Source organism: Mytilus californianus, unplaced genomic scaffold, assembly GCF_021869535.1.
Source record: "Mytilus californianus isolate M0D057914Y unplaced genomic scaffold, xbMytCali1.0.p SCAF_2, whole genome shotgun sequence".
NCBI classification, from domain to species: Eukaryota; Metazoa; Mollusca; class Bivalvia; order Mytilida; family Mytilidae; genus Mytilus; species Mytilus californianus.
The window spans coordinates 3759264-3893149 of record NW_026262668.1 but is presented as its reverse complement, the minus strand read 5'-3'; the positions used below and the strand labels follow the sequence as shown (position 1 = coordinate 3893149).

General features: G+C 32.3%; 1 protein-coding gene and 1 long non-coding RNA gene across 3 annotated transcripts; one reads left to right on the top strand and one right to left on the bottom strand.

Annotated features, from left to right (window-relative positions):
* The first annotated feature begins 15820 nt into the window (after nucleotides 1–15820).
* LOC127729103 (uncharacterized) lies at nucleotides 15821–113550 on the top strand. 2 transcript variants are annotated; one of them, XR_007994523.1, is made up of 3 exons: nucleotides 15821–16104; nucleotides 44895–45047; nucleotides 113523–113550. XR_007994523.1 is itself a non-coding variant. In XM_052236757.1 (3 exons), the coding sequence occupies exons 1-3, from the start codon at nucleotides 15900–15902 to the stop codon at nucleotides 48366–48368; spliced, it is 2097 nt and encodes a 698-aa protein (XP_052092717.1). In that variant the 5' UTR covers nucleotides 15821–15899; the 3' UTR covers nucleotides 48369–48447. The 2 variants fall into 2 exon arrangements, 1 of the variants encoding a protein (XP_052092717.1); XM_052236757.1 differs by lacking the exon at nucleotides 113523–113550 and adding an exon at nucleotides 46630–48447.
* Nucleotides 113551–120583: 7033 nt separating this feature from the next.
* Nucleotides 120584–129048, bottom strand: LOC127729101 (uncharacterized). The gene is made up of 2 exons (XR_007994521.1): nucleotides 128759–129048; nucleotides 120584–120790 (listed from the first exon to the last, which is right to left on the bottom strand). It is a non-coding gene; the product is annotated as an uncharacterized LOC127729101 (long non-coding RNA).
* Nucleotides 129049–133886: the final 4838 nt, after the last annotated feature.

The window sequence follows — 133886 nt, the reverse complement described above, 5'->3', positions numbered from 1 at the left end:
ACGTATTTAATGTTTTATTTAACGTTTTTATTAAACTTTTATTCATTGCCTCCCAAGTTTCTTAATATCTCGGTAATTAACACTGAGACTGTCGGGCAAATAATGATAGTTTTTGGTAGATTTGTTTGCCAGTAAATGTCTGTAATTTCTTATTTTGTATTTTCCACGAGTCTTTGCTCTGCAATGAAGAATTGTAGAGTTGACAACATGCAGCAAACAATTCCACCTTACAAGCGTCCGTGCTGAACTGGAAAGATGACGAGCTTCGACTTTATGTTAACAGCATCGCTGTATCTTAGAGGTGAATAGCAGACATAAAGTATTGTTGGTAATATTAAACGACCATATCTCAGTTTTCCATTCCACCTCGAGAGACCAGTTGCACCAATAAGTAAATCATCTCCTGACATCATGCAACACCCGTCTTACGATGGAAATGCAAATGAAGTAGCAATTTTTAAATCCATGAACATGGCAAACCCAATCTACATGTATTATCAGATAGACGGTCATGGATCTACCCATAAACAGGGGAGAACCAGAAGATACGGCACGGAATAATATGAATATGGAATGAAAAAAGACAGTTTCTAACTTTTAACTTCATTTGGTCTCTAGTGGATATGTGTTTTATTGGCAACCATAACTTATCTTTTTTTCTTTTTATATAGGCAATTCTATAGGCCCCAAAACAAACAAGCATCAGAGAACAGTTCACAAACATATTCTAAAAACTAAGAATTGACCAAATAATAATTAGATTGAAATTATATCTTTAACTTTGTTCCATTAGATTTGTTTTGTCGTGATCAGATCTGTCAAAACCTAATATGGGGTCATACTTCGTTGACCTTCTATGCAAATTTTTAATTAGCCAATCATTTCGAGGTACACGCTGTCACTTGTATTACAATGTTTCCCCCGAAAACATAGATTAACGAAGTTAGAACATCATTTCGCCTGTATAATTAATCATTCTTTTGTCAACTTACGATGTTTAAGAAATTATAAATATAACATCGAACATCGAATTTCCAGATTATATTCTAGAATATTATTCATCTTACCTGAAAATATAACGGTTGACCAAAACTTTTAGGTAAGATTTGTTTGGATGCTAAAAGGTCACTGACCATGACTCCTTATAGGGTGTTTGCATATCTTACATGAGCAACAACCAAATGATATGCAGCTAAATGAGGAATCAAATTTTAATCAGATTGGTCCCAAAGGAAACCTTCAGAAAACCGGGTAAGACCTTAAATGGTTCGGAAGAGTAAACAGTTTTTGATCCACTGTTGGCAACCGTCGTGTGACTCATGTTAACATAATTATGTTGAGTCACAACCTGTGATAGTGTAATTTACAAAAAAACTAATTGGTAAAAGTCTTTAAATTTGTTTAACCCTTAAAGATCTACCAAGTTATAAACCGTGGATTCATTGGCAAAGGTCTCAGAAGCTCAAGACACTGAGACATAGCAAGAGTATGTTAAACGCGAGCCGATCAATCTTTGCACTTACTCTTCGTACGCATGCTTAATAGAAGTAGCTTATATCTTTGCCAAGGCCTCGGTTTGAACTACCGGGAACAATGTGTAATTGCAACTTTAAATCTTGCGGTTTGATAGCTTCGGTCGTTCTCCCCATATCTTTCTAGAGTAGTATTTGAGTTAAAAGTATGCAACTATTTGCAAAATAGTAATTATGATCAATTATGGACAATTCTTTGTCATGCAGTTTCACTTTGGAATGAGATATGTAAATGCCATAAAAATGTGCAGCTATTTCTGATTACTCAAACATGTAAATTCCATAAAAATGTGCAGGTATTTCTGATTACTCGAACATGTAATACCATAAAAATGTGCAGGTATTTCTGATTGCTCAAACATTCTAGGTTGACAATATGAAAATTACAAAATTGCGCTTTTGAAGTTGTTTATCAGTGCTAACTTAAAGGGGCACTAGCTACGAGATATATAAAAAATCTAATATTTGTTTTTGTTTTTTTCAATCATTAATGAAAGTGATATAGTGAAATAATTATTCGCTTTTAGCCGCCAGTATGGTTCAATTTTGTCAAAATAAGCTAAGAAACATTGATGATGAATTATTAACTTGCAAGTGAATAATTCGACCCCATTGGATCCGTATTCATGTGAACTTCGATTTAACCCCTTAGCTAGAGATGGATAACACGTGAATTGTATGTGTAAAGTTATTTAAAGGAAAAGAATGTCAACATTGAAAGTGAAACAAAGGTAAATCATTTGATTGACTGATCCGATCCACAAAAAATCATTCTTATACAGGTAAAAACGATGATAAACATATATTTTCAATCTATAATATGAAATTAAACAGACCTAGAAAAATCCAATAGCACGATCGAGTTCGCTTAATCTATTTATATCTTTATTTATGCTTTATAGTTACATCGCTTATATGGTCATGGGATGACTTTGGAGGTCATAATTAGATGGCGTCTAGACTAAAATACACACGAAACGAAGCTACGTGTTATCATGCCCATGTCCTGTTAACTGTTTATTTTAGACTTTTAATAGTTTGGATAAATGTTTTACATTGTTATAAATCAAATATGAGAATTTGACTCAAATCGGTGAACATGAATTTGACAGCTAGTGCCCCTTTAAAGAAAATATGAAAATAGGCAAATAGTTTCGCTAAAGTTTTCTACATTTAACCTACTAGTAACTTTGCTGTGATATATAAGATTTGACGAATTTATCTTACCGACTATATCAACATGTGGAATTTAGACTAGTGGCATATTAAAGGGATCAATTCTCAATATTTAAAATAATCTACTTTCATTGGTTTATACAAAAACAAATACCAACAACAAACTTGTTAGCCTTTAATGTGTTTTTCTTCATTTATTTTCAATCGTTTATCACCAATTTGTTGTCTGGGAGAAACGTTTCAGAGTTTTCTTCAGTTTTTTTAAAGGGACGCACCACTGCTTCTAACCGTATATTACTATAAAACACGTTCACTAACCCAGTATTAAATATACACGGTCTCCACGTGTTCGCTTTTAACCAATGGTATTCCTAGAAATGTATAGGCGTTAAGATATTATATGATACTGTGTGTTTAATGTTTTTAAGATATTTTTCGACTGATGTGTTTTAGCTAAAGGTATTCCGGTGTTATATAATTGTATTAAATTTCGGATCATTGCCATTCTTCCCCAACGGAAAGTTGACAATACGTATACATATAGCCACTTTATCCCAATGCCCATATTACCCCCACAATATGGATTTCACTATTTACACACCGCAAAATTTTACGACCATTATTTCATATATTTTCCGATTTTCTAAAGAAATGATAGATCTCTGGAATGCTAAAATAATCTGTTTTTTCGGCTTGGGTTGCATAGAAGATATGTTAGGTACAAATTATGTTCAGTTTGACTACACGCATGTCACTTAGAATGTCTGGGGTCAGGGGGTGGGATTATGGCCCAGATTTTGTTGCATGGGTGCCGTTTGCATTCGAAAAATATTCCCATTCATATTTTGACTCTGTCCAAAAATCCGACCTATTCGCATTTACATTAAAGGCCAAACACTATTATGCATGGACTTTGTAAAACAAAAATTATGTATGGACTTTGTAAAACAAAAATGCCAATCTCTTAGGAGCGAAACATTTATCCGTTAAAAGGGGTAGATTTTTCACTTAGAAATGGCCCGAGGTAATACCAAATACAGTCTTATGTATCGGTATCGGAGAGATTGTATCTATTCAAGTTCCAAGTTAGAAAATATAGTATTCTCCCCTTTTCGACGAAGAGGTGTTGCAAGTTGAGAACAATATTTTCTATGATACGAACTTGCATACAAAGAATTGAGTCTTCAGGTTAACTAAATACTAATAAACAATAGCATTGTCAAAAATATGTTTGGTTTGTGACTGCAGAATCGGTTGTTTAGACTATAATTCGCTTCACCGGCTTTAATCAAACCACACTCTAATAACCGGTCAACTATATTCGATCTGCACATGTCGGTATGTCAGTCTTTCCGGATTCTCCTTTGGACCTTGATCGCATTATCATGGTTCGTTGATAAGTTGTATGTTTTCGGGGCACGATATTCCATGGAACGCCACATGTAGTGTGAAATCGTCAAATTTTGAAACATCATTATGTAATGTTAAAACCATAAAAAGAATTGGCAAATCATCATTACGAAATAACAAAACCACATCATGTAATGAAACAACTACATTACGTTTAGCCGCATACACATCAAGTAATGTTAAAACCACATTGCCTAATGACACAACCACATTAAATAATTGTGAAACCACATCGGGTAATGACAAAACCATATTAATTAATGACAAAACTATATCACGTCAATAAGAAACCATATCATGTTATATCGAAATATCATTAAGTAATGACTATTCCATATTGAGTAATATCAGAACATCATTACGTAATGTCAAAACCATATTATGTAAAGACAAAATATCATCAAGTAATAATAAAACAACAAAACGTAAAATAAGAGTACCACATAAGACATCTGTGGCGTTCCGTAATATTCTGTCAAATAGTAATTCTGGATGAAAAACAATTTATCAAAGCAATAAAAAAAATGTCAATTCTCAACCTGAATAAAATACAGATTCTGTGTCCAAGTTTTCCTTGTACGCAAAGCTTGGACATAAGATCTGTACTTTAATCAGATTGTTCAATTCTGGATGATTACAACAATAATAGAATGTTCATGACGTCATTGGTACATCAATAAAAGAATTACATGGTTAGAGTAACCAGACTTCATCGTCCTTTTTATTTTACTACTATTTACATATTTTTAAAAGGACTATACTAATAGAACTGATAAAAAGAGATATGAAGTAGTTTTGACATTAAAATAAAAAGAGCGGCGCCTTTATTGCTGTTCTTCATCTAAACGCCACAGTCAGGCAATAATAATAAGGCCACAGCGTTGATCAAATGTTCACTATGCAAGTTAATCAAGAGGACACTAGTTGAGCGGCATTCTTTGCTATATGTCGATACTGGTTGGGCGGAATTATTTGCAATAGGTCGATACTGGTTGAGCGGAATTCTTTGCTATATGTCGATACTGGTTGAGCGGCATTCTTTGCTATATGTCGATACTGGTTGAGCAGCATTCTTTGCTATATTTCGATACTGGTTGAGCGGAATTCTTTGCTATTTGTCGATACTGGTTGAGCGGCATTCTTTGCTATATGTCGATAGTAGTTGAGCGGCATTCTTTGCTATTTGTCGATACTGGTTGAGCGGCATTCTTTGCTATTTGTCGATACTAGTTGAGCGACATTATTTGCTATATGTCGATACTGGTTGAGTGGCATTCTTTGCTATATGTCGATACTGGTTGAGGTTTTATTTGATACATGCACATGTCGATACTGGTTGAGCGGCATTCTTCGATATATATGTCGACACTGGTTGAGCGGCATTCTTTGCTATATAATAGAAAAACAAAGGATATGGGGTATCCATCCATGACACAAAATCAGTAAATGCACAAAAAAAAACATACAAAAAGCAAAGAAACAGCGCTTTTATTGCTGTTCTTCATCTCAAACTCACAGTGAGACATCAACACGGAGCAAAAGAACTCTCACCTCACTGCAAGTTTAAGACGGCCCCAAGCACTGGCTTAAGCGGAATTCTTATATATGTCGATACTGCATCTTTACCGAGATGTGTAAAGTAATCTATTATTTATATAAATATCACAAACACACATTTGATGTTGAAATGCTCCCGAATAAATCCAAACAAATATACATTGATTCAAAATTATCAGACGCTTCCATATATTTTTTCTTCTTCCCAAAATTTGAATGTGAATTGAATTAATTTTAAGGAGAAAAGTGTAGAATATGATAAAGTTTATGTGTTTTGTATGAAATCTGCATTAATCTATGGGAAACTTTGAAAAAAGCTTATGCATTCTGATGCATCATTACGTTTCAACTCTCTTAAACATTTTTGACTTTTTCTACTACGATAGTTTTAATCATTGTATTCCCTTTATTTCTTTATACATTTATTAGTCTTAAAATTTCTAGTTTTACGCATTTATTGGGAAGTTTATTCTGAAAGCATTTTCAAAGATAGACAATTTGGATTTCAATGTTTCAAGTCCCTCGCTAGTTGCATATACACTTCATATTGATTAATAGTATCCGATACTCTAATGAGGGTCTGGATGGGGGGGGTCCTTCATTTGTGTATTCTTTAAGTTTTTAGGCCATTTTTCTCCATTCTTTATACTTTTTGCCCATTATTCTCTATTCTTTATTTTTAGCACCTCATTATTCTCTATTCTATATTTTTTGATCCATTATTTTCTTTTCCTTATAATTTTTGCCCATTATTCTCTATTCTGTAAACCCCCATCCACACCGTCTGTAATATGCACATGAAATAATCTGATTTATTTGAAAGTATTTGGCACAGTCATATTTAATGCCAATACAAAACTTTAAAATAATAAGTGGCATACTAACCTGAATAATTAGATTACTCTTCAATAATTACACAAGAATTAAGATTCGTATATGCTAAACATTCGTAAGAAAAAGAAAATATCGGAAATAAGAAGGACCGTGTGCGTCGACGGGTAAGCGTCTCTTCCTATGCATCAACCGCCATGCAAATTCACGCTTGGTCGGAAATAGGTCACAAAAGGTCACAAAAGGTACAGATCATACCATTAGTATTTACACTGATATTTAAAGCTTCAATGCCCATGTAACTTTAAAATAGCGTAAAATACAATTAACTTTTGAATGATTAAAATCGGTGACGACTCGGAATGATAATAAAAGGCATGAACTATAAAAATAAACAAAATCAACAATAATGAATTTAAATCAGTCTATGAAAAGTGCGAATCGAGAAAACAGTTTCTTATGTAGAGTAGCGATATTTTCTTTTGTATTATGCATTGTGGGAAAATCACAGTCGAATATCACATTTGTAAGAACAAAAGAAGATTTTTCGGTAAATAATTGTTTTTACTTTTTTTTTTAAACAGGGACGTATTAACAGGACAAACGTTTGTATAACTTCCCATGCATTGTGTACATACCGTTTCATGTATGCTTAGGAGCATCGGTGGCCGAGTGGTTTAAGTAGTTAAGAAAAAAAAAGTATTCACTAGTCTGTCAACACTGAGGTTGTGAGTTTGAATTCCGCACGTGGCAGGTACACTCGACTCCCATTTTAAATGACTAGGGTCGTCAGTTTTCCTACCGAAGGTCGGTGGTTCATTCGGCTTTCTCCAACAATAAAACTGACCGCCAAGAAATAGCACAATAATGGTTTAAGTGGCGTTAAACACTAATCAGTCATTCAATCAAAGTATGTTGTATTTGCACGAGAAATAGGCAGATTGGATTAAATGAAACCTATGTGTACGATCTATAATTTTGAAATGTACAAATACTAAGACACTCATAAAGCAAAGACAGTGAATGCAATTCAAATGTGTTCGATTTTATTTTAAGCCATAATCACGTGTTATACTAGTAAATTGATAACGGATTATTTTCTTACACAATTTTTCTAATAGAATAGCAATATTGTTTTATTATGAAAAACTCATTCACGCTTTAAATTTCTCATAGAAATGCGTTATTTTTTCATATGAAAACAATTACGATAATATAGCACAAAGCATTTCAAACAGACAAGAAAGCATTTATTCATGATAGGTTAGATGGAATAGGCAAATTACGATCGCTTACACTGAAATTTCGTACATGAAATAAATAAAATAAAGAGATAGGGTATGAGTGCCAATGAAACAGCAATCCAAGAAAATCCAAACGGACGTTAGTTTCAGCAATTATAGGTCAACGAACGGCCTTTAACAATTAGCAAAAGCCATACCGTATTAGTCATCTATAAAAGGACCTGACATGACAAACTGTTAAACGTTTCAAACAAAAAACCAACGGTCTGATTTAAGACAGTAAAACAGTAAACTTAAGACAGATATAACAATCAACAATTAATGAAATCACTGAATTAAAGGCTCATGACTTAGAACAGGTACATACAGTATGTGGCGGGATTAAACAGGTTTGAGAGCTAGGACAATGGTGTAACAGCAAAATATAAAAAACACCTGTAAAACACAGTTAAAAATGACTTGAATCATTAGATCGGCACAAAGCACAAAAAAGCAAAATTTAACATGAAGCATAAGACATAAACTAACGATCTAAGAGTAATCGCAGATACTGTAAGTTAGTTAAAAAGACAATAATAGCTACTAAATAGATCATATTCTCCCAGACTAAAGTATCAATAAGTACACTTCCAATGGAATAAATGTAAAGACGCCATAAATACTGACAGGATGTAGGACCATACATTTTCATAAATGTAAAGCAATCCATAATTAGTTATGTTTAATTTATCAAAAACAAAATCAATGCTAATACCTATAAAAGCTATATACAAACATCGTTCTACGGTGTCAAAATGATATTAAAGGATCAATAAGTTAACATTGATCGTGTCTAAATTAACGTACTTTATAAACAACGTAATCATAAATATAAGGATCGTAACCATAAGGAAGTGATATCCCGTGTTTGATACGAATTCTACAGGTCCAGCAATACTTCAAAACTAAATCCTTGTATCTATGATAAAATTTAGTGAACGTTTTAAGTAATTTTGGTTGCGTAATTCCTAACTTGAAATAATTTGATACTTCTAACTTTCAAATGTGAATATGTTTTTACACTTCAGTAGCTAGGTTTCATTATATAACACGTCAACATAGAACTTCTTTGAAAAGAAAATCCTATATCTTATCCAGAGCTTCAGAAATGTACTGCTATTGAATTATGGTCTTCCCGTACTCTAATTAACCGACAGCTTTTCCGCATGAAATGACCTTAACATGAAACTTCGGCAACCACACTACGCAAATGTGAGGGAAAACCGTGATAGAAGAAAAGATAAACAAACGTTGAAAGAAGATATTATCAATCGATTCTGAAAGAAACCAGTTAATACACCAAACAATTGAACAACTGTTTTGACAAAGTTATATTTACAAACGGGAACACATGGAAAATATGAATAAAAACAATATTCATCGTTTTATAATCTCACTTATTTTTCACGTGCTCTATGATTATGTGTTTATTGTTTAACAATAGGAAAAGATTCGTAAACTTCGGCACCAAAAACCGAAAGTTAATTAGCAGCCAAAGTTATCGATCAACAATGAAAGAATGAAATATTTTTTGTCGATTATTCGTAATTAATTTGTAAAAATGTTTAAAAAAAACATCCACTGAGGGCGTGGTTTAGTATATACTAGAAAAAACCCGCGCGAACGCGGCGTGAAGACTACTTGATGTTTATTGTGATACACAGCTTGGGATCGTTTTTCTCGAAACTGTTTTTATTCACTGATCAATGCATTATGTTGATAGTTTTTATTAGTTTGTCAGTTCTTCTTCCATAGGAGTTTGAATGTCCAATTAGTAGTTTCTGGCTTGGTGTTACACAGGTGTTCCTAGAACGGAGGAAATAACTCAGTGAAGAAGAAGACAATCTAGAACACTGATAAGTAAAACATTTCAGTCGTGCTAGTTTGTAGTATTTCTTTTTTTTCGAAAGGTGCGAGTCAAGTTCTATCTCTGTGTGATACGTGTGCACCAAGAACGGAGGAAATAACTCAGAGAAGAAGAAGTCAATCTGGAACTCTCTGATGATTTAAAACATTTCTTCAGTGGTGCGAGTTCTGTTTTTTTTTCGAGTGGTGCGAGTTCTGTCTTTGTGTGACTCGGGTGCTCCGAGAAAGGAGTAATTTACTAAGAGAAGAAGAAAACAATCTAATGATTAAAAACATTTCTTCGAGTTTGTTATATTTCCTTTTTTTGAGTGGTGCGAGTTTGATAAAGTGATGTAAGTTGTAATAATTAGTGAGAGTGTTTGAGTGGTGCGAGTTGGCCGAGGGCCGAGTTGTCGGGCAGTATTTCGACTAAGCATGCGCGAAAGCGTATAAGACAAGGATCGATAACAGTCTCCGAATTTGGATATTTCCACCGCTAACCCCTACTTTTCTTTTCATAATTTTATTACATAATAGTTTAAAAAGCCATATTTGAAAATGCTATAAAATCCTTGTTATTTTTTCATAATTTTTTAAAGAAATAGGGTGCCAATGTTAAATGTATGAAAAGTCTAGAGAGAATTAGTTCCCGCCAAATTTTCAATTGCGTATATCTCGAAAACAAGCACACGGACCCTTCATTTTTTTCTGCTTTTTTAGTTCCTTTATTTGTATACTATCAATTTATAACAGTCTTTTAAAAAGCTTGTTATTTTGAAACAGAGTAGCGAACATCCTTAAGACAGTAAAACAGTAAACTAAAAACAGATATAACAACCAACAATTAATGAAACCACTGAATTAAAGGCTCATGACTTAGAACAGGTACATACAGTATGTGGCGGGATTAAACAGGTTTGAGAGCTGGGACAATGGTGTAACAGCAAAATATAAGAAACACCTGTAAAAAACAGTTAAAAATGACTTGAATCATTAGATCGGCACAAAGCACATAAAAGAAACATTTAACATGAAGCATAAGACATAAACTAACGATCTAAGAAAAATCGCAGATACTGTAAGTTAGTTAAAAAGACAATTATAATAGCTACTAAATAAATCATATTCTCCCAGACTAAAGTATCAATAAGTACACTTCCAATGGAATAAATGTAAAGACGCCATAAATACTGACAGGATGTAGGACCATACATTTTCATAAATGTAAAGCAATCCATAATTAGTTATGTTTAATTTATCAAAAACAAAATCAATGCCATTACCGATAAAAGCTTTATTCAAACATCGTTCTACGGTGTTAAAATGATATTCAAAGGATCAATAAGTTAACATTGATCGTGTCTAAATTAACGTACTTTATAAACAACGTAATCATAAATATAAGGGTCGTAACCATAAGGAAGTGATATCCCGTGTTTGATACGAATTCTACAGGTCCAGCCATACTTCAAAACCAAATCTTTGTATCTATGATAATGTTTAGTAAACGTTTTAAGTAATTTATGGTTACGAAATCCCTAACTTGAAATAATTTGATACTTCTAACTTTCAAATGTGAATATGTTTTTACACTTCAGTAGCTAAATTTTATTATATAACACGTGAACATAGAATATCTTTGAAAAATAAATTCTATATCTTATCCAGAGCTTCAGAAATGTACTGCTATTGAGTTATGGTCTTCCCGTACTCTAATTGACCGACAGCTTTTCCGCATGAAATGACCTTAACATGACACTTCGACAACCACGGAAAAACCGTGATAAAAGAAAAGGTAAACAAACGTTGTAAGAAGATATTATCAATCGATTCTGAAAGAAACCAGTTAATATACCAAACAATTGAACAACTGTTTTGACAAAGTTAGATTTACAAACGGGAACGCATGGAAAATATGAATAAAACAATATTCATCGTTTTATCATCTCACTTATTTTTCACGTGCTCCATGATTCTGTTTTTATTGTTTAACAATAGGAAAAAAAATAGTAAACCTCGGCACCAAAACCCGAAAGTGAATAAGCAGCCAAAGTTATTGATCAACAATCAAAGAATGAAATATTTTTTGTCGATTATACGTAATTTATTCGTACAAATTATTTTTGCAAAAAGCCAATGAGGGCGTGGTTTAGTATATACTAGAAAAAACCCTCGCGGGTGCGTCTTAAATAGATATAAGAAGATGTGGTATGAGTGCCAATGAGACAACTCTCCATCTAAGTCAAAATTTATAAAAGTAAACCATTATAGGTCAAAGTACGGTCTTCAACACGGAGCCTTGGCTCACACCAAACAGCAAGCTATAAAGAGCCCCCAAAATTACTAGTGTAAAACCATTTAAACGGGAAAACATATATAAAAAACGAGAAAGACTACTTGATATGTTTATGGTGATACACAGCTTGAGTTCGTGTTTCTCAAACGGTTTTTATGCACTGAAGCATTATGTTGATAGTTTTTATTAGTTTGTCAGTTCTTCTTCCATTGGGGTTTGAATGTCCAATTAGTAGCTTCTGTCTCGGTGCTACACAGGTGCTCATAGAACGGAGGAAATAACTCAGAGAAGAAGACAACCTAGAACACTGATGATTGAAACATTTCTCAGTGGTGCTAGTTTGTAGTATTTTTTTTTTCGAAAGGTGCGAATTGTGTGACACAAGTGCTCCGAGAAAGAAGGAATTTACTAAGAGAAGAAGAAAACAATCTAATGATTAAACACATTTCTTCGAGTTTGTTATATTTCTTCTTTTTTTTCCAGTGGTGCGAGTATGATAAAGTGTTGCAAGTTGTAATAATAAGTGAGAGTGTTTAAGTGGTGCGAGTTGGCGGAGTTGTCGGGCAGTACGTCGACTGAGCATGCGCGACAGCGTATAAGACACGGATCGATAACGGTCTCCGAATTTGGATATTTTCTCAAAAATTGGCGTTTTCTGTGGATAAAAGATTGTTTCAAACACAAATTTAGGAAGTACAAAACACTACATTTATACGTCATATCATGGCACAAATATTTCCGACTTTTTATGGTTTCAGAGGAGTTGCGGCTCAATGAAATCGGTCTATTCCTTTAGTAGTATAAATGCATGCCAGGGTTCAATAATTTCTTAAACATTATAATAACCAGAAACTCGTTTCATATGCCCTTAATAATTTACCAATGATATATAGGTTTCGCTCATCGAAATCTAAAACGTCACCGCAGACAAGAACATAGCAAACGACTTGGGAAATATATTAACCATAAGAAGTGCCCAAGGAACACCACGGTCCAAAAAAGGAAAATCAACAACAGAGAACGCAAAATCTTCTCTATTGGCGTAAATTTTTGTTTAGATTTTTCCGTGTTAAACTAAAATATATCCTAATCTAGAAAAAGGATAATTATTGCTGTTAATATTAGATTTAGCTAAAGGAAATTTACTTTGGTAAATTTTAGCAGCATATTAAGAGAATTCTTGATTATTTTAAAGAAGAAAAAACATCATCAAGGTAACAACGAGACTCATGTTACGGAATTTATCAATTAAATGGAATTTAGACGGATCTTTACTGAGTTTGACTAAGAATCGATCAATTTTAGTTTACCCTATCAAGAATTGCACCGTATTTACCACCTTCAAATCCATAAATCCTATTGTTTTACTGAGTAATTTTAGTTTCAATGGTGGAACGTGCTGCCGGGATTTTGACGTGGATACTGTCACTATTCTTCAAAACTATTCGATTGCATCATATGTCATACTGTAAATAGCCACACAAACAAAGAAATACTATTTCTTAAGAGAAAGAAATATTCAAAGAGACAATAAATCTAATACGGTTTACAACAAATTCTAAAAATGAATTCACATTTGACAAAAAGTATTATTCCAAACAGAGACAAATGTACACTGTGTGTACAATATTTGTTTTACGTTCATTATTTTCTACATAAATTAGGCAGTTAGTTTTCTCGTTTGAATGGTTTTACATTTGTCATTTCGGGACCTTGTCATTTGGTCTCTTGTGGAGAGTTGTCTCATTTCACACCGAATACATTACACAAATTCATGTTTATTTTTTTTCCCTATGGTATTTTCCACCTTTTTCATATTTATATATTTATTACAGAGCATGCCTGGCCCAGTATTTATATAGAGATTAATACATGGCCTTTTCCATATCGGCCCGGGTATCATCCCTCGACCCATATCAGCACCTCGACTACGTCTCGGGCTGATATGGGGGTCTCTGGATGATACCCGGGCCGATATGGAAAAGGCCATGTATTAATCTCTGTATCATATACTTCCGACAATTGTTTAATGTAAGGCAAATAAACAAATGAAATAACTAAAACAGTCAAAAACTTTTTAAAGAAGTAAAATCATGAATCCAAAAAATACAATATGATTGTCCAACAATAGCATCCTGAGGGGGGGGGGGGGGGGGGGGGTGGTCATCACTACCTCCATATATATTATGGAACCATTTCCTATAGAGGCATTTTGAAACATTAAAAATTTGGAAGCTGGAAGCATGGAGGAAGTATTTACAGTTTTATGATCATTATTACTACATGTTGTACAATATGACATGATTCATAATTGTCAATGGCATTTATTAGCAAGTAATAATTGTAAACCAGCATCATTTTGAAAATCTATATCATCGGATTTAGCCATGTTAACATCTTTTTTTTCAATAACAGCTGGTTCTGTACAAACAGATTTACCAATAAACCTTATCGCTATTTGTCCGCCATTACTGGACATCCCAAAAGTTTCCGTAAAATTTTGACGTCATAATAAAAAATATCTGACGCCACAATGGAAAAGTAAACATACGATACCGGAAATACCGGAATTAACTTGCACGAGAGGCACCTTTATGGTTTTTTTTGCACGAGACGCCCCTGATATGGGTTATCAGCCCGGGTGGGAAATTATGGCTTGTGTACTTCCGTTCATTACACATATGCAAAAGCTATCATATTAATGCTAAGTATATGATAAATTTATGTATTGTTCAATAAGTGTATTATTTGTGTAATAGGAGACAGATTTGTAAAAGGAAATTTGCTTGTTTCTGAATCCTTAATATTCATTTCAATTGTATCATATCGTTTTGTGATGATTTATCTCAATAAAATAATATTGTTTAAACTAATCATTTTTTTTTTATATTTACCGTTCACTTGTTCAGGACATAGAAGATATATTTCTACATCCCAGCAAATAGCTTAAAATAATTTTTTACCAACAATGTATAAATAACTTTTATCTAATAGAATTATGTTCGAAGAATAATCGAAAGATGAATTAAAAATTGATTTTGACGTTCAGCAGTAGGCTTAAAGCTGACACCTTACATAAAATAAAATTTGTAGCTTCAATAAAATTAAATAATGCATCTTCATTTAAAAAATACAGCATCTACAATAAAACGAATAGCATGAATTCATTTATTTATACAAGAATAATATAACACTACAAATTTTATACAGACAAAACTTTTTGTTATTATTTTCCTATTGAACATATTTCTGGTTTAAACGATACATCTTTAACGATATGTTGACAGTTGATATATTCATAAATATATATAGCCTTCTTTCTCGTTATATAAATATATATAGCCTTCTTTCTCGTTATATAAATATATTTAGCCTTCTTACTCGTTATATAAATATATATAGCCTTCTTTCTCGTTATATAAATATATATAGCCTTCTTTCTCGTTATATAAATGCACTTGATTTTTTCTTTTCCCTTAAAACTACATTTGAAGGTAGGTAAATTCGATTTCAGACTCAATTAATTTATAGCTGGACATAAAAATCTTTCTTTGTCGCGTGAAGTAATTCCGGACCCAATCTATTGATTTTTTTTTTTTTATATATCAAACACATTTTTCATTGCCGAAAACCATTTTTTTTTCTCATGAGGTGTCTGCATATTTACAATTTCATAACAGAAAATATTGCTCACTTAAAGAAACGCTTTTTTTCTCCTCGTTTCGCACTTTCCATAAACTGAAAATACTAAATCAAAATAGAAATTAACTGTAAATGTAACTTAAAGGGATATATCGTGATAATAAAAATAAAATTATCTTTGTTAGTTTCTGAACTGTGACTATTTGTTAAAAAATGCGGATCTGTCGTGGATTTAAATGTCACTTTCCACTTTTTCGGTAGGAACACGATTCGATACAGTATGCAACACCCTTTAGAATCTTGTCATTTTTAAAGCCACAACTTAATATGCAACAACTTATGCTGTTCCGTGTTAGTGTTCTTGTTTTATTAATTGTTGGATTTATTCTATGTTTCTTGTCTTTGGTACTGCCTTATTGGATAATGTTTAACATGGCTTCCGTCTCTGGTTATCAGGGATTATTCTTTACATGCATCTACAATCATGGCGGTGATGTTCCTTGTAGCAGTATCATGGACTCCAACGTGTACGGTAAGCATGCTCTTTTTTATTTATTAGTGAAAACTGAGCTTTGAACTTCCTTTTGGTAACTGCGAGATCTTAGATCGGTACTTAATGCCTTCCTGTCCGGGGACAGGTTGATTTAGGGTTGAGCACTCATGAACACATTTCACTTCTCCAAATTTTGTATCCTCCTGTCCCAAGTCAGATTTACGTTCATCAGGAACGCTCAATCCTAAACATGTTAAAACTCTGCATGCATACTACCTCAGTACATAATGAGATATATGTCAGATCAAAAGAAACACAAAAAAAAAAGAATAGCCAAATTCACCTAAGGTCATCTTTGCCTGGAGGAGTTTGAACTTTAGTTGTGGAATAACAGCTAAATGTATTAGCTGAAAGTACAAAGTTCGCCTTTCAAATTATGAATAGAATGTGTTTCTTATTCTTTGGAAGATTTTATGATATTTTGTGTACAATGTAAATCTTAAATCAGTGTTTCAAAGTCAAAAAAGATAAACCTTTTTGGTAATTTCCTAAACTATTTTAGAATATCCAAATCATTAAGATCTGATTTGGATTAGTTTTGTGCTGAATTGATTTTTTTACGACTTTTTAGATATTTATTACTTTTTATTGACTAATTTGGAAACGATTTTAATGAGTTTTATATCTAAGTATGTGTCAAAACAGGGGAAATAAACTAGTAGTTTGGAGATCAACTAGACTTCATTTAGATGCGACATGTCCTCAAAATTAATACAGTTGAAAAGCTGTAGGGAAGGCGGAAAAGTTAAACTTTTGTTGTTGTTTACTTTTCACTAGAAGTGTAAGTGCATCTCTAGTCGTTTAATCTGCCTCTGAGCATATTCTTGAGGAAAAGAAAAGAAACTAATGTATACTCAATAACTCTCTCAGTTATGATTTATCTTAAACCGACGAAAAAGTATACCATACGAAACTAAAACTGTAGAAGATATGGATAATACGCCAATAAGACAGCAACCAAACGACAAAAACCACAAAAGGACATCTGAGGACAATATAGTGTGTTCAACAATAGACAAGTGTCCACACAATATGTCAAGTTCTAAATCGTTTATATAGGTTCAAAAGTTCAATCAGAGCTTACGTTGTACTGTTACAAGTATTTATTTAGCCGAATTTAAAGAAAACTTAATTTAGTCGATCGTCACGAATTTATATAAAAATTGTGAATAAATTTAACAGAAACAATCATAGATTTACCATTAAAACACAATTCTCCATATACTGTGACAATTTAGAAGAAAGCATAAATATAAAAAAAAATATAATTTAACAGTACCAAAACTTTTAATACTTAAATACGTATTTTCCCTTTCTTTGCCCTACATGCAATTTTCCTAGAAGCCGTGGATTGAATATCGTCCGAATATTTCCAAAAAAAATCAAGTAAATTGATGGCATAATTTGTTAAAACCGTTATTGACCAATCAAATCGGTATATATTATTTAATCTCCACGGTGGGGTCTACCGAGCCGTGCAGATTAAATTACTTATTTCTTATGCAGCAAAAATACTGCAATCTGATTGGTTAATTACCCCGGTGTAAATAACACCCCACCCTTCTTCACCCCGGGATGAATAAAATTTTGCCAAAAAATAAAAAAATTAAAAAAAATTGCCAAAATAAAGAAAAAAAAAAGTCAAAAAATAAAATAAAACAAAAATAAATAAAATGTCAAAAAAAAACAACATAAAACAAATAAAAATAAAATGTCAAAAAAAAAAATAATATAAAAAATGAAAAATAAATAAATTTGAGGACAAAAATTTGTGAAAAAATTAAAAAAAAATTTTCCCCGAAAATTCAAAAGAACAAATTTTTTTTCTGAATCCCCAAAATAAAGAAAAAAAGTATTTGACAATGCGCAGCAACATCGACGTTGAAGAAATGTAACACTGGAAATTTTTCATTAGTATTTTTCAATTTTACATCCCGGTTTAAAAATGAGTAAAGGAATTGTTCATAAGAAATAAATTCGTTATCTTGGTGTAATCAGGGGTGTACGGAATTTAACACCGTTGTTGAAAATTCATACACCCATTCGGCGGCGCCTCAGGGTGTATGAATTTTTAACAACGATGTAAAATCCTGTACACCCCTGATTACACCAAGATAACTAATATTATACCGACTTCTTCTTCTTCTTTATATACAGAAAAAAATCAACTGGTTGATGATTACTTTCTGGTGCATGCCTGGTTTAACAGTATTGTTAATAATTACAAATTTATTTTTCTATTTCATAATAATTTTTCAATGTTTATATTTATAAGTAATGTTTTTCAATCTTTATTTTTTTATTTTTGGTATAAGATAAAACAAGATACAGATTATGCATGTAGGTATTTGTAAGTGTCAAGGAGAATTTCTCTTGTGAGTTTCTCCTTGAAGCATAAAACTGAATAGGTGTTTTCTTTGTGGTCACTCGGAGTATGTTGCATTTATCAGGATGGAACTGAATTAGCCAGTCTTGTTCCCATGTGATTGCCCCTTCTAGGTCTTCTTGGAGTTTTAGGCAATCTGATGTTGATTTTATCTGTAGGTAAATGATACTGTCGTCAGCAAAGAGCCTGATTTGACTGTGATGTAAATAGTCAGGTAAGTCATTAATGTATATGAAAAATAGTATTGGACCTAATACAGTGCCCTGAGGAACATTGATGTAACTGGTATAATTGTTAGAGGAATGGTTTTCTAGTATAACTGTTTGTCGGGAACTTTATCAAAGGCTTTTGCGAAATCCATGATGATTAGATCGGTTTGTATATTTGTATCGTTATATGATGACAGCTGGTTAATTAGTGAAGTTATCTGGGATTCGCAAGATCTATTTGCCCTGAAACCGTGTTGCAAGTTATAAAGTATGTTGTTTGAATCAAGGTGTTTCATAATGTTGCTTGCAAGTATGTGCTCTAATAATTTGCAGGAAATACATATTAATGAAATTGGTCTATAGTTGCCAGGATGATGTTTGTCTCTATTTTTGAAAACAGGTGTTACGTTTTCGTGATTCCAATAATGAGGTTCTTTTCCTGTTTGTATTGATTTTGTAAAAGATAGAGTGAGTATGTCTGTGCATGTGTTAATGTTTTCTTTTAGCACTATTCCAGTTATGTTATCTGGTCCTGTTGCCTTTTTTGGATTTATATTTTTAATTAATTTATAGATGCCTTCTCTGTTGATGTCTATGTTGTCCATTATTGGATGTGTTGATGGACCTTTGTCAGGAATAACTGTATTAGTCTCAGATGTAAAGTTGATTTAAATTGTTCATTTAAGATATTTGCTTTTTTCAAGGGATCTGTATTTAGTAAACCTTCACTCCTAAGAGGTGCAATACCAGTGTTTTCATTGTTTTTGTCTTTTATGTATGAAGAGTTTTTTTATGTTATTTGTTGAATCTCTGATTTTCAAGTTCTTGTATTTCAATGTCGAACATCATGTTTTCATGACTTGCTTGGTCAATAACTATAACAAAGTGTAACTGAAATTTCAAGCAACTATCGACCAAATGACATGAAGTAACATGTATAAGGAATATTATTGCCCCAATAAGAAAATTTAAAGAGGTTAAAATCGACAGCCTACATCATATCTCTATTTTCCCGTATTTCACCTACCTTCACAATGATAAGTCGTTTTAACACAAGAAAGAGACTATTCGAATCTTTTTGAAACATATTTTAAAGGTATATGGTGGTTTAAATAACGTTTTATGGATTCTTACAAAGCATACGGCAAAGGCAGTTAAATGGCATAGACGAATTTGTTAACAGCCGGACAGCAAATCCCTGATTTGTCCGTTAAACCCCGCGAATTTATTATTCGAGAATCAAGTGGAGATAATTTCTGAGAAAGCCGTTATCAGATGTCGCTGTGCAGAAAAAGAATTTCCAGTGAAAGACTACCCGGTAGGAAGTCATGCATTTGTGAAATGTTAAGAAACCAAACGTATCATGAACGGTATACATAATATTATCAGTTTTAAAATTATTTGAATAAACATAAAAAGTCAACATTTTCGACTTTCATTGACAAATGTTCAGCTTGGAACGATTGACACAGGCCCGATTTACCTAGGAAAATGTTCAGCTCGGAACGGTTGACTCAGGCCTGGTTTACCTAGAAAAATGTTTAGCTCGGAACGATTGACACAGGGCTGGTTTACCTAAGAAAATGTTCAGCTCGGAACGATTGACACAGGGCTGGTTTACCTATGAAAATGTTTAGCTCGGAACGATTGAAACAGGCCTGGTTTACCTAGGAAAATGTTCAGCTCGGAACGATTGACACATGCCTGGTTTACCTAGGAAAAATAAATGTGACTGGGTTATATGGATAAACTGGGACATGAATAACAGATCTAGGATAGTCACGTGACGTTACCCTTCGTTGTTTACTCACGAGCACAATTTCAATACACATCACAAGTCGGTAAGACCAGGCAAAGACTTTTTGTAATTTTTTTCTTAAAACGTCTCTGCTCTTGACCAAAATATCTCATAATTATGACAACTTGTCACATAGGAAAAGACAGTCAACTTGTCATTGAAATAAACAAACCTGTTATCTTTTGTGATATATTACCCCTTTTCATGCCTTAATGGAGTTATTTAGTCCACAAAATTACACAATGTGAACAAAAGTTGTCTACTTTCGCAAAAGTTACACATATTATACATTTAATATCCATATAAGAATATATGTAAAGCTCCCACTCATATCCTTAAATCTGGTCAATCTTTTTGGAAAGTCCAGTTGTATATTATTGTGATCTGTGCAGGTAAGTACCATGTCAGGATTTGTCCTGATGACATGTCTTAAGTGTAAGCATCTTAAGATCTGATATATTATAAATAAAAGACGGAGGAAAACCGTTTTGAACAGAGTCGGTTCTTTATTTTGCAACTTACAGATATAAGAGCAAAATAATGCTGATGATATCACATTCTTATATAATTATTTTGCCGTCAATCTTCTCCAGGCAAGTTGTTCAATCTACTGTAACATCAAGTTTTAATTATCAATAAATCCCTACTTAATGATGAGTCATGCCTTTCTATGTTTGCATTTATTAAGCTCCATGCACGTGCATGCATTTTATGAGGAATTGTTGATTTCGGGTCAACATGGTCAATGTTTTGATTAATAATTCTTCATTATTCCACTTATTTATGTATTAAACCGTCTCTAGTGACACATAATATGTTACCAGAGATAGTTTATATGTCTCTGATGTTACAATTTAGACTTGAAACAGTTTTTTGTACCCATTAAACAAATATTTTCACACCCCATGGCTTTTTTTTTATTTTTTGAAAACTTTTTAATTTGATTACATTTATTTCCACTCAAAGATGCAACATTTCATATTTTAAGTGGAGTGCAATTTTCATGTTTAATTGCTTTATTGCATGTTTTGCAATATTTAGTTAGTTAATATACATGATTGGGATTGGGTTTTAAGTAGAAAGATACTTGGTAGCTGTCACAACACGTATAAATCCTGAAAATCTTGGCATTGACAATAACTGTTTTTGCATATATATCTACACGTACAGGTCTGTAATGTAATTTGTCATTTCTGTTGGAGCCCGAAAGTGCAACAAACTTGTATCATATTATTAAGATTTCAACAATTGGGGGACTGATGGTTTCATTTAACAATATAAAGAGCTGAAGTTGTTATTGGAAATTTTATATATCTTGTTAAATACTGGCATGACAAGGGTATCTTGTGTCAAGGTCTATATATTCCATGTCTATATATCCCAAGCCCTCACAAGTTCAGAATAAGTAAAAACAGAAACTAAAGAATTTTTTTTTATAATTCCTTTTTTCTGAAATGAGACAACAAAACAAATGACATAGTTTGAAATCCCTGTCAGGTCAAAGGTCAAAATAAAATTAGAATGAAAAGCCGTTGCAAAGAAAAATAATAAAGAAAAAAAGAAGAAAAATACAATTCTGGCATTAATTTGTTCAACCTATCATAATCAAGCTTCCTAAAGTGATATGGTAGGAATAAACATAAGGAAAAGATTTTACTTTTTTTTCATTCAGTCTGATTATATTTTTAATTTATTTATAATTATTTATTATTTTTCTACATTTTTATTACCTTGTAATATTGCTACCTACATACACATAGAAATAAGATGTTTGATGACTGGGTAGCCTTCATAGAGAGTACCTTGATATTTCCATTTATAATAATTGGTGTCATAGACAACACATGCCCCTAAAAATGACCAGTGACCAGAAGTTGTAATTAGTCCTCAGATTCATAACCGTTATATATTACATATAATATAACATCCATTTAGCATGTTTAACAAAATAAAAACTTTACCTCACAGATATAACTGACAATTGGTCTTAACTGAAATTCTCTAAAAATATATTTATAGATTAGAATAGAATATATATTACATGTTTACATTTCAAACCTATAATATTTATGAAATATTTTTTCATGTAGATCTATAAAGAAAACATATGCTTATAAATCATTGATTGGTTATTTAATATGAAGTATTTATGTGTATTCAAAGATAATACTTGATTCTTCTACGAAGCTGTATGCCTTTAAATAGTTGTTTCCATGAAAGCATGAGAAAAAATAGGTAAACATGCTATCAGTGAATATATGCTGAAACATTTCCCCTTTTATTGCTAGAAATTTTCATCAAAGCTTAGGACCAGTTTGATGTCCTAATAATCCATTGGTCCAAATCCTTACACTATATATAAATATTGTTTGCCACATGCTTCTTTTTTCTTAGCTATTTGTGTGTAGTATTATAATGCTAAAACACTGTATTTTTTTTAAGAAACTGAAACTGAAACTTAATGTGATAATCTTAATTTCCCTAGCAATATCAATTATTTCTGGATGATGTTAAGATATACTAACACGAACAACACGACGGGTGCCACACGTGGAACAGTATCTGCTTACCCTTCCGGAGCACCTGAGATTATCAACACGACGGGTGCCAAACGTGGAACAGTATCTGCTTACCTATCCGGAGCACCTGAGATTACCTCCAGGTTTTTGTCTGTTTTGTGAACTGTTGTTTGTCTGTTGGTCTTTTTCTTTTTTAGCCATGGCGTTGTCAGTTTATTTTCGATTTATGAGTTTGAATGTCCCTTTGGTATCTTTCGCCTCTCTTTTAAGAAGCATTTGGGAATATTTCAGTGTAATACTGATCTAAAAAAACAAGAAACAAAACAGACCAGCTCGAACAGAAATCCGTTCTGTAATACTTTCTCCTCACTTTTTAGATCCTGAAACTTGACAGGTGCCCTTATGACAATAATTAATTACAATTTACAAGATGTTTTTTTTTTCATATTTACGCATTTTACTACGCATACAGATAAATAATTGGTTATGGCTCAGAGACACTGTTTCCCCTTACTGAAATTGAGCGAAATGCTTATTTTCACTCGTTTCTGATTAGCCGTCCTGTGACCGATTTATCATTCGAGTTATCTCCCTTTGGTCGGTTGCCAGTTTTAGACCTGTTGAACTGATATCGCGAGGTGTCATCCCTCTTGAGGAAAATACGTTACCATTTCGTGTGTCATTTCAATTAACGTTTAATTACCGACAAGTGTCACTGTCGTGGCACATTTTTTCATCTTTACCAAACAAATAATCAAGGAAATTTTATATTATCAGTCTTACAAGAGCAACATAGTGAAAGTTTGAAACCTGCCGTTTTATATATATTTTGTTGAGCATATGCATAATTCTTGGTGTCATTGCCGTTTGCTAAAAAATGTCATTTTTTAACAGAAAATCACGTGACAAGAATAATAAAATCGACGCTATTTTGATATGCGCTGTCCGGCTGTAAGTGTCATGTTATGTCAAATCTGGCTAAGACCATCTATGCTTGGGAGTTGAAAATGGGACATGCAGCCACCAAATAACACAAACAATACAATCTAGTTGCTAACATACTTAAAATTTTATAATGTTTGAATGTAATTCACTTGCATAAATTTCATTTGATTAAAAATACATTAATACCATTTCTTTTCATTGTAGAAGTACTTTATACTTTGAAAACGTTTGATGATATTTATGAAATACTTGAACTGACACATCTAACCTAGTATTGAAATACCACTTAAATTCGGTGAAAATGTCTGATCAATGTTATTCGTTATGCTTAGTTTAATATTGTCAAACTAAATCAACAAACAACGTTAATAACATGAATAATAGATCATGATATTTTGTAGGTGGTTAAGATCACGTACATCTATATTAAACGACAAGCACTATTGTTTATGATAAAACGCAGCCAGCCATAAGAGTGAAATAATCACACATTTATCAAAACAACGTGACTTATAAAAACATATTTTACTTAAGTTTAAATTAAGTGGTTTGATGCTGTCCCCAGAAATCATTTCATCAAGATAAGTCAATAACAATCCATTCCGATCATATAAACTATATGGGCCAAAATAATGATGTTTAGTATTTTGATTAATTCATGCTTTGCTGCAAGATCCAAGTAAATGCATTACCAATTATAATAGGTTGAAAATAAAGAATACTGCTCATGATATGTAATGACAATTATAACAGGAGATCTATTTTGCATTTGCAAAGATGTTGTTATAAAATGTTAAATTATTATAAATACTAATGTTTTTTTTTATAGATTGCCTCAGCCGTATATGGCAAAACTATGCAGATTTGTTTTTGTTTTTAGTGCTCTTCAACTCCGTATTTGAATTGGCCTTCGAACTGTTTTGATTCGAGCGCCACCGATGATTCTTATGTTAACGAAACGCGTGTCTGGCATACCAAATTATAAGCCTGTTATCTTTGAAGTATTTTTCAACGTGTAAAGAACACACGGTCTCTCCCATGATGTAACTTAGATTTAATTACCGTATACTAACCCGTCCTGACTACAGATTATCAAGTGATCTTGTAAAAATCATATAATGAAAATATGTGTCACTGACAAAAACAAAGAAAGTTTTTAAGAATAAAAATTTTAGAAGATAGCGTTTATTGAAACATTTCAGAAGACAAAGGGAATATTTCGTTTCGCTGATTAATTGAATACCATAAAATAATTTGGGGGAAAATGTACTCAATCTCATTAATCAAATTCTTTCATTTTTTTGACAAATCCAACGTTTCTCTAAATGTGTCAATATTGTTTAGACCATGAAATAAAATAATCAATAGAAACAATTGGTTGATTTCACCTCTGGCGTAACAAAATTTCAGCATTCTATAATGCAATTTTTTTCAGACGTATTTTTTTTTTTAATCTTTGAGGATTACCCCATACATGCATGTTACCTTGTTGTTTTTTTTCTGTTGGTCAGATTAATCAAGCAGAATGGTCTTTCTTTTTCAAATCATATGAAAAAAAAAAAATCTGAAATGACATTCGATCTTCAACTCCTTTGAATGGCCTCAAGTCATTAAATTTTAGGAACAAGTAAACATAGACAAATAATATCTGCAATAACCTCCGCATTACTTAAATGAAAAAAAAAAAACAAACAAAACAAAATCAATGTCTATTTGTTTCAGATAAGAAAATGTTAATTGATATCAACAGCGGCATAAGCAGTCTTGATCTTACAACAGAACTTTCAAACGGTGGGGTGGAGTGATTATCCAAATTCTTATGCTAATACGCAAATATTTCTGTAAAAGGAAGTGAGTTAATATCAAAAGTATTTATGAATACATCATTTAAAAAAAATGTAAAATCTGTAAAACCCAATGCAAGTAAATAAACTCATCATAGATAGCAGGATTGAAATTTTGTATTTGCACCAGACGCGCGTTTTGTCTACAAAAGACTCATCAGTGACGCTCGAACCAGAAAAAGTAAAAAAGGTCAAATAAAGTACGAAGTTGAAGAGCATTGAGGACCAAACATTAAAACACTGCTCTGTTTCCTACATCAAATGCATGTCTGCTGGCTTTTCGCCCTTTCTAACTTTAAATTCACATTTTTCAGCAATATTTCTCCTTCAGGGTAATGCATATAAGGATGTGGGTATTTTAACGTATATAAGACTTTACAACAGACCACTGCAAATAAATTCAGTCGATTATAATAGACGTACTAAGACAAACAATAGCAACAAACACATGGTCCAGATGGTCTTATTATTAGACACGGAGTGTTGTTAGGTTGAATCTAGCCTCTAGGCAGCCTTAATTTACTGGTGTCCAAATCTCATTAATCGAGTTAGAAGACATATCAAGGTACAAACACAAACTGCATGAACGTCAAAAAGTCACTGTGCGTTGACAGGGCTTTTATATAAAAAAAAAAAGAAGATGGAGTGTGATTGCCAATGAGACAACTATTCACAAGAGACCAAATGATTCAGAAATTAACAACTATAGGTCACCGTACGGTTAATCCTGTTTTCACACGCCCAAATCTACCCTTTTATCCAAATATAGACCATACACAGTGAAGTGAGAATACTCAATCAAAAACCTGCACAGTCCATGTAATATTGAATGAATACTAACTTGCATATCTCGAGCCTTGTACAGTCCATGTAATATTGAATGAATACTAACTTGCATATCTCGAGCCCTGTACAGTCCATGTAATATTGAATGAATACTAACTTGCATATCTCGAGCCTTGAACAGTCCATGTAATATTGAATGAATACTAACTTGCATATCTCGAGCCCTGTACAGTCCATGTAATATTGAATGAATACTAACTTGCATATCTCGAGCCCTGTACAGTCCATGTAATATTGAATGAAAACTAACTTGCATATCTCGAGCCCTGTACAGTCCATGTAATATTGAATGAATACTAACTTGCAAATCTCGAGCCCTGTACAGTCCATGTAATATTGAATGAATACTAACTTGCATATCTTGAGCCCTGTACAGTCCATGTAATATTGAATGAATACTAACTTGCATATCTCGAGCCCTGTACAGTCCATGTAATATTGAATGAATACTAACTTGCATATCCCGAGCCCTGTACAGTACATGTAATATTGAATGAATACTAACTTGCATATCTCGAGCCCTGTACAGTCCATGTAATATTGAATGAATACTAACTTGCATATCTCGAGCCCTGTACAGTCCATGTAATATTGAATGAATATTAACTTGCATATCTCGAGCCCTGTACAGTCCATGTAATATTGAATGAATATTAATTTGCATATCTCGAGCCCTGTACAATTCTGCAAAGGGAGCGTGCAAAGAATTTACGGAACTGAGAATATGTTGCTATAAAAGTTGGGACTAAAAAAACGTATATAGTATATCTCTGCTATCTATCTCATTATATTTTATGTATAAAAACTGTATGATGAAGTTGATTTCTGATTTTCTTTATCAAAAGTATTTGCCAACAGTATACCACAGAATTTTTTGTTTTGTAATTTATTTTTATTTTATCTGAAAAAATACCAAGCATTGTAATACATAAATACATAGATAATTTATAATACATGTATTAATATTAAATTTTTCAATAACAGTCTAAAGTTAAAAAGTTAGAAATGCTAATTTTATATCATCTATCTGATAATTATCTACTAGATCATACTCATCATTTATCACTGGATTATAGTACATGAATATTTTGATTAGGTTAATGATGGCATCAGCCTTCTCTAACCACATGCATCACTGTCAATACTATGATGTTGAATATGAGAGGTACCAGGAGAGGCCACCAGAGATCATTAACAGATAAGGGTCAGACAGGACATGTTGAACAGAATCACAGAACAAATAACAACAGTAAACGACAACCTAAGTCAAGGGGAGATAATTCAAATACAATCAAGCAAAACCAAGTATATCAAAATATATATATAACAATATCAATAAACATCATAGATAGCACTTTTATGATGCACACAAATCACTGTCCAGTTGTGATGTGCATCAACATATTATTAATTCTACTTGAATTATTATAAAGCCTTAAGTGAGTACAAAAAAGAAAGATCTCTCCTCAAATGTAAACTAAGTTTTTAATCACTTCCCATTTACTATCAAATTTCTCTCTTGCTTTAAAGGATCTGTAAAAGGAGGTAGATAGTTTTTCTATTTGGTAGGGATTTTTAATCATAGCTATCGCCCCTGTAAGAGTCGGCAATGAAGTGTCAAAGCGACATGTATAAATGTAATAATCAGAATAGTGAATAGGTTTAGGGAAACATCCCAAGACTCTGACCCAAGAACAATATTTTCCGCATTAATTATTAAAGTTAGATTATTTTTGACTTGAAAAAGTGCTGCAATTTCTAACCATAAATTTCTAACTTGGGTACATTCCCAGAAAAGGTGACTTATAGTTTCTTTAGTTTCCTTACAGAAACTACATAAGTTAGTTTCTTTTAACCCATATTTCTGTAATAATGCATTTTTAGCGAGAGTTCTATGTAAAATCTTAAACTGGAACATACTAAATTTGTTGTTTTTAGTGCAACAAAAGGATAAACTATAAATGAAATCCCAATTTTCTGTATGAGTGCTTAGTTCTTTACACATTTTGTCTTCTTGTTTTGTAGGACGTTCTGTATACATCGACAAGAATTTTTTATAAAAGAATTGACATGACTTTTTGTTGTTTTTAATTAAACTTAAATTTATCATTAGATATGTGCATAATTTTCTCTGAAGTAGTGATTAGATCTTTTCAGGCTTTTTGGTATCATATGAAGTATAGAATGGTATTCCAAGAAATTAATATTAAGATTATATTTTCTGCAGAATTCCTTTCAAGTAAAAAGTTCACTGTTTTCATCAAGTAAATCACCTACAAAGAAAACTCCTGATTCAACCCACCTCTGGTAAAAGACAGTTTTATTATTTATTGTCAAACTCTTGTTTAGCCATATGGATTGTTTCATGATCCCTTCAGCAGTGTCATTAGTGACAGTGTTTAGGATATTCCAGTTTAGTAAAATACTCTTCCAAAAATTATTAAAATTTGTAGAAATCTTTTGGATACCATCAGGGCTCATCAACCATATTTTGTCTGCTCCACATCTGTTGTATTGATCTATTAACAGTGTTTTCCATGGGGATATATTCAAGGGGTCTGAAAGTTTATTTATCCATGTCATCTTTAGTGAATAACAAAAAGATCTTATATCTGGCATTTTCAACCTCCCTTTTTCATATAACCCTATCATAACTTTTCTTTTAATCTTATCTTGTTTTCCTGACCACAAGAAACTAAAAAAAATATTTTGATTTTCTTTTATTTTATCAACCGGTGGGTTTGGCAAAACTGTAAATGACTGAATTAGAATAGGTAGAGCTAATGATTTAATAATAGTGATCTTTCCCATATATGTTAAATCTCTATATACCCAGGTATTAAGTAAGCTCTGTATTTTTTTTATTTTTTCCACAAAATTTACAAGCGTTATATTTTCACTGAACAGATCAAATTTTATTCCTAAAAGTTTAAATTTCCTCATTAATTTCCAGTTCAAATTTCTTGTAGTTGTTATTTTATCCCTTGAGTGAAACTTTGACCCAATCCATATGCCTTCAGTTTTATCAAAATTCGCCCTTAGTCCAGCACACTCAGAGAATTTTTATAAAATATATAAACATTTTTCTAAAGATTGCTCATTCTCGTCTAATAAAGACATGAGTCATCTGCATACTGGCTTAGTAGATATTCTGAATCATTTATTTTCATACCATTTATCTCCGGGTTATTTTTAAGTGCAGCGCTCATAAGTTCTAAAGATAATATAAAGAGGTAAGGAGATAAAGGATCACCTTGTCTAACACCCCGACCAATATTTAAAAATTGAGAGCAGTGTTCATTGTTTATAATACAGCTCTGAGATTCTGAATACAAGGTCTGGACCCATTTACAAAAAATAGGACCAAATCCTAAAAAAGACAGAGCCAATTCTATAAATGACCATTCAAGAGTATCAAAAGCTTTCTCAAAGTCTAATAAAAGTAAAAGACCTGGAAGATTATCATCTTTTGCCTTTTCCATAATGTCAAAAATAAGCCTGGTACATTCTCCAATATACCTTCCCTTGATGAAACCTAGCTGTGTTTCACTAATTATATCCCCAAGAAAAGGTTTTATTCTATTTGCTAAAGCAGCTGATGCAATTTTTGTATCAACATTTGATAAAGTGATTAGTCTCCAGTTTTTTAATTGAAATTGTGATTTACCCTCTTTTGGAATGCATGTTATAACTCCTTGTTTTTGACTTACTTAAAAAGTTCCAGTTTCTAAGCTATAATTAAAAGATTTTATAATAAATTCATGGAGGTCTATCCAAAAGAATTTATAAAACTCAGTTGTATATCAATCCATCCCTGGATATTTACCATTTTTCATATTTTTCAATGTTTTTAAGCATTCATTAGCATTCAAATTACCCTCTGCCTGTAACCTCTGTTCATCAGAAAGTTTGCAGATAAAAGGATTATTTACATCATAAGTTAGATTTTTATGGTCTTGATGAAGAATAGAATTTGTTGAGGAGTAAAATTTTTCATAAAATGATTTTTGTTCTTCTAAAATTTCACCTTGATTAAAAATTTCCTCTCCATTATCCTTGATTAATTTTGGAATTATTTTCTCATTATAATTTCTTTTTTCTAGATTACAAAATCAGTTAGTACATTTGTCACCTTCTGCTACCCATCTTGCCTTTGCTCTTGCCATAATACCTGTTACTATTATCTCTCTGTGTTGAACAAATTCACCTTCTAAAATTTTAATTTCTGTATTTATTAATTCTGAGGGATCTATTTCATAGTTTTCAAGTAATTTAGCTAATTTAAGTTCTAAATCATTTTCGGTTTTTGTGTTTTTCTTTTTTATATAACTGGCATATGATATTGTTTTCCCTCTTATCATACATTTTAAGAGTACCCAAATCATGTGTGGGTTTACTGATAATTCTATTTCTAGATCATTCCCAGGCAGAGAGTATTGATTTATAGTCCCTAATGCAATTTTTTTACTTCAGTTACATAGACCATATCATGTAGTAGGCTATTATTAAATTTCCATGTGCCTTTACCTTTAATTTGATTGTAAAACTGTAAGGCCAGGTACACTGGAGAATGATCAGACCTATAACTTATATCCATGTCTACATTTTTTACAAATGGTTCAAGATCAGAGGAAATCAAAAAGTAATCCAAACGGCTTTGCTTAAGCCCAGGTCCACGCCATGTAAATCTTTTTGTATCCGGATTTAAGCTCGCCATATATCAACAAGGTCCAGGGACTCTATCATATCTAAAATTTTATCATGTCCTCTTATATTGTATTTAGCACTATAGTTTGAGGTGTCCTTATCAAAGTCTAGCACCACATTCCAGTCTCCAGCCATAATTATGGAGCTATTTTTTTATACCAGATACTAGACTTTTTATATTTTCAAAACAAATTGGAGAGTCCCCATTGGGACAATATATTGCAACAAGAGAAAGTCGATAATCTTGAATGGTCATATCTAGAATGATAAAATTGCCTCCCTGATACTTTTTTCTTGATGAATAATAAATGTAAAACTATTTTTTTATCAAGATTGCTACCCGTCTTGAGTGGCTTCAGCCAGAGAATGCCTTATGCCCCCACTCATGTGCCCACTGATTTTCTTTTATTTTAGTACAATGTGTATCTGTTAATATAATTATATCATATTTTTTCCTATATCTTGAAAAAAAATCTCTTCTCTTCACCTCCTCTGACAGACCCCTACAGTTTAGAGCACCTATTTTCAAACTATTCATTTATCGAAAATGTTCAATAGATGTATTATGTTATTTTATCCAATAGTCAAATGTTTTCAGTATACTATGATGGTTTGTCATTCCTGTGTTTTTAACATACTGACAAATAAATAATATCATACTTTTAGACATCTGTAAAAAATATATAAAGTAAATAAGATCACACTGAGCTTGGTAGCAATTCAGGATTTTCAAAATAATATTTCCCAACCATTTAGAATTCCCTCCCTTTTTTACCCCCCTTTCCCCTACCCTTTCCGGGTCATTCTAAGTAGTAACCAAATTTGCAAGACCGTGAATAAGTTGTTTAAATTTGTTGAGTTATTATGGTCCTGGTATAGTAAGAATTTTTATAACAGATCTGCAAATAAATCATTTTCTCCTCATAAACTGTAGAAAACTCTACCCAAAATTAAATTAATGTATACAAATCCCCATAATCCCAGATATTGTGGGTGTAACATAAAGTCATAGTACAAAATTCTCTTTTTTTGTGAATGTGCAAATTTTACAAGCCACAAAAGGGTATGATTTAATAACTTATAGCTATATAGTGAATTTTAGACAAAACAATAAATGTAAAACATGGATAATGCACACATGTATAATAAACCTTTACTACTTCACATGCATGAGTAAAAAAAAAACCGTATATAGTATATCTCTGCTATCTATCTCATTATTTGATAGACGTAAAGAATGATGTTTGAATAAATCGATGCATTGAACATTTTGCAGCTTTTCGTTTGTATATCTACAATAACAACCACAAAAATGGTTTCCTGTTAAAGAGTTGTTTGTTCTTTATTTTGGATAATTGTAAAAGTACCAGCAGCTAATGAATAGTGAAATATTTTATTCCGAAACAGCCTACAAATTTTACGGAATTCGATCAACTTTTGAGAAATTGCATGCACTTGAGCAAATAATGCAAATACAATTTGGAAAAGACGTGAGGTTAAATAAATTTATATTTTGGGGTGAAAACTGCAGAAAGATGGTTTGTTTGTGTCTTTGTGTTTATAGCAATATTTATCAACCATTACATGGTGGTCAATTTATATTGTTGAAGTATCCAGAGGGAGCCAACGATCATCCCCAAAAAATATTTCAAACCTTGTAAATTATAGAAATATTATAATACAGAAGAATTCTTTTATAGTGAACAAAAAGGTAAAACATGCTACACAGAGGAACAAGTGATCAGTATGCTGGAGTTTCTTATTGACAACATTTTTTTTAATTTGGAGGTAGACTTTTTCAACAATTGTCGGCGTCTCTTCTTGCCGACCTCTTCTTATTTTCACATGAGTCGGAGTTCCTTCAGACACATGTCAAAAACAAGATGATCAAAGAAGCCAGATCATTTAATTCCACATTCAGATATATTGATTATGTTCTTTTCATTAACAATCCAAACTTTTCTGATTGGGTTCCATTGATAAATTATATCCTCCAGAACTAGAAATTAAAGAAACAACAGACACGGCTTCCTCCGCCTCACTTTTAGACTTATATCTCGAATTTAACATAAGCAGTCATCTTAGTACCAGAATCTATGACAAACGAGACGATTTTAATTTTGAATTTATAATTTTCCCCCACCTTAGCAGCAATATACCAACTTCACCTGCATATGGAATATACATTTCCCAACTCATTCGGTATTCAAGATCTTACAGCTGCTACTCAAACTTTATAAAACCATCAGTGTCTGAGCAGAAAGTGGATGAACCAGGGTTAAGTCAAAGAACGTCTCGTCCATTTTTTCTAAAAAAGTTCATTGGAAGTTCCCAAGACCTTGGTGATAAACATTCCGTATCAACTTCACAAATAATGCATGATGGTCTTGAAGTATTGATTCTAGGGACTGACGTGTTATAATGTTCTTTTTATTTTGATTACCAACTTTCAGGCAGGTTTTTTTTTAAGAAACTAGCCTCATTCTTTACCTTTACGTTCCGAAAATAAATATGGTGACCTCTCAATGAACATTAGAAAGTTCGGAGATTATATATATATGTTGGTCGCATTTAATCTATAGACAGCTTTAAGACTAAGGTTTCCTTATTTGTTAAGTTGCTAAAAAGATGTGATATTTTTTTTAGTTTGTTTATTCCTTGTAGTCAGATGACAAAAAAAAAATTGAAATATTCCCTATTCCGACATTACAACTGTTTCTATATGGTTTAATCTGCCCTGTATTGTTACATCATGAAATGCTTTTAGGTTAATTCATGTTCTCCACACGCACAAACCTACAATTTTGCCTAAAGAGATCGTATATTGTAAAAGTAAATATACAGTAAAAAATATTCTGTACTGCTCATTAAATATTATAAAAATGTATGATGCAAATTTTAGTGAAATAGGTGCAAGTTCTTGACATTCGAACAGTTTAAGGACCACATCAATCAGTTAATTTATGAATACTGCAAATCGAAATATATGTGTTCTGCGATGTACAGATATCAACAAACCATTTTAATCAAACTGGTGTGAAGGTTCGATATAATTTGCAGTAAGATATAGTTTTTAATTCCGTATCGAAGGCCTAAATTTAACCTTTAAGTGTTGATCATACGGTTTTGTCAAGTGAGTTTATGGAGTTTGCATCAGGAATTAATACACCATAATCCCTTTTGTCTGTCACATATTTAAATATGATGATTTAATATAACAACTAGTGATTTCAAACAGAAGAAAGCTTTTACAAATATGAATAAAAGCAGACGTAGAATTATAATAACAGAAAATTCAAGCCAACACCATTTTACAAAATGTTAGGAGACATGTTAATGTGTTAATATAAACTGCCAAGTTATAATTTTCCCGTATCTAAAGCGTTGAAGATAAATTTAACAACTTTTTACGATTTACGATCCAAACCTTATTTTCTAAACAAGAAAAAAGACCTCTGGCTCGGGAAAACCATATGATCATTTTCCCCTTTTGTAATCAAGATCGATTGAAAAAGATTTCATACATGATCGTATAATAAATTAACAGAAAATAAGAAATCCTTTTCAAAATCGATCTACAAAAAATCAAAAACCAAACAACAAATACAATCCAAACAAAGATATACTACATAATCTAAGTGCATAAGGTTGAATATATTTAAACCTATATGTTAACAAGGCGTGTTATATGAAAATCTAATGGCTTGTTTTAATTGAAATCGTAGCGATGAGTCTCAAAGGTCGTAATTGTTGCAGTTAGTTTATTTAATGCTTCAATGGTAAATCATATAAAGAAATAAACTAGAAATAGAATTGCCTTACTGAAGATTCAACTTTAACAAAAAAACAGTGTCATACTCAAAATTTGAAATAAACCAAAAGATGCATTCCATTGCATAAAGTTATACAACAACATCGGAAAGATTTAAAATTGATTTCTGTACATATTTCCATTGTGATCATAGGTTAATTGTTTACCAGTCTTGTTTCAAGATCAAATTGGAACTGGTCAATATTTAAAATATAAAACGATGGATTTGTTTAAGCTGTCAAACAATATGAAACATTTTTGTCTTTTGATCTGTAACTTGAAATGGTGTATCGTGTTCCGAATTCTTCTTCATATATCGTCTATTGTTGGCTTCATTCTGTGTTTTCTGTCGATAGTGCTACCTTACTGGGTGATATTTGAGACCTCCTCGATTTCTGGACAAAGAGGGCTATTATTTATGTGCATCTATCAACATGAAGGTGGCATTTCTTGTGGCAGAATTATAGATTCCAACGTTGATGATAAGTTTCTTGAATATCGTGAATTTACATAATTTTTATAACAAAATATTTATCTTAATGGCATATATGTTTTAACAGAAATTTGATAGTATGTATAGTAACTGTACTATTTTTAATATGCTAAATATGCATTGTTAAAGACCGTACGACTCTTACATCCATTTCGTTTGGTCTTTGGTGAATAGTTGTCTCATTGGCAATCATGCCATTTCTCCCAATCACATCCTTAAATCAGTGCATTCTTTTTTGGAAGTCCAGTTGTAAATTATTGTGATCTGTTAGCATGTCACAATTTGTCCTCGATGACTTGACTCCAGTATAACGATCTTTAGATCTGAAATGTCGTAACTAAAAGACAGAGGAAAACCAATTTGCACAGAGTTAGATCTTTACTTTGTAGCTTACAGATGTGATTACAAAAGAATGAAGATGATATCACATCATAATATAATTGTTTGTTCTCATTCTTTGTTCATCTTTTCCGAATCATCCTTTAAATGATGTGCAATACACATCCAGTTTTCCTAAATGAATCCCTATTTATAATGATTTAGTCCTTTTAATTGTTCAGCTGCATGTACATGAATTTAATGAGGAATTATATATCAGTGTTATATTTTTTATTGATAATTCTTCATTATTCCACATATGTATGTGTGTGTTACCAGATATGGTTTAATATGTCTCTGATGGTACAATTTGAACTTTAAAATGTTATTTATAGCCATTATATAATTATTTTGCACACCCCATGGCCATGTTTTATGTTGTGATTTTTTTTATGTGGTTGCATTTATATCCACTGCAAGATACAAGTTGTATGTTTTGCAATATTTAGTTATTATACATACATGATTGGGGATTGGGTTTTAAGTTAATAAATACTTGTAATAGTAGCTGTCACACCCAGAATACATCCTGACACTCTTGGCATTAACAATTTATAACTGTTATTGCATATTACATATTCTCTGTATTAAAGTGCTACTCAGACTTTATAAAACGTCATCAGTGTCTGAGCAGAAAGTTGATGAACCAGGGTTATGTCAAAGAACATCTTGTCCTTTTTTTCTAAAAAAGTTCATCGGAAGATACCAAGGCCTTGTTGATATTACTCCATATCAACTTCACAAATAATACATGATGGTCTTGAAGTATAAATTCTAGGTACTGACGTTTTTTGTCATCTTACTTACGTGTTATAGTGATCTTTTTATTTGTCTTTGTATATTTTTAACCTTTACTGTTTAGTCCATTTTTGATAATATTCTTTGGCGTGACTCGGTATTTATACAACCCGCCATTATGTTATTGTGCTATGGTGATTTTTTTGTATTCTTGTCTTTCATTTTTAGCTTATGTACATTGTCTATAGAGTGCCTATACGCCATTTTGTTTTTCTTTGTTGAAATAGTTATTTGTTTTTATAGTGATTAAGATTATAACACAATGTTGACTGCTGTATCCCAATTTTTGACAATTTTACCTATTATGTCTGTTTGTTTTGCTCACACATTGTTGTCAATATAATGGAATTCTAAGCGACTGTCATGCAAGTGAGAGGTTAAGCTAGCTATAAACCCATGTTTAATCCACCATTTTCTACATAAGGAAATGCATGTACCAAGTCAGGAATATGATAGTTGTTTTCCATTCGTTTGCTATGTTTGAGCTTTCTATTTTGCCATTTAATATTGTGAAAGTACTTTTTTGGGGTACCAATTTTCGTGGTTTTCGTGGATGGCTTCAAACGACCTAAACTGTACTACTTTTAACCTTTTAATTCTCACGAAAATCAGTTTAGATCGATAAAAGTCAGAATTTCCGGTGATGATACCATGCGACGATGACGTGTTCATTTTATCTCATCATAATTCTCTTACGAAAAAATAAATAATTTCATAAGGGGCTTGCTTTTTTATTTCAAAAGAATTTATTCTACAATTCAAAGTACATGTGTAGCTTTTTTATGTAACCGTTTTCTTTAAGTGACATTTTTATTGCAAAATTAACACCTTTGGTGAACGTTAATCTGTTGACCGAACAATCTCGGGTTAATTAGTATCATCACTTCTGTTTACACGTGTGCAAGAATTAAAATATTTACCATGCAATTTCCTTCAATCGAGAACATTTGTAAGAATAGATGAATTGGCTTATTTTAGAAAGCACTTATCTTATTAAAAGTTTGATGAATTTTGTTAGTAATGAAAGACGAACAAGTAAGTGCAAATGAACACCTTATTTTGAAATGTCAAAGAAATTTTATAAAACAACACATGATTATTTTCACTAGTTTTAGTTTTCGATGGCTTCAAATTATTCACCCATTGTGTTTCTTTCCAAAAACTAAAATCCACGAACTTAAGAATCCACGAACATGTAACTTTTGCTCAAACCACGAAAATTGATACCCACGAATAAAAGTACTTTCACAGTAAATGACTTTCCGTTTTGAATTTTCCTTGGAGTTCGGTATTTCTGCTATTTTGCTTTTTTTTCATCACGTCTGAGAATTGGATATTGATTGGTATCAACTCTAGTTATTTAATTCAATACAAAGATAAACTAGCCTTTTCGAAACCGTCTACTCGACTGTTTATCTCTTCCTTAAACAATATAACCTCCGTAGAGGAAAGCAGATTGAAAACTGTGCTCAAGCGATATGATACGATTATGATATATTACAAATGTTCAGGATTTTTTTTAAAGAAGCTAGCTTTATTCTTTACCTTTACGTTCCGAAAATAAATATGGTGACCTCTCAATGAATATTAGAAAGGTCGGAGATTATATATATATATGTTGATCGCATTTAATCTATAGACAGCTTTTAGACTAAGGTTTCCTTATTGTTTAGTTGCTAAATAGATGTGATATTTGTTTTTCATTCAACAACTGACTAGGTACCTTCTCTATTTCTATCGGATTTTTTCAGTTTGTTTATTAAAGTTGTAAGATGCAAATTTTAGTGAAATAGGCGCAAGTTCTTGACATTCTATCAGTTTAGGGGCTACATCAATCAGTTAATTTATGAATACTGCAAATCGAAATATATGTGTTCTGCGATGCACAGATATCAACAAATCATTGTAATCAAACTGGTGTGAAGGTTCGATATAATTTGCAGTAAGATATAGTTTTTAATTCCGTATCGAAGTCCTAACTTTAACCTTTAGGTGTTGATCATACGGATTTGTCAAGTGAGTTTATGGAGTTTGCATCAGGAATTAATACATCATAATCCTTTTTTTCTGTCATATATCTATTTATGATGATTTGATATAACAACTAGTGATTTCAAAACAGAAGAAAGCTTTTACAAATATGAATAAAAGCAGACGTAAAATTATTTTAACAGAAAGCCAACACCATAACACAGAATCTTAGAAGACATGTTAATGTTAATATGAACTGTCAAGTTATAATTGTCCCGTATCTAAAGCGTTGAAGATAAATCAAACAACTTTTATTACGATTTACGATTGAAACCTATTTTCTAAACTAGAAAAAAGACCACTGGCTCGGGAAAAGCATATGATCATTTTCCCCTTTTGTAATCACGATCAGTGGAAAAAAAAGTTTCATACATGATCGTAAAATAAATTAACGGAACATAAGAAATCTTTTTCAAAATCGATATACAAAAAATCAAAAACCAAACAACAAATACAATCCAAACAAAGATATACTACATAATCTAAGTGCATAAGGTTGCATATATTTAAATCTATATGTTAACAAGGCGTGTTATATGTAAATCTAATGACTTGTTTTAATTGAAGTCGTAGCGATGAGTCTAAGGGAATTAAAAATATGACTTCAAAGATCGTAATTATTGCTGTTGGTTTATATAATGCTTCAATGTTAATTCATGTGCAAGAAATAAACTAGAAATAGAATTGCCCTACTGAAAATTCAACTTTAACATAAAACAGTGTCATACTCAAAATTTGAAATAAACCAAAAGATGCATTCCATTGCATAAAGTTATACAACAACATCTGAGAGATTTAAAGTTGATTTCTGTATATATTTCCATTGTGATCATAGGTTAATTGTTTACCAGTCTTGTTTCAAGATGAAATTGAAACTGGTCAATATTTAAAATATAATACGATGGAATTGTTTAAGCTGTCAAACAATATGAAACATTTTTGTCTTTTGATCTGTAACTTGAAATGGTGTATCGTGTTCCGAATTCTTCTTCATATATCGTCTATTGTTGGCTTTATTCTGTGTTTTCTGTCGATAGTGCTACCTTACTGGGTAATATTTGAGACCTCCTCGATTTCTGGACAATACGGGCTATTATTTATGTGCATCTATCAACATGAAGGTGGCATTTCTTGTGGCAGAATTATAGATTCCAACGGTGATGGTAAGTTTCTTGAATATCGTGAATTTACATAATTTTTATAACAAAAAATTTATCTTAATGGCATATATGTTTTTCGATTTTCAAATGTGAACAGAAATTTGACAGTATGTATAGTAATTTTCCTTTTTTTAATATGCTAAATATGCATTGTTAAAGACCGCACGACTCTTACATCCATTTCGTTTGGTCTTTAGTGAATCGTTGTCTCATTGGCAATCATACCATTTCTCCCAATCATATCCGTAAATCAGTGAATTCCAGTTGTAAACTATTGTGATCTGTTAGCATGTCAGAATTTGTTCTGGATGACATGACTCTAGTAGAAACATCTTTAGATCTGAAATGTCGTAACTAAAAGACAGAGATAAACGAATTTGCACAGAGTTAGATCTTTACTTTGTGGCTTACAGATGTAATTACAAAAGAATAAAGATGATATCGCATCATAATATAATTGTGTGTGCTCATTCCTTGTTCATCTTCTTTTAGCAATCCTTCAAATGATGTTCAATCTACACCCAGTTTTCGTAAATGAATCCCTATTTTTGTAATGATTAAGTCCTTTTAATGTTTACATTGGTTTAGCTGCATTCACATGAATTTAATGAGGAATTATATATTAGGTCAACATGGTGTCATATTTTTTATTGATAATTCTTCATTATTTCAAATATGTATGTGTGTGTTACCAGGTATGGTTTGATTTGTCTCTGGTGATACAATTTAGACTTTAAAAAGTTTTAATACCCATTATATAATTATTTTGCATGTTGTGATTTTTTTTAATTTGATTACATTTATATCCATTGAAAGATACAAAATTTCATAACATTAGTGGAAAGAGATTATTTACAGTATATTGGCATTCTACTTTATGATATATGTTGTATGTTTTGCAATATTAAGTTATTTGACATACATGATTGCGGATATGATTTTAAGTTAACAAATACTTGTAATAGTAGTGGTCACACCCAGAATACACCCTGACACTCATGGCATTATCAATCTATAACTGTTATTGCATATGTATGTACACATATTCTCTGAAGTAATTTGACATTTCTGTTGGAGCCTTAAAGTGTGATTTTTTCAACAATTAAGGGACTGGTGGTTTTATTTAATAATAAGAGTTGAAGTTTCTACTTTCTGTTGAAACCTTAAAGATTTAACATATCTTGTTAAAAACAGGCATGACAAGTTAAGGGAAACTGTGAATAATAGATGTCTATCTATAAAGGCAACAGTGGTATACCGCTGTTTAATAGTCATAATTCGATTAAGCAAAAACAAATCCGGATAACAAACTTAAACCGAGGGAAACACTTCAACCATAAGAGGAAAACAACGGAACAACAGAAACACTGAACTACAACAAAAGCAAACGCAAACAAACATAGAAACGAACTGTAGATGTCAGATGTCAAGCTCTGTATCTCCTTTAAGTCCTGACAAATTCTGAATAACTAAACACAGAAATGACAACATTTTGTAAACGTTTTTTTTTTGGGTTAAATTTCCTGAAATGAGACAGCACTTAAGAAAGAAGTGACAGGTTTGCAATCACCGTCGAGCCAAAGGTTAAAATATATTTAGAATGAAAAACCCTCTGCAAAAAAATCTTCAAAGAATTCTGTCATTAATTTCTTTAACCTATCATAGACAAGCTTCCTTTTACAGTAATAAGTAATATGAGAGGAATGACATAAAGAACATATTTTACTTTTCACTCTGTCTTCAAATAATTCATTGATTATATTTTTGATTTATTGTTTATTATTTTTTATCAATTTATATTACCTTGTAATGTTGCTACCTACATACACATATAAATTACATATTTCATGATTGGGAAGTTTTTTTTATAGAGTACCTTAATATTTCCATTTGTAATAAACGATGTCATGGACATCATATGCCAGTGACCAGGAGTTGTTACATTTCAGTGTTCATCATTAGACCTCAGATAAATAATCTTAATTTTACTATTACATATATATATATATATATATATATATAAAATAACAGAAATACCGAACTCCAAGGAAAATTCAAAACGGAATGTGCTTTATCAAATGGCAAAAAATCTCGAACACATCAAACGAATGGAAAATAACTGTCATATTCCTAACTTGGTACAGGCATTTCCATTTAGAGTGCAAACAAATAAGCTCACAGATATATCTGACAATGGGTCTAAATAAAAATTTTCTAACATGTTTACACTAGAATAGAATAGAATTGAATATATAAAACATGTAAATTTCATACCTATAAGCTTTATAGAATATTTTTTTCATATAGATCTACCAAAAAAAATTGTTTCTTACATGTAATCATTGAACGATGAATCAATATGAAGTATTTGTGTATATTCAAGGATAATACTTGATTCTTCTAAGGAAATGTATGCATTGAAACAATTATTTCTATCAGAGTATGACAAAATAGGCTGAAACAATATCCATTATTTCTAAATGATAATAAGAAAACAGTTTGGAATAATTCGACCAAATATGGATTTTACAATACAAGAAACAAGTATTTCATGTTCATATTATCAGGAAGTATCATCCTTCTTAATGAAAATTCGTTACCAATCCGTGTGTCATTTCAATTTCAATTTATGTACTGACAAGTGTCACTGCCGCGGCACGTTTTTCAATCTTACCCAATCAAAATAATCAAAGATATAAGACATTTTCATTCTAAAAAGAATAACGTAGTAAAAGTTTGGAACCTGCCGTATCCAATAATGTTTGGTTGAACATGGCAAATACACAAAATGTCTTTACGCCGTCGATGTCGTGCCGTCATTGTCGTGATAACAAAATGTCATTTTTTGAACTGAAAATCACGTGACCTGAATAATAAAATCGCCACCATTATGAGATTTGCTATCCGGCTGATCGTCTCTTCATTACAAGTCGTCAATGACCTAACTAATAGCCAATGGAAACGTCGTAATATCTTCTCATGATACTGGATAAGCCAATCAAATTTATGCAGTTTTCGTATCACACTCCGTCCAGTTTAATACAAGAAATATTTGTTTCATGCAAGAAATAGCTAACAGGTCACAAACATAAGAGAATAATAGATTATCGATGGTTTTTCAAACGAGGGCGACATCCATGAGATGAGATGCGACCGAAAAACATACCTGAGATCGAAAGACTATCATGGATTGATAATCTGTTTATCGTTATTTTTCCTATGACGTCGTTGATGTTTACATTGACAACGGCACGTGCGCCCTTAGTTTTTAGAGATCATGATATGAAAAATTATCACAAAAAATTATCAAAGGAAAAATACAAAAAAAAATGACGATGATATGCTTTGTTTGTAAAAAGACAATATATTGTTAACACATGGTATAGGCAGAATCTCTTTGTTCTAACTGTGCTATAAACTTGATAATGCGCAGATAAGATGTGCATTACCTACATCAGATATACTACACAGTTCAAATGTACTGTTACCTTTAGGGGCGGATAATTTTTTTTTTTTTTGAAAGGATCGTAATTCCATTAATAGAAGAAATACCACCGGGCGCAGCGGGGCGAAAACAAAATAACGATTTTATGCTAAAAAAAAGTTATATATTCCAATCAAGAACTCTTTACACCCCTTTTAATCCGCCACTTGGCTTGCAATTACGTCATAGTTGATCAATGAACAAGTTTTCTTAAGTTCTCCGTTTCAAAATATGAAATAGAAAGTGTTTCGCATTCCTTAAACTGGGAACATTTCATGATTAAATTGTGTACACTGAAATTCTTAAATCAGTGTTTCAGAATAAAACTAGATAAATTTTTTTTAAAATAATTTCGGCCATAGAACAAAATATTTTTCTAAATATCCAAATAAGCGAAATCGTATTCGAATTAGTTTGGTGCTCAATGGAATTTATTACGACTTTTTAGATATGTATTCCTTTAAAGTGACTATTTTGAGCTCGAATGAAAAAGAGAGGCGAAGGATACCAAAGGGACATTCAAACTCATAAGTCAAAAATTAAACTGACAACGCTATGGCTAAAAAAGACAAACAGACAAACCACAGTACACAAAACATAACATAGAAAACCAAAGACTGAGCAACACGAACCCCACCAAAAATCTGTTACTTTGCACTACAGATTTAGGCACATCTCTCTTCGATTAATTTTCCTCTTATCATATTCTTGTGGGAAAATAATTTATCTATACTCAATAGCCCGTTTAGTTATGATTTGTCATAAACCTATTGAAAAGTACTTCAAACGAACTACCACTGTATGAAATAAAGGAGATAACATAGAAAACGAACATATAATTTTAACACATACAACAAGAAATTGACTAACGGAAGTAAAAGAAAGAAAGAAGTGTATCCTGTTTGCCGTATGCTTAGTGGCAATTTATTAATGTACACAATACAGAATCTTGATAGAAAGTTAAACTATTAAGAATCATTTAATACTGAAAGAGTTGAGCAACATACGTTTGATTTTTCAGTTTGATTGTGATAATCAAAAAGTTATATATTAAGTTACTGTTGAATGCAATGGAAAAAAATAATATTTAATAATAAAAATCAATTCTATAGATCATAATATTATCCCGAAATTAAGAATTACCAGACAAATGATTTACGACTTAAACTATCAAACATAAAGACATTCACAAACTTATGGAACAACAGGAAAATATGTAGTTGATAACAAGACCAGAATGTGTATTCGCTGCTGGAATTACTCCTGTCAATCAGTCCTAACGAATACCTTAACACAAAAGTAGTGATAAAGCTGATTGAATTTAATGAAGAACGTGATCATATTTTTTTATACATTTCAGGGAGTTACAAGATTTCACAAGTGTTTATGGGCCTAGGGTTTTCTTTGTACTTCATTAGTGTTGTCTTAGCCTCTATGACGTTCTTCTGGACACGTGACTTGAAAAAAATAAGAGTGATCAAGTTTGCTGCTGCATCATTTGCCTTTCTAACAGGTAATGGGTAAGGTGTAATACCACCAACACATGGTACTTCACACCCGGTTTCATACCGAAAAGGGTCGAAAAAAAATGTTCCCATCGATTTGACAGTTGTAGGAAATTAACCCTGCATTTCATCGAAAAAAAAAAATTCTGAGTCATAAACATATATCTTGGGTGATTCAAAGCACCATTCTTTTTTTTTTATTTGGTGTTTATATAAAATATTTTGAAAACTTGAGATGACATGGTTACTAACACTTGTAACCAGGAATATAAGGGTGACAATTCGATTGGTTAACTTTCAGTGATGTTCATTATCTTATATGCAATGAAATTTTGACTGTAGTACTGAACAGGAGAAAATAATATTACTCATGTCAAGCATTTCTATATTTGAAACAAAAATAAATTCTGCACAATGTTTTGAAAAATGCAAATTTAACAAAGACTTATAGAGAAAAAAACAATGGTGCTACTACTCCTTAATGTCTTGATTAATGGATATTTTGGCTAAAGCTACCAACTATCCCTAGTTATTTTGTTTAAAAAAAATTATGGTGACGATTTAAGGTTTGTTCATATAGAAAAGGCTCGTATGTTTACTTGTGATAATGAATTTCTTAAACCTTGTATTTATTAACTTATACATTTAAAAGCCACTTTTATATGTTTTTGATCAACATAGTACTAGTACAGTATGAATCACGTTCGACAAGATTGATATTTACGGACAAGATAATCGCAACTTGATTTCAAAAACATCAACTGATTGTTCTCTTCTTTGGAAAGGCAGACAAATAATAAACAAATAAAAATTTGATCCCCAAACAACTAAATGATTGTCATTTACTTAATTTTTCAAGCGATATAACCGTTTCCTTGTTACGTTATCCTGCTAATATCATTGGAGATATTGTGTCCAGTCCCGTTTAATGAAAATGCTGTGGCGAGCGCCGTGATTTGAAATGCTACACCGAGAAAATGTGAATAAGCAGCTATGGTATATAGAGCGCTTTAAGTCAATGGAAATGATGGTTCGAGTGTCGTGAAATGGAGATGTTGTCGCGGGAGCCGTGAAATTGATATGTTGTATTGAGCGCCGTGAATACAAAAAGAAGTTGTTATATCGAGTCCTGTGAATATAAAGAGAAGTTGTGGTATCGAGCGCCGTGAATACAATGAGATGATGTTGTATCGAGTGCCGAGAGTACATACAGATGTTATATGTCGCGCTTTGAATAAATATAGATTTTGTTCCGAGCGCCATGAAATATAATTTTTGATTCGAGCACTTTGAAATTAAAACAATATTTGTCAAATTTGATAATGTTACCATGGAAAAAATTTCAAAAATAGTCATAATAATAAGACAATGAACTTGTAATTGAATTTTAAAATGCTTACCTGGTCTTTTCTCAAATATATAAACATTTAAAAAGACAAAATTTTAAAGTGTATCAGAGTTATTTATTGATTTACCAAAGAATATACATTTATTTTAATATATATGTATATATATATTTGCATATGTGTTTAATTATTGGTTTTTAATTTTCCAGCTATTTTATTACAATAAACATATTTCTGTTTACAGCGATTTGCTTGATTGTCGCTGTTGTTGTATTTAACAACACACGTGACAAAGAAACAGAAACTATAACTACTGGATGGTATATTGCAGTTGTTAGTCTTGGTTTTGTTACTTTCGCCTGCCCATGTTATATTGTTGATGGGTGTCATACGATCAAACAAAAAGACGAAAAAGCTTCAACTGCGAATATAGCTCCTTGTCCTACCGCCCTGACTGTCTATCAAAGACAGCAATTAATAGATGGCTTCAATAATCAAATGTCCAAACAGCAAAGCCAGTTACCAGAACCACTTGGGTTAAAAGGTAAATTTTCCGTCTTATATGTCGGAACAAACATAGAACATCCTCCACCAAAACCGATAATACCTGTAGACAGCGATGACGATACTAATAAATCAATGAAAATGGAACCTTTAAAACAACCCATGGTTATTCCACCGTCTTCTGAGTATACCTTTAAAACGATATATGACGATGATGACAACAAAGACAAATTTGTTCATCCACCTCCAAAAATCGTAAGTTCAGATACTCCTCTTAAAGACATTTTATTCAGAAACTTACAAACTTATTCTGGTTATGATAGTGATGTATCCAGGAAATCTAGTTGCTATAGTTTGGAGAGTGGTCAGATTGATGATAGCGATCTTGAAATTTATTTGCTCACAAAAGGTTCTAGGTCAAATAGGGGAAGTGAGGAAGACCGTCCTCCTAGTCGTGAAGCATTCGGTAAAAAGAAAATTAAGAAAAAACATAAAGTGACTTCACAAATTGTCGATGGAAAAAACGTAACGGAGATCGCACACGAAGGATTACCTACGATAAATATTATTGGTCCAGACAGAGAGTCAAGTGATTATAAAGGATCCATTCCTCTTCATGGGTCATCAAGTACACGACCAAGAGAAGAAGAAATATTATTACCATCTGAAGCTGAAAATGATGATGACACAGATTACAAAGCTAATAACAAAACGACATCTAAACGTTCGAGCAGACGTCATCAACCCGAACATGGCAATGAGGCTTATGCAAAATCAGATGATGAAATTTACACAGCAAAATATGGCGCAAGTTCTCCATATACAGAAAAGAAAGACGTAGACAACGAAAAGGGGGGATATGATGATAAAAGACAAAAACCTCGAAAACCGTCTAGTAAGCGAAAGAAACAAAATCGTAGTGGAACGAAACATATGGAAGGAGACAGTTCAATGTCTCTCAAAGATTTGAATACAACGAAAGGAGAAATACCGAACGAAGCAACCGGACAAGGGGCTGTTGGATATTGTATAGGCGGTGAAGTCTGCACAGGATTGCCGAAAGAAAATACAACTTCTTCTGACCAGGCAGTGGGTAAAGATAATAAAAAACTCTCTAGTAAACGCAAACATAAAAGCAAAAACAAGCATGGCGAAAAATTTGAAGAACTGGCTATTGAAAAAGAAAAGTACGGACAACATGATGATGGAGACAAGACACATAGGTATGATGACGATGAAGAAAAGAAAAACATCGGCAACGAAAAAAACGACAAAAACAGGAGGACACGCCATTCAAGTAAAAAGAAGCATACTAAACCCTATGTTGGTACGAAACTTACATATGACAAGGTTGAAACAGATTTGGACAAAGGGGATTGTGATCCTACAGCTCAAATACAGCAAGATGAAACATCCGCAATTGTTGAACAAATACTGAAAATTCCACTAAATGTGGAAAACGATGACACAAAACTATAAATAATCGCTATATATATATATATATATATATATCAGAAAAAAAATAGATGTTCTTATATTCCAATATTATATTTTATCTATGTACAACACTTTGAATTATAAAAATTTCCATCGTTGATGCATATCGGTTTGTTTAATGTTTTGACCTAAACTTAGAATTGGCAATGAGTTACAACAAAACTTAACGACGAAATTTCCCATTGTGAACTTTTCATATATATATATGGCGCTGGACACGGTGCAGGCGGTGTTGCCACGATGTCACAGACACAAGGGTTCGAATCCCGCTGAGGGAAGAACAAAAATTTGCTAACACAAATTTGAAGATCTAACATTGTTGGGCTAAATTTGAGACGAGTTTTATATATATTATGGTGTTAGTCCTGTATAACCACGTGTTATCCGATGGAGAATGCCTGTCATAAAGTTGTCACATGTTTAGACGTATATATATATATATGGCCTTCCAAATACCGTTTGGATTCCTAACATTACTGAAGAGACATTATTTGTCGAAATCCGGATATGGTGTACAAATATTTGCACCTCATTTTTGCGGTATACCATCTTTTCCGCAAGTTCTATTGTTTTCTGTTTGGTATTAAATTATTTGTTAAGATCCATTTTGTTACATCTGGTGATCCGTTTATTTGGCAATCGCCATGGCAGTCAGCAGGGTTTAAGAACATCCGTTGTTCGACCTGCTAGTCAAATGCGTTTGTTAAAATATACTTTTTCACTTTTTTTGGTCTTTTGGAAATGTTGTTTGTGCTGTATTTAGACCCCTCTACCAAGAAATTTGTTTTGCATGCACACGTATAAAAATTGCGGTTTTTATCCAACGCAATCTTAGGTTTGAACGTTGTTTTCAATTTAGACTTGTTTATATTTTTTTCGTTTCGGCTTGTATTATATTTGCCTTCGGGTTTATATGATCTGTTCATCCTATTTCGACTCTTCAAAATTCAAGAGTCAATCCTAAATTGAGGTAAATTAACTGGCCTTCCAAATACCGTTTCGATTCCTAACATCACTGAAGAGACATTAACTGTCGAAATCCGGATATGGTGTACAAATTTTTGCACCTCATGTTTGCGGTATACCATCTATTCCGCAAGTTTATTGTTTTCTGTTTGGTATTAAATTTATAATTAAGATCCATTTTGTTACATCTGGTGATCCGTTTATTTGGCAATCGCCATGGCAGTCAGCAGGGTTTAAGAACATCCGTTGTTCGACCTGCTAGTCAAATGCATTTGTTAAAATATACTTTTTCACTTTTTTGGTCTTTTGGAAAATGTTGTTTGTGCTGTATTTAGACCCCTCTACCAAGAAATTTGTTTTGCATACACACGTATAAAAATTGCGGTTTTTATCCAACACAATCATAGGTTTGAACGTTGTTTTCAATTTAGACTTAAACTAGTGATCAATTTATTTGGCAATCGCCAATGGCAGTCAGCAGGGTTTAAGAACATCAGTTGTTCGACCTGTTAGTCAAAAGCGTTTTGTTAAAATATACTTTTTCACTTTTTTGGTCTTTTGGAAAATGTTGTTTGTGCTGTATTCAAACTCCTCTACAAAGAAATTTGTTTTATGCACACGTATAAAAATTGCGGTTTTTATCCAACGCAATCATAGGTTTGAACGTTGTTTTCAATTAAGACTTATATATATATATATATATATATATACATCTTTGATGGACAAGGTATAATTTGCAGTTATCACTACACATAGGTAGACATATCGAAATATAAATTCATACTGATTATATGCTTCTTAAAATAGAACAGCATCATATTCTTATACTCTTGAGATGAGTAGATGATCATTCCTGTACACTGAAATATACTTTGTGTGCTGTGATTAATCGTTATTAATTAATACCAACGAGAAGGTAACACTTCCCAAACGAAAGCTGATTTTTATCAGCTTTAGTTAGAGGGGGGATAAGGTGTTCACGCAATGCTAGGCGGTGTTCTTATGTTGTGGTGTGACACCACTGTAAAAGATTAAAAGAAGTGTTTGGTGCCTGAAAACTGGTTTAAAACAGCCACATTCTATATATGTCTGTCCCAAGTTAGGATCTTGTAATTAAGTGGTAGTCATTTGTTGTTGCATATCATATTTGTGCACACATAAATGCACAGTTTTCTTAACTCATGGGTATAAAGAGATGTAACTTATATGGTGGAAATTACTGATATGAAGTCATTAGTGCTAAAAGAGACGCAAAAGATACCAAAGGGACATTCAAACTCATAAGTCAAAAATAAACTGACAACGCCATGGCGAAAAAAGAAAAAGACCAACAGACAAACAACAGTACACAAAACACAACATAGAAAACTAAAGACTGAGCAACACGAACCCCACCAAAAACTGGGGGTGATCTCAGGTGCTCCGGAAGGGTATGTGGATCTTGCTCCATAAATTATGTGGCACCCGTCGTGTTGCTCATGTTAGTACAAACCCGGTAATAAGTCTAATTCGGTAGGTCACATTCGGGGAAAGGAGGACGGGATAGTAGTTACGACAATTTGAACATATCCGTTATCATCTGTGAAACGGATATTCCATAACGGTCAACCAACTCGTGATGGCGTCCGTAAAATTTACGAAGGGATGACTTCAACTTCATCACTTAGAACCCTTGGTTTAATAGCTTCCTTGTGAGCAGCAACCCTCTATCAAGGAAGTATTATAATCCAGTCATTGACAGTTCTACCAAACATGTCTGTTGATATTGATAAGTCAAATTCATAATATTTTCTTTAGTTTTCTGTGAATTTGTTGCAGTTAAAATATGTTCTGCTAGGTTAGTGTGAGAAAGGGTTACAAATGCCTCATATAGAGGGTTTCTTCGAGTTTTCATTAACGATGGCATGCATTAATAAATTTCTGGACTTTCTGAATATATCCCCATGGATTACAATCTTAATTGATTAGTATAGACCAAATATAGCCGATGGCTCTTGGTGGTAACGAAAAGATTATTTCCAAATTTAACAGCTTATGGAAAGACAATTTTATTAATTGGAATATCCTTAAAAATGAAAACAACACTTTATAAATATTTGTGTCCGAGGCGCTTTTCTGTATTTATCTTCATCGGGAACGCATAAAGCCGAATAATAGTATTATGAATAGAATTTAACACAGTTGAAGAGCTATATAACCAAAAAGGACCTAAGAATAATAGCCAAATCCATATTAGGTCAACGTTGCCCGAAGGTTGCTGAAACCTTATTTTCTTGATAACTTATTAATCTATAAACGGACATATTTAGGATGGTATTTTATTAAGCATGTAACTACTAAGCTGGTGATACCATCGGGGATTGATAGTCCACCAGCGGTATCGACCCAATACTATAGAAAATGAAAACACCACTTCATAAATTTGATGCGTTCGAAGCGCTCTTCTGGATTTACCGTCATCAGGAACGATCAAAGCCGAATATTTGAAAGTCAAGGATGTTACAGAATCGAAATAGTTAAAGAGCGATATTTTCAAAAAGGACCTGAAAAAAATAGCCAAATCCATCTACGTTCAACTTTGCCTGAGGGAGTTGAAATTTTAGTTTGTTAATAATTTATCAATGAACAAACGGACGATTTCATAACATTGTTATAACAATAATCCTGCAGGAATCATGTTACAACAATAATCCTGCAGGAATCATGTTACAACAATAATCCTGCAGGAATCATGTTACAACAATAATCCTGCAGGAATCATGTTACAACAATTATCCTGCAGGAATCATGTTACAACAATAATCCTGCAGGAATCATGTTACAACAATAATCCTGCAGGAATCATGTTACAACAATAATCCTGCAGGAATCATGTTACAACAATAATCCTGCAGGAATCATGTTACAACAATAATCCTGCAGGAATCATGTTACAACAATAATCCTGAAGGAATCATGTTACAATCCTTTCTGGCTTGAAAATGGACTGAAAATAAGGACTGAATCACTTTGTTTACCAGAGTTTGTGTGAATCAGGAGTATTTTCATAAATGATTTACTGAAGGTTAGTAGTAACTTTTTAACTTTTTATGAATTCCGAAGAATATTTTATCATAACATTAATTTCCATTCCATACAACATATAATATCACATGCTCGGCAAAATATGATGACTGTCTGAGAGAAAATTACATGTATGATCTTCAACTTTGTATTCAATCTGGGCTTCCAACTGTTTTGGTTCGAGCGCCACTCATGAGTCTTATTCAGACGAAACGCGAGTCTGGCGAACCAAATTATATACCTGGTATCTTTGATGAGGTTTTACATTTGAACAAAACTCCGTCTAAACAAATCTAGATCATATGTCGTAAAAGTAAATTACAATGTATTTGGAAAACAGGAATTACGTTAATACTGTAAAACTGCAGAACTGTCTATCTATTATACATTGTGCTATCATAGAAAAGATAACTTATAGTGTCTTGAGTTTCATCATATATGGATTTCTTATAACATTTTTCATTTGAAGCAACAATTTTATGCATAATTTTTCTTTTTGTTTTTATGACATTCTGAATACCTATAAGTTTTTATAAATACTTGACAAGATTTTTATTATTATCTTTGATAAACTCATTTACATTTTTTTTTTTATTAAAAAAATATTTGTGGTAAAGGGAGGTAACCAAATATATTAATAAATCTATACTACTAAAATAATGAGGTCCAATTTGTTAGCCGGCATGACGTAAAAACGAGTAATCAAAGAATTCAACTTTATATAAAACTATTATAGAACAATGGTGTTGTTAAAAAATTACACCATTCCAGGCCCTTTTGTTTTCCCATAATAAATAATACCAATAACTAACAAGTTCCGGGTCGAATCCGATACCGATACCAATAGTATATGTCACATGAAGTTTCCTGTAACCTTCTATAAATCACTCCTCTGTCAGGAGAACCTGGAATTCTTCCAGTAGTTATTTTATATTTATGTTACACTATAGTACACTATTTAGCAAGTCTGTTTTCTTCCACCCCAAAACCACTATTATTTGGAAAATTAAGTTTAAAGAAAGAAAATAAACAAAACGGCACGGATTCAAACCGACAGATTTTGAAAGCAGAGAAAAACTGTACACCTTCCAATCTGCATGACTTTATAAGATGACAATACGAATACTAAAAATCCAGGTTAAAATAAGGCATAAATACTATAATTCAGTCATGGACCCGGCTAGAATACTAAACATAAGAGCCCTTGGCTGTTATACTAAAAACGTATTAACAAAAAGTGAAGTTTGTCAGTATTTGGCCACAGCTTAATCTTAAACAATGTATAACATATATGTACATGTATTTTAAAATGTCAATCTATGATCTGAGATATATTTCTAAATGTCTGTATTTTTATATAGATGTAACTTATAATATTGCTGCCGAAAATCATGGCAAACCCCTAATAATAACCCCTAGTATAAATATATATTTAACTAATATGTCAGTACTCCGTTAACAAGAGGTTGACTGATGAGCCCTGGTAATCAGAGGCTGTCATAATTGTTCACTGAATATATGAATGTTATATCCAGCGCAGCGAAATTTGCAAAATTCCCCAATAAGATCAGATGGGTAAACAAACTGGATCATTGAAAAACCGCCACTAACACTGATGTGTTGAGTCTGCGCTAAAGCTGAGCCAAATACTATAACTACATAAACTATCTAGAACTAGTATCTTAAGATTCAATATATCTTTACCTCAAAATTGTACCTTATAACAACCAGGAAAAGTTTAATTCATACCTAGGTTATTTACAATCGTTTCTATACCTCCTTGTAGAGTATTCAAGAATATGTTGTTACACAGTGATGTCAAATATACCACATGTTGCATCAAAATGTACCATTAGCTTTTATTTCGGGGTAATGAATGTATCAATCCTCTGATTTGATTAGAAATTATGCTATCGAGGTATTAATTCTAGTCTTCCATCTCTCTATGGCATCATCATTATTTTTGGAGTAGCGCCGGTTTGACCTGGTAATAATTTGTGACAACACGAAAATCGTGTTCAACGTAAATTGACTCATCCAAGTATTGTTAATTTAAGTTTTAGTATTTCCACCCAAATGTCACTTCCTCCTATATGTAAAATTAATAAAGTTGGAGGGTCCTCGTATTTCAGCCTGGTCTTAATTTGTTGTCTCATCTGTTTTATTTTTCCTCCACTTTTTCCTTGCCACCATATATTTAAACCCATGCTCTGCAGCCCCAGGTCCCTCTTGCTTCCGCGAAACCAAGTTTAATAATAGTGGATCCTACAATCCAAACTGTAGCATTCACGTAATTCTTCATAAAGCAATTAATACTTGAATATGTTGATTGCAAGACATGCATAATTAATTTAAAAATACAAATATAATCTAAATGAACAGTTCAGTGTCTGCTATATAAAACAACCATTTCAACCAAGTATCTACTTTACATTAAAAAAAAACAACTGACCCATCATACTTTTTTGAATTCTTATATATATAACGCAAGAAATCCTGTGATTTTCAACGTTTGAGTTCATCAAAAAAATCCTTTAATGCACATATAGTTGCCATACCAATTCAAAATGAATGGGATTTTAAACCGTCATTTTCAATACCAACCACTTACAGAGACCTTTTTAACAATGCTGAAAACTGGTATCTAGTAAGGGGAATCCATCAAAAAAACAAAACAAAGTTTCTCGTTAATAAGGTGGACGAACTTTAATAGAATTTGGTATTAGTTGTACTGGACATACTTTTTTATTTTGCTGACTAGAAATGCAAATTGTTGTTTCAACATTAAGCTGATCAGTTTTAGATGATCTCAATAAGACTTCCAATCTCCCGACACAAAGTTAAATGTTTTCAACCGTCACTATATGCATCTGTTTATGTTTGCTATCAACTGTTAAATCACCTACAGTTACAAACAGTTCTGCTTCATACCTACTGATAGTGACCCCAAAACGTTTTCGAGTAAACCTCTGGTTATAGGTAATCTTGTGTCCTTTTGATTTGGACCCTTAGCCTTTTTATTACTTCAATCAGTTTCCTAATTACAAACAAATTTCTGTGTATTGTCTTCAAAATTGTTAATTTATTAAAGAAACTTATGCCAGAAATATAAAAAGACACTATAGAATGGGAAATTTGTTTTTCTGTACAGATAAACAATGAATGATATCAAATCACCAAGAAGATTAGGCCATACTTCGCAAATACCCTCAGTTTGTCTGAATTGTCTAAACCATTCAAAAATATTTTCTTTGTACTGGGTACTACTGCATTTACAATTAAATGATTCATTTCAATTCTTAAATCATCCTGATGAATTCCAGTAGGATTGCTGCTCGAGAACTGTCGATATTCGGGACCAAGTCCAAACAACGGTTCTCCTGAAATCGAGAAAGAGTATCTGCGATTTCATTGTGGTTGCCTTCAATATGGACCGCCTTAAAGGAGACATGACACGATTTTCAATTTGTGTTTCAAAATGTTTATTTATACTTAACTTTCCCCAAAAATACATCGATAGCAATATAAGTGTCAAATATTTGTTAAAATATGTATTTTAATGAGATTTTAATGCAACGATTTATCGACCTGTCAAATATGCATATTTCCATCCCGGAAGTCACTCAGAACGAGGCTACTACGTCAGTGGTTCCTTTCATTCATATTAAGATATGGGTACAGCGCAAATTTAGTTTCGATTATTATCCAACAAAACGCATGACAGTGATAAAAAAATGAGTATGTGTGATGCCGATGGATTCAACAATATAATTAAAAAGAATATTGACATGATATTTTCTGTTTTTCGAATGACACGCGGACTTAGAAGGTGTAAAGATAGGATTTTTTAACAAGCCCAAACTACACTTCTTTCCGCCCACTTTCATGAGGAATCCAGAGTTGGGGTCTCGGGTTCCATGCCATGAGTTCATCATAGGTCACAGGTGAACGGTACAGGTGATTGAGTTTCGCAATTTCAGGTCTCGTTTGAAGTTGCAAGCTTCAGATGTCACGCCACGTGGGGGATTGATAAGATATAGTTATTACGCAATATTACTTTATAAGCTCTTTGTGTACATCCTGGATGTTGGTTTCGCCGAGGGCACAGGTGAGATTGGAATATATTATGTTTACAGTAATACAGGTACAACTACCTGATGTTTAATAATAATCTTTATTGCAAAATTACACCCATAAGGGTCAAGCAATACAAACAATTACACATTTTAAATACAATGCAATACAATGTAATACAATACAATATAATAGAACATCTTTTAAGAGTTCAATTTTAAATTTATGTAAAAAACACAATCATAAGCTTGTCTGACATGGGTCTGACCCCCTCAGTTCTAAAGACTGCTTAATAAATAATGAATACCTGCATGTAGTACGACCATACAATACCCTATGCACCACCAATTAAATACCCTAACCAGCGTTGATAACTAATTATAGACAACCTATATATAGATCTTATTTTTATTGCTTTTAAGAATATGCAGAAATAAAAAGGTTTATAACAGACGCATTTTTTTTAATTGTCTTCTTGAGATGGAAAAGTAATATTCCTGTATGCTTGCAAGCCTATAACTTCATACCGTATATTCGGCTATAAAAGTTCTCAACATGAAAATGTGAAACAATTTTAGCGATAAAACTAACTGATTTATAACAAAATAATTTCCGCAGAAAAAAATTGACAGACATGAACCACTGGTATACATGCTCCTGATTTGAGACAGGCACATTCACAATGTGTCGGTGGGTATATGTTTGTGAGCGCCTACCTCCCCCCCTCCAAACGTGTGATAGCGGTCTTACAGCAGTACATAAGAACTATAAAAACCAGTCTAACTCAAAAGATCGGTAAAGTACAGAAACCACTAACGTAAAAACAATAGAGATAACGCACAAATAATGTAAGCTAGATCAACCCAAATACAAATAATACATAATTCATGACATTTATTTGTATTCGAAGACTGAAGTATGTAACATGTAAACATTTTCATGCTCAGTACGATTGAAAATTTAACATCTATTCAAATGACCCCTTTTTGAAGAAATATTAAGTTGTGAATATTTTCCTGGACTCAAGCATTTTGCTGGTAGCAATAAACAAATTGATTGCTAAATGATATTTGGAAGAGAAGGGTGGAAATGTGTGAACTTGAATTTACTTTGTGTAATTCCTTAAATTTGAAGTTAGATTTATAAGGGTTTGGATGGAATTGCATACTTTAGAAGTGTAATATAACTATATTAATTATTTCAACATAAGACTACAGTAGTTCAAGGTAAATAACTTAACACGCGACTAAATCACACTACAGGTGCCTTCTTACCTTTCACCTGGTCAAGTATATGCTATAGGTGTCAAAATAATTTAATTACTAATACAACAGCCTCCAATAAATGTTTTGTATTGTTTAATTTTATACATAAGGTGAGACGTAAATAAAATATTGAATTGAGTTGTTTACATAAAAAGGGGGAAAGTAATAAAATTGTTAATTGAATATCCTAATGCAGAAAAAGTGTGATAAAGGATTTGTCACTATACAAATCTTTGGCGTGATGTATGGTTTCCAACCAAAAAAAAATAGTTTATACCTATTTAAAGTATCACCGTAACCAAAACAAAACAAAAACAAAAAACAAAACAAAAAACGTACCCTTTGCGAACGCATAATTTTACTTTTACTATCGTTTTTTTTCTTCTTTTCTTTCTGCTTTGGGCGCACACATAATTATAACATTACCGTAACAGAGAGAAAAAAGAACAATTTGATCATCAATAATACAATCTATATTTTGAATCATGATTAAAAGTAGTTTTATTTGAATAAATAAAAAATGAGGAAAGCGGTTTAATAAATTTATTCATCAGACAAACCTATATGACGAAGTCGATACACTATGGACGGTATTGAAAGCACTTTTCCCGATTACTGACAAACTACAAAGACAATTGACCTCATCAATTTGAGCCATTGTGTGTGGAAAATAACCAAGAAAAGTATATTAATTCTTCATGCGAAAAGTCCAACAACGACGATCTTTCAGGCAATACCGATCGGATTGTTACCACAGTAATCTTCATGAGACATTTTCCCAGCTTGTTACCACTGACGTAAGCACGATCACGTGACCGTTATCTAATTAAAAATCATTCATTATGACAAGCGCTGGATTTTTTGACCTAAAAAATGCCGATTGATCAGGTTTTGACTAGCAAAATTGTACAAAATATGTTTTAAGACTAATATTTATCAATCTAATAAAAAAAAAAAAAATTTTTTAAATCGTGTCACGTCTCCTTTAAACTGAACGTTGTTATACATTTATACATAGTGAGAAAAACCATCTCTCTTACCAAGATTGTTACCCGCTTCGATTTTGATGTTGTTTGGTTCACAATGCCAACTTATGCTGATAATCTATTCTCATTAAAATATTTTTGCTTTTCACAGCAGGATTCCATATCATGAAAGCCAGCACAGTGGGTATTAGCTCCAAACAGGTTATATCCAATAAAATATAAGTGTTTGTCCAGATACTAAGCCAACAAAACTGAACCCAGTGACCTTGAAAATAAGTAACACAACATTGCCTGTACTATCTGTGAATAGTTCCAGACTATTATTTATCGACCGAAATCTATCTGGAAAATTACACTGACCATTGAACCTGTCTAAAACAATTATCCAAACCATTGCATCCGCTTTGACCTCTGAATTCAACCTAACAGTATAATAAGGTTTGCCATTCTTAACAGAAGCTATCAAATCAAGAAAACGAGGAATGATTGCCTGGGACGATATAATTGCCCTGGAACAAAATGTCATCCACCCTGTAACTGATTAAAGTTCCTTCAAGGCCATTTTGCTTTTTGATATTATCTCAAAAAAGTTTAAACTTCAGTTTTTCAAGTTTTTCGGAGGAATTTTACCAACGTCAGCACTGTGTAATTTTCCAGGGCCAAACATTTAAAACATGTAGGAACTACTGTTTTCCACAGCCAATTGTACACCTAGCTGACTAAATACTTCACCAAAAGTGTCCATCAAAGTTTTATAAGTTTTGGTTTAACTTTCCCCAGCAACGAAAATATCATCCAAATAGTGATCTAAAGTCTCAATGGCAGTTTCAAATATTCGACTTTGAGAGTTCCTGATGAAGGTAAATCCAGAAAAGTGTTTCTTACGCATGAAATTTATAACGTGTTGTTTTTATTTTTTTACAGCACTAGGTCGAAACCTCTGATGATGGACTATCAATCTCGGAGGGTATCATCAGCCCAGTATTCAGTAGTTCGGTACTGACATGATTAATAACAAACCTTTCTTAAATTGTCCGTTAATAAATTTTGAAATTATTTGATATTAAGAGCTGACCATAGATGGATTTGAATATATTTTTAGGTCCTTTTTTGGTAATATAGCTCTTCAACTGTTTCGGTTCTTATACATCCTTGGCTTTCAAATATTCGACTTTGGGCGTTCCTGATGAAAGTAAATACAGAAAAGCGCTTCGGACGCATGAAATTTATAACATTTTCAAGAGACTATTCTATGCAAAAAAGGGCACATGATATTGGCAAACCTTTATTTATGTAATATTTTCCATCAAAGAAAATACCAAGTACCAATCAAATTCGATAAAGCTTGGCTCATGTCCATTTTAGCGCAAAGTACATTTTTTCCTAGTTCAGAGATCATCCTGATAACCTGATCATATGGACAATATTTCACTTTGCAAACTTCAGTGTCAATAAAGTCATTGACGCTCCGATTTTAAGGTTTTTTTTTTTTTTTTTTAGTATATAACCGGATGTACACCATTGGATTTCAAACAAGCATGCTTGTACGTACAACATTGTAGCATCTGTCACTGGTGAAAATTGGTGACTTGTAGGTTTTGTAACAAAGAGTCTGACTGAATGGCCTCGTGTTATTGAAACTGCGTGATGCACCTGATCGCACAATAGACGAATACTCTAAATGACAATGACAGGTTGGGTGACTGACTGAGTCGGTTGCCTGGAAATATGAATATGAAACTCTGGTGCAAACTTAACTCTTGATACCCTGGAACACGCGATGAATAATTCAATAATTCAGCTTGGAATACTTTTATTACAGATGGACTATGTTCAGTGTAAAGTCCTGAGTCCAGTCTGATTTATCAAAATTACAAAGAAGTATTTATACAAAATTAAGCTGACAAGAATAAACAACAAATAACAATTAATCTGAGTGATTTTGTTCACTGTAAAAGATTTATACTATTTTAGAACGTGGAAGAATAATTGTGAATTAGTAGTCTGAAGTTTACTGGTACAGTAAAAATTGGTACCATTAAAGTTATAATTTGAATATTACGGAAGCCGATAAGGGCCATTCAAAAACATTTTTTTATGTCGTAATTACGACATAACATGTCGTAATAACGACATCACTATGTCGTAATTTCGACATAACATGTCGTTATAACGACATCGCTATGTCGTAATTTCGACATAACAAGTCTTAATTACGACATAACAAGTCGTAATTACGACATCACTATGTCGTAATTACGACATAGCTATGTCGAAATAACGACATCGCTATATATATAAAAGAATATGTATTATGATTGCCAAGAGACTAAATGACACAGAAATAAACAACTATAGGTCATCATAATGCTCTCAATAATGAGAAAAGTCCCCGCATAGTCAGCTATAAAAGAGGGACGAAAGATACCAGAGGGAGAGTCCCCGAAATGACTCCTGACCGCTATCTGATAATAACGACAACCTTATAGTTTAACTTTTCACTTTTTGAAGCGATAGGAATTTCAAAATGGTCGCCAGTAAAGGCAAAGTTTGTATCGTAAACAAATTCATCTTTTTTTTTTGAGAATATTGAACACTTAATGCAATCAAGCTTAATTAAAGTTATTCACTAGCACCTCAGACTTGCACATACTAGAACCTTATTTATAATCAAGTCAAATGAGACCCAGTTGAATAGGGGTGCAATTCAAGCTCCCTGGAGCCTCTAATTATGTTTGGCATTGCAGGTTCTGAATAAGATGAATTTTAAGCTTTTCCCAATAAAGACTATGTTAAACTTTGGACTCATAGTGCTCAGACCCACGGATCTCTGTACCTTCATTTGTACACACTTGAATCTTAATGTACTACTGAGGCTTGATGCAAATTATAACTGCATTGCTATTGTTGGTTCTTAATGAGATTCTTCAAGCGTCCTCCCCATTGAAGCCCTATTAAAACTTTGTACCCCAAGTTCTTTTAACCACTGTTCCCCAGGACAACTATTCCTACAAACCTAGAGGGAGGGTTGGGATCCCGCTAACATGTTTAACCCCGCCACATTCTTAATGTATGTGTCTGTTCCAAGTCTTTAATTTACATATTTGTTTTTCGTTTATTTTTGTACATAAAATAGGCCGCTAGTTTTTCTCGTTTGAATTGTATTACATTTGTCATTTCGGGGCCTTTTATAGCTGACTATGCGGTATGGGCTGTGATCATTGTTGAAGGCCGTACGGTGACCTATAATTGTTAATTTCTGTGTCATTTTGTTTCTTGTTGAGAGTGGCGTTTTTGAACAAACCAGCGTATCCCAAAGCCTTGATAACCTCTGTAGGCCCCAAATAAGACGAAAAAACATCAAAATTGGAGAGAAAACTGAAAATAAATGGTTTCTAACCTCAGGGATATTAACCCTTGGCATGCTGAACTGTTATCAGAAATTGTCTAAATTTCGAGTATTTGTAAAAATATGCAAATGATATGCAAATGAGCTGTACCCTGATGCTGATGCATACTGATTGTATTAAATCTAAATTAGCCAATGGTTAATATCCCTAAGGTTAGAAACCATTTTTTTTTCAGTTTTCTCTCCAATTTTGATGTTTTTTTCGTCTTATTTGGGGCCTATTTTATGTACAAAAATAAACGAAAAACAAATATGTAAATTAAAGACTTGGGACAGACACATATATAAAGAATGTGGCGGGGTAAAACATGTTAGCGGGATCCTAACCCTGACCTTAAGTTTGTAGAAATAGTTGCCCTGGGGAACAGTGGTTAAAAAAACTTGGGGTACAAAGTTTTAATAGGGCTTCAATGGGGAGGACGCTTGAAGAATCTCATTAAGAACCAACAATAGCAATGCAGTAATAATTTGCATCAAGCCTCAGTAGTTACTGTACATTAAGATTCAAGTGTGTACAAATGAAGGTACAGAGATCCGTGGGTCTGAGCACTATGAGTCCAAAGTTTAACATAGTCTTTATTGGGAAAAGCTTAAAATTCATCTTATTCAGAACCTGCAATGGAAATGCAGGACTTCATCATTTATGCAAATCTGTACATGCCAAACATAATAAGAGGCTCCAAGTGAGCTTGAATTGCTCCCCTATTCAACTGGGTCTCATTTGACTTGATTATAAATAAAGTTCTAGTATGTGCAAGTCTGAGGTGCAAGTGAATAACTTTAATTAAGCTTGATTGCATATAGTGTTCATTATTCTAAAAAAAAAAATGAATTTGTTTCCGCTACAAACTTTGCCTTTACTGACAACCATTTTGAAATGCCTATCGCATCAAAAAGTGAAAAGTTAAACTATAAGGTTGCCGTTATTATCACATAGCGGTCAGGAGTCTGTAATACAGTGGTTGTCATTTGTTGCTGTGTTACATATTCGTTTTTCGGTCTTTGTTTGTACATTAAAACCGTTATTTTCACTCGTTTGAATTAAATTATTAAACAGCTGTCATGTTGGGGACTCTCCCTCTGGTATCTTTCGTCCCTCTTTTATAGCTGACTATGCGGGGGCTTTTCTCATTATAGAGGGCATTATGATGACCTATAGTTGTTAATTTCTGTGTCATTAAGTCTCTTGGCAATCATAATACATATTCTTATATATATATAGCGATGTCGTTATTACGACATAGTGATGTCGTAATAACGACATGTTATGTCGAAATTACGACATAGCGATGTCGTTATAACGACATGTTATGTCGAAATTACGACATAGCGATGTCGTTATAACGACATGTTATGTCGAAATTACGACATGCTATGTCGTAATTACAACATAATTTTTTTTTTTTGAATGGCCCTTATCGGCTTCCGTAGAATATCAACTAAATTGCTACAAAAAATAAACATTATCAAAGCAATGCAAACGGAAAGAAAGGGAATAGTCCTTTAAACTAAAATAAAAACTTAAATTTTAAAGCTAATACACTAACAAATTACAACATTTCAGATAACTGGATCCACGGTTAGTAAGAATAGTATTTACATATAGGGGTTAAATCAAGTTGAACCTTTGTATTTCATTTTAAAGGCATTTTCACTCGAACATTTTAATTTTAGTTAATTACCTTACTTAATGAAATCGTATTTGAAGAGTTGGATTCAAATATTGTCTGTGGAATACGATTTAGTTGTTACTAAAAGATAGAATATTGAATTGAACTGTATATAAACAAAAAGGCACTTTCTCACTGAATAATATGCATACTAGTAATTAGGAATTTTAAATAATTTCTACCATTTAATCATATTTGTTGTGTCATCACAATTTATTAAACTTTCCCTATTATTTGATAGTCCCAACATTACGTAAACTAAGAACATATAGTTATGAATAAGGTAAACAGCCAGGATTCTTCTTCGTCAAAAGTATCTCCCCATTACGCCACATAAGTTTTACAATCGTAAAAATGTAAGCCATTGCATACATATATAGGGATGACGCGCTGTCAATTTAGCTCTTGAAAACCGATAAATTTATCAACAAAGCTTCATTACGATCCTTACATACCAGTTGTATTTAAAAAGACAAATGTATCTATTAGCTACTGGGCATCATTAAATGTGCTTTTCTGCCTTTAGTCAACTTAAAACTATTGTCTGATCGGTTGTCAGGGAGAATTTTCGAAAGTTCAAAAACATTTAAAAAAAAATCTAATTAAATATTTCGTGGAAGGGAAGACTAAACATTTTCAGAGGTTGAAGACTAATAACCCGAGATAACACACACACACAATATGAAGTTTTTTTTTTTAAGTTATGCATTTTTAAGATCCACTTGTGAAGTCTGTCGTCAAGTAATTTTAGTCACAATTTGTTATTCAAACACACCAACTCTGTTGTTAAGACTCATTAGAAAGGTATTTCACTTGACCCATATACTTCATTTTTTAGTACTGCAATTTTTTAATGTTATTATATCAATCTGTAGCCTAAATATATATAAAAAAAAATAATAGAACCTGAATCGAGATGATGTATCAAATTTGTTTTTCGGCGGAATTTATACTTATATGCACAAAAAAGATCCACATGTATTTGCACCTACCACAATTAACTGTTTTGCGAAAATTTGTCTTTAATTAAAAATTTTACAAATAACTCGAAGCTACATACTATAATTCTAGTAAAAACAGGTATATTATTATAATTATGATGCATAAAATCCTAAATTATGCACATTCATAAACTTTTAAAGCCCATAGAAATAGATGTAAACAATTTAAATATACCAATTTGGCCTCTTTTACCTTCTCTGTATATTAAGAGAATGATAATCCCTTTCTTCATGATTAAGTACGAGCGTTAGCGAGTACTTATCATGAAGAAAGGGATTATCATTCTCTTACATACTTAAAATATTGTAAAGTGCTCAAGGCTAAATTGATCTTTTGTTTGTTGTATTTAAGAATTAGTTTCATTGTCAGTGCAATGTTTGTAATTAATGCATGACTTCCTTTTTAGGCATTTCATGTATGGATTAGTTTTAGTGATGTAAGGACTTTTTTTTTATAGTTTTAGAAAATATAATAGATTGTGTGTTAGGCATTAGATGACACAACAGTACAATAAAATGGTAAGAAATGTTTCCTGATTGTGAGTACATAAAAATGTATGAATGTAAATCATTTTAGCGAGGAATTATCTGTTTGTGTATTTCCAGTTCAAATCAATAAATTCAAGATTTGAGTTACAACTAAATTTTATTTTACAGCCAATATTTTTTGCATTGCTTTGATATTGTTTTTTTTTTAGTGATTTGAAGTTATTAATATTCTCATAATAATGTTAACGGTACCAATGTTACTGCACCAGTAAACTTCATCTTATTTTGATTTTTTTTTTTTTTTTCAATATTCAACTTTTAGTCAGTTTAAATCACAGATTCTTTCAAGCTGATAAATGTACTTCGGGGCATTTGTAACTCGTTTATAGAAACTTTTTGTTTTGTCTAGGTTAGTCTATGGAAAGGTATATACTATGAAATTTAGAGCGAGGGGCTTGCCCCGAGCTCTTAATTTCATAGTATATACCTTTTCATAGACTATCCAATTTAGCACATATTTACAACTCGAGTAATCTTTTAATTGGTTTATAATTGATATTTTATTTTGGCTGACTACTTATATCACAGGTGTTTGTAAAACGGAGCTCATTATCGAATTTTATGTTTTGTAAATCTACTCACTAGTTTCATTGTAAAATATGTGATTTCAAAAGGCCCTAGTGACTCCAGAATGAAAAGATGATAGCTGCTGGTGTAAGTATGTATATTGATATGAAGCGGTGTTTAACTATACATGTACTTCTTTACATGGTAAGATGACAAAATGATTTGACCAAAAGCAGACAATAATTAAATTGCAGTGGAAGCTTTACATGTTTTGAAAACACTTTTCAATTTCACAGTAAAACTAAAGTTATAATAAATTAAGATTATTTGAAACATATAGATAGTTTGTCCCCATAGATAGTTTAGCGGAAAGCATTAAAAAGAAACTACCAATAGATCAGAGATTATAGGTTTTGTGTTTTTTATGTTTTTTTTTCAAAGTAAAAACTAAAAGATTAATCAGAATATGTATATATATATATATATATAGATGGCACATTCTCTACAGACATTATCACAGTTTTTCAATTCAAGACATGCATGAAATATTTGCCACTGGACATTAAGCAACCAGTAATCAATCAATCAATTCATGACGAAATAGATCAATTTCCCCAAGAAAGTTAATAAAATCACCAAATTGCCTTAATTTCCCTTCACAATAATTCATAGTACACACTTTTTTTTGTGTACAAAGTAGTTGCATTGATGATAAATTATTACAATTTTAAGATAGCCCTGTACTCTAATCAAGGTATAAAGAACCATATGTGTTACTCTTTATTTAAATGAAAAAAAATTGCAATTGTCAAAAACATTTTTTAAATCCAAAGATTTTAATAGCAGGATATGTAAAAATCAACGTGAAAACTAATTACAAGCTATTTAATTTAATTTGGAACATTTTATTTCAAAATAGCCAGTGGCAATTTTTGTTTTCATATTTTGATTACGATACAATGAAATCTTACCCTTGTGGTCATTCATGCGTAGTTACTTAGTACACGGAAAAAGTATGTACTATGAAAATTAGAAGGCAAATTCAAGCAATATGATTGGACGAGAAGTTGTAAGTATGTGCTAAGAACTGTAAGTAGGCCTAAACAAAAGGATAATCCCTTACTAAGAACATGATTGCATTCATTCTTCACAGTTAAGAAACACCAAACCCTACAATTTCATTGGTCGAGAGCACTTTGCTATATTCTAAAATAAAGTGTTCCATTTCTTTTGTTTAATTGCAACTTGGTATCCGCCTGTAAATGGTCATTGTGGCACCGTTAAAGTCCACAATTCCTCTAAAGTCCACAACACCGCTAAAGTCCACAACAAATTTCCACTAAAGTCCACAACGCCGTTAAAGTCCACAAACTTTCCGCTAAAGTCCACAAAATGACCTCCGCTAAAGTCCACAAAAAACACCGTTAAAGTCCACAATAACAAGTTCCGCTAAAGTCCACAAAAAACACCGTTAAAGTCCACACAACTTTTTTTTTATTATTAAAAAATCAATTCGCTTTTTTTTTAATCCCGATGGTATAGATCTAATAAAAAGCATGGACTTCTGTTCTTGGAAAGTATTTCTTATCCGCTTGAATTATATTTTTGCTAAATGAAAAGATTCTGATTTTGATCCCCATAAAAGATCTTTGTATTGTGATTTTCTATGAATCAAACAGGCAACATTTCTGAAAAGTTATCTAGCTATGGCGCTCTTTTTGTATTTTCTTTGGTAACCATTTATTCACACTGACATATCTTGGAGCCTATATTTGACATTGAAATTTCGTTTGCAAATATCTTTGCAAATATCTATAAAACATAAGAACGAAATCCATTAAGTTTCTGTTATGCTCCACAGCAGCCAAAACGGTCCCTTATTCCAGAAATAGACTTTATATAACAATGACCACTGCCCTTTCCTCGATCTTGATATCTATATCATTAATGGAAAGCTTAATACTAAAATATATGATAAAAGAGATGATTTTTCATTTCCTATCGTTAATTATCCATTTTTAGATGGTGACGTTCCCTTGTCACCATCTTACGGTGTTTATATATCTCAACTTGTACGATTCGCTCGTGTATGTAACAATGTTTTAGATTTTAACGAGAGAAATTTATGTATTACTGAAAAATTTTTACACCAGGGTTTTCGATATCACAAACTAGTCAAAACATTTACTAAATTTTAACATCGGTATAAGGACATCATTCGTAAATATAGCTCAACATGCAGACTTCTTATACGTTCAGGTATTTCACATCCAAGTTTTTTATGGAAATATTCTTTATAAAGCACAAAAATGTCAGTATTCACCTCTGAAGCTAACAAAACCTTTAAATAGACTTATTAAGAATGGATATAGTTACTATACTGTTGTCAGGTCATTAAAGATTGCATATTTTGGCGTTAATATTGATTCACTTATAGGGTCTTTGCATCGGCACTAAACACAATTATTTAAAAACCAGTTGTTGGCATGACACGGGTTATGTTCTTCTCATATATGTTATGATGGTATGATACTAAACCCCTAACGGGAAGGATTGTGCCTGATATTCATATGATGAAGACATAATCTTTCAATCAGTTTAATTGAAGTCTGGAGCTGGCATGTCAGTTAACTGCTAGTAGTCTGTTGTTATTTATGTATTATTGTCATTTTGTTTATTTTCTTTGGTTACATCTTCTGACATCAGACTCGGACTTCTCTTGAACTGAATTTTAATGTGCGTATTGTTATGCGTTTACTTTTCTACGTTGGCTAGAGGTATAGGGGGAGGGTTGAGATCTCATAAACATGTTTAACCCCGCCGCATTTTTGCGCCTGTCCCAAGTCAGGAGCCTCTAGCCTTTGTTAGTCTTGTATTATTTTTAATTTTAGTTTCTTGTGTACAATTTGGAGTTTAGTATGGCGTTCATTATCACTGAACTATTATATATATTTGTTTAGGGGCCAGCTGAAGGACGCCTCCGGGTGCGGGAATTTCTCGCTGCATTGAAGACCTGTTGGTGACCTTCTGCTGTTGTCTGTTATATGGTCGGGTTGTTGTCTCTTTGACACATTCCCCATTTCCATTCTCAATTTTATTTAAACCATAATGTTCTTGTTTGAAATCAAAATAATGATAAATAAAAGAATTCCACACATGCATTGTGTGGTGCTAAGCAGATTTCGATCACTCATTAGTTTGCATGTTTGTTTGGTTTTCAAAAAGGAAAATGTATTTGTTTCAGAATGCGTTGAAGATGAATTTAATACAGTATACGCAGATGCGGTTCTGTGTTATGTCTTACCCATGATGAATACAAGTATAAAAGATTTGCGCACCTTTTTAGAATGAAGCGCTTCCGCGCTTCATACAAAATGTACTTCGGTCAACGCTTTTACACCCCAATGAATTTACAAAAAGAAGCATTCAATTCTTAAATACAGGCATTTGTTAAAGTCTTAAACTAATATTGTTACAATTACATGAATAAAGAGAATAAGCGAACATTCAATCAATTGAAATGAATTATTTATTTTCTTTTTTGGCACTCTCGCCCACAAGGAACATTAGATTTTTTACATTTACATGTTTTGTTCATGCATATTCCTTTCCATTTACATTTTTTAGTAAAGTTCCTAAATATTCTAAAAACTTTTCTTCCCACATTATGTTTACTTCCAATAACTTCAATTTCAGCGAGCATAATTCAATTTCGTGTATTACAGACATGCTAAATACAGAAGATTACCATATCAAATGAACATGACTTTTTTGAATAATTAGAATTTTAAGTGTTTATTTCAATTGCAATTGAACTTTTCGTATTAATTTAAGATTTCAGTTATGTTGATCTGTAATGTACATTTGTATCTAATACACAAAATTAGGCAGACCGTACGCGTTCAGTCCGACCGTATGCGTATTTTGAAAAGTACGCATTCGCTCCAGACCGTACGCGTACGGTCCAAATACTAATATGATCTGGAACATATATGTTGTAGGTCACTGTAAAACAATTTGAAGATGCACATTTGATCAAAACACTCTAAATAAAATTGGCTGAACTTGCATAAACTAGGTTTCAGATTTAGATGAGAAAATCATCAGACTCTAATACCATGAACTTGCAGATTACTTTAAACAAGACCTTTGACCACCCACTTTACTTCCAGTTAATCAGTTAATAGTTCGAATGACCTGGTAGGCAAACATTTCCAATTGACAACATTAAAATTAAAATATTACTCTGATATCAAGTTTGCCAGGAATTACTAAACAAATCAAAGTGGCTGCTCGTGTCTTAGTTCCTTCCCTTGATTTGTTTGGTATAAAAAAAAATAGGAAAGGCGATCAACATTACAATCGTTTTTTGGTTTTATGAGAATTGATAATAATGAAGTATAGAATGAACATTCAAATTTAATAAACAACAGGAAATTCTGTACAACATATACATATCTAAATATTATTAAAACTAGAGTATCATGTGATCTTAAGCTTGTATCGTTCACTTGACCTAAATATGATCATTGTTGGTTTTAAGGAACACATAGTTTAAGCTTTTTCTATTGAAGCGTATTACTTTAGACCTCTAGTGCTCGGTCCCCATGGACATGCATTTCTTTAAACTAAAATCTTCACATCCATTCTACTGAAGCTTCGTAGGAAAATCTAACATCTTACATAGCTTACATAACCAACAGGGTCATGTACTTGACTTGACTTTCAACCGTACAATAATGGCTTCGACATAACCCTTTACTCATAATCTTATACCGAAATTTACATCTTTAGGACCCTGTACCGTACACATTCTCAGTAAAACAATCATGTACTTCGTTATTGGTGAACAAGGTAAATTCAAAACTAAATTAAATGTACGAATACTCAGAATTCTTATCTAACTATTTCTTTCGTGTTAAAAATCTAACACTGTCTTTTATAATAACTAGCAAATAACTGATAGACAGGCATTCTGCATTAAATAAATGAAAATATAACTTCTTCCTCGTTTTGTAATCAACATAACTTTATAATGTAATTGTTTTTTACATTTTTTTAGTGGTTCACCTACTAATTTTATCAAATTGAAATCACTTTAATCACATCAAATCCAATGTACGGATGTTCCAGACCATATGCGCATTTAGACCATACGCGTATATGGTCTGGACCGTAGACGAACTTATTCAAAATACGTATACGGTCGGACCGTACGCGTGCTGTCTGCCTAATTTTAAGAAATTTGTCTAATCTAGAATTAAAAAATGAAATAAAAACTTTAACTAAATACAGAAGTCACGCTACATTGTAACTTTATCAGTTAATCTCCTGTATTAAGAATGAAATTGAGTTAAAATGCTCACTGAAATTGAAGTTATTTGAAATACAAATAATGTTGGAAGATAAGTTTTTAGAAAATTTAGCCAGCTGTTTACTTGTGAGAAGACTGATAGAATTAAACTGAAATGCTTAATATATAGTTTTGACAGTTTCTCAGATATTATAAGTGATATTAAAGTCGTGTATACATCTTGTGTATTGAATGGTTGTAAGGTGTACATGACTGTCTGTCTGGTCTGTGTCATATTTCCTTGACCTAATTTAATGGTTCATTAGTCAAAGTTCTTATTTCTTGATGATGTTTGCTTCCGAGATACTTTAAGCTATGGATGAATTTATACGGCCTCCATGTCTGTCTGAAAAGATTTATCTCACATTGACATCATGTTCATTGATCATTGAATTGATGTATTACTTGTTGTAAAAAAAATTGTTCACTTTTAAATAACTTCAATTATAAACACTAAAACAGGGAAGACATTTAAGTGTTTCCAGTCTTGTTATAATAATTATGTATACAATGTAGGTTCTTAAATACGTTAATCCGATAGCAATTATCAATTATATATACAAAAATATTGGATGGAGAGTGGTTTCATTGGCACTCATACCACATCTTATTTACACAGGTACATGGGGTCATGATGATGTACCCTATCCTCCCCCTTTTTTACGAGGCAATATTTTGTCAAAGTTCTGATTTCAAGCCATTTATACAAATAACGTTTACCTATCTATTCCTGGTCATCTTTACTGATATTTTTACTTATTTGTGCTGTTTTACTATCCAGCTATTTTTATATCGGCAAACTATATAAAAGTTGAAAAAAATAGCTGGAGGGGAGTGCCGGATACATTATTATGACCCCATGTCCATGTGCTTATGTTTAGTAACAATTTTATTAAAACTAGCAAAATCGAATTATATGTCGAATTTCTTGTCGGTGCTCATGTTTTTAAACATCAACATAAAAAAAAACATTATTAATAACATGTCCCGAGAATTTTGCTCTGTACATTTATAGTGACGTAAAAAAGTGATTATATACAAAGAATAAGAAAAAAAAACAGTGCTTGAAGAATGCAGTAATTATGTAATAAACTAACGAATTTACTATGACTAGATAACTTTTTAGAAATGATGTCCAAATTGGCCTGTTTGATTCATTGATCGGATCATCATAATAAAAAGATCAAATTAATGGAACAAAATCTTCTACAGACGCTGTACTTTTTTTTTCATTTATCAAACTGATAAAAAATAACTACCAAGAACAAAAGCCCGGGATAAAAAAAAGCGAATTGATATTCTAATATTAAAAAAAGTTGTGTGGACTTTAACGTTGTTTTTTTGTGGACTTTAGCGGAACTTGTTATTGTGGACTTTAACGGCGTTTTCTTGTGGACTTTAGCGGAGGTCATTTTGTGGACTTTAGCGGAAAGTTTGTGGACTTTAGCGGAAATTTGTTGTGGACTTTAGCGGTGTTGTGGACTTTAGCGGTGTTGTGGACTTTAGCGGAATTGTGGACTTTAACGGTGCCACAGGTCACTTATTAGGTAACAGATTAAAACATGTCACTTAATGTCCAAACTAAGAATCTTAAATTAACACATCAAAACCTGTTGATTAAAGGTTATTGATAAGAAATGTAAATAGAAACCATAATATAAGTAAAATTATTAAACACAATGAATTTAAGTCCAAAATGTCAGAATTGACAACTTTAGATAAAAGTCCAAATAATAAGAGACATCTTTTGCTCGGTCACATGTGCATATCCCATTATAATTAAACATGTTAAATGAATAGCATTTGAGATAGTTGTTTGGTGTATGTTTTTGTGCAATGAGACTCGGTCCATTTACAGGTCCTACTGGCTTCATATGTGACCCGCCATGACATTTCCAGGATTATGGAGGTAGAACGTCATTGTGAGAAAAACGCCGTTAACTATATATAATTTAATTTAGGATGTAACACGTCTTCTGATTGGCTGAATGTTTTTTGTCTATCAGCTCATAGACATAATTTTGTCATGTGACCGTGACGACATCAACGAGTTTCATGATTTAGTCCTTAAAAATGGAATTAAGAATTAAATTATAAGGAATGGCTGTAATGTTTTCTGTCTATTCGAAATAACATAAAAAAATGTGTTGCACACTTTTAAATAACCCGCTACGCTGGTTATTCAGTGTGCACCACCTTTTTAGGTTATTTCTTCATAGATAAACGTTCCTTATATAAACGTTATGTGAAATTTTGTATGAGGACATAAACGTTTATTTCTATATTTTATTTATGTTTTGAATGCTTTTTACCTTTGCATTTGCATTTGAAATTTATATAATTCAAAGCTAGCTATTAGGTAAAGCGAGCGAACTAATCGTAATTAACTGTACATTTCATTTTCGAATGAATAGTTGTATAACCTACAGTTTTTTTTTCATTTGTTTTAATACCTGACTTTTTAATCCGATGATTTAAGCACAAGCAAACATGTGTAACCCCGTCACATTCTGTATATGCTTTTCATTTATTGGTTTGTACATGAATCAGGTCGTTAGTTTTCTCGTTTGAATTGTTTAACCTTTGTCATTTCGGGGCCTTTTTTTTAGCTTACTATGCGGTATGGATTTTGCTCATTGTTGAAGGCCATACGGTGACCTATAGTTGTTAACTTCTACGTCATTTGGTCTCTGCTGGAGAGTTGTCTCATTGGCAATCATACCACATCTTCTTATTTTTAAAAGTCATAGCCACTAAATACTCCCTCTCCAACGCTTTTGTCTACATAAATTGTCCCTAACTGTAAAATAATGTAGGTTCCAGTAGGCTGGCACTGAACTATACATCCTATATAAATTCCTAAGAAGTTTTACGTTATCGTCTGAAGTGAAAAATATTTGATTCTACATAATTTATATAAAATTGTTAAAAAACTAATAAAAACTATCTGCTCTATAGATTTTCATAAATGGAGTCTAAAATATATCATAATAAATACATCGTATCAAATATATATGAGAACAACTACTTATAAACTGTTACTTTTCCCATGATATGTGGTGTACATGCTCATAAATCTAAGTTTAAAAAAAATAATAAAAAATAATTTTAAAAGATTTATACTTACTTCATTACAACAAGTTAAAATTACATTTTCTAAAAGACAGCTAAGAACAGTTTGTATTGTAGTAAATTTAATTCATTTGAAACTTGTATTCAAATAAGCTGTTGGAGATTACTAAGCGCCATTAACATACAATAATTTTGCATTTTATGAATTAGTGCCCTCGATAATAAAAAGTCGTCATCGAATAGTCTCATTATGCCGATATTCAAAAAGACTCTTTTCATTGTTATAGCAACAAATAGGTCATAATAATATGACAGAGTGTTATGTTTTATTATGTACTAGATTAATATGCAGAAAGCCAAATTTAGATAAGCCTGGAAATATCGTAGCTAGTCACATATAATAACCATAGTTCTATGTCTATGACAGCCCAGGAACTAGCAGGCTCCTGCGATTTTCGTAATCTAAATTGTTCATCGTACAATTGCCAACCTAATCCAGCACACCGTTTGGCACCTAATCTTACAGTTTGCATATATTTCAACACATCTTTATATATACATGTCATTTGCGTAACAATTTGAGACTATTTGAATGATGTCTCTCTTCGACTATTACAGTCCACCAGCCATCATATCGACTCAGTGCTAGAAACCAAAAACCTTTTAGATTTGGTGCGTCCTGAGCGTTATCCTAAATTTACATTAGTTTCTAAATAATATTAAATTGATCAATGAAAAGTTGAATAAATGAAAAGTTATAAACCATGACAGTGACGAAGCACTTATCAATGAGATGATGATACCCTCGGGAATTGACAGTCCACAAGAATTGGTATCGACCAAGTGCAAGAAAATACAAGTAACATTTCGGTGCGTCCAAACAGCTTCTCTGGATTTACATTCTTCAGATATGGTCAAATCAAAATATGTGAGAGCAATACATGTATAAATATTTGAGAATCTATATATGACCAAAATGGTACGTTATAATGGAAAAGTCTTTTATGTAATTATAAAACAGAGACTTTCTGAGTATATATTGATCATTGATAGCACATTGAGTCTGGTGATGTCTACACATGTATTTCATGACACATATATAAGACCACTTTGAACAATTCTGTCAAAACAACTGATGGGAAATGTCAGCGATATAAATATTTTATATTTTGCTGACGATGCAGTGGTAGAATTTGTATTTAGCAACAGTACTTTTGGGTTGTTTTACTTGATTAAATAACGATTCCTCTAAAGATTAAGCATATTTAACACAACCGCAACATAGAAACCAGCTGAAAAGTTCAGATTGCATTCAAAATATATAAAAGAATAGAGAACAGAAACGGGAAATTTGTTAAAGAGACAACAACCCGACCATATAACAGCCCAACGTATATTAAGGATGCACGGTAGTATTTCCTTTGCCATATGGATTATGATAGCCTTTTCAAAATGTTCACCACTTTCTAACACTGCCAAAGAACCTACATATACAGTCAACTCAAGTATTTTCATGATAATATTCAGATATAAATGTGAGTATGTATGATGACCGTTTACCTTTTATGCTATCTGTATAAACCCAAGGCCACTAGTGCTTTTATGTCTTTTATCATGCAGTGAATGCACAGTAAAAAAACTCATAAAAAGATCATTTTCACCTGTGTGTAAAATTATTCGATATATTATCACACCTGATTAATCACCCAGCTAGAGAAAATATGTTCAGTAGTTGCTGTATTTTGTTGATCAATCACAGTGTTCAGATACATTGACCTAAGTAGGAAACACAAAAGAGCAACCTAGTTCCCGGAAAGCAAATACTACCGTGCCATCTACAATGGCGAGAGTGGTTTTTGGTGGGGTTCGTGTTGCTTAGTCTTTTGTTTTCTATGTTGTGTTTTGTGTACTGTTGTTTGTCTGTTTGTCTTTATTTTTTTAGCCATGGCGTTGTCATTTTATTTTCAACATATGAGTTTGAATGTCCCTTTGATATCTTTCTCCTCTCTTTTAAAGACAAGAATATATTCAAGCAACAACACATCACAATGTTCCTTTATTAAAATGAAATTAGCATATTGAGTCCATGACAAACGAAATAAAGTTTTCTTGCAAAAAATAGATCACTTACTCTTTTCATCATTAAGAACTATTGTTCTTCGTGTTTTTATTTTATAAATATACATGATTGTTCAAATAATAAGCCTTACAGAGGTTTCTTTCGTTAAAATCAAATACGTTGTTACATACACGAGCGAATCGAACAAGTTGAGATATAAACACCATAAGATGGTGACAAGGGAAAATTAACAATAGGAAATGAAAAATCATCTCTTTTATCGCAAAGTTTGGTATTAAGCTTCCCGTTAAAGATAAAAGATATCAAGATCCAGGAAAGGGTATTTTATCAATTTGAAGGTGTTCTGTTTGTATTTATGAATATATATGCTTCATATAGAGGTTGGTAACTCCAAGATTTATTGTAGAATTTTCAAGATTAATTTTGATAATTCCAAGATTAAAGTTAGAAATTCTAAGATTGAGTTGGAATTTCCATGTTTAAAGTTAATAATTCCAAGATTAAAGTTGGAGTTTCCAAGTTTAAAGTTGATAATTCCAAAATTAAAGTTGATAATTCCAAGATTAAAGTTGGAAATTCCAAGATTGAGTTGGAATTTCCAAGATTAATGTTGATAATTCCAAGATTTTATCATTTATCATTCTTTGTCATATTTCTTTTGAAAATTATTTAACTTGACGGTTCTTTTACTTTAATATTTTTGCTATGTTTGTTCTATTTTATTTATTTTTTTACTCTTTTATTTTTATCTTTTTTAATCCTTAGTTTTTTGTTATTTCTATTTTATCTGTTTAATTATTCTTTAGTTTATTTTATTACATTTCTCCAGCTGACTACCATGATTCTATGAAGGGAAAACATTTCATGTAACTTTTTGAAGAACTAATAAAAGAATGCCAAGCTATTGGAAAGTGTGTTTTCATTGCAGATAATACCTCATATCATAAAGAGGTTGTTAACCAAGAATGTCGAAAAATGTATTGGATAAAAACAAAAGCCGCACAGTTTAAGGAAATGCGGTTTAAAAGGGAAATCCCTGTACAGTTAGAAATGCCATCATCTGAAAGCAGCCAAGGAAATACGCAAAGTTATTTTTGCCAACATGCCTGATGGAGAACTTAAAATGTCTTCGATAGCTGCTAAATATGGCAATGACGTTATTTTCTTGCCATTAATATCATCCTCAACTAACCCATGGGCATTTGGTAAAAAAAATTATGTCGCCAATAACATCATCAATCACACATTTAAAATGTTGAAATTTCTCATTGAGAAAAGCATTGACTTAGTTCAGAAAAAACAATGGAAGGTCTAGTAAAAAAAGTGCGTTCTTTGGAGGATTGATATTTATTTATGTTAGGAAACTCATCGTGAAAGTGAACTTGAAAAATTCAGAAAAGAAAATCCTCCTTTGATATTTAGCTTCGGGCATTCTTATGATTCTGAAGAAGATGATGGAGATGTTGACACGTATGATGTCTCCTCATTTGAATGCACTCGCATTTCGGAAGCCATATCTGAAGGCATTGATAATAACTAGGACGCATACGACTAAGGGAGCTACCATTTGATTTTTATGGGGGCTAGGATGAAAAATTTTGTCCTGCATTTTTTTTTTTGTTGTAATCTCTGTCCTGCCTTTTTATTTTTCACTCTATTCGGTTCTGCCTCTTTTTTTTAAAGTTTATCCTGACTTTATTTTACCTAAATTGTCATCCTGACTTTTTTTTTTGCAAGTGTCTCATCCTGCCTTTTTTTTTTACTCAAAACTCCTGTCCTGCCTATTTTTTTCAAATTTCATCCTAGCCCCCCCATAAAAATCAAATGGTAGCTCCCTAAGATTAAAGTATACCACTATTTTACTGTTTGGTTATTAATATTAACTTTTATAGGTTTAATCTGTTTTTTCTATACTGAATGTACAAGTTGGGTAGAAAAATGACTCTTTGAATCACTTAATTAGTATATCACATGGCACCTGTCATTCGTCTATATGCATGTACAAGAATTGCGGACACATTTGAGGGAGATAACTCAAATTAAGAAATAATTCTTTTGAACTGGGTTTCTAATCTGCCTGACTCATCGATTGTCCAGTTCGCAAGATAAGACAATTCTCGATAGATGTCGCAATGGTCTATATGTGTTATTTGATTAATCAGTGGGAATCGTTTTACATGTTAACTATCAGAAAGGATTTTTTTCTAGTTTAAACAGTATTTTATTCAAATAAATTGAATTGGATTGGGCAACAGGCATATATATATAGCCTATGTACATGTAAGCCCTCCATAAAACAAGGTACAATATAACATTCAAACAAAGCAACACATACACAAACATAATGGCAACACAGAATTAATTTTCCAAAAATACCTGATAGCTGACTGGAATGATGCTTCAAATACATGTATATATAGTTAACTCAAAGAAAAAAAATATATTAATTTTCTAGGTAATAAACTCCAACATTGATTTAGAGGCCTTGCATTAAATTAAACAGTCTCCAGTCAGCTGTTCAATATTATAATTTTAATAATTTATTTAATCAAAATAACATGTTTGATATCATGTACTTATTTTTACTAACTTATCGCACCTGAAGAATAACGACAGTGAGTATATAACCATACTGATACATTAAAGAATCATAATAATATAAAAAAGAATTTAGAATGTTATAAGAAAAAAAAATAATAATATAAAAATAGATTTAAGAAACTAAAGATATACAAAAGATGGTTTGAATGATATAGAAAAATAGAGGTGCATTTATTAGTTTTTTAGTTTTTATAATATCAATTACAATATATTGTCGTTTATTTTTTAATTTTTGTTTCAATATTAATTATTTTTCAGCCGGTTGGGGTCTAAGAACTTATAAAATAAGATACAGACATACAAAGTAAAGGTTTATTTAGTTTTGGACTATAAAATATATTTCATTATACAAATCTCTCTGAATTTTTTATGTATTCATGAACAGCCTTAACTATCTGAATATTGTCTTCAATACTCATAGATTGATCACCAAATAGTAATAACTTTAAATCAATATCAACTTCATAAGTAGACAGTTTATCAAGGAGTATAATCCTGTTTAAAGTGTATGATGGACAAAAAAAAAATCAAAAAAATAGTGTTGATTGTCTTCACATTGATATAAACATTTAGGACAGGAAGGTTCTTCAATCAAAAAATCATGAAACACGTGCGAATTTAAATTACTTGCTTCATTTCGCAATTGACAATCATGAATAATATTAAATTTTCTTATACCAGAACAAAAATATTTAGGAGGAATCTCTGGTTTATATATTTTACCAAGTACAGATTTGAACTGGTTAATCGACAAAGCATTTTTACATTAGTATCTAATTCATTCCAGGGTTTAACAACAGATGGTATTGGAACTTCTATAATAGGAAACTGTTCTGCACCTTGGAATGGTATAATTCTGAGAATCTCTCCTAAGATTGTAATCATTTTGTGTGGGAAGACAAGGTTCTAATAAATCTATCATATAACTTGGAGAGAATCCATTTTTTATTTTATAAAATGTAGTCAGTTTATGCTTCTTCCTTCTGTCTGATAATTTTTCAAGACCTAATTCAGTGTATAATTTTTCAAGAGAAGTTGTACGTCGGAGACCAGTAATAATACGAGCAGCTTCAATTTGGACACTTTCCAATAGGGTAGCTTCTTGTAAAGTACAATTATCCCAAATAACGTTTGCATATTCTAGAATAGGGCGAATAAATGCTGTATAAATTGTAGTAAGTACATTTCGATCCAAACTATATTTTACTTGTCTTAATAAATGCAATCTAGAACATGCTTTTTTATAAACTGCATTTATATGTAATTTCCAACTGGCCTTACTCTCAAAGTTGAGACCTAGGTGACAGTGACTTTTAACTTCTTTTATTTGATCCCCACCAATACATAAATATAAAGGAGGATTTGTGTCTTTTCTAGAAAATAAAAGGGTTTCTGTTTTGGAGGGATTAAATGTAACAGCCCAGTTTTCAGCCCATGTTTTTATCCTCCCAAGATCATCAGTCAATGACCTAGAAACAGTATCATAGTCATCATCAATAATGGCATATAAAGAGGTGTCATCTGCAAATAATCTAATATGATTACTCATATTTTCCATAATGTCGTTTATATTAGTTTAAAAAAGGAAGGGATCCAGTACCGAGCCTTGGGGTACCCCTGCACTGATACCTTTTTGAGATGAATAAAACCCATCCAAAACAACTTTCTGGCATCTGTCACTTAGGTAGTCTCCAATCCAATCAATTAGATTACTATGAATACCAAAAACTTTCAATTTATATAGTATACCATTATGCCAAATTTTGTCGAGAGCTTTAGAAATATCACAAAAAATAAAGCGTATATCTTTTCCTTGATCAAGATGGGAAATAAAAGTATTATATATTTTTGCTAGTTTATTTACTGTACTATCACCTGGTTGAAAACCAGATTGAAATTTACATAATAATAAATTGTGATCTTTCATGTAATTAAACAGATGTTTGGACAAAATTTTCTCCATAATTTTTGATATGATACTTGTAAGTGAAATAGGTCGGTAATTAACAGGATCATGACAGCTTCCGTTTCCCTTAAAACAGGAGTGACATGGGAAATTTTCCATGCACATGGAACCTTTTTGAGTTTCAGTGAAAAATTGAATAACAAAGTAATGTGGTTTGACAACACCAGATTTAATTTCTTTCAAAATTCTAGGTGAAGCACCATCAGGATCAGAAGGTTTATTACAATTTAGGTTTTTTAATTGATCAAGAACTTCTTCTTCTGTGATAATTATTTCCTTCATTTTAAATGGTGGGTCTGGTACATTATTTGGAAGTTTAGGCTCAATATCAATTTTAGAAATATTTGAAAAATGAGTGTTTATGAGTTCAGCTTTATTCACTGGATGTAAAAATATTTGACCTTCAGATTTAAGAAAAGGTGTAGGTTCACGAGACTTTGATAATTTAGAAATAGATTTTACAATCCCCCACCACTTTCCTGGTGGTATATTTTTGTCAGTAATTTCCTTTGTAAGTTTTTGTTTATATTGCTCTTTAGATTTTCTATAAACCAAATCAATCACCTCATTACGTAATTCTCTAAATTTTTGCCAATGGATACAATTATTAGTATTTTTTGCTTTGTAATGAATTCTATTTCTTTGTCTCATTTTCCTACGGATAGTGGAATTCATAAAATTGAGAATGGAAATGGGGAATGTGTCAAAGAGACAACAACCCGACCATAGAGCAGACAACAGCCGAAGGCCACCAATGGGTCTTCAATGCAGCGAGAAACTCCCGCACCCGGAGGCGTCCTTCAGCTGGCCCCTAAACAAATATGTATACTAGTTCAGTGATAATGGACTTCATACTAAACTCCAAATTATACACAAGAAACTAAAATTAAAAATGATACAAGACTAACAAAGGCCAGAGGCTCCTGACTTGGGACAGGCGCAAAAATGCGGCGGGGTTAAACATGTTTTTTGAATGGTTTGTCAGCTGGACGTATAGTAACAACTTTAGTTGGTATATATTTATTCACATTAGTTGAATAAATATTTAAAAATTGTGAATACATATCATTTATATTATCACATGAGTGAAAATGTTCATTCCAATCAAAGGATTTGTATAGTTGTAAATCCTTGCTATCAGCAAGACACTGTGTTTTAAAGACTAAAAAAATAATAGGACAGTGTCAGTAGTAGAAAGAATTCACGACTTACTATGTCCAAAAAAGTTCATATTTAAATTTTCATTTTTCATGATTACAAATCTTTCTTTCAATAGAATCTTCTTTGTCCTTCTTGATTATAATCAAACTTTTTTCTGCAAAAAAAAAGTATTTACTATATGATTTATACGCCTCTGAAACCGTAAACGATTGACTTTAAGGGCCTACGATACAGTTTTGATCCCACAGTGAATTTTGACAAAAGTTTGCATACAAGCTATTTTTCACCTAGTCAATTCAGATATGTTATAAAAAATATTACCTCCCCTGTAGCTGTATCATATATATGCCCTTAAAATGTTACGACCGTCAACAGTTTAAAGGTAATTTTCACAGTCCTGAGATACAACTAAATGGCACAAAGTCACACGACTGACCGTCACACAATTGATAGGACATAAAAAAATACCTTAATTAGGTGTGAAGCTAAATTTTTCAATAAACTATAAGAGCTTCATCTTCACCTGTGTATCCGGGATCGTTTTCCGTCTTTCTCAAGCAAGTTTGAAAAGCCATTCATATTGACGAAGAGAACACATGTTTTCATATAGATTAACTTGCAAAATCGCTAAATAAGTTCATGAAAAAGCGTCATACTAGGCTTGCTATATACAAGTTTTTATACAGCCGAAACAAAATTTAATTCTAAATTTCTGAAGAAAACAAATACCTGTTTCAGAAGGGTGTTGATTGTCAATAACATCCGTAAAACATTTAAAAATAATTATTAAAATAATCTGTTGTTCCAGTATGCTATTGAAAACAATGGTTTGTGCTTTATGAAACATGAAGAAAAAAAATCAAGAAAAAATTCCAGTCTCCTAGAGATGAACTGTCGGTGCCTTATTATTTCTTTTTTTATATTTATAAAGCTGAAAATTTACAACAAAATGTATTTGAAAAATTAGTTTTCTTGAAACTAAATTATAATTGCTTATCTGTTTACATGTACCACACACGTGTACAGTAAAGTTAAATGACCTTCAAACTGGACACTGGACTAGTCCATAATATTGTTATCAATGAAATTAAAGGTATGAAAGGTAAAACATTTGGAAAGAGTTCCATATGGTACCCCCACGGAATAAACTCTAATACATTATTGTGTTCTTTTAGTATGGTGGGGGTGCCATATGGAACTCTTACCAGAAACCCCGACGGCCGGAGGCTCCGGCCGTCGTGTTATCCAGACACGCCGTATCCCTAGGTGTATAACTAACTTACACCCAATACTAAACCCTATATTTGTTAACATTGATTATTGAATGAAAAAGAGCGGATAGCATATTTATTGACAATAGCAAACCATGATTTATAAAAATTGTTTTACATGAAACCCCACTTGTAACCTTACTTTGGCTATCTTCGTTCAAACTTTGACAAGTGAGTAGATTTTACAAATGTCAAAGTTGCTGTTTTGCATATTCCCGTTAAATCCATGTGTTAATATGGATCAGCAGGTCAAGGTTGACCGTTTTTTGCATTCTTATTGCAAAAAAAAATACACTATGCTCCTTGTATGCATTTGTCAATATGGACGGGTATAAGACGGACGACATTTTGAGTCAAGCGTTGGCTTTGGTAGAAGAGACTAAAGATAAAGGCAATATTATAACTCAAAGTACTTACCTGTATCAGTTTAATGAATGTAATCATAAATGTATTTTATATGTTACGGTTTTATAAACAAAAAAAACCCTACCCCTCTTCTCAAGAATAAACAAACATTCATATTCGGACCACAGTGTGGGAACGGAACTGTACGGTTTTGTAATGTTTTGGTCATTCGGGAGACTGTCAAGCGGGGCTCCGTCATTCGAAACAATAATAAGTTGCTTGATGGAAAGTTTGATGAACTCAAATGTTACTATATAACGTTTCTGCTGCAATTTTTGGTAATCAAAACATTCTATATGTAAATATGAACCAATAAAATAATAAAAATTCGTAAGGGTTCCACGGAACCCAGTGTCTCGCCTACTTTTTCTGTTAATCGCAGGCTCAACAAAAATGAGGAAGTAAATCAATAAAAATATTCCTCTTGATACTATCTTATGATTGTAAGAAGCTTCTGTCCAAGTTTGGTAAAAATCCAGGATAGTTTATGAATCTAATAAATTAATGTTTAAAGACTTTAACTGCAGACTGAATGTAATGTTAACTGCAAGAAAACAAAATTTCCTTCTAGATACTAGCATTTGATCATAAACAAGCTTCTGTCCAAGTTTGGTACAAATCCAAAATAGTATAAGAAAGTTATTAAAATTTTAAAAACTTTAACCACAGAGTGAATGTGTTGTTTCCTGGCAGAAAATCTAAGTCCATTTAAAAGTAAAATACGGAAAAAATGGATTTATTTTTTTACAAAATTTACTTCTGGATACTATCTTATGATCATAAACAAGCTTCTGTCCAAGTTTGGTACAAACCCAGGATAGTTTAAGAAAGTTATTAAAATTTTAAAAACTTTAACCACAGAGTGAATGTAATATCTCCCGGCAGAAAAACTAAGTCCATTTATAAGTAAAATACGGAAAAAAATAGAATTTTATTTTTACAAAATTTACTTCTGGATACTATCTTATGATCATAAACAAGCTTCTGTCCAAGTTTGGTAGAAATCCAGGATAGTTTAGGAAAGTTATTAAAATTTCAAAAACTTTAACCACAGAGTGAATATTTGTGGACGCCGCAGACGACGACGACGACGATGACGCCGACGGAATGTAGGATCGCTATGTCTCGCTTTTTCGACTAAAGTCGAAGGCTCAACAAAAATGACATATGCATCCAAGCGTTTTACTTAGAATGGTGGAGCTCCCAGTAAATCGATCAAACTGTCACGGAGCAGCGATCAAAAATGTTAAATAAACATCGAAAAACCCATCGTTACTACCAGAATTTTCACATGTACCTTTTCTGATATATAGTCTTACCTGTCTGAAAGTGTAAAAACCATTGTCCCAGTAGAAACCCAAATATATTCATTTTCTAAATGTCGGATATTTTAATTGACTGTACAATCGCTTGCAAGTTTATTGTACAATCACTTGGAGCTATCCTGTACAATCGCTTGGCCAACTTAATTAAATACATTACATATGCGTTTCATTGGTTGTTCCTCGTCTGTCCTATTATGTTCATCTATAGTATTTGAAATAAAAATGAGTACGAATTCAGTCATTTTGCCGATTAAGATTATATCAAGGAAACTTTTTAAGGTGTCTATATCAGAGAGAAAATCAACATTCGAACAATAAGCATACAAGACAAAATAAAAGGGCAGTACAAATGTAAAGAAACCATTTTAAAGAAAATAGTGATCGTACAAAAATAAATAAATGAAAAGGTGAGAAGGTGCTCTGGAAGGGTAATCATATTTTGTAGTTCACTTAATTTATTAATCCCAAACAGTTTAAAAAAATAATATATACGTATATTAACAATACAACAAAGAATGTTTCATCAGAGGACAGGGATATTCTAACTTGATAAATGCATTCGAATGTGGAATGGTGGTAGCTATTCGCGGAACAAAGAAAATACACGTATATGTCAATAAACATGATATATGTGGTATAATTGCCAATAAGATATTCTGTTTAATACAAAAAAAAAGTAAAATCACAAAAATACTGAAATCCGAAGAAAATTCAAAACGGAAAGTTCCTAATCAAATGGCAAAACGAGTCAAAAGCTCAAACACATCAAACGAATGGACAACAACTGTCATATTCCTGACTTCGTACAGGCATTTTCCTATGTAGAAAATGGTGGATTAAATCTATCTTTGCTACTGGTGGTACAAAGCTCTCTTAATAAAATGTATCAAGGATAAGGGGTGTAAGTTGTTATCTAAAAGACAAATAAAACACAAAATCCTTATATTTTATGAATTTCTTCATAATAGTAAGCGGTATCACCCTCCATTAACTTTTCAATATTCCTAACTATAACATCCGACGAACAATTAAATTTCGAAAACTGACGGCCTAATTTATAACAAAACAATTTCCCCCAACAAAAAAATGACAGACATGAACCAACGACAACCACTGAACTACAGGCTCCTGACTTGGGACAGGCACATAAAGATAGTGGCGGGTTAAATATTTTTGTGTGCACTCAGTCCTTCCCAAAACTGGGACTGGTGTTACAGCACACAAGACCAAACTATAAAAAAATCAATTGAATGATCATTTCATCACGTAAAACTATCATGGACGATAGCATACGAGAAGTGGATCCATCCTTTCTGAACAAAGGGTGATCCAAACCATGGAACATCATGAAACTTTCACAAAATCAATAAAATCGAAAAAATTGGGGTTTCAATCACCAGAACACCCTCCCCCGCACACTGGATCCGCTAATGCAGACTGCATCCCTTAATTAAAAATAAAACCTTCACACATTAGTGAGACTTTCGAATGTGTGATTGAGGCTTAAATAAAAAAAATGATAACAATACCAAATAACTGTTATTAAATCGTTACAGAACAAGGAAAACAAACTCATGCCATGCATATTATGTTGCATTGGATTGCAGTAGTTTTAATGAACATTTATATGACATAAATCTCATTGAAAGTAAAAACTGTTCATGAATGTTGCAGAATAATAGATAGCAGTAAGCATTTCCTACTTGGGTGTCATAATTATTCATATGCCCAAAACGTAAACACTAGAAACTATTATGTTCCATTAAGATATCAATTCACTTTTTTGGCCTATAATGAATTCCTCTTTAATAGACTTTATCTCCGATTTGGAACAGCATTGAAACACATATCCTAATGACACGTTTTAACCATTTAAAAAACATTCACTTCCTTTTTTCTTTTAACAGGGAGATTGATATAAGAGCAACATTGTTCTGAATCTCTTTGTGTATAACTGCAATCATATTTTGTGTTTCATATATATCAAATAAAATATGTTTTTAAAGCTATTTATCACGAAAATATGATGATACAAAATAATTGTAATGACATGTGTGCTTCAATTTAACCTGCAATCGAAAATATCAGTGCTAAGCCAGTTTTTATATAGAACATTTAATTACGAGTCAAACAAATTAAGCCAATTAAGATATTTCTACTTCCTTTCAATTTTTGTTAATCAAAGTTGGCCAAGCGATTGTACAGGAAAGCTCCAAGTGATTGTACAAGTAAACTTGCAAGCGATTGTACAGTCAATTAAAATATCCGACATTTAGAAAATGAATATATTTGGATTTCTACTAGTACAATGGTTTTTAAACTTGCAGACAGGTAAGACTATATATCAGAAAAGGTACATGTGAAAATTCTGGTAGTAACGATGGGTTTTTCGATGTTTATTTGACATTTTTGATCGCTGCTCCGTGACTGTTTTGATCGATTTACTGGGAGCTCCACCATTGTAAGGAAAACGTTTGGATGCATATGTCATTTTTATTATTTTATTGGTTCATATTTACATATAGAAACTTTTGATTACCAAAACTTGCAGCAGAAACGTTATATAGTAACATTTGAGTTTATCAAACTTTCCATCAAGCAACTTGTTATTGTTTCGAATGACGGAGCCCCGCTTGACAGTCTCCCGAATGACCAAAACATTACAAAACCGTACAGTTCTGTTCCCATACTGTGCGGACATACTGAGGGATAGTTGTGTCTGGACTAGAAACCCGACGACCGGACACGCTCAATATACAAAATACAGATTGAATATTCAGGAACTCACTTTTTTGGAGGCAATCCGGAGGGGGAGGGGGGGGGGTTGGATTCGCGGGAGTTAGAATCTCCGTTTTTTAGATCAATGGTTTAGAATAGAAACATACGACTGGAATCAAAAATTTTACCTTCAAGCAAAGGAGTATTTAAAGGATTTGTTTTTTAATTCAAAATAATAGATGCTTTTTTCGCTATTGGAATTTCCTAAAATGTGTTTTTTTTTAATATCTTTGAAACGACTTGTAGTGAACACTATTAATAATTTATTATGTTCATGCTTTTTAAAAAAATAATCAATTTCTATTGTTGTGCATAACAATGGACTGTGTTTTCGGGATGTAGAAGCAGGGGTTTCCAGAAACCCCGCTCGTCTCACCCTGTGGTCAAAATCCATTGTTATTTGTAACAATAGATCTATTCAATTTACACTTGTTTCAGAAATAGAAACTATGAAATATAACAATAGAACTGGGGTATAAATACTGTGCTGATGTTAAATAACAATACGGATACAAGATTTAAGTGTGGACTTTCTCAAAATGCAATAGACTATTTTCATATTACCGAATTTTGACTCTGGATTATATAATTTGTCGATTGGTTACCTTTGGTCGTATTTGTATTCATGTCTTGGATGTCTATACAAAGTTCCGACAACCCTAAATGTTTTTAAACGTCTGATGGCGTGTTCGACAAAAACTTGACATTCTGAAATTCTTCTATTTAGTTTTTTTTTGCATTTTCTTTTTTCCCTGTGCGGTTTTGTCTTATTTTGTGTCTTCTCTATGATGTATCAATTGGTTGAAGGTTCGCATAAATCTTATCACGGTTTACGTCGACTCCAAATTTTAAGGGCATACGATACAGTTTTGATCCAACGGTGATTTTTTTACGAAAATTTGGATACAAGCTACTTTTAACTTAGTTAATTTAAATATGTAATAAAAAATATTCCATTCGTGTCGAAATTTTAGACATTTACTTAAAATTTTGGTTTCTAGGATATTTCTATTCTTTGGACAGACATACTTAACTTCATACAGTATTAAGTCAAATTTCCTTTTAAAAAAGAGGGGTCCGTGTACTCGTTTCAAGCTAATGATTAAAATCACTCGAAAAATGCACCTTTCCCGATATATCGCCGTTTGACGTTGCGAAAAATAACATATAACGTTAGCAACGGTGTCTTCTGGCTATTCCTACATTTTGTATTTTACTATTCTGGCTATTCCTACCGGCGTTTTACGTTTCCGCATTTTGGCACTACGTTTCCGCATTAAAATTTCCACGTTTCCGCATTTTTATAGTTCTCTTTTCCGCATTGTTTTTACATTGATTTTGTTAAAGGTTATTTACGTTTCCGCATTTTAATTTTTAATGTATGCCTCTTCCGTTTGCCAGGTAAACCTGTTGCCCCCTGCTCACCAACAGGGAGGTGGAAGTAGGACTTCGAGCAGGATAAGTCTTTATGATTAAAATGAACTAGCAACTTAAAATGATAAAAATCATACATGGTCATATATCAATTAAAAGTCAATGTTCAGCACTAAAAGTTTATGTACGTGTAACCATCATAAATGATACATTTCTTCCATCGGTTTTTTCTGTGTGTACGATATCCATGACATATACATCAACTGGCACTTTAGACTCAAAATACACTTTCTTAAATACCAGAAGTTCTAACACTGTGAACTTTTCGAAGAACAATGATATGCAAATGGAGATACTGACCGAAACCAAATAAGGACATGAAATTGAGTGTCCAAAAAATAAATCAAACATATGCAAATGAATTTAAAAGATATAAGTTTGAAAACATGTATCAAGTGTTATAATTAAGTGTTTCTAATATGGAATTTCTTGAAAATAGTTTTTTTTAAAGAAAAAATAGTAACAGCATATAAAACTCTGGAAAAAATTTATTTAAAAGAAAAGTTAGTTAAAGCATTTAATAGTAACCTACACTTTCAACTTAGCTTCAAAGATTTAATTAATTTCATCATTTGAATAACAAATCATTTATAAGGTTGGCATGGTAAACTGAAGAAGTTAGTCAATGCACCTCACCCAAACATCTTCAGCATGATCAAGTTGTTGAGACAAGCAGAAGCCTTCCATGCTCTCACATTTATCCAATACAGCTAACGTGTTCTAAGAAAGAGAAAATAAAGAGAAATAGATGACAGACTTTATGACGTCTTTACTCTGAATTCATTTGATGTTGGATGTGTACTGATTGATATTTTCGTCTTAGATGCATGATTTTTTTCTTAGTTGTTATTGGCTTTGAACTAGCTGTCAGTAACTGCGAGTACTCTCAGATCTGTACTTAGTGTCATTTTGTTGTGGGGATGTATAAGTACCCGTCCACGTCCACTCTGTGTTTTTGTTAGATGTATTTCTATTTGTATCCATCTGATGAGTTTAACCCTTTTCAACTGATTTTTATAGTTTGTTCTTATGTTGTACTGTTACACCACTGTCTCAGGTTAGGGGAGTGTTGGCGCCTTCAAACGAGTTTAACTCCGCTTAAACCATTGTCGTGACGTCAGCCTATTCATTTATCGTGGATTCTTTTTCTTTAAACCATTGTCGTGACGTCAGCCTATTCATTTACCGTGGATTCTTTTTCTAGAATCAACGCTTTCTAAATCTGTCGCTGAAATGGATTCACCAAATTATATTCAATTGTTTCCTTTGTGTGTCTAATTTCATTAAGTTTGAATTAGCTAATTTACTGATTTCTGTTCACTAATGGAATTAATTTAAAAACCTGCCTCATTTTTGTAATTTTTATATGCCTTCACTGGGAATCGAACCCGTCCTTGAAATCTGTTATGTAAGACTGACTCAGCATATCGACGAAACCTCTCGGCTACCAATTGGTTACAATTTAAATGTCTTTTATATATATATAAATGAACATATGATATGCATCGGTACAACGGACACACAGGGTTTGTACCTTTATATATACATAATAGGCAATTGTATAGTATAAGTTGGTAGCCGCGAGGTTAGCATGGTTAAGATCAATGAGTTAAAGAGTCAAGTTAAAGGTAGGGACTTGTCGGTTTATGTTCGAATCCCTGTATTCTCTTTGTTGTCCCTATTCTTTGGTTTTTCTGTTTTTTTTTCTTATTTTGTATGTAATTGTGGATATTTTTGTAATAATAGCGAGTTTTACCGTTTATTTTTGGATTATTATTGGCTATTTCACATATTTGAAACGAAAATGATTATATTCAATTTGTCCATTTTTGTTTTATAAATATAGTAAGATTTCATCTGTTTTACTACATTTACAAATGTTTATCAAATTCCTATGCGAGTAAATCGTGATGTGCCTAGAATTAGGCTTCTTGCTAGAAATTTCGGTAACATATTTATTATATATACATTTATATATTCTCTTTGGTCAGGTTGTTGTCTCTTTGACACATTCCCCATTTCCATTCTCAATTTTATTAGAAATAAGTTCGAATATGTCTTTTTTAGTAAACACAGATAATATTCAGATGCCTGATAATTTAACGGCAGACGTGTTGTGTTATATTTGTATTTTTCTAACCAGTTAGTTGTGATCTTATATTTAGTAATGCATCGTTGAACATGATAAAATGGTTATTTGAACACACTTACAATACCTTCTAATTAAGAAAAGGCTTTAATTTTGAAAAGGAAATTAACACAATAGTTTAAGTTATAGATACAATGGATAAGCGTTGATTCATGAAAAACAAACCATTCGCCCTCCGGGCTCATGGTTTCTTTTTCAAGAATCAACGCTTATTCATTGTATCTATATTACCACATCCCTGTCCCAAGTCAGGAGCATGTAATTCAGTGGTTGTCGGTTTGTTGCTGTGTAACATATTTGTTTTTTTGTTCATTATTTTTTACATGAATTAGTCGTTAGTTTTCTCGTTTGAATTGATTTACATTTGTCATTTTATTATCTTGAATATTATTTACACAAAATGTGCTATGAAATTATTAAATAAAATATTGTAATAGAAACTATTCTTTTTCTTTATTTTCCACAAGATTTACCTGGATTTACCTTGGTTCATTAGTTTAGTATTGTTACAACATAATCCTACATAAACCAACTGTTTACATAAAAATTCTGGGAACTCCAACATAAAACCGGGCACAAGACGTTTGCGCTTTTTTACCTGTTACACGATAGGACATTTGCGCTCCAAACACTATGGACATTTGCGCTTTAAAATTTTGATGACTATACCTGTCTTTATGTCTTTAGAATGTTTTACCTTTAGGTATATATAACTATATCAATGTGCTATGGAATGACTTTTAAATACCAGTCAGGACAGATTACAAGAGCAAAATTGTTCATTCCTTGGGCTTCAGATATCATGGATATCAAGCGAAGACTGACCTGTGATGACTTTACCTGTCTTTATGTCTTTAAAAATATATATGTAAAGGTCAAGAATGGGAATGACGGATTTTATGGCCACAAGTCCAAATATAAACATTAAATGATATTAGTAGAATATGTGTAATAGTCAAATAACTCAGTTTGCCTCTCCAATAGTCCAGCACACAATTCAACAATTTGATTAGATTCATGTCTTGGATGTCTATACAAAGTTCCGATAACCCTAAATGTTTTTAAACGTCTGATGGCGTGTTCGTCAAAAACTTGACATTCTGAAATTCTTCTATTTAGTTTTTTTTGCATTTTTCTTTTTTCCCTGTGCGGTTTTGTCTTATTTTGTGTCTTCTCTATGGTGTATCAATTGGTTGAAGGTTCGCATAAATCTTATCACTTAAATTAACATAGTTTGGAGGAAAATCCAATTCCAAGTTGGTGTCAATTCTTGGAAGAAGGTTGTCTTGCTGCGCATCGTTTTAATAATAAAGAAAACCACTTTTCACGAGCCGTATGTGATTCGTATTGTCTACTACTATCTGGGTATGAATGCAATGAATGGACAAAAAGAACGAAAGAACGGACGGGTGGACCCATCCACCTATTACTATGTACCGTCCAATTTAGAAAGCGGAGTGTATAGTGAATATTAGGCAAAACAAAATGAAGACAATCGAAATAAAAAAATTGACCGACATATAATTTAGCAGGCTTTGAAAGTCTTAGAGGTGAACATGAATATTCCATTTTCAAACTATCCTCCTTACCCAACTATGATAAGTTTAACGCCACTTTCAACAATATCTCAATTTAATCGTGGTGCTCTGTTTTGTTGGTGGAAGAATCCGTGGTTCCAAGAAAAAAAAAATTCCGACCCTTCACCGAAACGTAAATTTAACATGCTTGAATAGTGACCAAAATGTAGTAATCTTTTAAAAATTAGATCGATAACCTATTTTGTCCGAAAAACTAACTGACAAAAGTTAATAGAAAGAAAACGTCAGTTAAAATGTGAATTAGAATAATTAATTCACACATTTTAGCGTTTTTTTGTAGGTATTGTCATTTTTCAGCATTACATTAAATTGCCAGAGTGACCTTTCTAGATAAAATAAAAAGATAAGGATACTAAAATTGAGTACGCCTTTGTTTCAGTCTTTTATTTTTTTTAATTGTTAAGTACACAAATTTCTAGTTTTTTTTATTAGAATTTTAAGCTACACATTTCTCTATTCTAGAAAATGATATAAAACAAGGAGATGTGGTATGATTGTCAATGAAGACAACTATCTACCAGAGACCAAATAACGTAAATGTTTGCAACTATAGGTCACCGTATGGCACCCAACAAGGCGCAAAACCCATCCCGCACAAAAGCTATGAAAGGCCCGACATGAAAAGTATATTTCAAATAATTTTTAAATAAACGAACATTTTGAACAAAGATTGATGTATAGTAAAAAAATCGGATTCGGATGTGATTTGATTGTAGTGTTTTTTATATTCGTTTATTTTGATCACTTTGCAGATTTTCCTTGTAGTAAAAAAAAAATAAAATGGGTGAACAACGATCTTAAAACTTAATCAATCACTACTGTGAAACAAATTAAATTTTTATGATAATAATATTGATAATGATCATGTTGGTTTGCTGGGTCCCTCTCGGTGTATTGCAGAATACATTGTTATTATTTTATTGTTTAAAAATCATCTCAGCATTATCAAACAAACCCATACAGGTAAGTATTAGATACAATACAAAGGTAACAAAGAAACAGGCCGGTAACAACCGTTGCCGGATTGTTTTTCTGCACGAGTAGTCAGGTCAAGGTCCGAGGCGATAGCCGAGGATCTTGACTACAAGTGCAGACAAACTATACGGCAGGTTGTTTCCGGCCTGTTTTTTGTTACCTTTGTTTTGTATCTGACTTGTACGACGTTTCAAGAAGGAAGAAGTACATTTTGCATTTAGAAGAGGTAGCAAAACTAAAGATATTAGAAACTTAAATGGCCATATACCAGTTAATGTAAGTTACAGTTTAAACTCAATTTTTTTTTCTCACTTCCCTTCAGCCCAGAGTTTTTTCTTAAAAAAATCAAGAATCTAATAACTTTATAAAAAGAACCATTTCAAGTTAAAGGTGAATGTTATACACATTTGAGACTTTTTGAAATGCAACTTCGCACTAAGTAATGTATAAAAAAAGATTTCAGAGGTAAGCAAGCTACCATTTGATTTTTATTGGGGGAAAAAGGGGAGTTAAAATAAATTTAAAATAAATAGGCTTCATCCTTTTTTTGTTGAAAGAATGCAGGCTGTGCCATTCCAGCCCCTGCCCCCCCCCCCCCCCCCCCCCTCATTCCCCCTAAAAAATTCGTAAAAATCGTACGCCGCTAAATATATGAATTCAATAACAATATAAGTGTATCAAAAGAATGAATTTCCTATCTCATTAGTGAATGAAATGTTATGAAAAAATGGATTTTGTCTTGTTATTAGATATATATAGGCATATATTTTGGATTAAAAAAAAATGTTCATGCTTATAGGTTTTTATATGTCTCTGATAGTGTTGATCAGGATTAAACACGTGTCATTATATGATCCAATCAGACCTTACCGTCCAAAATTGATGACATAAGTTGAATGATTTTCTTCAAGATTTGCTGCCTATTTGAACGTGTATTACACGGGCACTTTTTATTTATAGGATCAATCGTGCATTGGTGAGTTGATAGGGATTTTATCTTTTGATTAGATTTGATTTCTTTTATATATATATGCTGTCTTATTTATTGAAATATAAACGTTGGCACCAGTATTTCTTTCAGCATTGTCCAGAATACTATTCATGTCCATATATTGAAAAAAATAATAATTTACGGACCGACCATTTAGCTTCAAAAGGGGGTGTGTTCTTTTCTGAGTAAGAAAATTATTTAGTTTTTCAACTATATAATATATTATATATTTTTTCTCATAAAATTGGGGATCAAAATATTTTTTAAGGAAAAAACCATAACCCACCTTTTGAAGTTAAATGGTCAATCCCTTAGTGTACTATTATGAATAGTTACTGGAATTGTTTGAAGAAAAATATAGTTATTGATGCTTACGTAAATATTTTAATTAAAAAGACAGGAAATATGTCGGTGAAACAAAAAGTTCAAATCTAATTGAAATTTAAAGTGCCCATGAACTCACTGATCATGCACGAGTGATTCTATTCATAAAAAGTGTCCGTGTAACAACTAAAAAGTGTCCGTGTATCATCTAAAAAGTGTCCGTGTAACACCCGTTAATGTACTGTTTTTCTATAGCTCTGCTGGGGGCAAAGTCGTACAACTATAATTAGCACATACTTACAACTTCTCGTCCAATCAAATTGCTTATATTTGCCTTCTAATTTTCATAGTACATACTTTTTCCATGTACTAAGTAACTACGCATGAATGACCACAAGGGTAAGATTTCATTGTATCGTAATCAAGATATTAAAACAAAAATTGCTACTGGCTATTTTGAAATAAATGCTGTGTTCCAAATTAAACTAAATAGTTTGTAATTAGTTTTCAAATTGATTTTTAAACATCCTACTATTTAATCTTTGGATCTAAAAATGTTTTTGACGATTAAAAGTTTCTTTAATTTAAATAAAGAGTAACACATGTTTTTTTTTATACCTTGATTAGAGTACAACGCCATCTGAAAATTGTAATCATTTATCTTCCATGCAATTACTTTGTACACAAAAAAGAGTGAACCATGAAACCTTGTGAAGGAAAATTACAGCAATTTGATATATTTCGTCATGAATTGATTGATTATTGGTTGCTTAATGTCCAGTGACAAATATTTCATGCATGTAAACTATCCACTAGACTACCTATGGGTACATACCAGGGCAGATCCAGTCATTTTTAAAAGGGGTTCCAACCCAAGATAAAAAAGGGGGGGGGGGGGTCCAACTGTATGTCCTCATTTTAAAGCATTGATCATCACAAAAAGGGCGTTTTCCATCCCCCTCCTGAACTCCCCCTCCCCCTTTTTGGATCCGCCAGTGCAAACTATCTTTATGTGTAAAATTTATTATAGTTTTAGTTTTATAGGTGAAATTGAAAAAATGTTTTCAAGAATGTAAAGCTTCCACTGCAATTTAATTATTGCCTGCTTATTTTGGTCAATCTATTTTGTCATCTTACCATGTGAAGAAGTACATGAATAGTAAAACACCGCTTTATGTCAATAAACATACTTACACCACCAGCTACCATCTTTCATTCTGAATTCAATATTTTACAATGATACTAGTGAGTAGATTTACAAAACTACGTAGTACATGAGCTACACCTAGTCAGCCAAAACATATCAATAGACTAATTACAGGATTACTCAAGTTGTAAATATGTGCTAAATTGGATAGTGTATGGAAAGGTATATACTATGAAATTAAGAGCTCGGGGCAAGCCCCTCGCTCTAAATTTCATAGTATATACCTTTCCATACACTAACCGACACTAATACATGGTTATCTGAGCTTTTTGAGATGGTCCTGCCTATAGCCTGTAGTGGTATTGGTATTAATCATCAACGTCAAAATCGTATTGACTTTCCTAACACGTCTATTTAAACACATATTAACATACTTGTTGTAAGTTTGAACCTATTGTTTCTACACAGGTAAACTGTCGTATCATCAGACTAACGCCCGTGACAATAAGTATTCGTAGGAACTTATATTTTTAGGAAAAAATGGTGTCTATTTTTTCCCCCATCAGTACGAGTATTTCCAAATAATTAGCGTGCATGCAATCAGAAAGATTTTTTTTCTGGCAAATGTATTATATATATTTCTTGACAATCAACGTTTTCGACAACGTTTCCATATGATAACGATGCCTTTTCAAATATTGAATATATATATATATCTTTATTCTCACAAACCAAATTACAAAGGTATAGAGATAATTATACATATTTCAATACAATTACATAAATAAATAATGTACGAAAGTAGATAGAGGCATTCACAATTCTTCACCCAGAAAAGTTCAATTTGTTATTGATCTCCTTAATAAGTTTACATAGTTCGTTCAGTTCTGTACAGTTTTTAGAATTCATTAAGTCATAAAACTTCAATGTGTTTGGTCTATTTCTATAGTAAAATGCAATACATTGTTTTCTACAGTTATCAAAAGCTGAACAATTAAAAATGTAATGGTATTCATCACCAATGGCATCTGAATTACACAATACACATTTTCTGTTTTCTCTTTCTATGTTTTGCCATCTTCCAGTTTCTATTGGAAATTTCATGTTCAAAGTTCGAAATTTAAGAAATAAGGATATCTGCCTGTCATCAAAAATATTTAAATATTTCTCAAACTCCAAAGTATCTTTAAATAAACGATAATTTAATGCTTTTGGTGATTTCGGTAGGCTTGCTAGCCATTTTTGTTTGAATTGATCTATTAAATTCTGTTTGATGGTTACATGTAGCCATGTTTTATTTACAAAAAAGATATTGTCCCATACATATGACAAGCCACACGTGTCTAAAATTGATTTGACTTGTTTTAACCATACAATATTTGTACCATATTTGACAGTTGCTAAGTTATACAAAATATATGGCAATTTGTCATGTTTTCCAGTTACCAACTTGCACCAATAATTTATCATTCGTAACTTGATTGAAATATCTAATGGATATCTTCCCAATTCACCATAAATCATAAAATCAGGAGTAGACTTTTTTACTCCAAGTAATATTTTACAAAATTTAATATGAACCCTCTCGATTATTGAATTATTTCCCAAACCCCAAACTTCACACCCATACAGAAGTATTGGTTTCACAATTTTATCAAATAGATCAAGTTGGCATTCAATTGACAGATTATGTATTCTACCTTTTCGAATAATATCGTACATAGCATGTGTTGCTTTTTCACATTGCTTTTTTTTTAGCTCTTGAAAAAATTTCCTGACCTAGACAGTAATACACCAAGATAAGTAAATTCACTCACAATATCTAGTATTATATTATCATACTTAAAAACAATATTCTGCGGAGGTCTACCTTGTGAAAAAATTACAATCTTACTTTTTTGCACATTTACTCTAAGTTTCCATAACTCACAATATTCATATAAGGAGTCCAGTTGTCTTTGTAAATCTATCTGAGATTCTGCCATTAAGACAGTATCGTCAGCATATAAAATGACAAACAATTTTAAATAAACATTTAACCCTATTTCTAACTCATCAGAGATAGTGCACAAACCTTCTATATTAGTATTCTGTAAAAACAATTCCAGATCGTTTAGATAAATGGAAAAAAGCAAAGGAGAGAGATTCTCTCCCTGCCTAACACCAATGGAAATGATTTACACTTTGTATATGCGTAAATTAATATTAATCTAGTGACATTTTGATACATGGTCACATTTAAATATATGTAATCAATGGGAAGAGCACCAAAACATAGTACAAACATGTGTTCATAAATATTTAGAGCTACAAAAATACTTTGGACAAATGCTCCTGAAACTAGATATTATAAGTTAGATTTCTAGAGAATTTCCTGGCTATAAGTTCCAAGTGGAGAATTATTTGACATAACAATGATTTTATGCGATGGCAAAGATAAACGAGTATTTTTTTTTTACTGTATAGCTTCGAATATCACATTTCTGTGAGAAAGACAGTCCTCGTTTGTTATTTGCTTGATGGCAAACTTTGCACATCTGGGATATAAACAAATTGTTCGTATTAGCGTTATGAAATATTCGTGTTATTGGTACTAATACACAATTGTTTTCAATTCATGTGCTTTTAGAATTTTCGATAGAACAAAATAATAGTCGACAAATGATCATAAAACGGCGCTTGTGAATAAGATGTAATTTAAAATACAAATTCGTTTGTATTTTAATATGTAGATTTTGAAATAATGTTCGTTAATACTTATTACATGATCAGCTTGGCAGTGATGGGGTAATATGACACGAAAATTGTTCGTCCAAAGTTTATTATTGTTGATTTTGTATGTTTTTATATTTCTTGTATTATAATTCCAGTGCCACTGGATCTGAAGCAACCAACAATCAATCAATATTATCATTCCAAATTGATCGTTATCGATTTTCATCATTCAAAAGTTAATTGTATTTTACATGTACGCTATTCAACAGTTCCTTGTATTTTACACGTAACATACAATAAAATTAATCATATTTTATCAAGCACAAATTACACTTATAAAGAAGATGTATTTACCAGGCGGAAACCCAGTTGAAATTAAACAAAAGAAATGAAACTCTTTGTTAGAGAAGGTAAAAAAGGCCAAGTTGGTAAATTTGAAGTGTTTACATCTGTTTCTGTGGGCTTTAAAAATTTAATGAATTTGCCTTATTTATGATTTTATGTGTCTTATGTACGTGTTTTTACTTAAATTATGGTATGAAGCTTCGAGATATTTGTAAATTTTTAAATTATAGACAAATTTTCACAAAACAGTCGATTGTGGTAGGTGCAAATACATGTGGATCCTTTTTTTGCATAAGCATAAATTCTGCCGAAAAAAATGCCAAAGAAAGATAATAGATTGACCTTTTTAAAGCATTATTTGCATCTCTGCCCCCGGCGACAGTTTTTTGGGAAAAAATCCCCCAAATTGGCACTAATTTCATCAAAAAGAGAAAGTCGAGTACACCTTTTTATGTTCAGGCGTGTTTGAGTTGACTATTCTGTCGTGAAAACGTATAAAAGAAAAATATTTCATACATCACCTCTCTTCAGATTCTATTATTTTTATATATTTAGGCTCTAGGTTGATATAATATTAAAAATTTGCAGTACTAGAAAATAAAATATATGGGTCAAGTGAAATACCTTTCTAATGTGTCATAACAACAGAGTAGGCGTGTTCGAATAACAAAATTTTACTAAAAGTACTTGACGACAGACTTTTCAAGTGGATCTTAAAAATGCATAACTTCAAAAAAACTTCATTGTTTGTGTGTGTTATCTAGGGTAATTAGTCTTCAACCACTGAAAAATTTTAGTCTGCCCTTCCACGAAATATTTAATTAGAATTTTTTTAGATATTTTTTAACTTTCGAAAATTCTCCCTGACAACCGATCAGAAAATAGTTTTAAGTTGACCAAATGCATAAAATTACATTAAATGGTGCCAAATAGCTATAAGATACATTTGTCTTTTAAAATACAACGGGCATAAAGGGATTGTAATAATGCTATGTGGATAAATTTATCGGTTTTCAAGAGCTAAATTAACAGCGCGTCATCACTACAATAGCTTCCATTTTTACGATTATAAAAATTAGGTGGCGTAATGGGGAGATAATTTTGACGAAGTCGAATCCTGACTGTACTGTGCTTATTCAGTAGGCTTTGGGGTATCACATTAGCAATGGCTTAAACAGTTTACCAAGTTGCAGTTTGAATTCTTCTCAAACAAACTCATCAATTTTTAAAATATTTAAACAAATTATTTCAGTGAAAAGTTGTTAGTTTAAAGAGAGTGCAGTGAAACAGAAAGGAATATTTACTATACAACTCCAGTTAGGTGAAAGAAAATTAAATATTGACTTACTATAATAATATGAGTCACTGCTTTAAAAAGGTATAACTTTGACATGAAAACTTCTAGCCTAAATACAAAATTTTTTATGAATAATTAGTTCAAAACATTGTTTTGTAGGTCAATAATTTATAGTTTTGTTTTCTAAGGGAGCTACCATTTGATTTTTATGGGGGGAGGGGGGGGGGGGGGGGGCTAGGATGAAATTTGAAAAAAAATAGGCTGGACAGGAGTTTTGAGTAAAAACAAAAAAGGCAGGATGAGACACTTGCAAAAATAAAAGTCATGATGACAATTTAGGTTAAAAAAGTCAGGATAAACTTTAAAATATATACACAAAACTTATCTCTGTATGGTGATATGGGCTGGATTCCATGCAATGTAAAGCAAAGGACAGCTGTTTTTAGATTATGGTCCAGATTTTGTAAAATGGACAATGATAGATCGAACAAACGAGTATTTACGTGGTCATATAAGTATGGAAATAAACCAATTAAAAACTGGTGCTTCAGAGTTCTGACTAAGTTTAAAGAGTATAATCTTGAACCATATTGTAATTGTGATATATTGTTAACTAAAAATGTAATTAAGGATATAGAATGCTTAGCTATTGATTTATATAAAACTGAATGGCATAATAAGTTGGTTTTGAATGCCTGAATATGCCAAACTACGTACTTATAAATTATTTAAAACCGAATTTAAGGTAGAAAATTATATTTGTAAAACTATTGCAGGGAAATATAGACTGAAGTGCTTTTGCAAAATTTCGCTGTGGTGTTGCGCCCCTAAAAATTGAAACGGGCCGGTATCAGAACTTACCTATTAATGAAAGAATATGTTTTAACTGTAACGATATACAATTGAAGATGAGAAACATGTAATTTTGAAATGTCAACTATATGCAGATTTTCGTGCTGTATTGTTTAGTCATGCTAATTCTTTTTGTCATGATTTTAATAGTATGTCAGATGACGATAAATTTGTATTTTTATTTAGTGATGAAAATGTTTACTTTTATACTGCCAAAATTTGCTTTGTGTTTATATGTGAAGTTGTAATATTATGTAAATGTTTTATAAGAGGTGAGACTCAAATAAAATCTTGTCTTTTCTTGTATAAACAACAATATAATGATGACATTTACATTTACACAATAAAAATAAAACAAAGTCAATTAACGAAAGGATTATGGACTAATGCAAGTAAAATAGGTAAAACCATAATGCTTTCATTTACATCAATTATCCCATATTGTTATCCGTCTGTATGTTAAATATTGCGCAACAAAGAGTATAGATATATTGAAACTTAGTGATAACAACCGAAAGCGACAAACTTAAGAAACGAAACATGTTTAATCTATAATCCCCGCGTTCGGCCAATGCAATAATTTTATTTTTTGTCACGTTATATTATGATTGTATATCAATAAAAACCAAATGACACATTACATTGTATAAGGTTAAACTTCAGCATCGGATATATTTAAATTTGATTTCTATATATATACCGATGTGACTATAATTTATTTGTTTACCAGTCTTGTTTCAAGATCTAATTGGTCAATATTTAGAATACTCTACGATGAAATTGTTTGAGCTGTTCCGAATTCTGCTTCTCATAACGTCTATTGTTGGCTTTATCCTGTGTTTTCTGTCGATAGTATTACCATACTGGGTGATATTTGAGACCTCTTCGTTTTCTGGACAAAAAGGACTATTTTTCATTTGCATTAATCAACATGAAGGTGGTGTTTCTTGTGACAGAATTATAAAAGATTCCAACGTAGATGGTAAGTTTCCTACATTTCATGAATTTAGATATATAAAAAAAATATTTATCCAAATGTCATATATGTTTTTTTCGATTTTAATATATTAACAGAAAATTAATACATTATGTGTAATAATATTACTATAATTATTTGATAGGCGAAATATACATTGTTAAAGGCCGTACGTTACATCCATTTAATTTTATCTTTGCTGGATAGTTCAGCGTCATTGACAATAATGTCACATCTCCGTATTTTCATAGTTTGTCTTTTGGTATCTTGTGAATAGTTGTCTCATTTGCAACCATACCAAATCTGAAGAGACATTCTCTGTAACCACCAAAGAATATAGAATATTGATGGCCACTCATATTCTCAGATTTATTTAATTTGGGACTTAACCTTATAGAAAAAAATTAATAAAATTAAATCAAAGATATATGGTGTTGCCATGGTAACACACAGCAACATATTTTTCCGTCTTAAATTGCTTGGTAAAAAAGTTTTAAAAAAAACTGGTAATTTTGTGATATATTCATTATAGATTATAACAGGTCCTTTTCCATATCGACCCTGGTATTTATAAGTATAAGATATACTGTAACATACAAAAACATTAAGAAATATGGAAGGTGGAAATTAAATCATTATTGAGACTTTTTGAAGGTTTTAGAAAATTAAAAAGGACTCTCCACTAGAAACCAAATGACAGTTAACAACAATAGATCGTACGCCTTCGACGATGAGCAAAATACATACCGCATAGTAAACTAAAAACATGATAAAAGGCCCCGAAACAACAAATGTAACACAATTCAAACGAAAAAAACTAACGGCCTGATGTATGTACAAAACAATAAACATAAAACAAAAATGACATAGAGTTACAAACAACAACTGAATAAAAGGCTCCTAGCTCAGGACAGGCACACACAGAATGTGGCGGGCTAAACATGTTTGATGGCACCTAACCCTCCCCCTAACTTGGGACAGTGGTGTAACAGTACGACATAAAAACAAACAATAATTAACTCATCAGATCGATACAAAGCACATAAAAACCCTAACAAAAACACAAAAGACACAAAGACCTGTGGATACTCGCAGTTACTGTAAGCTAGTTCCAAGCAAATTACAACTAATAAAACTTCATGTGTTCTAAGACTAAAATATCTATCATTACACATCCAACATCCAATGGATTTAGTGTAAAGACGACATTAACGGTCAGAGAAAAACATGACTTTGTGCAATGCCAAAATATAAGTGTCGACAGATTGTAGAACCGTTAATGTACATATATGTATAACAATAATATTTAGTATGGTTTTAAATTACTGATATTTATACCGATAAAAACAATAATCAAAGATCTAATTACAATGTTGAATAGGTAACCTTTAAGAATAAGTTTATTTAAAGGATCGGTAAGTTTACCCGGATCGTATCTAAATCTAAGTTTTCTACAGGTACAACCAAACTTCAAAGTCGAATCTTTGTATCTATGGAAGAAATTAGGAATGGTAATTTGTGGTAAGGAAATCCTTGACTCAATAATTTACCAGTAATACATAGATAATGTTCATTAATCCAAAACGTCACTACAGACTACGGACATAACGAACGAGTTGTGATATATAAACACGTCACTACAGACACGGACATAGCAAACGAGTTGGGATATATAAACACGTCACTACAGACACGGACAAAGCGAACGAGTTGGGATATATAAACACGTCACTACAGACACGGTCAAAGCGAACGAGTTGGGATATATAAACACGTCACTACAGACACGGACAAAGCGAACGAGTTGGGATATAAAAACACGTCACTACAGACACGGACAAAGCGAACGAGTTGGGATATATAAACACGTCACTACAGACACGGACAAAGCGAACGAGTTGGGATATATAAACACGTCACTACAGACACGGACAAAGCGAACGAGTTGGGATATATAAACACGTCACTACAGACACGCACAAAGCGAACGAGTTGGGATGTATAAACACCGTAAGAAGGTGCCAAAGGAATATCACCGTCCAAAATATAAAACTTTACAATAGAGAACGAAAATTTGTCCCTTTTGTCGTAAATTTTCGTGTAGAGTGTCTCGTGTAAAACTGAAATATCTGACTCTAGGAAAGGACAGTTAGTTATAAAACAGTACTATATAAAAAAACAATGAAAAAATGTTGGTCTTCTAAGGAAAATATGCCTCACTTCATGTTTATTACCATTTTTTCTGTATGTTTTCAATTTAAAACAACAATTTTAAAGAAAACATAATTTCTTAAAATTGAATAATTATTAGGTTAAATCCAGTTTCTATCTGTAGATGTAAAAATTGCTTGTTTGATCTTATACCTTACTTAGTTTTGGATAAATAAAAGTCATTTCCCCTTTGTTCCAAATCACTTTTCAGAGGAATCAAAAGTTACGGTTCAAATGAAATGTATTACAAAATCAGTTTAGACACATAAAAGAGACTAGGGCATTAAAAGTGCAATATAAATTAGAAATAGATACTGAACATATCTCCTAATATGTTTAAACTATCCTACATAACACAAACAAGCAATAAAACTACAAGTCCCCCCTCTTTACCCCACCGCCACCCCCATCCCAAAAAAATAGAATCGGCGTAGCATGTGGCTAAAGCAAGTTTAAAAATGATTTAATCATAAAATATGTTCAATAAAACTATAAGCTAGATTTTAGATAACCTCTGTTGCAAGCATAAGGGCTATCTCTGTTGAAAGAAGAATTTCTAAAAAACAATGTACCTTAATCAATTAAACAAACAATTAAAACAAACTCAAAAGTAATATTGTTTGCTTGATTGTTGGTTGCTAAAAGTCCAGTGGCAAATAGTTCATGTATGTTCAGGACGGGAACAAATTTACAATAAATACAATAGGTAGGTCATGAAATAGAGGCCGTCCGGGATTAGGTCGGAGAAATTTGAATAGCCACTGGAAAATGAGGGTATATTGGATAGAAATAGAAATTTTGCCTTGCAACAGACTATCTACGGACTCCTCAACGAGTTGGTGCATGGGTTCTTAACGTGTAAAGAGCGTGGCTTTCTCTTTACACAAGGCATCGGATTTAACTTCCCATTCTGACCGGACGTGGCTGCGCACATCCTGAACAGCCAAACGGACACCCCATTTTTGTAGCAAGGGTTTTACTGCCGGTCGGAAGAAGACCTATAAGTGACCATTCTCATAGTATTTTGTATTCCCCAGTTACCCTTGGAGGTTCAAAAGTAATATCTTTTACCCCTTTTTATGTTACTTAGTGAAATAAAGTTGTATCGGAGAAAGATAATCGTACTTGAAAGTTTTTTTACCGCAAGACCAGGAAAAAAATCAGGATATGTTCTGAAGTGAAATACAAAATTTCATATAATCTGAGCTGACTATGATTTTCTACGTATAAGATGGCAGCCATTGCAGAAATGGTGTTCGAAGGATAATTTTTGACAAGAAAATCAGTTATGGATAGCATCTAATACATGTACCTTAATTTGCAGTTTCATTAAAATACTAGCAAGTTTTTACTTCAAATTTGACGCTGGGAATCAATTTGGAATAGCATATTGTTTCTAGATATGAGGGTCTGGATGGAATATACAGAATAGAGAATAATAGGTGAAAAGTGCAGAATATAGGGTAAAATATAAGGAATAGAGAAAAATAGGCAAAAAAAAAAAGCTGCGCTTTTACTGCAAATTTGACAATAGGAGGCAATTTGGAATAGCATATTAGGTATACCTACACACCCATTTTCATTGCAATCCTAGCACAGAGAGAAATTTCGCAAAAATTGGAATTTTTAAACAAATAATTAGTTTTTTTTTCCAAAATGAAGAGGCCAATTTTAATCTAAAATAATATGCACATCTACATATTATGCACAGCGTCGGATGCACCCTGTCTGAATCTGCACCAGACTATCACTGCATATAATCTATGATTAAGTAAGAGATTAAGAAAGCTAATACTGTGGCTGATTCTCCTATTAAATCAAACTTTTGGAGAAATAAAACATTACAATAAAGTTAACAATTTTTAAAAAATAAAAAAAGAAAGCTGCTGTTCAGATGCTCATATATAACTTTACTCTTCTGTTCTAACTGTACTGTCATTTAATCTATTGTTGCATGCATTTTCCTTACTATTGAACGTAACCAAGTTATTCATTCAGAAGATAACGTCAAATGTAACGTCAATGTGGTACAGATACTAACTTTGGTGTCGTTTTTTTTTTTTTATCAAAACACCATTCCTCATAGCTCTTAGCTGATAAAATACATGTAATTTATAATACCGTGATCTATTAATGATTTGTTTTTGTAAGAAATCAACGTACGTGTATATCTAAATAGATCTAAAGGCCCTCGTGAGTCTAAATCACTAGCCTAGATTTTCAGCCCCAACAGATTGTCATCACAAACTAAGAAATAACATTCGGAACACATGTGGCAATCATTGACCAATAAGAGAGATGTAATCCAATCATGCACTGGTCATAAGTGAACATACTCTGCACGTGAAAACATGTTATCTAATTTCAACAATTTATCGTTTGATTAAGTAGGACACTCTGACCCTTTGAACAGACAGAGACATCATAAATTTAAAGTATAAATAGCTCACTCTTTATTTAAGTCTTAGTAATAAACAATTAAAACAGAATTATCTTCTCTGCTGTCTTAAATTATTTTATTCAGCTTAATTTTCAATTAGCAAATAAAATTGGTTATCTGTAAAGGGTAAAGGTTCATACAAACGTATAATAGATATCCGTAAAGGGGAAAGGTTCATACAAACGTATAAAGGGGAAAGGTTCATACAAACGTATAAAGGGGAAAGGTTCATACAAACGTATAAAGGGGAAAGGTTCATACAAACGTATAATAGATATCCGTAAAGGGGAAAGGTTCATACAAACGTATAATAGATATCCGTAAAGGGGAAAGGTTCATACAAACGTATAATAGATATCCATAAAGGGGAAAGGTTCACACAAACTTATAATTGATATCCGTAAAGGGGAAAGGTTCATACAAACGTATAATAGATATCCGTAAAGGGGAAAGGTTCACACAAACGTATAATAGATATCCGTATTAAAAGGGGAAAGGTTCATAAAAACGTACAATAGATATCCGTAAAGGGGAAAGGTTCATACAAACGTATAATAGATATCAGTAAAGGGGAAACTTAAGGTTCATACAAATGTATAATAGATATCCGTAAAGGGGAAAGGTTAACACAAACATATATTAGATATCCGTAAAGGGGAAAGGTTAACACAATCGTATAACAGATATCTGTGAAGGGAAAGTGTTTTATTCTATAAAATCGATATACCAAATTAAAATTAAAAAAATCACTCAAAAAAATAATTTACAATTATGCATCAAATAATGGCCGCATATTTAATATATTTACAAGGTTTCATTAGAATTCGATGCGTCTGAGTGAGTTACTATTACATGAATTTGAAAATATTTAGTACACTTCAGTCAAAAACTGCTGAGATGTAAAATACATTTTGACGATAATTGAGAGTTGAATTAAATATGAATAAAATTGGAATATGACGAAGTTTGGGTTAAGGTTGAATCTTTAGTAGGGTAAGTTAATTCATTTGTTGTAGTTTCATATATATATCATTTGACCTTGACGCATTTAATATTCCAATTGTAAATTTAACGATTATAAACTAAAACGGTGTAAATTGGATTAAGACATAAACTCGTTCAATAGCAAACAAAGTATCTAATATCTATGGTGTTTTCTAAAGTTATATATCCAAATTAAAGAGTAGGGAACAGATATAGTGAACCCTTATGGAACTGAATTGTTTGCCGCAAACTTGCAGCAGACTTGCTGCAAGCTTGCGGCAAACAAAAAGTTTGCAGGAACACAGAAAATAGTGTTTGTAGATGTTGGCCGCTAGCTGCAAACTTCCGGCAAACATTGCAGCTTTTTGCTGCAAGCTTGCGGCAAATTTGCAGAAACATCAATGTTTGCCGTAAGATTGCCAGAAAGTTAAGATAATAAAGAATGTTTGCCGCAAGATTGCAGAAGACTTTGACCATTCTATATGTTTGCCAGAACATTGCAAGAATTACACAATATTGACTGGGCATGCCTAGTTGGCACTTCCTGGAAGCTAACAATTTGAAATTGTGGCTAGGTCATGTTGATTGTGTTTGGAAAATGCATTTCAAATATAAGAGATCAAAGAGGCATTTTGGTTCAATAATATATAGGATATTTAATATGTAATTTTGTAAGTACAAATAATTCATAAAACCACATGTTTAATAAAATAATTAATGTCACTATCATACATAATTAAGTAAGATACTATATATATAATATATATGTGTGTTTGAAAAAACATTAGCTATTATAAGTTTGAATTTTGTAACTGCATGATGTACTGTACCATGCTTATTAAAATTAAGTTCAATTCTGTTATGCAATTATTACCTAGCTTTATACCCAATACACATTTGAGATTTATCCTTTTTCATTTCTTAATACAGGTATACAATGTCATTTGTGAATGACCCTGCCCCCTTTTTCAAAACTCAAATGCATGTATGTATTTCCTTAGATCTTTAAGTTTGCAAGAATTCTTTCAATGACTGTTTGTATACAGACAGGAATTCTTTTTAAAAATGTTGCTGTGTAATTTGAAGAGATAAATTGAATGTGTCTACACACATGCCATTAGTGTATGTGTAGTTCCTGCAAGTTTGCCGCAAGCTTGCGGCAAATCTAATTTGCATAATTATGTTTGCAGCAAGCTTGCCGCAACCTTCATTTGCATGGTAAAATGGTTGCGGCAAGTTTGCAGCAAATGTTTGCTGCAAGCTTGCGGCAATGTTTGCTGCAAACTTGCGGCAAATGTTTGCCGCAGGGCTTATATTTCGGTAAGGGAAACTCTGTAAATGCTTTTTTTCTACTACTTTTATATAAGACTGTATAAATGCTCAATGTTCATCAATAGAGCATGGGGCTCGTACAGGTCTCTCAAACTAAATCGTGTGTAAATGGATATAAGAAGATGTGATATGAGTGCCAATGAGTCAACTCTCCATCCAAATAAAAATTTATAAAAGTAAACCATTATAGGTCACAGTACGGTCTTCAACACGGAGCCTTGGCTCACACCGAACAGTAAGCTATAAAGGGCCCCAAAAATGACTAGTGTAAAACCATTCAAACGGGAAAAACCAACGGTCTAATCTATATAAAAAACGAGAAACGAGAAACACTTATGAACCACATCAACAAACGACAACTACTGAACATCAGATTCCTGACTTAGGACAGGTGCAAACAAATGCAGCGGGTTTAAACGTTTTAATGTAAGTCATTAAGATCAATGACGTCATTACTAATTTTAAAAAAATCGTAAAAGTCTCCTGCTATACGTGCATCACCCGCCACGCGAATTCTGATCAAGTCAAAATTTCACAATCCGGATTGGATACAATCGGTAAATTTACAGACTACGATTGCAATATTTGGACGGAATGTCTGCCTTTTTAAATATTTTTCATTTAACGGCCGTTGCTGTCTTATTCATTTTTTCGGTTGGTAGATATATCGCCTTATTGTTCGCTGGCTTATTGTTCGCTAGTTATTGTTCGCTAGCTTCAGCCTGGTATTTAGGTTTCTTAAGATTTAAGATCGCCAAAACATATCGCTAGTGAGTTGAGACACAGACACATTGTATCGACCAATCAATTCGCGATGGTGACCGTAAACTTAAGTAGTGCCTATTAAAGTCGTTCTTCCTCATAACTATGTTGAAGAAGAAGAACAAATGCAATTCTTCAAATTACTGCTTTTTGTTGTATGATTTTCGAGGATGCGTGTCAAGTTTAAAACTATTCAAGACAAGTGAATATTTTAAATCTCTTGTAGCTGCTTTCACTTTGTTTTTTTTTATTATGCATAGTATGAAAGCAGTTTATGGTTGACATAATATAACCGAATTTTAGTAGATATCAGTATCAAAGCGGGAAGAATCAAGCAATTCCGGCCACGGTTCAAAACAAAACAAAGAACGCTAAAAGAGAAAAACAACAAGACGAACATACAATTTAAACAATTACAACAAGAAATTGACTAACGGAGGTAAAAGAAAGACAGAAGTGTATCCTGTTTGCCGTATGCTTATTGGCAAATCATTAATGTACACAATACAGAATCTTGTTTGGAGAGTTAAACTGTTAAGAATCATTTAATACCGAAAGTGTTGAGCAAAATACCGCAACGTTTGGTTTTTCAGTTTGATTGTGTTAATTAAAAAGTTATACATTCAGTTACCGTCGAATGCAATAAAAAAATATGATTTTATAATGAAAACTAATTCTATATTTTATAATTTTATCCCGAATTCGAGAATTACCAGGCAAATTATTTACGACTTAAACTACCAAACATAAAGACATTCACAAACTTGTAACTATAAGGAAACCAGAAACATGTGTTGTTGATAACAAGATCAGAATGAAGAAGGCTACAAGTTACTTCTTATTCGCTACTGGATTTACTCCTGTAAATCGACCTTAAAGGATATCTTAACACAAAAGTTAATGATAAACACGATTAAATCTAATTAGAAACGTGATCATTATTTTTTTTATACATTTCAGGGAGTTACAAGATTCCACAAGTGTTTATGGGCCTAGGGCTTTCTTTCTACTTCATTAGTGTTGTCTTAGCCTCTATGACGTTCTTCTGGACACGTGACTTGAAAAAAATAAGAGTGATCAAGTTTGCTGCTGCATCATTTGCTTTTCTAACAGGTAATGGGTAAGATGTAATACCACAAAAGCATGTACGTCACATCCGGTTTCTTACGAAAAAGGGTCGAAAAAAATATTCCCTTGAATTTGACAGTTGTATGAAATAACTGAGTGATTGATAAATTCTGCATTTGTTTGAAAATAGGGAAAACAATGGTGGTATTTCTTCTTAATGTCTTGATTAATGGATAATTTGGCTAAAATTACCAAATATCCTTAGTTATTTTGTTTCTTTGTTTATGACGATTTAAGGTTTAAGGTTTGTTTATATAGAAAAAGCTCGTATGTTTACTTGTGATAAAGAAGTCTTTAACCGTTTATTTATTGACGTATTCATTTAATAGCAGCTTTAATATTTTTTTAGATCAACATAGTAACAATACAGTATTAATCACGTTCGACAAAATTGATATTTACGGACAATATAATTGCAACTTGATTTAAAATATATAAACTGGTTGTTATCATCTTTAGAAAGACAATCAAACCAAAAACAAATAAGAAAATCTTTACCAAACAATCACATTTCTAAGTAATCATTTTTAACTTTTTTTTCAAAAGATACACCGTTTCCTTGTTAAGTTATCCTGTTAATACCATGATCCGTGATTATCTTTTAGTGATTGTTATCATTTAAAGTATAGCATAAAATATGTATTGCAATTAAGCGTTCATTTTATGATTTAGAATACATATTACTCAATTAAGATTAGTCGTGTTCACGGTCAGATTGCATAAACTTCTGTAAGTGACTGACATATGGTCGAATAACTCGACGAGTATATAAAAATCCTAAATTGATTGGAATGTCGAGTGCCGTAAAATGAAGACGTTGTATCAGGTGCAGTGAAATTTCTAGCGAGGGTCGTAATTTTAAACGGAGGCGTTGTATCCAGCGCCAGGTAGAGATGTTGTATCGTGCCCCGTAAACGTCGAGTAAGGGAGATGTTTTATCGAGCGCCATGAGATGGAGATGACGTTGTGTCGTGCATCACGAGATGATTTGTATTTAGCGCAATGAAATAGAGATTTTCTAAAAAGCGTGGTAATGTGGTGATGTCGTATGAAGTGTCTTGTAATGAAGCTGTTTGAATCGAATACCGTGAAATAAAAAATGATATATTGCACTCCGTATATGTTGTTTCTAGCGCAATAAGCGAACTCTCTGAAAAAATAAGATATTGTGGTAAGCGCCGTGAATAAAGGGATATGTTGTATTGAGCGCCTTGGAAAAAATAGACATTTTGCTCGGAGCGCGTGCAATGGAGATAATGAAGCTAGCGACGTAAATATGAGATTTTCATTTGAACGCCGTGAATAAATTTAGATGGTCTATATGGAGCGTTTGGAATAAATAGAGATATTGTGTCTAGTCCCGTTAAATGAATATGAATAAACGGCTTTGTTGTATAGAGCACTTTAAATCAATGGAAATGATGTTTGAGCGCCGTGAAATGTAGATGTTGTCGCGGGCGCCGTGAAATTGTTATGTTGTATTGAGCCCCGTGAATACAAAGAGAAAGTGTTGTATCGATCCCAAAGATGTGGCATCGAGCGCCGTGAATACATAAAGGTGTTGTTGTATCGAGTGTCGCGAATACATACATATGTTATATGCGACATATAACATTTGAGTAAATATAAATTTTTTTCCGAGCGCCATGAAATATAATTTTTGTTCCAAGTACCATGAAATTAAAACAATATTTGTCAAATTTGATAATGTTACCATGGAAAATTTTTCGAAAATAGCCATAATAAGACAATGAACTTTCATTTGAAGTTTAAGATGCAGTGCATACCTGTTTTTATCTCAAGTATTATATATCAACATTTAAAAAACAAAATTTTTAAGTGTCTCATAGTTTTTGTGGATTTACTAAAGTATATACTAGTACATTTATTTATATATATGCATATAATTATGTTTAATTATTGGTTTTTAATTTTCCCGCTATTTTATTACAATCTACATATTTTTCTTTACAGCGATTTGCTTGATTGTCGCTGTTGTTGTATTCCACAACACTCGTGACAAAGAAACAGAAACTATATCTTATGGATGGTATATTGCAGTTATTAGTCTTGGTTGTGTAACTTCCTCATGCCCATGTTATATTGTTGATGGGTGTCATACGATCAAACAAAAAGACAAAAAAGCTTCAACCGCGAAAATAGCTCCTTATCCTACCGCTCTGACTGTCTATCAAAGACAGCAACTAATAGATGGCTTTAATAATCAAATGTCCAAACAGCAAAGCCAGTTACCAGAACCACTTGGGTTAAATGACAAATTTACCATCTTATATGACGGAACAAACATAGAGCATCCTCCACCAAAACCAATAACCCCTGTAGACAGCGATGACGATACTAATAAATCAATGAAAATGGAACCTTTAAAACAACCCATATTTATTCCACCGTCTTCTGATAATAGCTTTAAAACGATATATGACGATGATGACAACGAAGATAACTTCGTTCATCCACCTCCGAATATTGTAAGTTCAGATACTCCTCTTAAAGACATTTTATTCAGAAACTTACAAACTTATTCTGGTTATGATAGTGATGTATCCAGGAAATCTAGTTGCTATAGTTTGGAGGGTGGTCAGATTGATGATAGCGACCTTGGAATTTATTTGCTCACAAAAGATTCAAGGTCAAATAAGGGAAGTGATGAAGATCGTCCTCCTAGTCGTGAAGCAGTCGGTAAAAAGAAAATTCAGAAAAAACATAAAGTGACTTCACAAATTGTCGATGAAAAAAACGTTACAGAGATCGCACACGAAGAATTATCTACGATAAATATTATTGGTTCAGACAAAGAGTTACGTGACGATAGAGAATCAAATCCTCTTCATGGGTCATCAAGTGCATTACACAGAGAAGAAGAAGTAGTAATACCATCTGAAGCAGAAAATGATGATGACACAGAGTTTAAAGCTAATAACAAATCGGCATCTAAACGTTCGAGCAGACGTGAAAAACCCGAACATGACAATGAGGCTTATGCAAAATCAAACAATAAAATTTACAGAGCAAAATATGGCACAAGTTCTCCATATGTAGAAAAGCAAGACTTACCAAGAGAAAAGGGGAAATATGATGATAAAAGGCAGAAACCTCGAAAAAAATCTAGTCAGCGAAAGAAACATAATCGCAGTAGAACAAAACGTAAGAAAGGAGACAGTCCAGTGTCTCACAAAGATTTGAATACAGCAAAAGAAGAAATACCGAACGAAGCGACCGTAAAAGGTGCTGTTGGGTATTGTAATGGCGGTGAAGTCTGCACACAATTTCCGAAAGAAAATGCAACTTCTTCTGACCCGCTAACGGATACATTTAATGAAAAACGTTCTGGTAAGCGCAAACATAAAAGCGAAAACCAGCATGGCGAACAATCTGAAGAGCAGGCTATTGAAAAAGAAAAGTACAGAGTGAGTAGAATACGTTCTGATGGAGACAGGAATCATAGTCATGATAAACTATATGACGGTACAGAAAACAAAAACTGTCGACAAGAAATAGAAGACACGCGATTCAAGTAAAATGAAGTAAACCCTTGAGTTGGGTTGAAAATGACCAACCTAAGCTGACATGCAAATGGGTTAGAATACTTTTTCAATCTAACTATCGATAGAAAAATGTTGTATTTTCCATAATAAATAAAGAAAACATATATTAGTTTGGTAATTGTTATCATGTATTTACTATTAATAGTTAATATGGTAAAAAAATTATTGGAATGAAATTTTAGGTTCCGATGAGAAAAAATGGAAAGTAATCTTCAAATTACCTTTTTATAGTCACAACAAATACCAAATTTCAGTGGTTACAATATAGAATAAACCAGCATATTTTAGGTACGAACACATTTTTAATAAAATGAAATTATTGACAATCCGAACAGTACTTTATAAAAAAAATTCTGTTTGGGTATTAATACAAAATTATTTAAGGGATGCTATTCATTTGATTTATCTGCAAATAAAACAATATATTTTCAACTGCAAATATTTTTAAAAAGCTTTCACATTGCAAGCAGAGCAAAATAAAATAAAGTCTCTATACAGCATTGGAAAAACTAATTGCTGTTAAAAATAAAAGAGTAGATATTTTCAATAAGAGTGCCATTTTGTCCCTGGTAAGAGTTGTCTTATTGACACTCTTCCTACAACTTTTTTATTACTATCTATTACGTCTATGTTATATAGGCATCATCGTTTTAATATTGTATTCATATTGTGTCATATATCAAACTTATTCGTTCGGTGTATGTTTACTTGTTTTTGTTTAAATGTCTTTTTGATCTAGTTAAGCCATTTCAATTGATATTTTATAGTGCGTCTTTTTATGTTGTAATGTTGCACTACTGTCTCAGGTTAGGATGAAGGTTGGCGCCTGCTAAAACGTTTAAACCCTGTCCTAAGTCGCCTGTTGTTCAGTGGTTGTCGTTTGTTGGTGTGGTTCATAGGTGTTTCTCGTTTTATATATAGATGAGACCATTGGTTTTCCTGTTTGAATTGTTTTACACAAGTCATTTTGGGGCCCTTTATAGCTTGCTGTTCGGTGTGAGCCAAGGCTCCGTGTTGAAGGCCGTACTTTGACCTATAATTGTTAACGTTTTACACCTTGTGACTTGGATGGAGAATTGTCTCATTGGCACTCATACCACATCTTCTTGTTTATATCGGAATGCTTTTGCCATACTTTTAAGTGATTGATCAATTATTTTAACTATGTGTTTATGTGCATAATTTAGTAGAAATAGAATTGTCATATGATGCATTGGTTATTTTAAGAGCAAATACTTTAAATTTTATCTGTGCTTATATAAAACTAATACAAACAAAACAACTTTTCAACTATACAAATTTTCTTTGATTGCTTTAAAATCAACAGACATACTCAAAATATATATCTCTAAATTTTACCACTAAAAATACACAAACTCTTTATTTTTGATAACAGTGCATTTGTTAAATTAGATAATAATATTTGATAATCTGAATGATAAGCTTCTTAATTGATATTTCTCACATGTTATATAAGATTTCTAGTATGTGATATTGTATGTATATTACAAACAAATAGTAATAGCAGTATATAACTATTGATATTTATTAATGTTAACGAAGCCAGGATAAGGTACCGGTCATTCAAACTAATATGCAAATAAAATCTATAAATGCTATGCAAATAAGGCAAAAAAATGTGATGCTCTTATACATATCCTATTCCCTGCTAATGTCAGGGAAGATTTTAAGGCACATTTCAAGAGATAAATGATAAACAATGAGTTAGAGCCTTGTCCGTACCTATCCCTGGTATCAAAGTCTCAAAATATATTTCTACACAAAACTGAACCCCCCCCCCCTCCACTGTGATTGGATGACATCAAGTGAGGAGACCTAATTTCGACTTCTGATTGGTCCAATATGTGAAGATAATCCCAAACCTGTGTATGCAACTACTTACTAATGTAGTACAACAACCTAGATTTGACATTCATTTATTTTTTTTTTCAGACCACATGACATTATCTATTTCTTTACTCTACTAATTATTTATCCTGACTTTTTTTTTACATAAATTGTCATCCTGCCTTTTTTTTTTTGCAAATAATCTCATCCTGCCTTTTTTTTACTCAAAACTCCTGTCCTGCCTATTTTTTTCAAATTTCATCCTAGCCCCCCCCCCCCCCCCCCCCCCCCCCCCCATGACAATCAAATGGTAACTCCCTAAAGTGCTCATAATTTGTAAAATCGAATAATTTTTCTAAATGATGAAGATGTTTTTCGTCTCCGGACCATTGGTAAAAGATTAAGTGAAAACGTCAAATTATGTATAAACCAGCAGCGTTAGAACAATTGTAAATAAGTCCCCACTTCAAAAACAATCATTTTTAGAAAAGTTGTATTTAAGTGACGTGTGAACTCATTTGACCATTCAATTTAATTTAACCATACAATTAACAATAATTAACGAGTTTATTGTTGAAAGCTATCATAAAATCGTTAAACTTCTTTTTTTTCTTCGCAAAATGCGACAATGGTGATCACCTGCAGGTGGTTTGTTGTTTATTTTGCTAATAATCGGTCTGATTAGTCACGTCCTTTCAACTGATTTTTATTGTCGAGTCCGCGACTTTTGTCGCAGAAAGCTCGACATAGGGATAGTGATCCGGCAGCGGAGGCGGCGACGGCGGCGGCGTAAGCTAACTTCTTAAAAGCATTGTATTTTAGAAGGTGGAAGACCTGGATGCTTCATACTTTGTATATAGATGCCTTATGTTACGAAGTTTCCGTCTGTCACATGTCCATGACCTCATTTTCATGGTTCAGTGACTGCTTGAAAAAAAGTTAAGATTTTTTGTAATGTTAATTTCTCTCTTATAATGAGTAACTATATTTGGTATGTGCGTACCTTGCAAGGTCCTCATGCCCGTCAGACAGTTTTCACTTGACCCCGACCTCATTTCATGGATCATTGAACAAGGTTAAGTTTTGGTGGTCAAATCCATATCTCAGATACTATAAGCAATAGGTCTAGCATATTCGATGTATGGAAGGACTGTAAGGTGTACATGTCCAACTGGCAGGTGTCATCTGACCTTGACCTCATTTTCATGGTTCAGTGGTTATAGTTAAGTTTTTGTGTTTTGGTCTGTTTTTCTTATACTGTGTGCAATAGGTCTACAATATTTGGTGTATGGAAATATTTTATGATGTACATGTCAGTCTGGCCGGTTTTATTTGACCTTGACCTCATTTTCACGGTTCATAGCTCAGTGTTAAGTTTTTGTGTTTTGGTCTGTTTTCTATTACTATAAGCAATAGGTCAACTATATTTGTTGTATGGAAGGATTGCAAGCTGTACATGTGTGCCTGGCATGGTTCATCTGATCTTGACCTCATTAGTCAATGTTTAGTTTTCTTGGTTTAGTCTGTATCTAAGAAACTATAAACAATAGGTCAACTATATTTAGTGTATTGAATGATTGTAAGGTGTACATGTATTTCTTGTTTGGTTTATATGACCTTGACCTCATTTTCTTGGATCATGTTAAGTTTATGTGATAGTTGTAGTAAAGTTTTATATTTAGAACTATCAACATAATATCAATGATTAGTAAAGAAGGCGCGAGACATTTCAGCGTGTGCACTCTTGTAGTAGAATGAAATAACTATGTTCTTATGTTGTGCTGTTACACCACTGCCTCAGATTAGAGAGAGTGTTTGGCGCCCGCAAACTTGATTAACCCCGCCACATTCTATATGTGTCTGGCCAAATCCAGGAGCCTGTAATTAAGTGATTGTCATTAGCTGCTGCATATCATATTTGTTGACATATAAATGCAGAGTTTTCTTAACTAATAGGTATGCAGCGGAAATGTAACTTGTATGAAGGAAATTAATACTATGAAGTCATAAGCTCTAATTTTTATAATCCAGTCATTGACATTTCTATCAAACACGCCCGTTGATATGATAAATCAAATCCAAAGTATTTTTTTTTTGTTTTCTGTGGACTTGTAACGGTAAAAAATATTCTGCTACGGTAGTATAAAAGGAGGTTATAAATGCCTCATATAGGGTGTTTCTTAAATTTTCATTAAAGATGACATGTCTAAATACTCTTCTAGACTTTCTGAATATATCCCCACAGATAGCAATCTTAACAGATCAGTATAACGACTTTAAAGAAGACAACATCTAGCTGATGGCTCCTGGTGGTACCGAAAATATTGTTTCAAAATTTAACAGCTTTTGGAAAGACATTTTCTTAATTGGAATATCATTAAGGGGGTACAGAACACCTAACGGAGTTAACTCTTTCAAAACCAGCTGATCGTTTTAATCACATACTATTAGTAAAGAGAAACTAAGCTTCTCAATGATCAAACTTAGTGTTTGTCAAACTTCTATATATCCAATGAAATTATTCCTGTAAATTGTATGGTTCAAATTTATTGAAATTTTTATATTTTTTGTCAACAGGTCAAAGTAAACATTTCGTCAAAATTTTATGAAAATTAAACGAGCCAAATCTATTTTAGTCAAGGTGTTGGGTACCTCCTTAAACAAATTAAAACAACACTTTATAGATTGTTTGTGTCCGAAACGATGGTCTGGATTTACCTTCACCAGGAACGCATAAAGCCGAAGAATAATATTTGTAAGCCAATGATGTATAAGCTATATGACCAAAACGGGCCTAATATTAATAGCAAAATCCATCTTAGGTCAACTTAGCCAGAAGGGATTGAAACCTTAGTTTGTTAATAATTTATTAATTTATAAACGAACTTGTTTATAACACTGTTATAACAAAAATCCTGAAGAAATCATGAAACAATCCATATATCTTGAAAATTAAGAATAAAACCCGTTTACCAGAGTCAGAGGAGTTTTATTCATTAATCATTTACTTAAGGAGAGCAGTGACTTTTTGACTTTATATGAATTCTAAGAAAAATGTAACCATTATATCAATTTCCATTCCATACTAAGTATGATATCAAATGCTTGACTAAATATGATACTACCTAAAAGAAAATAGCATGCGTGTCAAATGCTTTTCAACTTCGTATTTAATTTAGGCTTCCGACTATTTCGATTCGAGCGCCACTGATAAGTCTTATATAGACGAAACGCACGTCTTGCGTACCTTATTTAAAAAAAAACCTAGTACATAAATCTTCGATGAGGTTTTAAATGTGAACAAAACTCCACCTCTACCAATCTAAATCATATGTCGTTAATGTAAATTGTGTTTTTGAAAACAGGACAAAAATGTGTTCGCTACAATAAAAAGCTACAACTAATTATTCCATACTGCTTTTCAGAAAAGCAAAACATTCAGATACAACAATCCTACAGTCCTTGGATGGTGAAAACTTCCCACTAACACCAAACACCATTACAACATTCACCGTACACCATTACACCACACACCCTGTGCTATTACACCATACACGTTACACCTTTGCACCATACACCTTACACATTACACCATAATGCAATTTAATTTCAAAGAAAGCGTGCGACTACAAAATTATTTATTTATTTAAAAAAACGAATTTTGATCACAGTATTGTAAATTAATGTATAAAATTAAAAATCAGTTTTTCTCAATATTTTGCATAGTTTTAAATGTCGTACACCATTCATTCACACCATTCCCGATTGCACGTTACACCAATAGTTATACACCAACCCCCTTACACCATACATCATAGCACCATACACCTTCTACCATAGCACCATATGCCATATACCATTACACAATACATGTTTTTTTTTGGAAGTTTACACCATCCAAGGGCTGTAACAGGTTTTATGGTGTATCATCGAACAATTCATTTGACATCAGCTGTATTTGTTAGAGGCCTGAAATGTTTAAATCGTCAAACTATTGGAAAGAAGAACATTTTAATTTTATGAATGTATATCACACCCGCCCTGACTCAGACTGTGTGAAAGAGTTTAGACAAATAGGAACATCCCACCTGTTAAAAGGATTCACTTTGTACGTGAACACTAAAGTTTTTTTTTCTTCATAATTGATATTTTTGTTTTCATTGTAATATTGAATAATGAGGTCTTTGCTGGTAATAAGTATACTTATAACAACTGATAATTTAATACAATTGTGTTTGAAGCTGATGTAAAAAGGGGCTTATAAGTATTTCTCTGTTGCTTAGATAACAAAGAAATGGTTTGTTTTGTAATTTGATTTATTTTGAAAAGCTCCCAGCATTTAAATACATACATAAACATAATCATTTGCAATATACATTAAAAGAGTAAATTATGTTTTAATATAGTATTACTGTATATACAGTTGGCGTCTTTGTTAGATATTTGTTTGAATTTACCGATCAGTTCTGTTGTACATGTATGTCTCTGATGTATGGGATGTATATTTACACAGCTGCTAGATCAAAGAGATGATGTCAGCTTCTGAATTCCAGCAGCGCCTGCATATGGAGTTTATATCTCATTTTACGGACGCCATCACGAGTTGATTGATCGTTATAGAATATCTGTTTCACAGATGACGACGGATATGTTCCAATTGGTAACCACAATCCCGTCCTCTTTTCCCAGAATGTGACCCACTGAGTTACACTCATCACCATACTTGTACTTACATGAGCAACACGACGGGTGCCACATGTGGAGCAGGATCTGCTTACCCTTCCAGAGCACCTGAGATCTATCGGTTTTTGGTGGAGTTCGTGTTTGCTTAGTCTTTAGTTTTCTATGTTGTGTTTTGTATTTTGGTGTTTGTCTTTTGGTTCTTTTCTTATTTTGCTATGGCGTTATTAGTTTATTTTCAACTTATGAGTTATAATGTTCATTTGGTATCTTTTGCCTCTGTTTTAAAGAATGTTTTTGTTTTTGTTTGGGTTTTGTTTTCATTTTGGGGGGAATTGATTGTTTTATTGGTTGGTGTTTAACGCCAATTTCAGCACTATTGTGCTATTTCGTGGCGGCAAATGCTTATTGGATGAAGAAGTCGGAGTGCTCAGATAGAACCAACGACTTTCGGTAGGAAAACTAACAATCCTTATCAATTAAGATTGGAGACGAGTACAGCCGCCACGCGCGGGATTCGAACTCACAACCCCAGTGTTTACAAGCTAGTGATGCAGTATATCGAGTACTTAAACCGCTCGGCCACTGAGGCCCCTCAGAACCTTGGAAAGTTCATACTATATACTCTTCTTTAGTTATTCCCCTTTGGAACATGACAAGCAGGTTTTTAAATTTAAATTGTGAAATTTACTTCAAGGTGTATTTAGTATATGTGTTATGTTGTTCATCACTCTGTTTAAAGTGAGAACTTTTCTGAGAAATAGCTGTTTGTTCTCTCTTGTAGAGTTCCATGTTAAAGGGTCTCCCAAGGTGGAAACCATCTAGGAATTCAGATCTAAAATTGAAAATTAGTATTGTATCACCTAGTAATATTTGTTTAAAATATTAAGGAGACAAACAGTCAAGTTTCATAAGTTCAAGATTCTGTTTTAATGTGGAGCTTTCAATTTAAGAAGATGGTTGAATGTAATTTTGTATGTTTTTTTTTATGTTCCATTGTATCGGTCGTTTCTTACTTAGGTGTAGCAAATTAGTATAGGATCACCGTGTTATCATTAGTTTACGGTTATATGTTATACTATGTTTTCTATGACGGGCGTCTTGGATTTAAATTTTTGGTACTAAAAGTTACAATGGACCTTCTGCAATATCCTTATTTAGTATGCCAAGAAACTTCTCATAGGATCTCTGAACTTTCAGTCCATAATAATGAATTTTGGCCATGGCAGCCAATCCACACCAATTACCCAAAGTAAAGAATCCTGTGATCATTAGAATGTGAATAGGTTCCAGACGAAGGTGCATATAAAATGATGACATTACCTCACCTGACCATTTGTCAACGTTCAAAGGCTGTTTGGGACAGATGAGCTTATAAGTGTATGACGTATACTTTTCTTGTGTAACTTTAATTCTATCATTAAAAACTTTTTTTTCCAGATCCCCATGGCGTTGTTGACATTATATCAAAGGACATTTTGCCAATTTGAGCTAAGTTTTAGTAAAATGGTTAATCTAAACTACGTATTCATGACTCTTGAGAAATAAAATACAATGTGTCTATGTAGCAAAACATTAACGACATGTTATGGCATTCTTAGATGTTTAGATACCAGCATAGGCACCTAATCTGTAATTTTATCGATTGTGACCTATTCCTGATTGTAATACATGTATTTTAACATTTAGTGTAGATTTGCATGGCGATTAGTGCATGCATGGCATGAGACGCTCATCCTGTCGACGCAACCGGTCTCGCTCCCTTTCCAGTTACTGCAATTTCCTCTGTTTTCGTTTATCAACTTGAGGTGTCTTCTTAGTTGATTTAGGATTTGTGAAATTTGACTATTGGTAAATTGCGTTGCTTAAATTTAATTTATCTCAGAAACTACCCTAGAACGAAAAAAATATATTGACCAGTACTGATACAATAAAAATGAAGTCGTAATCCAAAGAACGGTCACAGACGCACATGTGCCCCTTAAAATTGTTACATATGTAGGACTCAAATCAATGGTGGGTTCCAGATCTATCTACAACAGATTTTAAATCTATGGAAAATTTCAGAAAGATGCTGATAAACTTATTTTGTGACACAGATTAATTTCTTGTTTTGGCGCGAAATATATTCTTACTCTTAATGCTTGACGTAACAAAATTTGTATAGAATTATATTTAACTAATGCTCAGCGTAAATATGCAGAAGCATGACAATACATTAATGAAAAAATGTGTAAATATTTCTGTAATAGAATATTATTTTACTTTACCAGTATTCTTCACTTAGAATTACATTTGAGCGCAAGAAAATCTCTATGTGAATCGGCTGAAGGTTACATCGGCTGAATCCCGGGGTCGAAGTTCAACATATCAACGGAAATTTTTGCGTGTGCTTGCGTTGCTTTAGATCGAGTCCACAGCTTTTCAACCAATCGGGGAATGTTTACTTGGGGCATACATCTATTTTTACTGCAGGTTTCGACATGTTTAAATCGGGATTATAGAAAAATGGAATTTTGTTGGTAGATACAAAGCAGAAAATGATGAACACTTTTAGCAAAAGATAAATTGGATCGGGGGTCTGTGAATTCACATTATTTGTACAACTCTCCTTACTCTTGGGAAGCGTGTGCTTTACATCGAGGCTTGCGTTGCTTTACATCGAGACTTGCGTTGCTTTACATCGACGCCATAGTAGTTCAACCAATCTGGGAATGTTTATTTGGGGCATACATCTATTTTTACTGCAGGTTTTGGCATATTTTAATCGAAATTAGAGAAAAATGGAATGATGTTAGGAGATATAAAACAGAAAATGATAAATATTTTAAGCAAAAGATGAATTGGATCGGGGTTCTGTGTATTCACATTATTTGTACAACTCTCCTTACTGATGGCAAAAAATGGAATTTCCGTGACCTAAATGGTTCGCGAAAATTAATATTTTTATATATATATATAGTAAATAGTATGCATGTTTAGTTCATTGCGATATTATGGACAACTTTCCCTGCATTTATATGAAATAATTGTGTTCCTTAACTTTAGTTTTTTTATTCCTTGTATTTCTTAAACTTAAAAAAATATACAATAAAAAATGAATAAAATTAATGGTACATTTATTCTAAATAAACTTTTTATTAGTGTTTTATTAACTTAAATAACTTCTTACAATGCATTGAATTATTTCAAATTGATGTGAATTCAGGGAAAACAAAAAAATTACCATAAACGATTAGCCTAACCTTGACAAATGATCTGGTCTATGCCATAGATATTGGCTAAAAAAACTACTTTTTTAGTCCTCCCCCTTTTATTTAAATCTGGTATTTTTTTAGTTTTCTATCAATTGCAATTAATTTCACGTTTTTTTCTATACTATATGAAATTAAATATGCCCGAATTAAATTGTATTTGCTACTTACTTTCAATTCGAAGTTAACTATACACAGCGAGAAATTAATAGAAAAAAACCCACACAGATTTTGAAAAAAAGGGGAGGGCTTTAAAAACTTCTTGTCCTTTAGTACTATGATCTATGCATGATGGTGCCATATTCCAAAATTAACAATGATTTCCAAAATTCAAGTATAACAAGAGGCTGTCAGAGTGAAGGCAACTCTGACGGCAAACCAGATTTCCTGCAGAGGTCGAACACAGAACAGCCGAGCAAGTATGGACACAACATTTAAGCTTAAAACAGCTTTTAATTTGGATTGTGATTGAATATTTGACACAGCATAGGTTTGTGACACAAAATCAATGTGGTCAAAAGAACTGATTTTTATAAAAAAAAATCAATTTGATTACCAGAAAACGAAAAATACTAAGTACACCTCCAATGACAATCCCCCTTTTTTCTCCAAAACAATACAATGTGTTAATCAATGTGTTCTCTTCTTTTCCATCATACCCATTATTGTTTGACAACATCAAATTATGTCATCCTTTTTTAAAAGTGTGTAATATTTGCTACTGTGCAAAACCATTAACATATTACATACTATAAATTACAATAGAAACTTAATCCCTTTAAAATATTATCATAAATAATAATATAATTACTGTAATAGTTTTTTTTTTTTATTTCAACTTCTGATGTCCAACTTTCACATGATCAAACTTTATTGTTCTATTTCTATATCAATATTCACTAGAACTTGAATCATGTATACACATTTATAACTGTACTTTAAAATAAATGCTGAAAATAATATATATTAAGTAATGTGATATGTATGTGACCAGTTATTTTGGGGATTAAGATCAACAAACCCAGCATGATACATGGTCTGGGGTAATTGGCATTGGCATGATGTCTGATAAGACCACAGCTACAAAGTAGCTGGAAATTCGGGCTTATGTCTTAGAGTGTTATATTTGTTGACATATCAATGCAGATTTTTCTTAACTAATAGGTATACAGCGGAAACGTAACTTTTATGGAGGAAACTAATGCTATGAAGTCATTAGCTCTAATTTTTATAATTCAGTCATTGACATTTCTATCAAACACGGCCGTTGATATGATAAATCAAATTCAAAATATTTTCTTTTGTTTTCTGTGGATTTGTAACGGTAAAAGATGTTCTGCTAAGATAGTATAAAAGGAGGTTATAAATGCCTTATATAGGGGGTTTCTAAAAATTTCATTAAAGATGACATGTCTAAATACTCTTCTAGACTTTCTGAATATATCCCCACAGATAGCAATCTTAATAAATCAGTATAACGACTTTAAAGAAGACAACATATAGCTGATGGCTCCTGGTGGTACCGAAAAGATTGTTTCAAAATTTAACAGCTTTTGGAAAGACATTTTGCTTAATTGAAATATCCTTAAACAAATGAAAACAACACTTTACAGATTGTTTGTGTCCGAAACGATTGTCTGGATTTACCTTCACCAGGAACGCATAAAGCCGACGAATAATATTTGTGAGCCAAGGATTTATAAGCTATATAACCAAAACGGGCCTAATATTAATAGCAAAATCCATCTTAGGTCAACTTAGCCAGAGGGGTTTGAAACCTTAGTTTGTTAATAATCTATTAATTTATAAACGAACTAGTTTATAACACTGTTATAACAATAATCCTGAAGGAATCATGAAACAATCCATATAACTTGAAAATTAAGAATAAAACCCGTTTACCAGAGTCTGTATGAACGAGGAGTTTTATTCATTAATGATTTACGTAATATAGATACAATGGATAAGCGTAGATTCTTGAAAAAGAAACCATGAGCCCGGAGGGCGAATGGTTTGTTATTCATGAATCTACGCTTATCCATTGTATCTATTACTTAAACTATTGTGTTGATTTCTTTTCAAAATTAAAGCCTTTTCTTAATTAGAAGGTATTGTAAGTGAATATAAATAGACATGTTATCATGTGCAACGATGCATTAACAAGGTTCACAATTAATTAGTTAAGGAAATACAAATATAACATAACACGTCCGTCTTTGAATTATTATGCATCTGAATATCATCCTTAATTTACAAAATAAGACATGTTCGAATTTATTTTTAAGTATATATAATAAGTATGTTACCAAAATTTATAGCAAGAACCCTTATTATTGGCACATCACAAATTACTCGCATAGGTATTTGCGATTAAGCATTTGTAAAGACGTGTAGTAAAACAGATGAAATCATATTATATAAATATAAAACAAAAATGGATAAATTGAATGTAATCATTTTTTTATCAAATACCCGAATTGGCCAACAATAATCCAAAAACATAAACGGGAAAACCAGCTATTAAATAAATATTCACACTAACATACAAAATAAGAAAAGCGGATAAACTAAAGAAAAGAAAAGAATACAGGGATTCGAACCTAAACCGACAAGTCTCTCTCTACCTTTAACTTGAATCTTCAACTCATTGATCTTAACCACGTTAACCTGGCGGCTACTGATTTATACTATACGGTTGCCTATTATGTATATATAAAGGTACAAGCCCTGTGTGTCCGTTGTAGCGATGAGTATCCTATGTTCATTTATATATATAAAATAGACATCTAGCTTGCAACCCATTGGTAGCCGAGAGGTTTCATGGATGTGTTGATGTCAGTCATATATAACAGATTTCAAGGAGGGGTTCGATTCCAAGTGATGGCATATAAAAGTTACAAAAATTGAAGGTAAGTTTTTAAATTAATTCCATTAGTGAACAGAAATCAGTAAATTAGCTAATTCAAACTTAATGAAAATAGGCACACAAAGGAAACAATTGAATATAATTTGGTGAGTTCATTTCAGCGACAGATTTAGGAAGCGTTGATTCTAGAAAAAGAATCCACGGCAAATGAATAGGCTGACGTCACGACAATGGTTTAATTAAGGAGAGTATTGACTTTTTGACTTTATATGAATTCTAAGAAAAATATAACCATTATATATATCTTCATTCCATACTAAGTATGATATCAAATGCTTGACTAAATATGATACTACCTGAAACAAAAATAGCATGTTTGTCAAATGCTCTTCAACTTCGTATTTAATTTGGGCTTCCGACTATTTCGATTCGAGCGCCACTGATAAGTCTTATATACACGAAACGCACGTCTTGCGTACCAAATTTTAAAAACCTAGTACATAAATCTTCGATGAGGTTTTAAATGCGAACAAAACTCCACATCTACCAATCTAGATCATATGTCGTTAATGTAAATTGTTTTTTTGAAAACAGGACAAAAATATGTTTGCTACAACAAAAAGCTACAACTAATTATTCCACAATGCTTTTCAGAAAAGCAAAACATTCAGATACAACACTCCTACAGTCCTTCGATGGTGTAAACTTCCCACTAACACCATACACCATTACACCATTCACCACACACAACTACACCATACACCATGTGCCATTACACCATACACGTTACACCTTTACACCATACACCTTACACATTCCACCATAATGCAATTTAATTTCAAAGAAAGCGTGCGACTACAAAATTATTTATTTATTTTAAAAAACGATATTTGATCACAATATTGTAAATTAATGTATAAAATTAAAAATCAGTCGCACGTTACACCAATAGTTATACACCATTCCCCTTACACGATACACCATAGCACCATACACCTTCTACCATAGCACCATATGCCATACACCATTACACAATACATGTTTTTTTTGGAAGTTTACACCATCCAAGGGCTGTAACAGGTTTAATGGTGTATCATCGAACAATTCATTTGACATCAGCTGTGTTTGTTAAAGGCCTGAAATGTTTAAATCGTCAAACTATTGGAAAGAAGAACATTTTAATTTTATGAATGTATATCACACCCGCCCTGACTCAGACTATGTGAAAGAGTTTAGACAAATAGGAACATCCCACCTGTTAAAAGGGTTCACTTTGTACGTGAACACTAAAGTTTTTTTTTCATAATTGATACTTGTGTTTTCATTGTAATATTGAAAAATGAGGTCTTTACTGGTAATAAGTATACTTATAACAACTGATAATTTAATACAATTGTATTTAAAGCTTATTTAAAAAGGGGCTTATAAGTATTTTTTTGTTGCTTAGGTAACCAAGAAATGGTTTGTTTTGTAATTTAATTTATTTTGAAAAGCTCCCAGCATGTAAATACATACATAAACATAATCATTTGCAATATACATTAAAAGAGTAAATTATGTTTTAATATAGTATTACTGTATATACAGTTGGCGTCTTTGTTAGATATTTGTTTGAATTTACCGATCAGTTCTGTTGTACAAGTATGTCTATGATGTATGTGATGTATGTTTACACAGCTGCTAGATCAAATAGATGATGTCAGCTTCTGAATTCCAGCAGCGCCTGCATATGGAGTTTATATCTCATTTTACGGACGCCATCACGAGTTGATTGACCGTTATAGAATATCTGTTTCACAGATGACGACGGATATGTTCCAATTGGTAACCACAATCCCGTCCTCTTTTCCCAGAATGTGACCCACTGAGTTACACTCATCACCATACTTGTACTTACATGAGCAACACGACGGGTGCCACATGTGGAGCAGGATCTGCTTACCTTTCCAGAGCACCTGAGATCTATCGGTTTTTGGTGGAGTTCGTGTTTGCTTAGTCTTTAGTTTTCTATGTTGTGTTTTGTATTTTGGTGTTTGTCTTTTGGTTCTTTTCTTATTTTGCTATGGCGTTATTAGTTTATTTTCGACTTATGAGTTATAATGTTCATTTGGTATCTTTTGCCTCTGTTTTAAAGAATGTTTTTGTTTTTGTTTGGGTTTTGTTTTTATTTTGGGGGGAATTAGATTGTTTTATTGGTTGGTGTTTAACGCCAATTTCAGCACTATTGTGCTATTTCGTGGCGGCAAATGCTTATTGGGTGAAGAAGTCGGAGTGCTCAGATAGAACCAACAACTTTCGGTAGGAAAACTAACAATCCTTATCAATTAAGATTGGAGACGAGCACAGCTGCCACGTGCGGGATTCGAACTCACAACCCCAGTGTTTACAAGCTAGTGATGCAGTATTTCGAGTACTAAAACCGCTCTGCCAATGAGGCCCCTCAGAACCTTGGAATGTTCATACTATATAATCTTCTTTATTTATTCCCCTTTGGAACATGACAAGCAGGTTTTTAAATTTAAATTGTGAAATTTACTTCAAGGCGTATTTAGTATATGTGTTATGTTGTTCATCACTCGGTTTAAAGTGAGAACTTTTCTGAGAAATAGCTGTTTGGTCTCTCTTGTAGAGTTCCATGTTAAAGGGTCTCCCAAGGTGGAAACCATCTAGGAATTCAGATCTAAATTGAAAATTAGTATTGTATCACCTAGTAATATTTGTTTAAAATATTAAGGAGACAAACAGTCAAGTTTCATAAGTTCAAGATTCTGTTTTAATGTGGAGCTTTCAATTTAAGAAGATGGTTGAATGTAATTTTGTATGTTTCTTTTATGTTCCATTGTATCGGTCGTTTCTTACTTAGGTGTAGCAAATTAGTATAGGATCACCGTGTTATCATTAGTTTACGGTTATATGTTATACTATGTTTCTATGACGGGCGTCTTGGATTTTAATTTTTGGTACTAAAAGTTAAAAAAAACTTACAATGGACCTTCTGCAATATCCTTATTTAGTATGCCAAGAAACTTCTCATAGGATCTCTGAACTTTCAGTCCATAATAATGAATTTTGGCCATGGCAGCCAATCCACACCAATTACCCAAAGTAAAGAATCCTGTGATCATTAGAATGTGAATAGGTTCCAGACGAAGGTGCATATAAAATGATGACATTACCTCACCTGACCATTTGTCAACGTTCAAAGGCTGTTTGGGACAGATGAGCTTATAAGTGTATGACGTATACTTTTCTTGTGTAACTTTAATTCTATCATTAAAAACTTTTTTTTCCAGATCCCCATGGCGTTGTTGACATTATATCAAAGGACATTTTGCCAATTTGAGCTAAGTTTTAGTAAAATGGATAATCTAAACTACGTATTCATGATTCTTGAGAAATAAAATACAATGTGTCTATGTAGCAAAACATTAACGACATGTTATGGCATTCTTAGATGTTTAGATACCAGCATAGGCACCTAATCTGTAATTTTATCGATTGTGACCTATTCCTGATTGTAATACATATATTTTAACATTTAGTGTAGATTTGCATGGCGATTAGTGCATGCATGGAATGAGACGCTCATCCTGTCGACGCAACCGGTCTCGCTCCCTGTCCAGTTACTGCAATTTACTCTGTTTTCGTTTATCAACTTGAGGTGTCTTCTTGGTTGATTTAGGATTTGTGAATATTGGTAAACTGCCGTTGCTTAAATTTTATCTCAGAAACTGCCTAGAACGAAAACAATATATTGACCAGTACTGATACAATAAAAATGAGGTCGTAATCCAAAGAACGCTCACAGACGCACATGTGCCCCTTAAAATTGTTACATATGTAGGACTCAAATCAATGGTGGGTTCCAGATCTATCTACAACAGATTTTAAATCTATGGCAGCTTTGACGTCACAAACGCTGAACAAGTCACACAAATTATGGCATTTTTTTGTTTTCTCCAAATCTATGACAGATATCGAAATTGTGTTATTTCAAACTATTAACTATGACTTCGCTAACGATGACAAAAAATATAGATTCGAATACCATTCCAAAATGACGGTTTTGTTATAACGAAGGGAATAAAAAAAGATCAGTTTCCAAGGACCGTAGTCCAGAAACGTTTGGGGGGACTATGCTAAGGTACTCTCAATTTGCAAATCAGTAAAAGAAGAATATCCTAAATGGGAACGGTAAAAGGGATCAAGTTTTTAAATGAACAGTAAAATGGTAGAATGGTACGAAAATATTTAGAAACTGTTTTTACGATTCAAATTCTAATCATTTTTACAAAACAGATTAACGCCTTTGCCACTCCACATAAAAATGTCTTTCAAAGGACGAATTAATTGACCTGGTGAAAATGAATCGCTCCATAGATCATAGCAACTACCTTTACAATTATAGCAAATAATCTTTCTTGAGATTTGAATACTAAAAACAATAGTCATAGATTTCTAATGCATTGTAACTATCTACACTATTTTCAGCTATATCTATGTCGAATAACTGTACTGTTGGATAAAGTAAGATTTATTGAGAAATCTTCTACTTGTTTAAGGCAAGTCATTGTTGAGATATGTATTGACTTGTCCTCCATTTGCAGAAAATCTGCCATAGATTTGGAAACCAGAAAAATCCGCCATATATTAGGAAACTAACAAAAATTGCCATAGATTTGGATTCTTACAAATCTGCCATAGATTGGGATGGCATGACGTCATATCTACTATAGATATGAAATCTGCCATAAACCTGGAACCCTCCATGGATGTGAATCCTACATATATACCCAATGTACTTGACCAATTGTTTCTAGTATCTGAGAAATGCACCTTATAACGAAACATAAAGATAATCATTTGTCTATGAAATGAGGACAGATTAACCCTGTCTGACATATATACATCTTGCAATGTATGTACCAAATAAAATATAAACATGGGAAAACACTATACTATTCCAATGAGGTCAAGGACAACGGATGCATGCTAAACGGATACTTCAGGATGTAGGACATTGTATGGATTCAAGATATGAAAAATTAATGTCTTTTACCTTTTGAAATAGGAAGCTTTTACCAAGAAGGTACCCCGCTGGATAATCTTACTATTTTGAAACATTAGTCACAAACGCAATAAAAATGACAAAAAGACAACAAAACATTACAAAGAAACTTAAGATTGAAAACACAAGACTCCAAAAAAAAAAACCGGCTATGAATTCAGATGATCGGGAAAGGTCAACAATTACTTTTCCAATAGTCTTCGTGCTACTCCTAGTTTATGAAAAAATAACTCGGTAAATTCCGTGCATCCAAAGCGTTTTTCAAGAAAGCTCTATTAGTCTTTATCAGGAAAGCTTACATCTAAATATTTGAAAGCCAGGAATGTATGTATACGTAGAAATGTTAGGTGTATCAAAAGTGACGAAAAAGAATCGCAAAATTCGTGAAAGGTTTATTTTTGCATGAGGAAGTAGGAACCTTAGTTTCAGAGCAATTTCTTTTTTTAAAAACGGGGCATTTGGAAATTGTTGTTAAAATTGTGACTGCCAAAGCACTGACGACAAAGCTGATGATACCCTTAAGCACTTACAGTCCACTAGCATCAGTATCGACAAAGTATTAAAATACGTTTACGAGTCATATTTGGTGTTTAGGCATCACAAAATAGCAGTTGATTAAATAATTCGAATCTAACCATACGATTCACAAAATGCATTAACAGTCGGTCATGGGAACTTTCTATCTGAAATCTTAATCTGAAATTTTGAAATAAAAACACGGCTTTCCGTTGTCTTTAGGTTTAGTTTCAACCAAACTTCGTTGTTAATTTTTAGCTGTAAATCAAGATAAGAAGCAGCCTTAAGGTCAAGTTAAAGTAAATGGGCTATGTCACAGATTTTCTTAAAATTTTGATCACAACTTTTTTTTTTGACTCGTTGAACTTCACCTAAAAATCGAAAAAATAATGCATTTATCTCTTTTATTTTCTGAAATATTACTGATTGAATTCTTTCAAAATAGGTGAACATTTGTATAGAAAGCACATAAAATCGGCGAAAAAACTTCTTAAATTTGTCGTAAATCAGAAAATCTCCAATTTTTAATACATAGATTTT

What these genes read in the sequence shown, in the direction of transcription:
- LOC127729103 (XM_052236757.1), top strand. Translation starts at nt 15,900, where the DNA reads ATGCAACAACTTATGCTGTTCCGTGTTAGTGTTCTTGTTTTATTAATT. An exon ending in CATGGACTCCAACGTGTACG is followed by an intron (nt 16,105 to 44,894) that starts GTAAGCATGCTC and finishes TATACATTTCAG; the next exon opens with GGAGTTACAAGATTTCACAA. An exon ending in ATCATTTGCCTTTCTAACAG is followed by an intron (nt 45,048 to 46,629) that starts GTAATGGGTAAG and finishes TTCTGTTTACAG; the next exon opens with CGATTTGCTTGATTGTCGCT.